This window comes from Mustela lutreola, chromosome 2 (assembly GCF_030435805.1).
Source record: "Mustela lutreola isolate mMusLut2 chromosome 2, mMusLut2.pri, whole genome shotgun sequence".
Classification (NCBI taxonomy): Eukaryota; Metazoa; Chordata; class Mammalia; order Carnivora; family Mustelidae; genus Mustela; species Mustela lutreola.
Genome location: NC_081291.1, coordinates 55,599,775 through 55,721,670, shown reverse-complemented (window position 1 = coordinate 55,721,670; position 121,896 = coordinate 55,599,775). Strand labels below are relative to the sequence as shown.

At 41.3% G+C, this 121,896-nt stretch overlaps 2 protein-coding genes and 1 pseudogene across 4 annotated transcripts; 2 read left to right on the top strand and 1 right to left on the bottom strand.

Moving 5' to 3' along the window:
• Window positions 1-437: 437 nt before the first annotated feature.
• Window positions 438-25,945, top strand: CCDC174 (coiled-coil domain containing 174). Its single transcript, XM_059161838.1, has 11 exons — window positions 438-586; window positions 3,401-3,505; window positions 4,151-4,251; window positions 9,896-9,954; window positions 12,354-12,531; window positions 15,717-15,812; window positions 16,782-16,924; window positions 17,500-17,594; window positions 21,734-21,866; window positions 23,551-23,697; window positions 25,369-25,945. The coding sequence occupies exons 1-11, from the start codon at window positions 545-547 to the stop codon at window positions 25,665-25,667; spliced, it is 1,398 nt and encodes a 465-aa protein (XP_059017821.1). The 5' UTR covers window positions 438-544; the 3' UTR covers window positions 25,668-25,945.
• A 227-nt stretch (window positions 25,946-26,172) lies between these two features.
• C2H3orf20 (chromosome 2 C3orf20 homolog) lies at window positions 26,173-114,066 on the top strand. 3 transcript variants are annotated; one of them, XM_059161836.1, is made up of 18 exons: window positions 26,173-29,207; window positions 29,596-29,676; window positions 37,970-38,026; window positions 38,366-38,926; window positions 39,661-39,801; window positions 46,186-46,305; window positions 54,536-54,677; window positions 55,713-56,000; window positions 64,233-64,382; window positions 65,180-65,300; window positions 71,469-71,600; window positions 75,674-75,788; window positions 77,138-77,390; window positions 101,918-102,221; window positions 104,265-104,372; window positions 106,242-106,384; window positions 113,027-113,161; window positions 113,819-114,065. In XM_059161836.1, exons 4-18 carry the CDS (start codon window positions 38,446-38,448, stop codon window positions 113,913-113,915), a joined length of 2,730 nt encoding a protein of 909 aa, XP_059017819.1. In that variant the 5' UTR covers window positions 26,173-29,207; window positions 29,596-29,676; window positions 37,970-38,026; window positions 38,366-38,445; the 3' UTR covers window positions 113,916-114,065. The 3 variants fall into 3 exon arrangements, with proteins under 3 accessions (XP_059017819.1, XP_059017818.1, XP_059017820.1); XM_059161835.1 differs by lacking the exon at window positions 29,596-29,676; XM_059161837.1 differs by lacking the exons at window positions 29,596-29,676; window positions 55,713-56,000; window positions 64,233-64,382 and having other exon boundaries at window positions 37,970-38,926; window positions 113,819-114,066.
• Window positions 60,080-60,772, bottom strand: LOC131826028 (pyridoxal phosphate phosphatase PHOSPHO2-like; annotated as a pseudogene).
• Window positions 114,067-121,896: the final 7,830 nt, after the last annotated feature.

Sequence of the window (121,896 nt, the reverse complement as noted above, 5' to 3'; positions counted from 1 at the left end):
TATTGTTATTTCTACCAAGAGTAATATAATAATCTTCTATAATATAATCACATATGGTTCTTGTGAGAACTAGATAAGTTAACCTGTGAGAAGCACCAGACAGTGCCAGTCATACTGCAGATCTTCTAAAGGCATTTAGATCTTTCCAGTCCTACCAACCCGCCTTTCTTTTCACCACGAAGAATATTTGTGGTCACTATGCCCTCCCCAAGATGGCGCCACCCCAACCCCAAAATCCGCCCCACTCAAGATGGCGCCCATTGCTCGAAAGCGGCATTCGCCCTTCTCAAGATGGCGCCAACACTAACTCTTGTTATCCTTTCTCTTTCTTCAAGATGGCCTTAACACTGGGCATTCTTTGACTCTCTCAAAATGGTGGCAGGTGCAATACAGACAACATCTGACCTTTCCAAGATGGCGCCGGCGTCGCATACTTACCGTCGCTATTATTACAGACTCTTCCGGTTGTGCGGAACGCAGGCATTTGAGGCCTGCGGGAGACATTGCCGGCTCCAGCTTTTTGCTGAGACACGCTGGTGGCAGAATGGACCGGAGGAAAAAGCCTTTGGATGTTACGGCCTCCTCGGTGAGTGCGGGTACAGGTGATGCTACGGGGCTCCGAGTTCTCATCTCCAGTAGACAAGAATCTCGACCTTGTTTCTTCACTCGGGAGACCCAGACCTGGCCTTCCCTCAAACAGGAACTCGGACCTGGCTTTTCTCGGATGGGGACTCGGGCCGACTTTCTTACTTACCGGACGCGGTACTTGGCTTCTCCCCTCGGATACAGGACCAGGATTCCCTCTTTAGATACAGACCTGAACCTGGTGTCTTTTCCTGTTTGAGTGCCCCTGCCTTCCCCCTGCGGCAACCCGGCCAGGCCTCCTTGCCAGTCCTGTCTCCCTCTGTGCTTGCTGTACAGGCACAAACCGCCTTCCTCGTTTCCTTTCCACTCCACGGACTAGAAGGGGTCTCCCAGAACATGAGGGAGGGTGACTTATTCCCGGGGATCCGAGAGCGCCCAGCGTCCCGACCAGGAGCTAAACAGTGTGAATGCACCCATAGGTTGCAGTGCCCGCGGGTTGTAAGGTCTAGCGGGATGTAAGCAGTTTTTGTTAAATTAGTTACTTACTTCTAGGGAGAAAACCTGCTCGAGTACGTTTCTGTGCACTATCTCATTGAATTCTCCCAACTGCATTAGGGAGTAGGTGCTATTAATATCCGTGTTTTATAGCTGATAAATTTGAGGCCCAGTAAAGGAGGTGGCTATTCCCAGCTTACATACAGAATTCTTAGAGATAGAACTGGTGCACTCAGGCTATTCCTCACCAAAGCTATTGCCTTTTCTGTTACATCAGAGCAAATTGCCTAATATTTGATTTAATCTTCAGTTTACTGCAAAGTATTAGGATGCAAAAGGACTGCAAAGGAAAACTACTACGTGTCCCAATATTCGGATCTCTTTTTCTAGTCTCATATTGAAAATTAGTCCTAGTTATTATGGTTCAGCATAAGGAACCAAAAAGCTGTAAATATTAAGGTTATTCTATCTGTCAGGTTAAAATAAGCCATAGCCATCGTAGAAATGCCATCTGGAAATGGACAGTACTCAGCGCATCTTCCTCTTAAAACTCAAAAGTGGTCATAGAAGAGGAAAATGTGTGGCTATAAAATTGTTGCAGTTAAGAAGACTCAGAAGAAGGAACCAAAGTTCTTGTGTTTAGAAACTTAGGGTATTAGGTCTTAGGATGAAACTGCCCTTAGCATTATTAAATCTCTGCCAAGGCTGCTTTTAAATTGGTGTCTTCCAAAATAGAAATCATTGAACTCAGTCATTTTGATTTCCCTTAAAAGTCAGTCTGTGATGCTGGGTTCTATAAGTATCTGATTTATAGGGAGCTGTATCTGGACCTTTAAAAAAGGAACTGGCATTTTGTATTTCTTTGCAGAGTAGACAGTGGTGATAGGTATAAGTGAGAGGTAGGCATGGATATTCACCCAGGAGCCCTGTTCTTTCCTGTTTTTGAACCCAGTGATTCAACCAAACTTAGAGTTTCCAGAACATACATAAACCTGGAGATCTTCTCATTCACTCAGTCCACTTTATTTCTAACTGTTGAAATCTTGCCGATGTTTTTCTTAAAAGTTTATTTATTTATTTATTTATTTTTAAGATTTTATTTATTTATTTGACAGAGAGAAATCACAAGTAGATGGAGAGGCAGGCAGAGAGAGAGGAAGGGAAGCAGGCTCCCTGCTGAGCAGAGAGCCCGATGCGGGACTCGATCCCAGGACCCTGAGATCATGACCTGAGCCGAAGGCAGCGGCTTAACCCACTGAGCCACCCAGGCGTCCCTAAAAGTTTATTTATTTAAGTAATCTCTACACCCAACATCAGCCTGAAACTCATACCCTGAGATCTAGGAGTTGTGCTCTCTTCTGACGGAGCCAGTCACACTCCCCTTGCCTATCGTTTAAAGCTCGGCTCAAGGCTGTCTCTGATCACTGTGGACAGAAGGAAATGCCCCTGTAGCTGAACTTCTGTGCTTTTTATTCCACCACCACCACCCCTTTTTAAAGATTTTATTTTTAAGTAATCTCTACATACAATGTGAGGCTGGAACTCACAACCCAAGATCAAGAGTCTCATGCTTCACCCACTTGAGCCAGTCAGGTGTCCCTGTTTTCTTTCACTCTTAAAGTCATTTATTACATTTTACTGATATTATAAGTTATCTTTTTTTTTAAAAAATTAGGTTGTAACTCTTTGAGGCATGGGAGTGTGTATTTCATGTTTGTATCCTGCTCTTTAGTGCTCAGATAGTTGATGAACAAAGATATTTTTCTGCAGAAATAATAAATTGTGATGATTAAATGAGGTTACAGTATAAAAAAGCCAAGTAAAATGTCAGGCATAGAGAAGGTATTTTAAATTGTTAGTTCATTTTTAAAAAATAATTTATTTGTCAGAGAGAAAGCACAAGCAGGAGGAACAGCAGGCTTCCCGCTGAGCAAGGAACCTGATGTGGGACTCGATCCCAGGACCCTGAGATTATAATCTGAGCCGAAGGCAGCTGTTTAACCGACTGAGCCACACAGATGCCCCTTAAAGTTATTAGTTCAATCTGAATCTAACAAGTGCAGACTTCATTTACTTTGCTTAATCACCTTCTCCTTAGCCCAGTATTGAAGGTTAGGGTAGAAATATATTACCAAGAGAACTGGAATGCTGTAGACTTGGTTTTATTTTGTACTGGATTATGAATTCAGAGACATTTAATTTTGTATCCATTTTTGTGCATTTATAGGAACTTTAAATTTTGCTTTGAGAATTAGAATAATTTGGAAATCTAGTCACTCATTAGAATTAACTAAATGTTTGCTCATTGGTTTTATTCTAGTTGGTAGACCTTAAGGCTGAACTCTTCCGAAAACAAGAAGAATTCAAACAAGAAAAACTTCTAAAAGATTCCGGAGTTTTGGGAAAACCAAAAACAACTAATAAGGTAAAAATAAGATCTGGTTATCTCCATTAATTCTAAACATGGGGAAATTATACCATACCTAGGTTTTTTGAAAATGTCCTTCTCTGCTACATATAAAAATTAAGAGAAAATCCCTGGTAGTTGAACATCTGCATAAAATGTTTTATATTAAAATAGAAATTAGAGCATTTAAAAGCACATTATAATACTGTAATTATGCAGCACTTCTTTTGCAAGAGTGCGTGTTTTAATTAGTGGTTTGTGTACATTCTTAGGAAAGATCAGCTGTATAGGTATTATTAATACAAACAGATAAACAATTAGATGATACAGTAATATAGTAGAAAATATCAGGGTCTTTAAGAGTTGTGACTAGGTTATGGTATTTATCACTTCTATTAATCTATCGAATTAAGTGTAATCATTCAGGAGATAAGAGATAAGTAATTCTGTAGACGTGTAAAGGAATTCTTTATATAATTTAGGGCTTTTTTTTTCAGCACTAGCTTTTCCTTGTATAGTTTGTCTGCATGACAAAGGTTGGCTCTCATATCTAGTTTTCTTCATAGATTCGTAAGGTTAATCGTTTTTCTTCTGATGCGTAAGTAGAGATTTTTTTTGCAATCACTTGGTTCTGTTTTGTCTTTTTAAATAAATATGCTCCAGAAACCCAGTATCTGGAGCAAACAGAATGCAGGAGTTTCAAATCGAGCTGAGAAGGATACAGAACAGAAGATCGAGGAACAGAAGACTTTAGACAAAGCAAGGTAAAGTTAAGCTGTGCTAACTATAGTTGCCTCTGGGGCTACTCAAGCAGAGAAGTGAGAGTTCCACTTTTACACTTCTGGGTTAAACAGTTTTAATTTTGTCATTTTTTCAGCCATATGTTCTATAAATATAAAATAGACACTGAAAATAATATAATTTGCAGATGTATTTGTAGTCTTATAAAAAGAGAAGACATAACCTCAGTCTGAAAGATGAAACAAGTTTTCATCATCAAGTTTTCAAGGCTCCCACTTTGAGCCTTTAATGGGCACTAAGATGGTCATCAAGTGTTTAAGAAGTGTCCACATAGTGGTGTGGTTCTGGGCTACTAGGTAATATTACAGTAGCATTTAGAAACTAAATTATCCCCCTTTTTATTTTGAAAAACTTGAAAACAACAAAATAGTTGAAAGAAGAGCACGGTGAATCTTCTAATATTCTTTTTTTTTTTTAAGATTTTATTTATTTATTTGACAGACAAAGATCACAAGTAGGCAGAGAGGCAGGCAGAGAGAGAGAGAGAGAGAGAGGGAAGCAGGCTCCCTGCGGAGCAGAGAGCCCGATGCGGGGCTTGATTCCAGGACCCTGAGATCATGACCTGAGCCGAAGGCAGAGGCTTTAACCCACTGAGCCACCCAGGCGCCCCTCTTCTAATATTCTTTACCTAAGTTCACCAATTAATGTTTTTCCTCGTTTGTTTTTGCTTCTCTCTCTCTCCCCTGCCTTGGTGTATGTGTACGTAGAGAAACTTTGGTAAACATCATGATACTTTGCCTCAAAATATTTCAGTATATATCTCCCAAGAACAAGGATGTTGTCCTACATCACTATAATAATGCTATCATACCCATAAAATTTAATACTAATAAAATAATATTATCTATTTTATGGTATATAGGCAGAGTTCACCAGTTATCCTGGTACAGTTAAGTCCTTCATAGTTTTGTTTTGTTTTTTAATTTAATCCAGAATTCAAAGATTGCACATTGCATTTAGTTTTCATATTTTTCTTTATTTTTCTCTTTTAAGGGGGAGAAATTTTGTTTATAGCACAACTTTTTTTTTTTTTTTAAGTTAATTTATTTTTTTCTTGAGTAATCTCTAGACCTGACGTGGGGCTCAAACTCACAACCCTGAGATCAAGAATTGTACACACCTCCAACTAAGCCAGCCAAGCAGCCCGGATGGTGTATTTCTTTAGACTCCTTTAATCTAGACTAATTCCCAGGCCTTTTTCTTGTCTGTTATCCCATTGCTGTTCTTGAAGAGTCCAGACCTGTTGCTCTGCAGTGTATGATTACAGTCACGTTAACTGTTTTTGGTTAAGAATAAAATGTATATGGGCGCCTGGGTGGCTCAGTGGGTTAAGCCGCTGCCTTCGGCTCAGGTCATGATCTCAGGGTCCTGGGATCGAGTCCCGCATGGGGCTCTCTGCTCAGCAGGGAGCCTGCTTCCTCCTCTCTCTCTCTCTACCTGCCTCTCCAACTACTTGTGATTTCTCTCTGTCAAATAAATAAATAAAATCTTTAAAAAAAAAAAAAAGAATAAAATGTATATGATGTGTTCTTCCTATTGGATCACAGTAGGAGGCTCACAGTGTCCGTTTGAGTTGTTATTGGTGATGAAGGTTGATCACTTGGTTAAGAAAGGCCTGCTAGATTTTTCCACTGTAAAGGTGCTCTTCCCCATTTGTAATTCATAATCTAAGGAGGGAAACTGAGATTATGAATATCTTGTTCACCAACATATTTCCACATAGTTATTATATTGGTGATTTCTAAGTGATGATTTTTCTAATTCTTTATTCTATCTTTATCTTTATTTTCATTCCATTTATTAACTGGCATTCCTCTGTAAAGAAGAACTCTCCCTTATTTGCAGTGTCACCCTAGATTTAGAGAGAATCCCCCATTTTTTTTTTTTTTAAAGATTTTTTATTTATTTATTTGACAGACAGAGATCACAAGTAGGCAGAGAGCCAGGCAGAGAGAGAGAGAGAGGGAAGCAGGCTCCCTGTGGAGCAGAGAGCCCGATTCGGGGCTTGATTCCAGATCCCTGAGATCATGACCCGAGCCGAAGGCAGCGGCTTAAGCCACTGAGCCACCCAGGCGCCCCCCAAGTTTTTTTTTTAATGAAATGATCATCTTTGTTCTTTTTTTAAATTTAATTTAATTTATTTGATAGATCATAAGTAGGCAGAGCGGCAGGCGGGAGTGGGGGGAAGCAGGCTCCCTGCTGAGCAGAGAGCCTGATATGGGGCTTGATCCGAGGACCCTGAGATGACCTGAGCCGAAGGCAGACGCTTAACCCACTGAGCCACCCAGGCACCCTGAGAATCCCAAGTTTTAATGTCTGTCATGACTCATGTGCTTTTGATTTATTGCATAATAAAAAGTGCAGTTGCAAACAGTGGTCACTAAGGTTGCTCAACTCTTCTGGGTCTGAAAAAAAGAGAATATTAGCACATTTGGGACACTGTTTTTCTTTGCATTGAACTATTCCCAGCAGACTTGGGGTATATTAATTTTTGAGACATCTTTCTCACCTCCTGGACATATTCTCAGAAATCTAATTTGTTGAAGAGTAAAGTTTCGTTTATACATTGGTAAATGTTTTCCCAGATACTTTGCTATGATTTTTTTCTGTCCAGTGACCTGTTAATGTAATACTTTGGCTTCTCTGCACTTGTGAGGGGTCAAGTCTTTCCTTGGTTGGCAGGATTTCTGAGTCTCCCAGAGCTCAGAACAGACAGGGGCAGTTCCAGAAAGGTATAAGGCCTTAGGCAAGTTACTTCTCCATTGAGACTTTTCTTATCTATGTAGTGAGGTGGTGTCTACTCAGCTTATGGAGCTCTTGAGGGATTAAAGGAGATACATAGTGTCTGGCACATAGTGATTCCAGATAAGTATTCCATACTCTTGCCCTCTGAATTCCATCTTACTGAAGAAATTTTTCTTTGAAGTCTCTAATTACTTCCTCATCTACTAAATCCAGTGGCCATTTCTCAGTACATCTTCCTTGATCTCCATTACTCACTTGTAGACTCTCCTGCCATATTCTGTTACTGTATCCATACTCCATATCCTTTCTCACATGTTGATGTACCTGCCTTACTCTGTCCTTATTTTGTGCCTCTCTCTCCTGTGCTCAGCATCCTCCACAGCTCTGGTCTCTGCTTGAACATATTGAGCTCATTCCCACCTCCTCTTTACTCTGCCTCACTTGCTTTCTTCCCAAGATCCTGTCATGGTGGACTTCTTGCTCTCTAGGCCTTAGCTCAAATGTCACCTTCAAAGAGGTTTCCCCCGGCTACCTTTTCTAGTGTCCACCAGTTACTCTGTTCTGATGCCTGCTCTATGTGTTTTGTTTTTTAATTAAAGTGTTATTTTCATGGAAACAGTAAGATTCTACACAGATTATTACAGTAAGTCCCCCTGATGTAGGGCAAGTTAACCTTTTGGAAGTTGAAGGGCCTCCGGTGGTGACAGCTGCTTTTATTTCCTCCCCTTCTCAGCCCTTGTCCAAAATCCTCATTCTCATTGATTTATTATTGTCCTTCTCCCCTTCTATAAGAAGAACTATGTGAGTGTGGGGAAGGAAGGAGGCATGGAAGCAGTACTTTTTGAATGAATGTGCAAAATGGGAGAGGACTCTTTCTGACCCAGATGGCAGAGAAGCAGATGACATAACTGACGGCATGCTTTCGTGTGTGGTCTGGGTACTCTCCGTGATAATCCTAAGAGGCAGTGGTGTTTTTTTTTCATCTATTCCAGATTTAGGAATTGGGACTACAAGAAAGGTGAAGTAATTTGAAGTAATTTGTTCCAGAGCACATAGCTCTGTGACCAAGGGACTTTATTGTCTCAGAATGCCATTAGAAATGAAATTTTCTGGGGCGCCTGGGTGGCTCAATGGGTTAAGCCTCTGCCTTCAGCTCAGGTCATGATCTCAGGGTCCTGGGATGGAGCCCCACGTTGGGCTCTCTGCTCAGCAGGGAACCTGCTTCCCCCTCACTCTGCCTGCCTCTGTGCCTACTTGTGATCTCTCTCCCTGTCAAATAAATAAAATCTTTAAGAGAAAAGAAAAAGAAATGGAGTTTTCCATTGTGATTAAGTGTGATTCCTCACAAGCAAAAGCTCAGGTGACCTTTTTGGGACTTCTCTTTACCATCATTAAGTATTTCTAGAATAAAGAATTGCCAGCTGTCTTAGTCTGTGTCCACTAAAAAATAAATGTCACCAGAATTAACATGAGCAGAGAGGCGGCTTTATTGAAATACCAGGGCTGATGTTTGTTTTTTATTAGCTATGTGTCATGAATAAATTATTCATGCTCTGTATAAAACAGATATCATATATATATATATATATATATATAACATTCTTTAAATTCAATTAGTTTACATATAATGTATTATTGGTTTCAGAGGGATAGGTCTGTGATTCACCAGTCTTGTATAATACCCAGTGCTCATTACATCACATGCCCTCCATCACCCAGTTACACCATCCATCCATCCCCCTCCCCTCCAGCAACCCTCAGTTTGTTTCTTATGATTGAGTCTCTCATGGTTTGTCTCCCTCTCTGGTTTTGTCTTTTTTTTTTTTTTTTTAAAGGATTTTATTTATATTTGACAGAGAGAGATCACAAGTAGGCAGAGAGGCAGGCAGAGAGAGAGAAGGGGAAGCAGGCCTCCCGCCAAGGAGGGAGCCCTATGCAGGGCTCAATCCCAGGACCCTGAGATCACGACCTGAGCCGAAGGCAGAGGCCCAACCCACTGAGCCACCCAGGCGCCCCTCTTGTTTTATTTTTTCCTCTCTTTTCTATGATTGTGTTTTATTTCTTAAATTCTACCCATGAGTGAGATCATATGGTAATTGTCTCTCTCTGATTGACTTATTTTGCTTAGCATAATAACCCTCTAGTTTCATCCATGTCATTGCAAACAGCAAGATTTCATTTCTTTTGATGCCTGCATAGTATTCCATTGTGTATATATACCACATCTTCTTTATCCATTCATCTCGTGGACATTTGGGCTCTTTCCATAGTTTGGCTATTGTGGACATTGCTTCTATAAGCATTCGGGTGCACGTGCCCCATCAGATCACTCATTTGTCAGGTATTGTATTTTTAAGAGACTTATAAGAAGTTGGTCTTTAGCCCCCTTAGAGAAGCCTAATAAGCCATAGATGATCAGGGACCCTTGTCTGAAAACAGTAATGCAAAGAGTTTACATTGAATTTGGTGATCTGTCTAGAAGGTTGTATATAGAAAATGTTTTTGTTTAAATATCTCCTTTTTTTTTTTTTTTTTTGGTATTTAATTCAGGTTGCACTTTGCATTTGCATCTGGAATCTTACTTCATTATTTATTTTCAGGTACTGATTGAGAACTTGTGCCAGGCATTGTTGTAGGCCCTGGGATACAGTCATGAATAACAGAAACATGGGTCTGACATTTAGTTGGCAAATCAGGTGTCACTGGATCTGAGTATCCCCTTAAGGTGGAGCAGTCAGCTCAAGTTACAGCTGCTGCACCATCAGACTGGGTTTCTCTGGTGCAGGGCGTCACAGTCAGACAGGATTAGCAGGAATGGCAGGTGTTGGACCATTTCTAATACTTGTCTTTTTTTTATTCTAGGGAGAAATTGGAAGAAAAAGCCAAATTATATGAAAAAATGACTAAAGGAGACTTTATAGGTAAATACAATAATTTATTTATACTTCTCTATTTTCTGTAACTCATACAGCCCTATAATATTTTGTTATTTGTTAAAATAACCATAAGAACGGGGAGGAAATTTAAGGAATAATACAGATTACTTCCTGTGCTGGCGAGACCAGAAAATCTGCAATAATTGCTGATTGCCCAGCGTGTACCAGGCTATGTTAAGTGCTCTGAGGGAACAAACAAGATTCTCTGCCTCTGCCCTCAAGGGGGTCATCATCAATGGAGGCCAGTGGTGCAAAAGAAAGGTAGGAAACAAGGTCCAAAGAGACTACCATTATAAACTATTATAGCTATGTTAAAAAAGATTAGGAGGGGGTTATGGGTATACAGGGTGTTGAAGTTATCTTTCCTTTTCTCTGTTTTTTGTTTTTTCTGTGATGTGCCTGTAATTGCTTCTAAAATAATAAAAAGATCCCCCTTTCCTCATACTGTCCAGAAAAGTAAAACCCAGTCTACATTTAGATAGGAGTAAAGAGATTTTATTTTATTATTTTATTATTTTTTTAAGATTTTATTTTCTTTTATTTGACAGAGAGAGAGAGAGAGTGGGAGGAGCAGAGGGAGAAGCAGACTCCCTGCCGAGCAGGGGGACTGATGCGGGGCTTGATCCCAGGACCCTGGGATCATGACCTGAGCTGAAAGCAGACACGTAACCGACTGAGCCAGTTAGGCACCCCAGTAGAAGAGATTTTACAAGGCAGTGTGTATTTTATTGCCAAAAGGCATTTGGGGAAGTTCTTAGGGAGAAGGTAGGCTCTGATAGGGTCTTAAAGGCTTTGAATAGCTGGAGAAAGGATTCTGCAGGGGGAGAGTGGTGAGAGCAGATCTGCAGAGGGAGGAGAGGGCCAGTGTTGGCAGAACGGATTAGTGTGACTAGGCCCAGTGAGCTGGAAAAGGGGGCAGTGGGGCAGCAGGAGAGGCAGGGCTGGAACCCTGGTCGTTGGCTACCCATACAGCCAAACTCCCTCTTCCCGGATGGCAGAGGCATGTACCCTGCATGGCACTTAAGCCCCGTGTGGGAGAGTCAGGCACTCTTAAATTAAGCTAGGGTACAGCAGAGGGGCCCTGTCTTCTTCCTTAAGAAGCAGCAGGGTGTCCGTTAACCAGGAGGCCTCACTATTATGTGGTCTTACAACTCTGCTCTGGGAAAGTACATCTCTTGGTCATGTGAGTTATGTTGTGGCTTTAAGAAAAATTAAAATCTTTTACTTTTGATTCAGACTTGACTTGTACTGTTACTCTAGAGACCAGGTCCAAAGGCCTGTGGATGTGGGGATGTGGTCCGAAACAGCAGGCTTATCTTATGATGGGCATCGTGTCCCTGTGTGTTTGGGCAAGTTGAGTTTTGAGCCTCAGTTATTCTCCCCTGTATGCTGGGGCTTAACACCAGATACTAGGATAGTATCTGCCCCGTACAGCACAATACAGTCCTCAGAAAAACTGGAGCAGCTCTATAAAATCCAGCGTAGTGACACTTCACATCAGCCTTACTGTGAGTACGTCAACTGTCCTGGGCTAAATTAAAGTCATGGAGTGTTATTTAACTTCCAGTGTATTAGCTCAGGCAGGTCACAAGCCACACGTCTCTGTGTGCCCTGCAGATCCTGGCACCATGCCTTGCCTGAAAGTGCTGTTCGTTGAGTTGAAAAGAATTCAGATGACTTTGTTTACCCTATACAGTGATGCTTAAAACACCGTACCACCGCAGTGTAATTAGGGTTAAGTAAGGTAGCCCCTTGGGGGAGGAATACGTAGCAACAAAGGTCTGTTGCTCCGGTCCGGCAACATGATCACTGTAGTTCTGCATCGACATGTCACTGGGTGGACAGGTCTCTTGAGATCAAATGGTTTGATCTTAAAATTGCATTCTGAGACCGTATTGCTCACTCATCCTATTGATGGGTCAACAGAAGACTTTAAGCACTTGTAAGAATTTTTTGTGTGGTCTGTGTTTCTGATGGCCTGTTTGCTGCTTCCCCGTGAGGTCCGTGATGGCTCTGTGTCTTTGAAGTGTTTAGGGGGAGGAGGAGGTAGTGAATGCATCCACTAGTCAACTGTCCAGGGCTAGCTGCCCAGTGGTGACTGTGACCACTTCATAGCAGTTCCATCTGCTTTGAAAAGAATGTCAAAAATCTAAAAATTGGGGCACCTGGGTGGCTGAGTCGTTAAGTGACTGCCTTGAGCTCAGGTCATGATCCCAAGGTCCTAGGATAGAGTCCTGCATTGGGTTCCCTGCTGGACGGGGGGTCTGCTTCTCCCTCTCTCACTCCCCTGGCTTGTGTTCCCTCTCTCACTGTGTCTCTCTCTGTTAAATAAATAAATAAAATCTTCAAAAAAAAAAATCTGAAAATTGATTTTTCTGTCTTAGATGAAGAAGTGGAAGATTTGTACCTTGTGGATTTCACTCAGAAGATCATAGATAAACACAAAGAAATGGAGGTGTTTGGTGCCAATAGAGATTCTAGAAAGGCAGCAGAAAGAGATGATGATGAAGAAAATCTTTCTGAAAAAGATATACCTCCTCCCCAGGACCCCAGTGAAGAATGGTTGGTGATAATGACACAGTTTGGTCATGTTAACATTCTCAGACTTGTGTTTACCTTTTTTTCTTTTTTTTTAATTAAAAAAAATTTTTTTTATTAACATATAATGTATTATTAGCCCCAGGGGTACAGGTCTGTGAATCGCCAGGTTTACACACTTCACAGCACTCACTATAGCACATACCTTCCCTGTGTCCATAGCCCAACCACGCTTTTTTTTTTTTTTTTTAAAGTAGTCTGTACACCCAACATGAGGCTCTAACTCACAACCCCAAGATTAAGAGTCCCTTGCTCTATCGACGAGCCAGTTAGGCACCCCGACTTGTATTTATTTTCCAAAAGTGTATTTGTTTGGATGTTGTCAAACCATTTTTCCTTATTGTTCCCCAGTTTTCTTTCTTTTAAGATTGGATTTACAGATGCAGAAATAATAACTCTGAAGAAGAAGTAATCACAAGATAGCCAAGTATAAAAGGCATTAATACACCTGTTTCATTGGCATGGAAGAGTTGTTTAGACAGAAGCATGTTCTTTTGTTACCCAGGTTGCCCATGCCATTATTCAGACATGATGAGTCACTGTCTAGCTGGTGGTGATGTTCATTTCCATAGAAAAGAGGCAGACAGAGCTGGTCCAGTAAACCTTACCTGTGACTGGGACATTATCTGGCAGCGTGGTATAGGCACTGGGGACCTTGGACCTGTGTAACACTGGCTCCATCTTTCCGTGGTAACATGACCACTTGACCATGATCAAGTTCCATCCTTGCTGAGGCTCGGTTTCCTCACCTATAAAACAGGTGATTGTGTTGCCTTCAACTCCCTTCAGGAAGTCAAGCGTATTCTGAGCTACCCAAGAAACTGCTGTCTGTGGGGAATAAGCGGGCATTTGGTAAATTTTTGTTGAAATTATCCTGAATTTTATCTACATGTAGGTGAATGATGGGGAAGCCAAACTTGTCTTTTCTTTATGAGACTGATACATCAATAAGAGACCAGAATGAAATCATCCGAAGGGAATTTTCTCTTCTTAACACTGTAAGACTGGTACTAACCCTGCCTGCCCACCCTACTGCCTGTGCAGAGCCTACCCATCTTCCCTTCCAGGCTCAGATAGCCTCATTATTGGGGTCTTTATTAGAGACTGTATTAGGATGGTTTGCAGCATTTGACCTTTGGTCAGCCATTGGCCCTGCTGGCAGGGGTGGGTTCTGAGTGTGAGAGCAGTGCCAGCTGCTGAGGATCACAGGGACCTCGAATCTTTGTAATACCCGGGGTGTCCCCAGTGGCCCAGAGATAACATTCACATTGGGATAGAACACGTATTTTGCTTAGCTGCTTTCTAAAAATTTATCTTGGGGCGAGGTCTTCTGGCTGCATACTTGCTACAAGCAACCCAAAGAGAAGCACGTACAATGCAGTTACTCCCACTGATGCTTTTCCTCTTTGTTTTCATGTGAGTGAATTCTCCCTCACCCGGACCCTGGTAGTGCTTAGATGCGCTTCCAGTTCCTTTGGGTCTTACCTCTTCTTTAGTACTGGCACACAACTAGCCTCATTACCAGAAAAAGATGTGAGACAAACTTTGGATCCTTTTCACATCCATCCTGCTATTTTTAGGAAGTGTTTCATGGGCATGTGCCATAACTTCCCCCCTTGGAGCTCATTGAAGATGACATGACTCTGAGTTGTCCTTTATTATTCTTGTACCTCAAGTAATTGTTTCCCTGGGGCTTGCTCCGTGATTGCTGATTACACAGAGCACTTGCTGACTACTGTCTTGCCACTTCTGTTTTGATGGGATCTGTACATTTTAGAGACCTTCTCCAGAAACAGAATAGCCTATGATTGCTTTTCATAGCAGAAATCTCATCTCCTCTGAAAGGTTTAATGTTTTTTTTTTCCCCCTTACTAATGCCGTGTGATTACAAGCAATTTGTCAGTGATTTGAAGAGTTTGGAGGGCAATTGAAGGTGTCACATGCCACCATATGGTGAAGGAAGACGCACTGCAAGCAGTTCTAACGCTTTTTTTGTTTTTAAATTAAGCTCCAGAATTGTAACTAGTTGTAAAATCCTTTTGGTAGTTAAGTTCCAGGTGGTGGAAAATCTTGCTGCAAAAAATATTGTAAATAATTACTCAGACCATCTGGCTAGATGATTTTCTTTTTCGGTTCATTAGAAAAAGTGGGGGGTAGGGAGGAAGAATGAAACTGCTTTCTAGAGTTGGAGGTTTTATTTCTTGTGGTAAGCAGTGTTAGGACAATAGTAATAGATTCTCCAACATTGTTTTCAAATCATGAGCTAACAATTGGAATCAGCATGTGTAAGAGGAAAGAAATGGCCAACAAAAGCAAAGCCACATATGTGAGACTCTGACCTTGAGCTGCACTATCAATACTGACCCCTTTCTGTGTATTTAGCACAAAAATGGGAAATTACTTTCCCATAATTAAGCAATAAAAAAAAAAAATCTGTTGCATCATGGTGCAATTAAAATGTTTTCCATGAAAATCTGTCCATATTTCCTGTTGTGGGAAGTTGGTCTTTCATTTTGCCTTTCCATCTGCCTGGTTCCCTTGGCTGTCTAGTTTGGGCAAAGATGAGGAAAGAGGAACTGAGAGTGAAAGATAATAGACTGGCCCACCGCTAAGATGCTTTTGCAGTACAAAATGCGTGTTGCTTTGCTTCCCTCTAATTAATGGGTCCTCAAAATATCATGACTTGAGAAATTTCTAATTGGAAAGAAATGTACCAATTAGAAGAAATAAAAGAATAAAAAGTGAAATTTGGGAAGACTGAGAAAATGAACACGTTGAAAATGGTACAGAGCTCAGTTTTTCTGATGCTAATAAAATATGTGAAATTGTCTAAACCAGATTGAAGTCAGTTCTGAGATGTTGCAGCAGGGGTCTGTATGGGTTATTAATTTTTGAAATCAGATATACATGATCAGTCATTTTCTGCAGTTTCTAAACTTAGGGTTTAATAAAGGGCATAATGAGTTTATTGTGTGTCAACTTTAAACTTTAAAAGCATTTTCTTATCAGTAGTAATGGTCTCTCAGGTGGAGGGTTTTTCTTGGTAGTGAGGCTTACATTAATTTTTTTACTGTGCACCAACTCCCTAACTTTAAGGAACCATATGTCATGTACAAAGCTGCCTTCACATGTTTTCACTTTTATTTCAGGGTGGATTATGTGGATTCTTTGGGGCGATCTCGGCGCTGTATGAAAAAGGATTTGCCAGATTTGCTGGAAATGGATAAAAATCTTCAAGGGAGGCTGTAAGTATGTGATATGTGAGGCTTTGCCTGGGTTCTGAAATGCAGACACGAGGATTGTTTTTGAGTGAGGCTGCTTTTAGTTTATTATCTTTGATGGTCCAATGAGGAGGTTCTCTTCTTAACATATAAAAATATCTACTGAGGTGCTCTTTTGTGGCTAGGTACGTACACAGTCCACACTTGGGACAACCTGAGTAGTCGATCATCCATACTGTGTGGCTACTAAAATGGATCTGTTTACTTGGAGGGGTGTTGGATATCAGAACGAAAAATAGAGAATAAACCCAATCCAACAAACCTGCCTCTGTGGAGAAAGGTGTTTAGGAATATATACTAGGTTCCTAGTGGGAGCAGAGAGGTTGTTAGTCTATTAACTTTTTCTTTGTACATTTTTGTATTTTGAAGGGCCTGATAGCTAGATTTTTTTCTACAGGGGCCAAGACACATCGAAGAGATAACTTGCTCCTATGCTCGAGGGAATAAAATTCCCCTCACCAAGGGCAGTTTTTATGAGGAAAATGGTGGGAGAAGGTGCACTGTATCCAAATCCTTCAGGTTCAGATAGGCCTGGGCTCAGTGCAAGGAAGGAAATGAAGAAGCCCTGAGCTGTCTGACAGAGGCCGTGAGGTGTGCCTGGGCAGTAACATTATGCAGCCTCCTCTGTACTGGGCAGGTGACTATGCAGAGGCGGCTCAGGTTCCTCCTTCCCTGAGCCAGGGTGGGAAGGAAATGGATTTGTCTCAAGCGCCGAGAAAAGATCCTGGTGTGCTCTTGTAACAAGTTGGCTGCTTGATTATAGAAAGGTGAAAACCTTCTTTGTAATTTCCCAGTGATATTGGGTCAGAAACTTCTGAAAGGAACTGTGTTCTTTATCAACTAGAGTTGCTTGTCTGTGATCCATCCTACTGAACTGAAGCATTGCTGTCTCATGTCTCTGAACTAAAGAGTTTTGTTCTTTTCCATTACTAGTTTCGTTAGTCCTGCTAATGAGAAAACCTTATTATCTGAAGATATGAGAAAAGAACTTCAGCGCCAGCAATGGGAGGAAGAAGAAAGAGAGGCCTTGAAAAGGCCAATGGGACCCATACATTATGAAGACATTCGTGAAAATGGTATGATCATCTTGCAGCTTTTTAAATCTTTTTTTTTTTTTTAATCGTGAACTAATGGTAAGCATAAAGGGAAACATTCATAAAGCAGCAGCTCTTATGTAGAAAGAAAAGATTCCAATTTTGAAATTGAAAATATCCCCTTTGTTCACTTCATAGCCTAAAGAATACTCATATTGGAAATTTCTTTCTAAAAGAGGGTCTATTAATCACGAGGAGGAGATTTTTTTGGCTTAGCTGCTTTTTTTTTTTTCTAACTTGTGCTAGATATCACTGAGTTTCTTTCCCTTTTTTTTTTTAAGATTTTATTTATTTATTTATTTGATAGAGATCACAAGTAGGCAGAGCAGCAGGTAGAGAGAGATGGGGAAGCAGGCTCCTGTTGAGCAGATATCCTGATACGGGACTCAATCCTAGGACCCTGAGATCATGACCTGAGCTGAAGGCAGAGGCTTAACCCAGTGATCCACCCAGTCACCCCATCACTGTGTTTCTTTTTGCTTTGGTAGGAAAGTTAGCCTGAGTCTAATTCATTAATCAGGGAACTCTAATCTTTTGAATAATTTGACTTATTTCAGAGGCCCGGCAACTTGGTGTTGGATATTTTGCTTTCGCTCGAGATAAAGAGTTGAGAAGCAAGCAGATGAAAACATTAGAGATGCTACGTGAACAGGTAAAAATTAAATTCAGAATTGATGTTGAGAAGTGTTTGAGCAGTTGGTTTCTTTTTAGACAACATAACAAAAACAACCTAGTATTTATTTATTTAATTAAATCAGTTTTTAAAGATCTTATTTATTTGAGAGAGAGAGAATGAGAACAGGTGGATGGAGGGGCAGACAGAGAGGGGAAAGCAGACTCTCTGCTGAGCAAGGATCCTGATGTGGGGCTCAGTCCCAGGACCCAGAGATTATGATCTGAGCCAAAGGCAGGTGCTTAACTGACTGAGCCACCCAGGGATCTCACAATCTATTTTTTAAATTGGTACTCAGAATGGCCTTTTTTTTCTTTTTTAAGAAATGTTATATTTAGGGACGCCTGGGTGTCCCAGACTCCTGGGATCAAGTCCTGCTTCGGGCTCCCTGCTCAGCAGGGAGTCTGCTGCTTTTTCTGCCTGCTACTTCTCCTGCTTGTATTTGGTATCTCTCTCTCTGACAAATAAATAAAATCTTAAAAAATAAAAAATGCTATATTCATTTCATAGTTAATATTCAGAGCAGTGATGGACAGAAGTGCATCAAATAAACTTCGAATGATTGATATTTCTGATATTTAATAAATACTATTATAGCCATAGACCAGATACTTTATTATTACTTTTTTTTTTTTAAGATTTTATTTATTTATTTGCAGAGATCACAAGTAGGCAGAGAGAGAGGGGGAGGCAGGCTTCCCGCTGAGCAGAGAGTTCAGTGTGGGGCTCGATCCTAGAACCCTGAGCAGGACCCTGAGATCATGACCCAAAGCTGAAGGCAGAGGCTTTAACACACTGAGCCACCCAGGTGCCCCTACTTTTTAATTGAAATAAAATTGACACATAACATTTTATTAGTTTCAGATGTATGACATAATTATTCAGTATTTGTGTCTATTGGGAAATGATTACTGCTTTGTCAAGTTAATATCCATCACCGCATAGTATAAAATTTTTTTTCTCTCAATGAGAACTTTTAAGGTCCACTCTCCTGGCAGTTCTCAAATATGCATTACAGTATTTTTTTTTAAAGATTTTATTTATTTATTTGATAGAAATTACAAGTAGTCAGAGAGGCAGGCAGAGAGAGGAGGAAGCTCCCCGCTGAGCAGAGAGCCCAATGCAGGGCTTGATCCAAGGACCCTGAGACCATGAACTGAGCCAAAGGCAGAGGCTTTAACCCACTGAGACACCCAGGTGCCCCTGCATTAAAGTATTATTAACTGTGGTTGCCATGTTCTATATTACATCCACATGACTTATTTATTTTATAAGTGGAAGTTTAAATACCTTTTGATTCCCTTCACTCATTTTGCCCATTCCCCACCCTGCCCCCACCACTGGTTCTATCAACTGCCAGTCTGTTCTCTGTATCTATAAGATTATGTTTTGAGATTTTTGGGGGTGTGGAGGTTAGATTCCATATATAAGTGAGATCATATAGTATTTATCTTTTCCTGTCTGACTTATTTCACTTAGCATAATGCTCTCAAGGTCCATCCATGTTGTTCAAATGGCAAACTTCCCTTCTTTTTTAGAGCTGAATGATATTCTGTTCCACATATATGTATATATATAAACACACACACACACACACATACACAAATACACATGCCTTTATTCATCATTGATGGACACTTAGGTTTTTACCATATCTTGGCTATAATTCTACAGTGAACATGGGGGTGCAGATATCTTTCAAATTAGTGTTTTCATTTTCTTCAAATAAATATGCAGAAGTGGAATTGCTGGATCATATGGTAGTTCCATTCTAATTTTTTGAGGAACCTCCATACTGTTTTCTGCTGTGACTGTCCCAGTTTGCATTCCCACCAACAGTGCATGAGGGTTCCCTTTTTTCTACCTCTTTGTCAATACTTGTTATTTTCTGTTTGATAGTAGTCATTCTAACAGGTGTGAGGTTGATATCTCACTGTGATTTTGATTTGCATTTTCTTGATGATTAATGATGTTCATCATCTGTTTATATGTCTGTTGGCCGTCTGTGTGTATTCTTTGGAAAAATGTCTATTTAGGTCATCTGGGTTTTTGTTTTGTTTTTGCCATCTGCCTGTTTTTTAATTGGATTGGTTTTTGTGAGTTTTTCTCACTTTTTTTGGGTCGGGGGTACTGTGTTGTATGAGTTCTCAGTATATTTTGGGTATTAATCCCTTATCAGATAATATGATTTGCAGATATTTGCTCCCGTTCAGTAAGTTGTCTTTTCATTTTGTTGATGGTTTCCTTTTGTTGGGCAGAAGCTTTTTAGTTAGATGTTATCCCACATGTTAATTTTTTGCTTTTGTTGCCTTTACTTTTGGTGTCACATCCAAGAAATCATGGCCCAGACTGATGTTAAGGAGCTTACTGCTTATGTTTTCTTCAAGAAGTTTGATAACTGCTTATGTTTTCTTCAAGAAGTTTGATAGTTTCAGATCTTATTATGTTCAAGTCTTTAGTCCATTTTGAGTTAATTATTGTGTATGGCGTAAGATAGTGGTCCAGTTTCATTCTTTTGCATGTGGCTATCCTGTTTTCCCAACAATTTATTTAAAGAGATTTTCCTTTTCCCATTACATACTTCTGGCTCTTCTGTCATAATTAACTGACCATATATGCTTGGGTTTATTTCTGGGCTCCCTTTCGTGTTCTCCTGATCTCTGTCTCTGTTTTTATGCCAATATCATACTGTTTTGATTACTGTAGCTTTGTAATATAGTTCAAAATCAGGCAGCTTGATCCTTCCATTTTTGTTCTTCTTTCTCAAGAATGCTTTGGCTCTTCAAAGGCTTTTGTGGTTCCATATAAATATTAGGGTTGTTTTTTCTATCATTGTGAAAAATATTCGTTGCAATTCTGATAGAGATTGCATCAGATCTTTTGATTGCTTTGGGTAATATGGACATTTTATCAATATTAATTCTTCTAATCTATGAGCATGCTGTATTTTTCCAGTTCTATGTGTCTTCAGTTTCTTTTGTCAGTGTGTTATAGTTTCCCTTGGTTAAATTTATTTCTAGGCATTTTATTCTTTCTGATGTAATGGGAATGTTTTCTTAATTTCTCTTTCTGATAGTTTATTATTAGCCTATAGAAGCACAACATTTTGTGTTGATTTTTTATGTTAATTTTGTACCCTGTAACTTTTTTAAAAAATTTTTATTTATTTGAGAAAAAGAGGACAAGCAGGCTGAGGGACAGAGGGAAAGGGAGAAGCAGACTCCCCACTGAGCAGGGAGCCTGACGTGAGACTATATCCAAGGACCATGAGATCATGATCTGAGCTGAAGGCAGATCCCTAACCACCTGAGCCAGCCACCCAGGTGCCCCTGTACTCTGCATCTTTACTGAAGCCGTTTATTCTGATAGCTTTTGGGTGGCATCTTTAAGGTTTTCTATATATAATATCATGTCTACTGCAAATAGTGAGAGTTTTATCACTATTATTTATCAGTATGCTATTATAGTTTCATGAAGGTAATTGCTGTTCTATTTTGGTGTTTCAGACTTTAAAATTATAGCTGCTCAGAAGTAACTTATGTAACTTTGATGTTTTAAATTTGGTTTTAAATATGGTACTTTTGGAGTGGCCTGGGTTAGAAAATAGAGAGTTATTTAAGGGATTTATTTAAGGGATTAAGGAGTGGAACAGAATTGGTTGGTTTCCTTGAATGTGAAGATTCCAGGATGCTCTGTGAATACTCGCTAAACTTAGAAAACACGCCAGAGGGCTTGTATAAGAGGACCTCTGTGTTTTGAAGATCTCAAGGCTAGCTTCCCAGAGGTGGCATGAAAAATGAATTAATTAGTCTGGTTTTTTGTTTTGTTTTTTTAAAGATTTTATTTATTTATTTGACAGAGAGAGATCACAAGTAGGCAGAGAAGCAGGCAGAGAGAGAGAGAGGAGGAACCAGGCTCCCTGCTGAGCAGAGAGCCTGATGCGGGACTCGATCCCAGGACCCTGGGATCATGACCTGAGCCGAAGGCAGAGGCTTAACCCACTGAGCCACCCAGGCGCCCTAATTAGTCTGTTTTTAAAATAAATTATTTTATCCCTTTAAGCAGAAATATTGTGAATTTGTCTTACAGTAAATGTTCTCATTTTCTTTTGTATTCAGACAACAGATCAGAGAAATAAACGAGAGAACATAAAGGAAAAGCGAAAGGCAATGTTAGAAGCAAGACTTGCTAAACTCCGACAGAAAAAGATGAAAAAGTCAAAAGAAGATGGAGCAGAGGACGAAAATAGAGGTATATCATGGTTCATGTATCTGACCTTCAAAAGGAAAAATTTTAGTTCCATTGATGTCTCAACAAATAGGACTGGCGCTATGGAAATGAGCCATTTCATTTTATTCTCTAAGCAAGCAGAGTACCTCTGAGGTACTGCCAGGAGTAGGTTTTTATAACCAGAGTGGGGCCGGATGACACTCCAAAGAAACTTTTTCTATAGACAAAAGTATTAACAAAGAGGGCATTGTGTTACTTCAGAGGATGGGCATGGTTTAGTAACTGAGACTTAGAGAAGAGAGGTTTTAAGATGAAGTTTAGTTGTGCACACGTTTCTTTTGCTATGGCTGTATGTTTTTTTGTTTATTACATGTTAATTTGTTTTAAAGAAGAAGTATATTCACAAAATCAGATAAAAGAATTGACAGGTATTGAGTCTGGACAGTTCATGAAAGGTCACAGTGGAAACACTGTTACTTGCTGTGTTCCTGCTGGCTTGCTGCCTGCAGCGGGAGTTACCCTCTTCTGGGGGCTAAGCTGTCTGGATTAGCTCACACAAGATGGAAGTCTGTTTTCTGTTTTAATGCTTTAGAGGTGGTGGGTTTCCAAGCAGGTAGTAGCCTTGCTCCAGACGGTCACCCAGTCCTAGCTTCCTCCTCTCTTCCTGCATCTGCCATTCCTAGAGTGTGCTCTACCTGTAGGACAGAAACTTGCTCTCTGGCACCTGTTCACAGTCCAGCCCCAGGAAAGGGGAAAAGGGGATAGGAACCAGCTGCTTCTTTAGGAATGTGAATCAAAAGCACATGCCACCCACACATTTACATCCCACTGGCCTGAATACAGCTATAAGGGGCTGGGGAATGGCCTGTCAATGAGGCAGCTGCATCCCCGGACTGAAACAGGGGCTGTTCTGTTCCCAAAAGGAAGAAGGGGGTGTGTGGGTATCAGGGGCATATGCCAGCCACTCCAGCCCTCACAGAAACCTGTGCCAAGCCACTGGCCATCTTTTGATTCTGAGCACAGCTTCAGTTTAGCTCTGAAAGGAGACCAGAAACACTGAGGAATTGGGCAGTCATCTGTGCCATTTTATATGATGCTAGGTCCCTGAAATGTGTTAAGCACTGCATACTGTTTCTCTATTTTTACTCTACTCCTAAACATCTGTCATTTCCACAACATGTGAAGTGCCACCACAGTGGTTTTTTAAAAACCCATTTTCTTTAAAAATCTGACCAAAGTGACTAGCCTGTAGCCTGTTGCCATGCTTCAGCTCTTCATCACCCTAAATCCCCTTGCTTTGTCTGAGATTCTTCAGTTGAGTTACTAGGGATTTATGGTCCTTCAGTTGGTCTGGGGAGTCAAAGAGACTTTGAAATTCATCTAACCTGGGTTTGGATCCTGGCTCTTGTCATTTTCTCCTTGTGTGGCATTTCTGAGCTTAATTTTCCTCATTTATAAAATAGTACTACTGAAGTACTACTTTTACATTATAAAATAGTAATACTGACTTTGTTAGGGTTATTACAAGAATTACACGAACTGTTGTATACAAGATACTGAGTCCACTGCCTGGGCCATGATAGGTGCTCATTAAATACTGGTTATTACTTTTACTCTCAAGATTAGCATGTTCTATTTAATGTTTATTTTCTAAATAGCTTTAAGCTTTATTATAATAATGTGTTATTCCCTTGCAAAAAAACAGATGTTATTGGACCTTTGCCACCAGAACCAGAGGCTGTGCCAACTCCACGTACTGCTGCCCAGAGTAGCAAAGTAGAAGTCATTGTTCAGGAGAGGAAGGATACCAGGCCCGGAGTGCCCCATGTTCGAGAGTGGGACAGAGGAAAAGGTAAAGGGGTGTGGGCTTCAAGGTGTAAATCCTTCCAGTGATGGGCTTTGCTCAGAAGATTTTTCTCGTTCATTTCCGTATGATTCTCATGAGTCTCTGTGGTCTCTCGAGGCTTAAGGAATTCTCCAGAAATTTCAGCTGAGTTCTTCTTAGGACCCAGACACTAGCTTATTTGTAAACAGGGCCACTAGAAAGTGTGATCATAAAAGACCAGGGTCTATAATACATCATTTCAAAGTGACAATTTTTTAGAAGCACTGGGTAAAGTTTTTTTTTTTTTTTTTTTAAGATTTTATTTATTTATTTGACAGACAGAGATCACAGGTAGGCAGGAGAAGCAGGCAAAGAGAGGAGGAAGCAGGTTCCCTGCCGAGCAGAGAGCCTGATGGGTGGGGCTCGATCCCAGGACCCTGGGATCACGACCTGAGCCGAAGGCAGAGGCTTTAACCCACTCAGCCACCCAGGTGCCCCTGGGTGAAGTTTTTTAAAATTTGTGCTACCCTCATGTGCCTTTACAGTTTTGGAATGCCCTTTCTCAGGAGTCACTTTTGAAAAATCTTATAAGGTTTGATATTTTAATGTCCTCTGTGTTTTTAGCAGTCTCTTTTTAAAAAAAAATTTTATTTTTTTAATTTATTTTCAGTGTACCAGAATTTATTGTTTATGCACCACACCCAGTGCTCCATGCAATATGTGCCCTTCATAATACCCACCACCAGGCTGACTCAACTTCCCACCCCCCGTCCCTTCAAAACCCTCAGATTGTTTTTTAGCAGTTTCCTTTGCATTCAGTTGAAAATAGTCAGTGTGCCACAGTATTAATTTGGATTTGCATATGGTTGTGTTGGGTCATGCAAAATTTCCTGTAGGTACACCATGGTGCCCACAGCAGCTTCTTGTTGGAGGCTATGATTTATGTCTTTCCAAATGAGATCATTACATTAGGATATTAGCAGGGGCACCTGGTGGCTCAGTGGGTTAAGCCTTTGCCTTCGGCTCAGTCATGATCTCTGGGTCCTGGGATTGAGACTTCTGCTCAGTAGGGAGCCTGCTTCCCCCTTTCTCTGCTTGCCTCTCTGCCGACTTTTGAGCTCTCTCTGTTAAAAAAATAAATAAAATCTTAAAAAAAAAAAAAAAGAATGGTACATTAACTCATGCTATATGAGCTGGTGAGATCCACGACTGAAGTAAAAGATAGGCAAATAGGTGAGTGCCTTAGGTTAGTGCTACTGTTAGAAGCAGAGCTGAAATACCAAATGAGATTTGGACAAGTGTCTTTTTGTGTCTTCTAAAACTCCGTAAAGGCCAAAGTTTGTGTCTCATTGTGAAGTACCTACATCGTGTCAAGCAAATGTTTTGAGGTTTGATTTTTCTAGATTACTCTCTGAAATACAATTTTAGTGCCTTTTTGGCAATACTTCCAGAACCTACCAGCCTTCTCCACAGAGCCTTCCTCGAATCATTCCCCATCTGGTAGTAAGCATTCCCTTTTCTTAGCCTGCTTCCTTTTATTTTTGTAGGCATTACATAGACCTTGTATTATGTTATTGCTATCCTTATTCTCCAGAGAATGGGAGTTGACTTTTAATATATAATAATTGAAAAGTAGTAATGGTAAAAGTTCAGCTGATTCTGTAATCAGTTCTAATAATACTCTTTTATTTTTACTAGAATTTTCCTTCGGGTACTGGTCGAAGAGGCAGGCAGATCTCCGGGCCGAGAGAGATCCTGAGTTTGCTCCACCATCAGATTATTTTGTGGGTCAAAAGAGAACTGGTACCTTCGGTAGCCAGACATGGAACAGATCTGCACCTGCACAGAGTGATCCAGGACAGTGCTCTGGCCAGAGCCATGACCCCAGTTCTTCACATACATCATCCACTCCTGCCCCCAGCAGCCCACCACAAGCCCCCACAGTCACTTTCGAAACTCTGGATGATATGATATCATATTATAAACAAGTGACATGAACTTCAAAACCATTCTCGCTTGGGTCTATAGTACGATGGTGCCTTTTTCTCCCAAATTGGGGAAAATACAACTTTACAGATTGAATTGTATCTTTCTCCTCCTGTTCTTTCCCTAGAGGATACAGACTTCTGTTGGATTTGTCAGCAAAGAAGAAGCTGAATGGTACTGTGGGAATTCTGTGGCCACTTGGCTGTTCATTTCTTTCTGATTGATATGAAGAACTGTCCTTCTGGATTTATGTGTAAGCTGTCATAACATGACCCTAAGGAGCTTATAATCCTGTTTCCTACCCACTTCTTTGGCTTATTTGATTTAAAGGTTCCATTCCTTTCCTTTTGCAAATACAGGCATGCAGCTTTCTTTTTTCCAAGGATTCAGCTTCCATATTACTTGATGGAGCGTCTGTCAGGAGGCATGTTTGCCTGTCAAAGTGGCAAATGAGGAAACACTGTGCAGGGCAAAGTAATCTAGTCTCCAAGAAGACCCTGAAGCTGGTGGACTATTAAGCAATAATATTTAAAATGATAAGGAAGACCAGGGAGTAGAACCTCATAATCCAAAAGGGTAGGAGGTGAAGTCACTTATATTGTCACCACACATGCCTGGTGGGTATTCATTAAGTGTGTGTGGAGTACCTGGGGCCCATGTGGAGGCTGTCGGACCGAGTCAGAGAGTGAGATGCTCTTCAGCTTAAGGGTTACTTTTTCAGCTCGGCCTGTCTCTCTGCTGTGCCCACTGTAGGCCCTCATCACTTTCAGGAGCCACATCACCTCAGAAGTCTTACTGAAGTAGATCTGGGCTGGAGTGCGAGGCAGGGAGGTCCCTTCATCTTTACTAACAGTGAATTAGTGAGCAGAACTCTGGAAGCCTTTTCTGTACCTGAATACATTCCATCCTCTGCCTCCTGCACCTCAGTGTCTTCATGGCTCCAGACAAACAGTGGAAGTTGGCCACCAGATCTTCCAAGTGCCAGAAGGAGCCTATACTCCTATGGGCTCCAATCCACATAGTCTCAGTGATATTGATGGGAGTGCTCATTATGGATTGCAAACTGGAGCCCAGAAAAGGTCAACAACTTGTCCAAGGTCATGTAGCATCCAAACGGCAGCTCTGGGACTTATATGTAGCTTGTTTAGGCTCACGTTTGCTCCAAATTCAGTTTCTCCACCGCCCTGTGCTCTCAGTGTTGTCACTCCACTATCAAGTAGTACTAGATGAAAATCCCAAATTCTTGCAAACTTAACCTCTGAACTCCATGTCAAGGGCAAAGTTGCCTATCCTAAGGGTCATTCTGTCAGTCTGATCAGGCAAATCTCTTTTTAAAAATACACATTAAAGTCAACTGACCCAGCCATCTTTTTGCAGAAATTGGTAAGCTGATCCTAAATTTGTGTGGAATTGAAGAGGCCCAGAATATCCAAAACAATCTGAAAAAGAACAAAGTTGGAGGACTCTCACTTTCTATTTCAAACTTACACCAAACTACAGGAATCAAAGCAGTGTTGTACTGACATAGGAATAGTACCTAGATCCATGGACTAGTGCTGAGAGTCCGAAAAGAAAGCTTTGTTTCTGTGGTCAGTTCATATTTGACAGTGGTGCCAAGGCCATCCAATGGGGAAAGAATAGTTTCTTCAAAAGATGATTTTGGGACAGCTGACTATCCACATGCAGAATAATGAATATGGATCCCTAACACAGGCGATAAGCAAAACCAACCCAATGTCAAAATGGATCAAAGGCCTAAACATAGGAATTAAAACTATATAACCAGCTGAAACAGCTTTTGGGCACAAGGAGAAGAGACAGAAAAAAAATATTGGAATAGTAGAAAGAAAAAAATAGAATTATTAGTTATACTGGGAACATTGGAAAAATGGAAGGAAGGAAGAAAACAGACAAATGAGAAAGATGGAAAAGGTTTGATTATAAGGTAGAGAAGGACTTGGGCTGTATGTGGAGAGGGGATGGGAAGGCTGGTCAGGCAGCAGTAATCCCTGTGGGAGCCAGTGGTCATGAGAGGGAACCCGAAATAACCTTTTGTTGCTCAGGAAGGCCCAACCTAGGGTGGATGGTGAAGCAGTCTGCACGTTGGCTCATGGTCACTGTCAACTAGGAACTGTAAGTCAGATTTTCTCTAGGATTTCAAAACTATTTTAACATTTCTCATCCTGTCTCAGCATACAGGTTGTTTAGTGTTTCAGGAGCCCAGTTAGTTACATCCTCTTGCCTTTCAGGCCCAGAGTTCAGGTGTTAACACTTTCAGTTTTACCATTTCTCATGGGCCTGTTTTGTAGAGTGAGTCCAGCAGATGGCGCCAGCATTCTCAAGACTTCAGATTCACTGCAACAGCACCACCCAGTAGAAATATGATGTAAGCTGTTTTCAGTTTTCTGGGAACCACATTAAAAAGTGAAATTAATTTCACGATATACTGTATTTAATCCAGTATTTAAGCCCGTATATCCAAACTAGTTCAACTAGTTCAAATTTAGTTATATTTAAAAATATCCAGATATTTTATATTTCTTTGCACACGAAGTTTTAAAAAATCTGTATATCCACCAGTGGTACATCTCAATTCAGATGTTAAATTTTCATCAGGAATACTTGGTCTATATTTGTATTTCTTAGAAAATACAGTGAAAAGGTAGATTCACACACCCAAGTTCTATACACACAAACATTTCTAAGTTTGCCAGTAACTGTATCAAATATCAGGGTTTTTTTTTTAAATTTTTAATTTTTTATTAACATATAACATATTATTAGCCCCAGGGGTACAGGCAAATACCAGTTCTTAATACAATTTTACTTCCTTAGTCATACCACATTTCAGATACTCAGAAGACATGACGCTAGTGCTACCGTCCTGCATAGCACACCTCTGCATGATCTGTTTTTTATATGCTTTATGATCTGACTACACGTAATCCTCCCATTAGTAGCTAAAGGACTGATAAACATTTCTTCCAGTCATGCATTAAGCACTGAAGCTATTCTTACCGCAATGTTTAACTCGGAGGCAAGGAGTCATGAACTCTTCTGTCAGAAAACATGACCACACCTTACTCGTATCTTTGTAGAGCTAAGCGAAATGTTTTGGATCAGAAATTGCTTTGAATTATTTGTTTTCACTGTAATCTTTTCTCTAGGCCTTTGTGTGTTTTGATACAGTCCCTTTGAATTGGCTAAATAAATCATTTTGTTCGCTTGCAAAATTCCCGAAGGAGAAACTTTAAATCCATATACATGAGATTCCTGCTATGTTTAGCCATACATTTGCCAAAGACTTGTGGGATCATTTATTTCCTCTTAAAGCCACAGTGCAGCCTGCAGGATGGTTTTCAGCTAACCTTGTTGTGACATCGAGAGGAGGCAGTAGAATTTAGAATTTGGAACAGGGGTCAGTACTGGTCTTTACAGTTAATACAACATAGAGGAGCCACGCCATATGTGTTTCGTTTCTTTTTCAGCCAGTGAATTGAACTAAGTCAGTTATATGTCAGGCAGTTTGTGTAAAAAGCTATATGGCTAAGGTAAGTGATGATAATTAGAATTGTTGACCTGCTGGAAACAGAGAGAAAATGAAATCCCCAGGCCCTCCCGCCCAGCCTTTTTGAGCTGCCTTAGTGAGGCATTTAGCTAGTGTAGATTATGGACATCTAGCTTAATGTCTAATGTTTGGGGTTGGGGGTAGAGAATGATGTAATAGGTGTACATTATTGTGTAGGAAAACTGGAAGATTAATGAAATGAAGCAAGATGTTTTAATGAAAACCTGGCACTCAGGCCCAGTATTGATCTGTTACCATGTTTCTTAATAAATCCCGGGCTGCATTTATATACACATGCATACTAAGTGCATTTTGTCCAGTGATGGGAATGGTCAGATATATTTCTTCTTTGTCAACCTCAATTTAAACAGCTGCTTTCTCCACCACATTTCTAACTGCCACGTTCTTCCTGACTCTGAAGCTCACCTGCTTAGTGGCAGTTTTGCCTCGTGGTAAGTGTTTTCACTGGGGTACGTTGTTTTCTGTTTCTCTTTCTGAATGTTTTTAGCAGTGAAGCTTCCATGAACTTGAACTTGGGGGTAGTTATAGACACTTGACCCCTCAGTGCCCCTTATCCATCACCATACATACAGATTTCCCTGCCCTGCCCCACACCTCTCTATGCATGTTGTTCAGGATTGTTTGTGAAAACTAAAAACACAGAAGTACATCCTGTTCACAGCCCAGGTCTCCCAGGTCACAGGTACCTCTGAGAACAGTACTGCTGTCTTTATAGGGGACCCAGGATTGATTGTCTTCTTTTCAAAAATGAATTAACTTTTTAAAATCAAGGTTTAATTTATATATAACATTAGTTTCAGTTGTACAACCTAATGACTTGATATTTGTATATATTACAAAGTGATCACTGTAATAAGTCTAGTTACCGCCCATCACCATACATACAGAATTCTTTTCTTGTGATGAGAACGTTTAAGATCTACTTGCTTAGCAACTTTCAGGTAGGCAATACAGTATTAACTATAGTCACCGTGCTGTACATTACACTTCCATGGCTTGTTTATTTTGTAACTGGAACTTTGCAGTTTCTGACTCCCTTCTACCCATTTTGCCTACTCCTCCCCCTGTCTCCAGTGACCACCAGTTGGTTCTCTTTTTGTGAGCTTGGCTTTTTGGCTTTCTGGTTTTGGGGGTTTTCAGATTCCACTCATAAGAGAGATCATATGGTATTTATCTTTGTCAGACTTCTTTCACTTAGCATAATGCCCTCATCCATGTTGGAAATGGTGAGATTTCCTTTTTTGTGGCTGTGTAATATTCCATTATAGCTATGAATCACATTGTCTTTATCCATTCATCCATCAGTGAACAATTAGGTTTCCTTCCTGTCTTGGCTCTTGTAAATTATGCTGCAGTGAACATGGGGGTGCATATATCTTTTCCAGATGGTGTTTTTGTTTTCTTTGAATAAATACCCAGAAGTGGAATTCCTGGATCATACAGTAATTCTATTTTTAATTTTTTGAGGAACCTCCCTATTGGCTTCTATAGTGGCTGCACCAATTTACATTCCCAATAATGAGTGTACGAGGGTCCCAGTTTCTCCACATTCTCTCCAACACTTGTTATTTCTTGTCTTTTTTTTATGATAGTCATTCTAACAGGTGTGGGATGATATCCCATTGTGGTTTTTGATTGCATTTCCCTGATGATGAGGAATGTTGAACATTTTTTCATATTCACAAAAATCATCTTTACCTTAGAAGAGGCTTTATAGCTCTGCTTCCAATTATAATCTACATGAGTTTTAAGGGATGTATGATCAATGTAAACATACCATTAAAAAAAATTATTTATTTATTTATTTATTTGAGAGAGAATCAGAGAGAGAGCATGAGCAGGGAGGAGAGGGAGAAGCAGGCTCCCCGCTGAGCAGGGAGCCTGATGCAGGGATCAATTCCAGGACTCCAGGATCATGACCTGAGCCAAAGGCAGATGCTTAATCGACTGAGCCACCCAGGTGCCCCTAAAATAATGTTTTTAAAACTGAGCTGCTTAGATATTTTTTAAAAAGATTTTATTTATTTGACAGTGAGATCACAAGTAGACAGTCAGGAAGAGAGAGAGGGAAGCAGTCTCCTTGCTGAGCAGAGAGCCTGATGCAGGACTTGATCCCAGGACTTTGAGATCATGACCTGAGCCGAAGGCAGAGGCTTAACCCACTGAGCCACCCAGGCACCCTGCTCAGATATTTTTAATTGCTACCTAATAGTTCGTCAAATTAGTCTACATTGTTGTTAAACACGTCCTCAGTTGTTGGCTGACTGCATTATTTCACTATTAAGAATGAAGAGGCTGTAAGTATCTTTTTGTTTGGCTCAACCAGCATTGATCTGTACTAAAGTAGCTTCTCTCCCTCTTTTAAACCTCCCTCCACCCCCGCCTGGCATTACTTTCAGGAGTGAGATCACTTGGACAAAGGGATGATCATTTTTATGTTTCTTGATGGGTCTTGCTGGGAGACCCATCTTAATAAGGGCCTTTCGTGTCATGACAAATCTCCCTGGTGGAGGTTGCAAGTGGCCGGCAAGAATGCTGCTCCAGGATGAGGTGTGACCATGAGGTTTCAGTCTCCTGTATAAACCTTCCTTGGTGGCAGGCACTTAAGCTTAATCGTGTGTGGTGGCCCCCACTCTGCTTCCTGTCAGATCACTTCTCTCTCTAGCTCAGCCCTTCTCTCCTCCTCATCTGCTTAGAGAGCTCAAGCATCTGTCCAGAGCATGCTTTATGTACTGAACAACAGAAAGCACACTGTCTTCATTTTCCTAGTCCCATCTCCACTTCCTCATTGCACTGAACAAGGGCTCATTCTCCTGCCTGTCCTAGCCGACAGCTGGGCTTGCTCACAGACTGCAGGCATGCGGTTACATCTGCACTGCTTTCTGTCTTTACCAAAGCATTTCTGATTAAAACTATAGGGAGCCAGAAACTAGAGATAATAGCAAAGAAACCCAGGACCAAATGACCTGAGAGAGCTAAGTTTGATTTTGTTTTTAAGTATACAGTTATATGTACTTTTAAAAAAGTATTTTTTTATTTGAGAGAGAAAGAATATGCACAAGCTGTGGGGTGGGATTGGGCAGTGGGAGAGAGAGAAGCAGGCTCTCCACTGAGCAGGGAACTTGACTTGGGGCTCAATCCCAGGACCCTGGGATCATGATCTGAGCCAAAGGCAGATGCTTACTCAACTGAGCCACCCAGACATCCCCAGCTGTATGCATTTCTAAAAAGTATATTCTTGGGTCAGTGTCAGTAATGGGAGGGAAGGATGCCCTTTTCTTCTAAACCTATACCCAATGTCACCCCTCAGCTTCCTTTTAACTCCCAAGGCCTGTTCACAATTTCCCTACTTTTCACCCCTGTTCTGCATCCCTGGCAGTTTGCTGTGTCTGTGCTTGCTTGCTTGCTTGCTTTCTTTTTCTTTCTTTCTTTCTTTCTTTCTTTCTTTCTTTCTTTCTTTCTTTCTTTCTTTCTTTCTTCAACAGGCAGAAATCACAAGTAGGCAGAGGCAGACGGGGGTGGGGGGTGGGGGAGAAGCAGGCTCTCCGCGGAGCAGAGAGCCCTATGTGGGGCTCGATCCCAGGACTCTGGGATCATGACCTGAGCCAAAGGCAGAGGCTTTAACCCACTGAGCCACCCAGGCACCCGTCTGTGCTTTTTAAGTACCCTTCCAGGTGCACCAAAGACTGGGAGTCCCTCTTCACTGTAGGTAGAAATCAGGGTACTGTGGGTGCGGCCCCTCTCCTTGGCTAATGCCTACAGCAGCTGGGCTGCTCACACTCCCACTGCACTGCCAGCGCCTGGGAGGAGCACCCTAGAATACAGATGCGCCCTCTGCTTATAGTCCTTCAGTGGTGTCCCGTCACCTGCAGGATGAAGTCCGGGATCATTGTCTCACAGCTGGCCCGGTTCTGCCCCTCCTGCTCCACACTAACCCACAGAATGCTCTTCTTGCTTCTTGCTCCCCAAACTTGCCAGTTTAGAGCCTCCACCTCGAGCAAGCGTTGTACCCACCACCTGGAATGTTCTCCTTTCCTTGTTCGCTAGTCTAACCTGTTTCTGGGTCAGTTTCTGTCATTTCCATTATGCAACCTTCTTCACGCACTCCAAATAATTTCCTTTTTCTATTTAACATTCACTGAGCACTTAACTGTGCTAGGCATTGTGCCAACTCTGTATAAGCATCGTCTCACTTAATTCCCACAATCTGGGGAGGTGGGGACTAGGGCTCTTGAGATCATCACAGAGATCAAGTTCCAAGCTCAAGGTCACATTGCCTGAGCTCTTAGCTGCCCAGCCACACTGCCTTCTCTGGACTTCCATTCTGCCTTGCAGAAAGCACTCTGACTTGTCATTGTAGCTTTGTGTGTGTGTGTTTCTCCTCTTGGATCTGTCCTCTGGGACAGAGCAGCCAGACAGAAAATGGAATGAAGGTGGCACTGGGCTGTGGTCATCTTCTATATGCTTTATAAACTTCTCACACAATCTTTTTATTCCTTTGTGGGAGGTGATTCTTGAAACTTCGCTTATGGCCATCTGCATGTGTCCATTAGGCTATTCATGGGACTTTGATGCCACAAATATTTTTCAGCTTCTGGTATATAGCAGCACTGTATTTAGTAATATAGACATTATAAGAGGGAGAGAAGACATGACCTCTGCCATCCAGTTGCAGAGATGAGATTTACCACATGGGATATAACTGGTGACTGAAGACAATACAATTGAATACTTGATCATATAACACATGCAAATTCTTCGGTAGGACATAAAAGACGTTTTGGCATCTGATTCGAGACCACTTTTCCAACTTTATCTGCTACTTTCCTGGAGACCCCAGGCATACTGATATGGTTTGCAGTTCTCTGAACCTACCATGCTTCAAGTGCCTCTGCTCCCTTGTACATCCCATTCCTTTTGCCTAGAATGACAACTTCTGCTCATCTTTTATAACCATCTTCAACGTTGCTTCTGTTAGACCTTTTTCTTTGTACATTTTTCTATAGTGTGACCCTTATCATATTGTCTATAAGTCAGTTTTGTAAGTCTGATGTGTCTGTTAAACATTGAGCTGCTTGAGGGCAAGGCCTGTGTCTCAGTGATGGAAAAATGAATGACAGAATTAAAATTGGATACATACAAAGGAGGGTAGGATGATGTTCCAACATGGCTGGTGGTCAGGAATCACACCTGACTGCAAAGATAGAGATCCAAACAAAGGGGCTCATTCTCTCCTGTGAAACAACTTTAGAGGTAGGTAGCCAAGTGCTGGTGCAAGGGTGCTGCTGTGTCATCAGGAGCCCAGGCTCTGCTGCTCTGCTCAGCCACCTTCATGCGTGGCTTCCCTCTCCAAGCTAACTTCCTGGCTCTAAATGGCTGCTAGAGCTACAGCCACCTCATCCATTCCAACTGAGAGGAAAGAGAATGGCTGTGAGAAAAGAACAAAGTTCTGTCTGTGAAGGTAGCCTCCTTTAAAAACATGGCTCAGGGCCACAACTAGCAGCTCCAGGCTAGCTCCACAACTAGCAGGCCAGGATTTAGTCACATAAGCACCTCTAGCTGAATTTGAAGAGATATGTATATGGTGGTAAATACAGGTCTGGGCACCTGGGTGGTGCAGTTGGTTAAGTGTCCAACTCTTGGTTTCAGCTCAGGTTTCAATCTCAGGGTCATGAGATCAAGCCCCGTGTCTGGCTCTGCCCACTGTGGAGTCAGCTTGAGTTTCTCTCTCCCTTTCCCTCTGTCCCATTACCCCTACTGTCTGAAATAAATAAATCTTTAAAAAAATACAGGTAAATATGTTATAAATATAACAAATATTTATGTTGATTGTATTTATTATAGCACTTACATAATTAAATGTAAATGTAAGTAAATACATGATAATTATTAAATTTAAAATGACATTTCTTAAAAAAAAAAATCAGCTTTTAGATCCATAGTCTTTTCTCCAAAGAAGGTATAAATTGCTCCATAAACACATGAAAGGATGCTCACCTTTATTAGTCATTAAGGAAATGCAAATCAAAATCATGATGAGATACCACTTCACACCCTCTAGAATGGCTCTAGAATCAAAAAGACCTATAATAACAAGTGTTCACAAGGACATGGAGGAATTAGAAGCCGCCTACATTGCTGGGGGGTATAAAATGGTACAGCCGCTTTGGAAACCAATCTGACAAGTCCCTCAAAAAATTAAGCACTGAGTTACCACACGACCCAGCTATTCCACACAAAAACTTGTACAGGAATGCTCACAGTATTACTATTCATAATAGCCCCAAAGTGGAAGCAACCAAATTGTCCATCAAATAATGAATGGATCAACAAATTGTGGCATATCCACATAATGGGATATTATTCAGCTATAAAAATGAATGATGTAACTGACACATGCTCAACATGGATGAACCTCGGAAATATGCTGAGTGAAAGAAGCCAGTCACAAAAGACAACATAGTGTATGATTTCATGTATATGGAATGACCAGAACAGGCAAATCTATAGAGACAGAAACTAGATTAGTGGGTGCCTAGGAGTGATGAGGAATGTGGAGTGACTGCTAATGAATTTCTTTTGGGGGTGATGAAAATGTTCTAAAATTAGATAGTGATGTCCGTTGCAAAACTTTGAATATACTAAAAACCATTGTACACTTTATAAAAGGGGCGCATTGTATGAATGATATGTGTGAATTATATCTCAATAAAACTGCTTTAGAAAGCTTTTATCTGTTTGGAAGATATATCTTCATAATTAACCTCAAAAGAAATGAACTGGTAGGGGGTGGGATGGGGAGGATTTCCTCAGACCAGTTAACATTTCAAGGACTGTATTTGTCTTCTCTTCATTGGAGTCCTGCCTTTAAAAAAAAAAAAAAAAAAAAACCAACTGCCCTTCTTGGTCAGGGTCAGATCCCTCTGGCTAGTCGCCCAGATGACTGAGATTCTGAGTGGTTTCTTTGTTCTACAGACTTATCATTTAAAAAATGAAGTATTTTTCTGAGACTCCAAAGCTGAGGAAAAGAGATGCTAGGAGGTCAGCAAATAGACATAGGAAGCCACTTATCTGGAAACCAGGATGTCAGAAGGGCTTGCTCTGTGGAACTCTTGTTCCTTGGAGATTTTGTTGCTGATAGATGGGCAGAGGCAGCTGAAGGGCTGTGAGGAAAAACTGTTTGGAAAGCTGTGCTGGCAGTCTGCACACAGGCAACTCCTGCCTGACCAGGAGTTCTGTATTGTCCTCAGGGAAATGGGAGAGAGAATAATCTTATCTTGGGTGGTCGCACCAGATCGTGCCTATGAACCTACTCTGCAAATGGGAGTGGTGCACCCCAGGGGTGAACTTGGAGTGGCTCCAGAGGACGCTGTTAAAAGGTGAAAGAATGAGGATTGTCTGACGGGAGAAGAGCACCGTGGACATGGTGGGGAGTGGTTGTCAGGAGGGAAGGTAGAATTGACAGTGATAAGGCTGTGGTAATAAGGATTGTCAGAAAGCTGGCCAGCAGTCCTACCTCAGCTCTAAAGGCTGACACTATAAGACCCTCTAGTACATTCCTAGTTTGTCTTTGGGGCCATTTAAGTTAGACAGCAGGGACAACTGGCCTACACTGCATGGGAATGTCAGCAAAGGTGATTCCCTTAGGTCTGCCTTTCCTTCATGTTCTGGATTCTTTCTTTCCTTCCTTTTTTCTTTTTTTAAAGATTTTATTTATTTATTAATGTATTTATTTGAAAGAGCGTGCACACGCACATGAGTGAGGGAGGAGGAGAGGCAGAGGGATAAGCAAACTCTGCTCTGAGAGTGGACCCTGACATAGATAGGACTTAATCCCAGAACCCTGAGATCATGACCTGAGTTGAAACCAAGAGTCAGACGCTTAACTGACTGAGCGACCCAGACACCCCTGTGTTCTGGATTCTTGAGCACCTTTTGCAGAGTCTCATGTTCTCACAAAGCCCCTCAGGAACTAAAAGAAATAAATCATTTTTGTGTAATGCAAGACCAAGAAGTGACCTCACATTTTTTGTCAGTGTAGTGATCCATTACTAAAGAATGTCCTTACAGGGCTCATTTTGATCAGATAAATGAAACTTTCAGATCTGATTACAAAACCCTTGAAGTCTATTTGTGGATTTTCCCAGCCATTTTTGTGCTTATTAAATTGTGCTTCATACTCCCTTTCTTCAACCAGTGGTCTATTTTTTATATATATTAAGAAGACAAGAACAAAACACAGTCTAGGAATATGGCAGGGTAAAAACCACCAGAATACCTAATGGTATTCAGCTGACTCAGACATGATTATGCTTTCTGCTAACCCACATATGTCTACTTGATGAGCACTCAGAGCCCTCAAGAAGTTCCATTAAAATGGGAAAATATTTATTATATAGTTCATTGATTTTAAGGTACGTGTTTTTTCCATTTTAACATCTCTTAAATTGTGATATATCTTATAGTCAATGGCATCTTACAGTGATTTTTTTTTCTATCTTGTAAGTTGGAGAATCTTACAATCAATTACATCAAACCTTGATTTGATGAAATGTGGCAAATATTAGTCATTGAATTGAGAGAATTTATATTCTCCTCATTCTTTCCCGTCTGCCTTTGGATGTACATGCTAAATAATCGCATGCCCATCCTTGCTTTGCCACCAGGAACTACCACATCACCGTCTTCCAGAGAGCCAATAAAACATCTTTTTTGTGTTTGCAGGTTTTAATTCATAGACCACAAGCAGATCTTCCACCCCCAGATCTCTGACTTTAAAAGGTACAGTGGAACCTTTCTCCTTTCCATTCTTGCAGCACCCCAGGGTTCCTCCTAGAGGTACTCAGTTTGTATGACTGTACCTGGAACCATTTCTGGAATCTGGTTATCTCCAAGGCCCTTCCCAAAGTAACCCACTAACGTGGGTTCATCTGATGTTGTCTCTGGGAAGAAAAAGGAGGAAGGACATCCCTTTGCCTTCCTGTGTGAGGAGGAGTCTTATTCTTCCTGGATAGGACCTGCTGGTTCAATGACCTATAAAGGCCATTTCATCACTTCCATTCTGTCTGTCTCCAAGTCTTCACCCTAGGTGAGAGCTGTCCCTTTTGTTTACCTCTCAAGGGGCTCTGACTTTCTATAGCTGCACGTCCATCTGGTCTGAGATGGACAGTATTACCTAGCAGGATGCACACTGTACCAACATGACTGACATCAAGAGCAACCGAGAATTGTACCAGCAGTACACAGCCTCGGCTCCCAGGCTGCTGGCCCGCATCTCCAGACTGCTCATCAGTTGCCGGAACGCAGGCATTTCTGTACCTAAGGGCATCAGGAACATCTTTGAGTTCACTTGGGAAGAACTCACTGCGGACCCCATGTTGCCTACCCCATCCAACATCGTGGGCCTAGAGATCAGCATTGGACCCCCACCTGTGGTGCTCATGGAATTAACCCCCGCACAGGCCCCTGTCCAGAAGAAGCCACCACCACCACCACCACCAGTACCACCACAGCAATTGCTACCCACATCCACTGGGTCAGCAAGGTTCACCCAGTCTCCCACCCGTGGCCACCTAGCACACTCTAGCCAGGAGACCCTGCACAGATTCCAGCGGCAGTCCATCCACCTGCTGACAGAACTGCTCACCCTGAAGATGAAGGCCATGGTGGAGTCCATGTCTGGTAAGGCTGGCTCACCAAATTCTTCTCCATTTTGTCTGAGCCCAGAAGGATCTGCCCAGACCAATGTGTGTGTGTCCACCACAGCCATCCCAGACAGGTATCTAAGGATATGCTGGGGCTAGGTGGCAGCCATGGGTCTGCTGTAGGAATCCAACCCCTTCCCACAACCCCCTCAGGAGTCATCCTCCCACCCCTTTCTGTTCTCCAGTTTTCCATCCCATTTCCTCAACATTGCTGAATCCAGACTGGAAGGTAGGCTGTGGAGAACAGTGTGAGGCCAGAAGTACTGAAGAGTGAGTTGTAGAAATGATGCAGTGGTGGAAGAGAGGAAGCACCCAGGAGGAGGGGGTAAATTGAGAGGACTAATTAGTGGTTAGCAAGATCATCCATGGCAAGGGTATAACCCCAAGATCAAGGAGGGGAAATAAAGCCATACCAGTAACTGAGCCTTCTAGATGTTTCTAGAGGCTTCTAGATGTTATTTTACATACTAATGGCATCAGTGCCCTGGTCTGTGGGTAAGGAAGAAAGAAGGGTAAGCAGGGGAAGAGAGCAAAATACCACCTGACAGGTTAGGAGAGGTCAAGACCTTCCATTAGGAAGACCCTTATACTTGCTTACCCTAGAGTAGATCTTCCATCTACCGTTATTTCCTTGGCCATTTACAGAGGTCCTTTCCTGGAAGCATTGGCCCCATGTGAGAGGAAAATGAGTTGCTTCAATGATTCTTTTAGTAGGTGCCAATCCCCTGGATATCACAAGGCGCTTCGTGGAGGCCAGCCAGCTCCTCCACCTCAATGCCAAGGAGATGGCTTTTGACTATCTGATCGGCACAATGGGAAGAAGTAGCCGGAGTGTTGGAAAGATGGGGAAAGGTAAGGTACCCAAGCTTCAGCCATTAGGTGGAAGTTCAAATAGTGCCAATAAGAATGCAAGATAGAAAGGTCAGATCACCATTTTAAACATTTGACCTCTCCAGAAGTTGAGGTGGGTTCTTAAACAGAGAGATTCTAGAGCAACAGAGATTCTTAAATGCTGTAATTGAGTATGTAAAATTGTGCAGTTCCCCTGGAGAGCAGCTTGATGGTATCTGCAAGGCGGGAGATGATCTAGCATCTTATAGCCCAGCAATTTCTCTTCTAAGTCATCCCCTAGAGCTGTGCTTTTCAAACTATCTGTGGTGAAGGACCAATCTGTAAAATTGCGAATCTCATGTGGATTGACCTTTTCAAAAATATGATGTCACAGTAATGTCAGATTACCACCAAGTTTTCTAAATGTTTACTCTTAATTTTTGAGCTCATCTGGTCATGGCCTGGTGTGGATTCACAGCAGTCCACTGGCCACACTTGAGAGTCACATTTGGCACACGTGCAAGTCATACCAAATGTTTATTGCAGAACTGCTTAGAATGGCAAGGAAAATAAAATTGGAAGCATTCTAAATGTCCCTCGACAGGAGAAATACAAATGATAGTCTGTTTAGACAATGGAACATAGTGAGCAGTAAAAACCAAGCACTTGTAAAGCATGGGGACTGTAGACAATAATATTGTAATAACTTTACATGGTGACAAGTGGTGACTACACTTACTGTGATGAACATTTTTAAATAAATATATTTTTAAAGTAATATTTACACCTGATGTGGGGCTCAAACTCATGACCCCAAGATTAAGAGTCACACACATCACCAATTAAGCTGGCAGGGTGCCCCCCTGGAGCATTTTGTAATGTACATAAATATCGAATCACTATATTGTACAGCTGAAACTAATAGTGTATGTGAACTGTACTTCAATTAAAAAGAAAATAATAAAAACCAAAACCAGAACTAAAACACAGAGATCAATATAGTTAAATCTCAACAAACAGTGTTAAGCAAGTAAAGCAAGTTTTAGAAAGATACATTTGGTATAATACTATTTAAATAAAAATTTAAAAATAAGTAACATTGCATATGAGTACATTATGCAAAGTGTAAGTATAAAAGCGTGAAGGGGATTGCTAGGCGCAAAGTTGGAGGAAGTGTGCTCTGGAGAGGGGTGAAGGGGAACAGGATCTGGAAGACACAGCCATTCGGTCCTGTCTAATGTAGCTCTTAGGTGTGATGTGTGCTGACAGCCCAAGCAGTTGGAGATATGCATGTAACTTCCGACTCACCCAAAACTCAACTACTAATAGCCTGCTATTGACTGGAAGTCTTACTGATAACATCAACATGTTTGATTAACACGAACTTTGTATGTGTGTGTACCATACATTGTTTTCTTACAATAAAGTAAACTAGAGAATAGAGGATGTCATTAAAAAATACCTAAGGAATAGAGGGGTGCCTGGGTGGCTCAGTGGGTTAAAGCCTCTGCCTTCGGCTCAGGTCATGATCCCAGGGTCCTGGGATCGAGCCCTACATCGGGGGTGTCTTTGCTCAGCAGGGAGCCTGCTTCCTCCTCTCTCTGCCTGCTTCTCTGCCTACTTGTGATCTCTGTCAAATAAACAAATAAAATCTTAAAAAAAAAAAACAACCCTAAGGAATAGAAAATACATTTACAGTACTTAACCATTTTTATCAGAAAAAAATTTGAATATAAGTGAACCCACACAGTTCAAAACCCATGTTGTTCAAAGGTTCATTTTGAATGCCTAAAAATCATGCTCACTGTTAGGAGGTTTTGTGGGGAAGCAAAAAACATTTTATCTCATCACCATTCACCCTTACCTTCCCACCTAGCATCTCTCCCTGTCCACTGGATGTTGTCAGGATTCCCTGGATGGTCAGAGGCTCAACATCTGATAATATACATGTGCAGTACAAATAAATGGCACAGTAAAATTGCCATCCTTGGGGGGAAAATGAGCTTCATGAGGTCAGTGGAAGTGATGTTGGGAAGCTGCTCAGCTCCCACGCAGAGCCTCTGATGCTGCCTCAGTGGAGCACAACTAGTCAACTGCTGGAGACAGGAAGCTTGTCTGGGGCAGTGACCCCATGGAAAAAGGATGATTCGGTTATCAAAGGGTTAAAAATAAAAGCTGATAAAGGGGGGCACCTGGTGGCTCAGTCGGTTAAGGTTAAGGCTTACCTTAACCTTCTGCCTTCAGCTCAGGGTTTTGGAATCAAGCTGGAGTGTGGCTCCCTGCTCAGCGGGGAGCCTGCTTCTCCCTCTGTCTCTGCCCCTGCTTGTGCACTCTCTGTCTCTCTTGCAAATGAATAAATAAAATTTTTTATTTTTAAATTTTTATTTATTATTTTTTAAAGATTTTATTTATTTATTTGACAAAGAGAGAGATCACAAGTAGGCAGAGAGGCAGGCTGGGGGTGGCGGGGGGAAGCAGGCTCCCTGCTGAGCAGAGAGCCCGATGTGGGACTCTATTCCAGGGACCCTGAGATCTGACCTGAGCCGAAGACAGTGGCTTAACCACTGAGCCACCCAGGTGTCCCGGATAAATAAAATTTTTTACCTTTGGATATTTTTGCAAAGGCAAATATGGAGGGACTTGCGTTTTATTGCTCTATTGTATTTATTTTTCAGGAAAAAAAACCACCCCACCTCAAAAAAATGACACAGTCATTTTTATTGCTTTAAAGAATTAGTGTGTGTTTATAGTACCAATAAAATTTTGTTAAATACAAGGTAAAATAAAATTATTTTGACAACATTTTTTTTAGAGAGAGAGCGTATGTGAGCATGGGAGGAGGGGTAGAAGGAGAAAGGAAAGAGAGAATCCCAAGCCGACTCCATGCCTAGCGCAGAGCAGGACTCAGGGCTTGATTACGAGATTGATTACTCAGGGCTATGATTCCGAGAATCATGACCTGAGCTGAAATCAGGAGTTGGACACTAAACAGGTGCCTCTATTTTGATAACTTCTGTGTTTTTTGAGCCTCAATCTAAGTATGCTTTTTTCTTTTTCCTTTTATTAAACATTTTTACATTTTTAATTTTTAAGAAGATTTTATTTATTTATTTATTTGAGAGAGCGAGAGAACACAAGCAGGGGAAGGAGCAGAGAGAGGGAGAAGCAGACTCCCTGCTAAGCAGGGAGCCCAATTTGGGGCTCAATCCTGGGACTCAGATCATGACCTGAGCCAAAAGAGCCACTTAAGTTTTTAATTTTAATTCCAGTATAGTTAACAACGTGTTATATTAGTTTCAGGTATACAATATAGTGATTCAGTAATTCTATACATCACTCAGTGTTCATCATGATTCAGTGTACATTAATCCCCTTCACCTGTTTAATTCCCCCACTTAATCCCCACCTCCCCTCTGGTGACTATCAGTTTGTTCTCTGTATTTAAGAATCTGTTTCTTGGGGTGCCTGGGTGGCTCAGTCATTTAAGCATCTGACTCTTGATTTTGGCTCAGGGTCATGGTATTGAGCCCTGTGTTGGGCTCCATGCTGAGCATGGAGCCTGCTTGGGGTTTCTTCTCTCCCCCTGCCCCTCCCCCTGCTTATGTGCTCCTCTGCGCCAGCATCAGAGGCTCTGCATGGGAGCTGAGCAGCTTTCCAACATCACTTCCACTGACCTCATGAAGATCATTTTTCCCCCAAGGATGGCAATTTTACTGTGCCATTTATTTGGACTGCACATGTATGGTTATCAGCATACATGGATTCCTGCACCTTGTGTTCTATATAGAGCTTAGAGATCCATTTCATTTGAGGGGGGATACTGTCTGATGGTCTGTTGCATGGGTAGGAAAGTCCCACCCAGCCCAGCTACCCACCCTCAGACCTGCCCATGATGCCCTCCTACCTGAATATAGTGTTCTCTCACCTTGAAAAGAAAATGGTTTTCACCATTAGCATTCTTCCTCATAAGGTGCTTGAGCATTCTTGCAGGATCGCAGACTTTCACCAGTGATACAGTGGTTTCCTGCATCCCTTGTGGGTTGTGGTTAATCTGGTGCAGGAGAATTTGCAGAGAGCTGAGCTGAATTCTGGAGAGGCTTTGATGATTTCTGCATCCTGCTGCATTAGCAGACTGTTCCACCATACTCACTAGGAAATCTCTCACTTTTTGGCATGAGTGTTCCAGATACTCCTCTTTAAACAAGTCTAGAGTTTGAAAAAAAAAAAAAAAAGTCTAACCAATAAAATATAAATGAAGGTGTGATCCATTTCTCTTAGAAAAGCACTGATCCAGGAAGGCCTTAAATTAGCCCTCATGGGACATTAAAAAGAAGATTCAAATCCTGTTGATTTATTTTACATGACTTCTCTTTTTCTGGACCATCTTATTACATGAGGTAGACCAAAGCTGTAACTGGGTTTGGAGTAGTCGTCCCTTAAATCTATAGCCAGAATATTCCCCTTGCTAAGGTAGCATGTCCTTAGTGGTAATGGTAAGCCTGCGTCCTGCCTTTTCTCCTATCCAGTACATACTAGTCCTGCCATGTCATGAAAGAAAACTCCTCCTTGATTTTTAGTTGATGGCAATATTATTAAGTAAAACATATACAAAAAAAGAAAGCAAATAATCTTGCTATCTTTACATAAAGCTATTTTTCATTTTTGTTGTCTCTTTTGTGGTTTTTCCATCTGTTTCTCCCTCTCTATCTCTCTTTCTCTCCAAAAGTATTTTAACAATACTGCCATTTTCCTATTTCTCAGTTTCCTATACTGAGACACAGATGTTTGCCATCATGGTTATATGCTTTTAATAATTGTCATTTTAAGTGGATATAGACTTTAATGTTTATGTTCTGTAATTAACCAAATGCTTATGTTTTCAGGTTTCTTACCATTAGTATAATATGCATTGTAATATGCAACTTTGGTTTCTATTGGTTATAAAGACTGATTTCCTAGAAGAGGGATTACTGGAGCAGAGAGTCTCAGTATGTGTACATCTCTTGCTAAATACTGTTTTCTAGATGGATTTTGTCTACACTAGCATGGTTGATCAGTTTTATCCTATCTTTATCAGTGTTAGCTTTTGTTAATTTCTGCTAAAATAGAAAATATTGAAAGTTGGTCCTGATTTCAACTTTTGGATCACTAGCGAAGGTTATTTTTTGCCTGTGTGCATTATCCAGTGTGCAGTCTCTGGTTACAGTCTTTGCCTATTTAGGAGGTCATGTTTGCCATTTTCTTTATGAATTTGAATGAACTGTAATAAATTGCTTAACATTTCCTAACAATTTTATGCCTAACCAGTGAAATGACCATATTTGGGGGAAGAATGAACAAATGATTTGATGAGGTTTTTGTAAGTGTGATCAAGATTTTCTACTAGTGGGGTGCCTGGGTGGCTCAGTGGGTTAAAGCCTCTGCCTTCGGCTCAGGTCATGAACCCAGTGTCCTGGGATCGAGCCCCGCATCTGGCTCTCTGCTCAGCAGGGAGCCTGCTTCCCTTCCTCTCTCTGCCTGCCTCTGCCTACTTGTGATCTGTCAAATAAATAAATAAAATCTTTAAAAAAAAAAAAAGATTTTCTACTAGTGATGGGGGTACTAATTTTTTTTTAGACCTGAGCTGAGCTCAAGAGTCAGATGCTTAACTGATTGAGCCACTCAGGAGCCCCAGGGGTACTAAATTTTAATTCTCAAGTGGTCAGATATCAAATGATTCTACATGAGACAGTGTGATTCTGCAAGAGACTGATCTGTTGAAGAAGCATCTGATTTCTGTGCCTTGGACAAGGGAATGGACTGGTGTTACTCTGGCCACCTAGTGCAGCACTTATGTCTGCATTTACCCTCGTAGTTATCCTGTCACCTTTTGTGGTGTCCCTGCTTCCTGCACTGGTGTCATTTCTCTCTTAAGGGATATTGTAGTGGGGGGGGGTACTGTAGAAAGGAATCTCAAAGATTTCCCTTAGTTTCTATGAGCCTCCTCATGCATTAAAGAAGTCTTTTTCTTCCAAGATCTGGTTGTTTTGTAACAACCAGGGCACTTTAGAGTACCTACTCTACCACACCACTAGAACAGAAAGTCCGTATTACATTTTTGGTTAAAAAAAAAAATTGATTCATCTTCCCCTCTGATTTCCATGAGAAACTAGACTCCAGGAATCAAACTGAGGGTTTTAGCAGGGAGCGGGGGTGAGGGATGGGTGAGAGCCCAGTGATGAGTATTAGGGAGGACACGTATTGCATGGAGCAGTGGGTGTTATACACAAACAATGAATCATAGAACGCTCCATCAAAAACCAATGATGTACTGTATGGTGAGTAACATAATAAAAAATTATAAAATAAAAAAATAAAATAAAAATTGAAAAGTTGAAGAAAGAATCCCTTTGTGTTCCACTCCAGATTCCTTCATGAACACTCCAGCCATGGGAGTGAACATGCCTTACCAGCTTGTTTATGAGTCCTCCACTGGCTGTCTGAGCTTCTCCCTCTCAACTGGAAGAGAAGTCAAGAAGAAAACAGGTAACAGAAGATCCCATCAAGACCTCTTAGCCAATCTTTGGGGGTGGAGCTGGAGAGAGGGATAGAGGATTCCCAGTGTAGGTTGATGAGATGGCTTGATTTAGTTTTCTGATAGGAAGGATTAATGGCTGTCTTGGCTGTTGGCCGAAGCTATTGACAGATTCTGTCTCATGAAATTTGATATATCTAACCCAGCCACTCCGCAATGCAGTCTCATCATTTGACTGTTTACATGCCCTCCATTCCTGGTGGTGTGATTCACATCACATCATTTAAACACGTCCCTGATTCACCTGGGACAACATCCCTATCAAACCCACCTCTTCTACACCTTCAGTATCCCAAACTCATCTCCTCAGAGAGAGATCTGTGTTGCTCCTGCTCTCACAGTAGGTTGGACAACCAGTATCTGAAGAGAGGCATTTGGATACCAGCCCTAACAGAATGTTCCAATTGGGCCAGTTAAGGAAGAAGAGAAAGAGAGAGGGCCCTGCTATTTCCACTGAGGAAGACACAAAACAGAAAGAAAGGCTTAAGAGAAAGAGCAGGTGGCAGATGAGACCAAACAGTATAGCAGCAACCATGCAGCCAGAAGCTCAGAGGAGAAAGAAGTTGGAGCTGGAGAGGGCAGGGCAGGGTCTCATGGAACTTCTGGTTATCTCCCGACCACTTTACTCAACCATCTGTGATGGCAGATGGAGGAATGGGGTAGGCAAAGGAGGCATGTATTTGCAAAGAGGTGGTGGGAGGATCAGATAAGGTGGGAATGTTCAAAGATGGTCCATTTGATTCCCACAGACACTGGAGGTAAGCCTGGAAGTTGAGAAGTTTGGATATTACTTCTGACCCATCCTCATGGCTGTGTGATTTGCCTTCTGCCAGGCCTCATCTCTATATCAAGCTGATCCTATATCCTTTCAGTTAGTGAACAAATGTTTAGTGAACAATTACTAGTTGTCATTCACTGTTCTAAATCCTGGGGGTACACATGTGGACTCTAATACCCTCCCAAATGGAGCTGACTTCTTTAGCTTCCTTGCTTGAAGTAGATTCAGCTGTCCTGTTTCCCCAGTTCCTTTACCCCTGCAGTAACCCACAGCATCATTTCTAACATCCTACATTATGTGCTCCTGGTTTTATTATATCCACTCCTGAACTGGCCATAATTAAACACAATCCCTTTGAGAGGAAACAAAGTTATCTTCAAGATACACAGAGATTTCATGGTTTTTCTAATCACCTTGAGGGTGATGCTTTCTGTTTGTCTCTTTGTCTGTCTGGCTGTTTTCCTCTGCTACCCTACCAAGATGTGATTTGTCATCATGATATTGCATTGTTCTCACTAGATGTGTGTTCACAGTGCTGCGTTTCTTATAGGTTCTTGATGTGTTCAGAAATTCATCTCATACATGCATGCTAGAATGGATGGTTAACTTTTCCTAATAGTTTATAAGTAACCATGTGATGTATCTTCCCCAGGAATGTCCCAATTTATGCTTATTTTCCTGACATAACAATTAGTGATGCCCATTTTCACTCTAAAAATTACTTTCCCAGTTTGGACATATTGTAGAATTATTCTGGCTTTAGACCACTTTGAATTTTGGACCTCTGTTATCTGTTCATGCACATGTGCTATGATACCTTACCAACTGCCCCCTTTGCAGTTCTAGGGCCAGGCACACTTGGAGCAGACAGGCTTCAAGAGTTGAGCATACTCCCTGAGCTATGTCTGGAAAATAACCCAGCATTATGAAGAAGAACTGAGAGAAGTCTATTAACAATGGTTCCTGGCTGGAACAAGAGGCTGTCATACTCAAGAACTCAGGGCACCTAGGGCCAAGCCAGACATGAATGGTCAGACTAGAAGATGTTCCAGGAGGTCAGCCAGCTGCTAGCTGGGCCTCTGGTCTTTGGTGGCAAGAGGATTGGGGGAAGAGACCAGAAGCCAGTCATGGTGCAGATACCAGAGATGGTATTCAAGCACCAGCCAGAAAACCCAAGGCTTGATGACAGTGAGAAGACTTCATTCTGAGGTGCTCAGGGCTCAGTGGGAGCCTGAGCAGAGGCTTTGGCTTAGAAACAGTTTTCATTCATGAAGTTGAGCCTGCAAATATTAAGTGAGAGCATGTGGCTCCAGTTGGGTGGGCAGCAGAGGCTCAGAAACATGTGGACCTCAGCAGATGTCCCTGGAATTTCAGTCATGGAAGACCACCTCCACGATTTCATGTCACCATATCCTTACACCAACTAATACTTGCCATAAGGGGTTAACTGTGAAAATAAGTGCAATAGGCACAAAACATTGCCACCCACAGATTTGAGCAGGCAGAAGAAAGAATAAGCAAAGTTGAAGATAGAACTGTTGAAATTACTGAATTTGAAGCACAGAAAGAAAATGTTTTTAATAAAATGAATGGAGCCTAAGGTTACCTGTGGGACACCATCAAGAAGAATACATGTGCATTGTGGGAGTCTCAGAAGAAGAGAGAAAGGGACAGTGAGAATATTTGAGGAAATGTTGGCTGAAAACTTCCCAAACTTGATGAAAGGTGTGAATATAAACATCAGAGAAGCTTGACAGACTCCAGGCAACATGAACTCAAAGAGACCCACACCAAGACACATTATAACTTTCGAAAGACCATGACAGAGAACCTGGAAAGCAGCAAGAGAAAACCAAATCACTACATCCAGGGAATTCTCAACAACATTATCAGCAGATTTCTCATCAGAAACTTTGGAAGCCGCAAGGCATGTGGCCTCTGGGCATGTATATTCAGAGTGTAAAAAGGGGGGGGAAAAACCCCAAAACCTGTCAGCCAAGAATCCTATGTTCAGCAAAACTGTCCCTCAAAAGTGAGGAAACTATTAAAACTTTCCCAGATTGTCAAAACCCAAGGGAGTTCATGATTGCCAGACCTACCCTTCAAGAAGTGCTCAAGGGAGTCCCACAAGATGAAATGAAACGACACTAGACAGTACCTTGAAGTTGTATGGAGAAATAAAGATCTCAATAAAAGTAAAGATATGGGCAATTATAAAAGCTAGTATTATTGTAACTGGTTTGTAACTATACTTTTTGTTTTTTACATGATTTAAGAGACATACGTTTAAATAAAAATTATTAGTGTAAAAGTATTACTGTAACTCTGGTTGGTAAGTACAATTCTTATTTACTACATAATTTAAAAGACATACATTTAAGAGCATTCTTATTTTGTGTTTTGGTGCACATAGTATGTAAAGCTGTGGTCTTGTGATGGCTGAAAGGGTTGAGGATGAATCTGTAAAAGAGGAGAGGTTTTTTGTGTTACTGAAGTTAAGCTAGCAAAAATTCAAATTAGAGTTTTAGAACTTTAGGATGTTAAATATAAGTCCCCGTGGTATCCCCAATGTAACCACAAAGAAAATAGCCATAGAATATACCAAAAAGCAAATGAGAAAGGAATTTAAACCTTTTATGACAATCAATATAAAGGAAACAGTATTGAAAGATATGAGGGACAAAAACCATAAGGCATATAGTAAACAAAAACTATAATAACAGAAGTCCTTCATCAGCAATTACTTTAAATTGAATGGATTAACCTATCCAATCAAAAGGCAGAGATTGGCAGAATGGATAAGAACACATGATTCAACAATATGCTGTCTATAAGAGAGTCACTTGAGATCCAAAGACTCAAACAGGTTGAAGGTGAAAGAATGGGAAAAAATCTGAAAGTAATGATGTTTTATATGTTGGCTAATTGAATTAAAATTTCTCAAAAAGGAAAAAAGAAAGGATGGAAAAAGATATTCTATGCAAAGAGTAACCAAAGAGAGCAGGGATACAAGTATCAGACAAAAAACTTTAAATCAAAAATGTTTTCAGGAAACAAAGGACACACTGTGTTAATAAAAGTTTCAATACAACAAAGAGATAATATAAATGTTTGTGCACCTAATGACAGACCATAATACTATCTGAAGCAAAAACTGACAGATTAAAGACAGTTCTACAATAATGTTTGGAAATTTCAATACCCTTCTCACAATAATGGAAAAACAACCAGGCAGAAGATAAATAAGGAAATAAAGGACTTAAATAACATAATAAATCAATTAGAAAACAACAAAAACAATATACATTCTTCTCAAGTGCACATGGGCCATTTTTCGGAAGAGGCCATATGTTAGGCCACAGATTGTCTCTATCAATTAAAGGAGAGTATCTTTTCTGACCAGAGTAGGATGAAGTTAGAAAGCAATAATGGAAGGAAAATTAGAAAAAAAAAATCACAATATTGTGGAAAGTAAATAATACATACTTTAAATATTTTACTTATTTTTAGAGAAAGAGAGAGAGAGAGCAGGGAAAAGGAGGTGGGAGAGGGAAATTCAAGCTGACTTGCACTGAGAGCAGAGCCTGATACGGGGCTCAATTTCATGACCCTGAGATCATGACCTGAGCCAAAATCAAGAGTCAGATGCTTAACCAACTGAGCCACCCAGGTGCCCTGTAAATAACATTCTTAACCAACCAACACATGAAAGAAGAAACAAGAGCAGTTAGAAAATATTTAGAGATGAATGAAAATGAGAACATCATAAACCAAAACTTACAGGATACAGCAGAAGTAGTACCAAGGGAGAGAATTTATAGTCACAAATGATTACATTTAAAGACAAGAAAGATATCATATTAAAAAGCCCAAATTTACAACTTAAGGAACTAGAAAAATAAAAATTAAAACCAAAGCTAGAAAAGGAAAGAATAAAGATTAGAACAGAGAGAAATGAGAGAATTAAAAAGCCACTGAAATCAAAAGTTGATTCTTTGAAAAGATCAACATGATTGATAAACTTAGCTAGATCAACTAAGGAAAAAAGAGATAAGACTCAATTACTAAAATGAATTGAAAGTGGGTACTCTACCGCTGATTCTACAAAAAAAAAAAAAAAAGATTATGATAGCATACAATGAACAATTCTACACCAACAAATTGGATAACTTGCATGAAATGGACAGATTTCTAGAAACACAAAACCTACACAAACTGAATCAGAAAGAAGTAGAAAATTTTGATAGACCTATAGATACTAAAGAGATTAAATCAATAATCAAAAATCTCCAACAAAGGGGCACCTGGATGGCTCAGTAAGTTGAGCATCTGATTCTTGGTTTCAGCTCAGGTCATGATCTCAGGGTCCTGTGGTTGAGCCCCACATCGAGCTCCCTACTCAGCCAGGAGTTTGCTTGTCTCCCTCCCTCTCTGCCGCTCCCCCCAACTCACACTCTCTCTAAGGTAAATAAATAAATCTTAAAAACAAACAAACAAAAAAAAGACTCCCAACAAAGAAAAGTCCTAGATTTGACAGCTTTCGTGGCAAATTCTACCAAAGATTTTAAGAACTAATTACAATCATTCTCAAACTTTTCCAAAAAATGAAGAGGGAACACTTCCAAACTCATTCTGTGAAGCCAGCATCAGACAGAGGCATTACAACAAAAGAAAACCACAGACAATATCCTTTATGTTGAATCAAAAATATTCAACAAAACACTAACAACAGAGTTCAACAGCACATTAGGAATTATACACCATGACACCAAGCAGGATTTATTCTTGGAATGCAAGGGTGGTTCAACACACAAAACTCAGTCACAGAGTGAAGGGGAAAAAACCACAAGATCATCTCAATTGATGCAGAAAAATCATTTGACAATTCAACACCCTTTCATGATTTAAAAAAAGTGAATTAAATAGAAGTAAACTACCTTCACATGGTAAAAGTCATATATGAAAAACATAAAGACATAAACATCATACTCTGTAGTGGAAGACTGAAAGCTTTTAAGATCAGAAACAAGGCAAAGATATCCACTTTCACTCCTTTCTATTCAATACCAAACTGGAAGTCCTAGCCAAAGCAAGATTGACAAGAAAGGGGAATAAAATACATTCAAATTAGAAAGGAAGAATTTAAATTATCTGTTTGCAGATAATATGATCTTTCATACAGAAAACCATGAAGATTCTACACAATAAAACCTGTTAGAATAAATGAATTCATCAAAGTAGCAGGATATAACACACAAATCCATTCATTTCCATATGCAAACAATGAACACTCTGAAAAGGAAATTACAAAACAATTCCAATAGCAGAAAAAAGAGCAAAATATTTAGGAATTAACTTAACCAAGGAAATGAAAGACTTGTACAATGAAAACTGCAAAGCATTGCTGGGAGTAATTAAAGAAGAAACAAATAAATGGAAACATATGCTATGTTTATGAATTGGAAGAGTTAAGATTGTTAAAATGTTAATACTATCCAGACTGATCTACAGATTCAAAGCAATCCCTATCAAAATCCCAATGATTTTTTTTTATAGAAATAGGAAAATTTATCTTAAAATACATATAGAATCTCAAGGGACCCCTGAAGAACCAAAACAATCTTAAAAAAAAAACAAGAAAAAATTGGAGGACTCACATTTCCTGATTTCATTACTTACTACAAAGATACAGTAATCAAAATGGCATGGTATTGATGTAAAGACAGATGTATATACCAACAAAATAGAAGAGAGGCAGGGGCGCCTGGGTGGCTCAGTGGGTTAAAGCCTCTGCCTTCGGCTCAGGTTATGATCCCAGAGTCTTGGGATCAAGCCCCGCATCCGGCTCTTAGCTCAGCAGGGAGCCTGCTTCCTCCCCTCTCTCTGCCTGCCTCTCTGCCTGTCAAAATAGAAGAGAGACTCCAGGAATAAATCTTTGTATATATGGTCAGTTTTGACAAGGATGCTAAGACCATTTAATGGGGTATCCAGTCTTTTCAACAAATAGCACTGAGAAAACTGAATTTCCACTAGCAAATGAATGAAGTTGGATCTTTACCTAAAACCATATCTGAAAATTAACTCAAAATGGAACAAGGTACTAAATACAAGACCTACAACAATAAAATTCTTAGAAGAAAATATAGGCAAAATTTCATGACACTGGACTTGGCAATGATTTCTTGGATATAGTACAGCAACAACAACAAAAAATAGACAAATTGTGGAGGGCATATATTGCATGGAGCACTGGGTGTGGTGCATAAACAATGAATTCTGGAACACTGAAAAGAAATTTAAAAAATAAAATTTAAAAACAGACAAATTGGACTTTGTGAAAATGTTAAATTTTGTATGTTGAAAGACACTATCCATAGAGTAAAAAGGCAGAATGGGAGAAAATATTTATAAATCATATATCTGATAATTATAATTCAGACTAAATCAACAATGGGTATACAACAGTGTAAATGTATTTAATACCACGGGGCTGTCCACAGTAAGAATGGTAAGGATGGTAAATTTTTGTGAAGTGTATTTAACCACAATATATATATATAAAAATAATTTCAGTCCAAGTCTCAGTTGATATACACTACCCTTCATTGAAGGTCTGAGGTTAGCCAACATCAGAAAAGTGTTACAGTTGATTGAGATGGAGTTGAGACATTCTGCCTTTTTGTTTGTTTGTTTGTTTGTTTGTTTGTTTTTGAGAGAGAGAGAGAGAGAGTGTGTGTGTGTGTGTAGGGGGGTAGGGGATAGGCAGAGAGAAAGGAGCAGACTTCCCACCGAGCGTAGAGTCTGATGCAGGGCTCCACGAGGGATTCCATTTAGGACTCCACATGGGGCTCAATCCCACAATCCTGAGATCGTGACCTCAGCAAAAAGCAAGAGTCAGATGCTTAACCGACTGTACCACCCAGGTGCCTTGGGAGAGAATCTCAAGCAGGCTCTACACAAAGCTGGAGCTTGATGGAGGGCTTGATCTTACAACCCTGAGATCATGACCTGAGCCAAAATCAAGAGTCAGACACAACCAACCGATTGAGCCACCCAGTTGCCCCTGAGACCTTCTGTCTTTAATCAGAAGTGTCAGAAGAGAATCACTTCAGCCCCCATGGCAGTCATGTGCACAGGCCGTCCTGGGGAAACATGGCTGGGCTCATCACTCTGCACACATTTGTTCCTTATGCATGCTTAATTGACTTGCAGAGCAACGTCTCTGTGTTACAAGTGACCTGCCAGGGATTCCTGTACCTGGAAACCATGAATGATGCCCACAGTTACTTTGACCATCCGAAGATACTGCTCTCCTGCTCTCCCTGCCACCGCATCCCCCATCTGAGCATGATGTCTTAAGAAACCACTCCCTAAAACCCCCTCTCTAACCTCTTACTCTCCAGTAACAGGTAAATCAAAAAACTTAGAAGACATAACCGTGTCGTCCTTTCCACGAGGAGCTGGAATGTCTGCCTCTGACAGCGTGGAGTTCAGCGATCCCTGCCCTGAGGTCCGGGAGAAGCTGCAGGAGATGTGTCGCCATATGTGAGCACCTCAGTGGTTGGGGGCAGATGTGAGAGTTGGGTATGACCACCAGCTACCTGTTTGTGCATGAAGGGGAATTCACAGAAGTGCCTGAGCAGTGCCAGGAAGCGCTAGCTCCCAGTGCCCCCAACGACAGTATCAGGGGTCATGGCTGTCCCTCACACACTCTCCCATTCCCAGTCTCTCCCCCCACACAGTCCTTTTCAGTCCTTACTACAACCTGATGAGGAAGAGGAGGTATGCCCATTTTGCAGATGAGGAAACTGAGGCAGCCCAAGCAGATGGGTAGGTAAGCCATTGCCAGAGGTCCCACAGTTTGGTGGACCTGACACCAGGGAATTGATCTTTGCCTCCTCACAATTTGCAGGGCTCCTTACACTTTTAAGGCTTTGTGCCCTGAACATTTATTTCTTAACATAATTTGTCAGATGTTTTCCTATAACAATAGCAGCAGCAAAAATCCTTTCAGAGGAAAAAAAAAAAAAACATTGACATGGATGATTAATGATATCTATGATTCTGGGTCCCACGAGTCTTAGCAAGTTAGTCTATATTTCTCCAAAGATTCAGACCATTGGTCATAAAGGATTTAAAACCTAGCCCCATTTAAGGCAGACGTCTTGGGCTCCCCTGGGCCATTAATGCAGCTACAGAACACCCGAGGAGGGAAACCACCCAGCTTGCCCCTTATTGTGATATTCTGGAAGGAAGCTCTTTTATAACCTCAGGAGTGGGGAGTGTGCAGCACCTCCAGCTCCCCTACCAGGTCCCCCTTCTGTACTCGGTCCCACTCCATGGGTCCTTACCCTATTGCTGAAGGTAGAAGTTAGGCAGAGACTAGCTTCAGAGGACAGTTTCCCAGTTCTACCTAAAACTCCTGCTTTTAAGGATAGGGGGGAATGGGGCAGGCAGAGGTGCTCTGGGGACAGGGAAATGGGATGGGAGTCTTGGGAACTGGGCAGGGGCTGTAGAGAGAGTGTCCCTGGTGAGTAAGAGCCAAGTGGCTAGAAGATATGTTGGTCTCCTTCCCTGCAGAGAAGCGGAAAGGGCCTCGTGGAAAGGGAGGACTTTCTCCTGCCCCCTGATCTTTCGCAACTACAGGGCAAAGGTGCCCCCTCATCTAATGTCAGCCCCGAAAGGGGATGCTCAGACCCCGAGCTCCCACCACCCTCACCCTTCAGGTGCTCAGACCTCCGCTTCCACCCTTCACCAGCCTCCCGCCTACCACCACCCTCACTTTGTCCGGCATTCTCAAGAGTGGAAGGTATCCAAGAAGATCATCAAGTTCCATTACGCCTTCTATGATGGGTCCTCCTTTGTGTAGTATCCTTTTATTTGCTGCTGCCCCTTCTCCCCAGCAACTCAGCTCCAGAAAAGCCCTGGGTTTGAATAAGCCTGAGCATTTACTTTGGCTTTTCAACTGACCAGAAAAGCCTGGTGATGTGTTCTTTAGGATATTAGGCATTTTTTGTTCAGGTCAGAGAGGGCTCCCTTTGGAGAATGTCTGGGTGGGAAGCAATGCATCAAGAAGCGGCCTCGGACCCCTGTGTTCCTTGCAGGGGTCCTGTTGCCCACTCACCAACAGACAGTGGGGCTGGACCGGATGCCCAGCCTATTTGGCAGCAAGGCTCTGAGGCTGATTCTAGGTTTTGCAGTCTGAGTTGGATGAGACATCAAAAAGAGGAGCCACTAAGCCAGACATCCCTGTCCCTTCCTTGTAGGAATGGATGGTGTCACTCACTTCAGTGTCACAAAAGGAATTTGGTGGCAGAGCCAGGCCTTGATTCAGGGCCACTTCACCTCTATTTAGGTCTGTCCTCCTGGCGCAATTGTTTGGCCTTCCAGGATTCTTTCGTGGAGCAGAGAGCAGGAGATGGGGGGAAGGAAGATGGCCTTGTTTAATAATAAAACCACAGGGTACTCGGTGTCCCATACCTTTGGAAGAGAGGGAGCTCTCTGAACTGTCAAATAGGCTGCCAAGCCAAGCCTGCCCGCCAGTAGCCCCCCTCCCCGCCCCCCGCCCTCACTTCATTTGGCCTCTTCTCCAGCTGAACTGGGAATTCAGAATTTAAGTGCCTTGTCAAAGGCATCCTATTGTTTCTCTGACCGTAAATGAATCCATTCATCACACTCCTCTTGGCCCTGCTTCCAGGGAGGCCTGTGATATTGAACACAGCAAACTCCTTCCAGGGTAACTGCTGTTTACTGGGAGTCATGGGCTCTCCCACCCCCCTTTCCTGATTCTTCATTGCCTTGAATAGGATCATCTCCCTGAGCTCGAGAAACTGTGTGGATTCTGTTGCTATCAGCAGAACCACAGTGGGTGACCTAGAGCACAGCCCTCCTCCTCTTCCCTCTGTCCCAGAATCCCGAGGTCCCCTCAGGTGGGACCACCCCAAACCTGCAGGCCCTGCTACTGGCATGCTTGACCCATATGCCACCAGTGACCACATCCTATCCTCCAACGCATTTCATCTTTGAAAGTCCCAAGAGGCTGGGTTCTAGGCCCAGTTCTTCTTGGTGTCCCTGCCAGGTCACTTCATCTCTCTGGGCTTCACTTGCCAGAAAGCTGCCAGCCCCAATTGGTTTGTTCTTTGTCCACATCACACCCCAGAACCATCCCAGTATTCATTTCATTTGGGTGTCATTTCCTCCATTGTCAGCATCTCCCAGATATCTTCCCACAACTGCTGATTCTCCCATCAAACTTCCCTCAAAGCCTTTTTTCCTATGCATGGACTCATCATACTTAAAACAAACTTTATTCACTGTGCTTAGCACTGTTCCCTTAGAAATACTCTGAGGTACTTATTTTTTTTTTTAAATATGAAAAAATGTACATTGCATAAAATTTCTCATTTTAACCAGCTTAAAGTGTGTAATTGAATAGCATGAACTATACTCATAATGCTGAGCAGCCATCTCCACAACCTAGTTCCAGGGCTTTTTCATCACCCTGAAAGCAAACCCCATGTTTGTTAAGCAGACGCTCCCCGTTTCCCCTCCCCTACAGTTCCTGGCGACCACTAACATGCTTTTTGCTTCTTTGCATTTACCTGTTCCAGATAGTTCGTATAAATGGGATCATGCAGCATGTGGCCTTTTGTATCTGGCTTCTTTCCCTCACCATTATGTCTTCAAGGTTCATCCACATTTTACTATACAACAGTGCCTCCTTTTTAAAATTGGGGTATATCCAATTGAGTGGCAGTCAATGCATTTACAGTGATGCTTCCATCACTTGTCTCAAGTTCCACAAACTTTTCATCACCCCAAAAGAAAACCCTAGGCCCATTCAGCCATCACTTTCTGTTTTCCCCTACCCTAGACCTAGCAACCACCAATATGTTTTTGTCTCTTTTGATTTGCCTCTTCTGGACATCTTAAAAATCCTACCATATGTGACCTTTTGTGTCTGGCTTCTTTCACTGAGCATAATGTTTTCAAGGGTCACACATTATGGCACAACTCACAATTTCCTTTTTGTGGCTGAATAATATTCTATATATGGATGTTCCACTTTCTTCTAATCCATTCATTTGTTTATGGACATTAGGTTTTCCCCACCATTGGGCTACTGTGAACACCTGTTTTTAATTCTTTTGGGTCTATACATAGGAGTGGAATTACTGGGTCATATAGTAGTTCTATGTTTAATTTATTTAAGGCCCTCCAAAATGTTTTCCCCAGTGGCTCTGTGCCACTGTGCTATATTCCCGCCTACAATCTGTAAGAGTTCCAGGTTCTCCACATTCTTGACTATACTTGATATTTTCAATTTTTAAATTCCAGCCACTCTAGTGGATGTAAAGTAATATCTCATTGTGGCTTTGAATGGTTTTCCTAATAACTAATGATTTCAAGCATCTTGGCATATCATCTTTGTAGAAATGTGTATTCAAGTCCTTCACCCATTTTTTTATTGTCCATTACTTATTGAGTTCCAAGGGTTGTTTATATATTATAGATACTAGATCCTTATCTGATAAATGATTTACAACTTTTTTCCCATCCTGTGGGGTGTTTTTTCATTCTCTTGATAGTATGAAATACTCTTTCATTCTCTTGAAGTATGGACATTCTTAATTTTTATGAAGTCCAATTTTTCTTTTCTTTTCCTTTCTTTTTTTGTTCATTCTGCTTTGGGTTTCATATCCAAGAAACTATCCTTATGCCTGTATTGTCTTCTAAGAGTTTAATGGTTTACAGGTCTTACGTTTAGGTCTTTGATCCATTTTCAGTTGATTTTTACATATGGTGTGAGATCAGGATCCAACTCCATCCTTTCTCAAGTGATATCCAGTTGTCCCATCTCTATTTCTTGAGGAGACTATTCTTTTGCCATTGAATGGTCTTGGCACCCTTGTTGAAGATCAGTCAATTGTTGATACATGAGTTTATTTTTGGACTCTCAGTTCTAGTCCATTGATCTGTATGTCAGTGCCACAGTGTTTTGATTATTGTAGCTTTGTAGTGAAGTGTTGAAATTAGGAAGTTTGACTCACCTTTTTCTTTTTTCAAGATTATTTTAGTTATTTGGGGTCCTGAGCAAGTCCATATGATTTTTAAAATCAAATTTCCTGTTTTTGTAAGAACAGATGAAATTTCTATATGAATTGTGTTGAATATCTATAGGTCACTGTGGGACATTTTGCCATGAACTGCCAATCCTTGAATACTAACAAAAAATTATGTGAAATGCTCTATGAACAGCTGCAAGAATAAAAAAGTGATGAATCAAAGGAAATAATGTCATTTACACTAGCATCCAAAAGCATAAAATACTTTGGAATAAATTTAACCAAGGAGGTATCAGACTTCTACATCAAAAACTATAAAATACTGTTGAAATATATTAAAGAAGACTGAGATAAATGGAAAGACATCCCATGTTCATGAGGGACAACTGGTTTATGTGTGTTGATTTTGTATCCTGCAACTTCCTTTGTGTGTTTCTAGGATTTATTTTTTACAAATGGACTATATCACTTGTAGATATACAATTGTTCATATACATCTCTTATGATGTGTGTGTTTTTTTTATTTCTGTAAAGTCAATAGTAAAGTCTCCACTTTATGATTTTAGGAATCTGAATTTTCCTTTTTCTCTAACTCAGTCTAATTAAAGGTTTCTCAATTTTTTTGATCTTTTCAAAGAATCAACTTTTGGTTTTGTTTGTTCTTCCCAGTGTTGTTCTTTTCTCTGTTCTATTTTTCTCTTTTCTAATCTTTATTATTTCCTCCCTTTGGCTAGTTTTAACTTCAGTTTTCTCTTCTTTTTCTAGTTCCGAAGGTGAAAATTATGGTTTTTGATTTGAGATCTTCTCTTTTAATGTGGGTATTTATAGCTATAAATTTCTTCCTGAGCTGCTTTCACATCATCCCATAATGCTGTTGACATATTACTCCTTTATTAAAAATTATAAATGAGAAATTATTTCAATACACAAAGACCAAACTACAACAGATTATTTCATAGGTTCAAGATTTTGAGACATTTTGGAAAGAGTTTTTTCTAAAGTATATCTTTTCCATGGCATGGCAACGTCATTCTTCTTTTAAATAGTTACTGGACAGGCATCAATTTTTACATCACCTATATTAAAAATTTGTATATATTTCACAAGTTGTAACTGAATCTACAAATTCTACCAAAACTACATTTTTGCAAAGATTCTCTGGGCACCTAATTGAAAGAATGAGTTTGATAATTTTTCAGTGAGATGACCTTTGTTATCAAAAACTGCTGGATTTGCAAATACTTTATCAAACACATCATGAAAACTGGTAGCTCCTAAAGCCCAATATATGGAAACTGATTTTGAATCTGAAATAATGATGCAGTAAAATTTATCCTTGTCCTTCCTTATAAAGTTCAAAAGTTCCACCATCCCTAGAATGAAAGATATTGATGTCCCTGCTTTTTTCACTTCATCTTCTCTTATACCGGCAACTTCCAAATACTTAAAAGATTCTGCCCTGAACCCTTTTTCATAAGAATTTTGTAGAAGATTTTTCTCTGGAGTGCACTGTACAATCCAGGTGTCACTATTGTCATCTATGATTGTATTGTCAAAACAAAAAATGAGCAGTTTTCATGGTTCCAAAAGCAAATTTGAGTTACCAGTATATTGTGTTCTTGTGGGGATGATTCTCTAAGCACTCAAAATGAAACCAACATAGTATTTCCAAGACAATTAGTTTTACTTCAGAATAGAGCTTATGTTAAACAGTCATGATAATCTTCAGCTTTAAATGTCAGCCAGCTTCTACGTACATTACTCCTACTCTGTATGCAGAGAACAAAGTCTTCTGGTTTGGAGCAAAGAAATGGAGATTTCCTAACTCCAGCATTATTACAGTGGAACACCTGATAGTCTGCCCTGAATGTAGGTGTGAGCACCTGGTTGGGGGTCATCCCCTGTGAAGAGCACGTTGGATGAGGATGGGAGCACGAGACTGGGCCAGATTCCCAGGGCTCCTCAGTGTCCCAGCCAAAATGTCAACTGCTGTCCTGGCCTCTGTGGCTGCTTCCTCAGACTCTGCCCTCTGACCTCATTCCCATGCCTTATTCCATAAGTTTTGATATATTGTATTTTTGTTTTCACACTTTCAGCTGTTTTCTAATTTCCCTTGTGATTACTTCTCTATCCATTTGCACCTGAGAATTTTCTAAATTTCCTTCTGCCATTGATTTCTAATTTCATTCTGTTGTCAGAGAAGGTACTTTCTATGATTCCAATCTTTTCAAATTTATTGAGACTTGTTTTGTGGCCTAACATGTTGTCTCTACCAGAGAATGGTTCTGTGGACTCAAAAAGAATATGTATTCTCTATTGTTGGGTGGAGTGTTCTGTTAGGTCTAGTTGGTTTATAGCAGTGTTCAAATTCTTTATTTTCTTTATTGATCTTCTGTGTAATTGTTCTATCCATGATTAAAAGTAAGGTAGTGAAGTTTCCCAACTTCTATTGTAGAACTATTTCTTTTTTTAACCCTGTAAGTTTTTGCTTCATATTTTTGGGGGCTCTGCTGTGTATATGTCTATAATTGTATCTTTTTGAGGTATTGACCTTTTTCTCAATGTGCAGTTTTCTTCTTTGTCTCTTAAAAAAATTTTAAAGTCTTTTGTCTCTGATATAACCACCTCTGCTGTCTTTTGGTTACTAGTTGGATGGAATATCTATTTTCCACCATCTGGCTTTCAACCTAGTTGTGTCTTTGTATCTAAAATAAGCTTCTTATAGACAGCATATATATATATTTAAGCATATATATGTATATATATTTAAATGGATTTTAAACATAATCCATTCTTTCAGTCTGCCTTTTTGTTGGAGAATTTAATCCATTTTTATTTAATGTAATTGCTGATTTGGAAGGGCTTGATTCTGTCATTTTACTATTCATTTTCTATATGTGATATCTTTTTGTTGTTGTTGTTCTTGTGTTCCTATACTATTACCTTCTTCTCTGTGTTGAACTGATTTAGTATGCCATTTTTATTCTCTCTCATTTTCTTTAGTTCATATCTTTTGGTTTTTTTTTTTTTTTTTAGTGTTTACTCTGGTATAATGGATTGAATAGTGTCTCCAAAATGTATGTTCATCTGGAGCTTCAGAATGTGATCATATTTGGAAGTAGGGTCTTTGCAGATATGATTAATTAAGATTAAGTCATATTGGCTTAGGGTGGAGCCAAATCCAATCAAGAGAAAACAGACACACAAAGAGGAAAGAAAGAGATGGGCCCTGTCAACACCTTGTTTTCAGACTTCAAACATCCAGAACTGTGAGAGAATAAATTTCTCTTGTTCAGGTTATCAAGTTTGTGGTTTGGATATTATGGAAATCTGAAGAAACTAATACATTTGATTATTATAGCTGACAACAAACTAGTTCATACTAATACCAATTTAGGCTTAATAGTACACAAAACTCTGCTGCTAAACAGCTCACCCTTCCTCCTTTATGTTGTTATCATAAATTACATCTTTATATATGAATGTGTGCCATTAACATAGATATACAATTAGTGTTTTGTATCTTTGTCTTTCAACTTAGCTGGGGTAAAAAGAGAAATTATAAACCAAAAATGCAATAATATTGGTTTTATATTTACTTTTATAGTTACCTTTACTGGTATTTTTTTTTTACTTGTATTGCTTTTAATTATTATCTAATATCCTTTCATGTCAGCCTAACATTTCCTATAGGGCAGATCTACCTATGGTGAACCGCCTCAACTTATGTTTATCTAGAAAGTCTTAATTTCTTCATTTTGTAGGATAGTTTTGCTCAATATAGAATTATTGGTTGATAGCTTTTTTTTTTTTTTTTTTTTTTTGGCTGTTTAAATATTTCATCCCAGTGCCTTCTGGCCTCCATGGTTTCTGATAAGAAATTGTCCATATCTTCATTAAGTATCCCACATACATGATGAATCTCTTTTCTCTTGCTGCTTTCAAGATTCTTTGTCTTTGTCTTTTGGCAGTTTGATAATAATGTGTCTCAGCATGGCTCTCTTTGCATTTATTCTCCTTCCAGTTTGTTAAGCTTATTGAGTGTGTACAGTCATGTCTTTCATCAAATTTCTGGCACTTTTAATCATTATTTCTTCCAAATATTCTTTCTTCCACTCTTCTCTCTCTCTCTTCTGTCCTTCTGAGATTCATGTTATGGATATGTTTGTATGCTTAATGGTCTGCTATGGATCTCTTAGGCTCCATTAACTCTTCTTCATTCTTTTTTCTTTGTGCTCCTCAGGCTGGTTAACTCTACTGATCCATCTTCAAGTTTACTGACACTTCTGCTCCAATATGCTGCTAAACCCATCTAGTGATTTTTTTTCATTCCAGTTATTGTACTATTCAGCTTTAGAATTTCCATTTGTTAATGTTTATGATTCCTATATGTTTATTTTTTCCCCCATTAGTGGGGAAGCATTTGAAAGCAGTTGAGCCCCGGTGCTAACCACTAAAATTCTTCTGGGGTACTATTGAAATTCCTGCCGTAGCTGTCCACACCATATTCCTTTAGGCTGAGACCTGTGCTTCTTGGGGTCACCTTAGTAGGAAATGAGCAAGGAGATGTTGCCTCCTCTCCTAGACCGATCATAAGGGGAGGCAGTTCTGACAACATTAGAAAGATACTTCATATTTCAGGTACAGGTTCTGCCACTTCACTGTTCTGTCATGTGGGATGATCATTTCTTTGCACCTTGGATTCCTCATCCTACAGATCCAACTTGCCCGATTTGTCTGAGACTTTCCTGGCTTTAGCACTGAAAGTCCCACATCCCAGGAGGCCCTACTCATCTGTGAAATGGAGATAATACTACCTACCATAGGGTGGTTGTGACGAATGGAAAGAAGATACAGGAAGGCACATGGGGCATGGTTTTGCTCCATAATTATTTAGTTGTTACTTATTCAAAGTGCAGGGAGGGTCTTTGAAGACTGAGAATGATGCACCAAATAACTATCATTTTGACATGAGATCTGGAGCACCTGAGAGCAGAACCTGGAGAGTTTTCTGTTCTCCTTGACTATCTGCCAGCTATCCCTCTGGAAACATCGCCATGTGTCAGATCCCCACGTGCTGCAAAGGAAGAACCATCACTTGCCTCTTTAATGATACACCTAGCTTCTTTCTGGCTCTGCTCAATGCTGAAGGACAGGGCTGTGTTCAGTACAACACGAAGGCCCGGTGAGTGGTTTGGGGGAATCCTGGCCCCATGGAAGTGTTTCTGGAGGTTACAGAGGAACACACTGAGGTGGTGGTCCACAGGAAAAGGAGGGGCCATCAGTGTCCAGAGGCCTGGGAAGGCCGTGAGGCAGGGCTAAATTGGGACCTGCATGGATATAGGTATGTTGAGGGCTGACCTTTGCTTGCTAGATCCATGTCATAGCAAAAGAGAAGTGCACCTTCCCAAGTCCTGCTCCACTTGTACCCCCAGAGCACTAAGGTCTGGATTGTTGGCTGGATTCATGGGAAGAATTAGTGGAGAAGAGTGTTTTATACCAGAAGTGAGTGAAGGAGAAGCCATGGGTACAACTTCCATGGGGGTTTTTAAGAGAGGCACATATTCTTGTCAGTCAAAAGTCAATGTCATAAGGAACTGTTTTCAGAAGGAATGACTTATTCTTCTGCTATAGATGTTCCCATTCCCATTTTGGTGCCTGAGATCTTATACACCCAGGCTTTTGGGCACATATCTCATTTCTTCTCTTTTGGGTTTGGCCTGAGCCTCTATTATCTCTCTCAAACCTGCCCTTTCTGACTGACATTCCTATAGCATCAACAGATGTGTCAACAGATGTGTCAACAGATGTGTCAACAGAGGTGTCAAACCATATTAGGCAGAGGAAATGAGGCTGCCCACTGGCCATCAGGGTTCTTCTAGTCTAGGACAGAGTCTCAGAGCCCTGCCTGCCTATAGTCTGTGGTGATGAGGCTTCCTTCAGGGGCTTGACATCAACTTCTCACTGCTATATTTCTTCTAGTTGCCCATACGTCTTGGTCTTGGATGAGGAAGGTGGGACTGCCAATGACTTCAAAGGCTACGTAGTTCACAAATGGAGCTGGACTTCTAAGACAGAGACTTTGCTTTCCCTGGAATATAAGGTGGGCATGGACAGCACAGGTGGGGGGGCTTCAGCAACCTTTTTTGGGCTTCCCATCATTTAGAGTCAGAGTGCTACCTGTAAGACAAATACCTTACCCTCAGGAGCTTTATAATCTCTTTCAAAGGTTCCTCAGTTGATGAGTAGTGGTTGGGAGCTGGCTGAGGTAAACTTTTCACCAGCCTACAGCAACTGTTGGTTGCTGTGCTGAATCTTTCTAGTAATATCTGTCCTATCTTGTTCTTATTGTTAATATTACTATATTTTGATGGTTTAAATACCCCTCACTTTATGAAGGAATCATTATAGTAGTGGATAGCTTTGTTTTTAATGCCTATACATGGAAATAAGAATAGTTAGTAATTCTATGTTGGTATGCCCAGTTTCTTTTATATCTTTACTATGTCACGAAATAAAAAACCTGCAAGTCAAAGGTGGCTGATGGACAAGTCTTTTTTTATTATTCATTTGATTGTTCAGACAGCCATTCATCAAAGATTAAATAATAAATTAATAAAATTTATTTTATTAAGTAAAATAAATTAGAGTGGAATTACTATTATTAAATAATAATGATAAATTTATTAATAAAGTAACTAAATGTGCTTGTTACTTATTTAAGGCAGAATTTCTCATCCTTGACAGAAATGACATTTTAGGATGGATAATTCTTTGCTATAACTATGCATTGTAGGATATTTATCAGCAGCCCACCAGATACCAGTAGTATTACCTCCCCAAGCTGTGACAGCTAAAAATATCCTCAGCCATTGTCAAATGTCTCTGGAGGGAGTATTTGCCCTTGATTGAGAATCACTGATCTAGAGGGTATAAAGATAAGTAAACCCTCCAAGGAACCCCAAAGTCCAGGAGATTAATAAGAATACAAGATAGATAAGAATAAGGGCAATGAGAGAGAGACAAATTCATAGGGTTGGGATTCAGAGAAAGATCACAGAACACAGAATATACTCAAGGTGGCTTGATATTAAGAGCCCCAGTGTAAGTGTTATGGATAGAAGTACTCTTGAAGTGTGTGGCAGGGCTCAGGTGCCCTACCCATGATCGTCTGTCTCATGCCCGTCTTGTTCATCCTCTGCATTGGCCACTGGATTTTCATCCTTATATCCTAATTCCTATAGATCAGACCTCTGCTCAGAAACATTCAATATCTTGAACATATCTCACCCTTCCTATCCCTTGACCTGAAATGTGCCCCCTCCTCTCTCTGTCAAACCAAATTTCCCCTCCTTCACAGCCCAGCTCATGCTTCTTCTCCATCATGGCACTGCAGTCCACATCCATTTCTCTTTTCTCACAGTACCCACATTCTGGGTTAGTCATATGATAATTAACCATGCTCTGTTTGCATATCAGAATCCTATGGAACCTTAAAAAATGAAGATCCCCAGGCACAGCCTCAGAGAGATTCTGATTCAGGTGGTCTGTTATAAGTGTTAGATTTCTGTAGTTTTCACAAGTATTTCTGATACTTGGCCATGTCAGAGATTGTCAGTCTAGGAGTGTATTGAGTTATTGTCTTAATATTAAGCTTTTTGTAGCTCTATGAAAAGTTTACAGTCCATGACAATTATAAATTGGTTGCAGACAGGCACCACATATTGTGTATCAGTGTGACTTAGTGGACAAAATGGAATGGGAGCCTGAGAAGCCTTGTGCCAGCTAGCCAGACTCTGGCTATGAAGCTTTGTGAAAATCACTAAGCTCCTTTGAGTTTGGGTGGTCTAATCAATGCAGAGTAGGTCTGCCTCACACTGCTTTTGTGGGAACTAAATAAAATAATGGCAGGGAAGTTGCTTTGACATCACTAAAGTGTTTTGGCAATATAGTTCAGTTCGTTGTTTTATCCCCTGGAGCTACATACAGAGAAAGGCACAATAGGGCTGGTGCAGTCAGGAGAGGCCAGGAAGACAAAGTGACCCTTGAGTTGCAACAGCAGCATGTGTGCATGTGATTCATGTGGATAGAAGGGGGAAGGGAAAGCATTCTGGGCAGAAGGAATAGCATCTTTAAAGGCTTAGAGTTAGGACTTAGTGTGGAAGCTTTAAAAGTCCACAGGTGGTGCTTGTGAAAAAAAAAGGGGGCAGAAGATGTATATGCTGTGGGGTGGAGGTGAGAGGTGTTGGATGTCAGGCTGAGGAAATTGCTTGCTGTTTTGTAGGCTGCAGCGGCCAGTTTGTTTTCACCCAGATATTAACATTTCCAGTGTTCTTCATTCCTCTCCGAAAAACCAAGTTTTTCTCCAGTATTCTTTCTCTTCAGTCTGAAGAAGTTCCTTTAGTCATTTCTTGAAGTACAGATCTGCTGACAACAAATTATGTTTGCTTTCATGTTAAAAATGTCTTTAGGAAAGGATATCTTTGCTGGGCATGGAATTCTGGGTTGACTGGTTTTTTCCCCTTCCTTCCAGCAATTTAAAGATACTTTTCTACTGTGTATGTCCTCCAAAGTTTACAATGAGAATTCTGTAGTTATTCAAATCATTGTTAATTTTTTTAGCTGCTTTCTAGATTTCCTCTTTAATCTGATTTTCTAAGTTTGACTACGGTGTATCTGGGTATGGTTGTCTTTGTTCTGTTTGGGATTTCTTGAGCTTCTTGAATTTGTAAATTTTTGTCCTTCACTGAATTTGGAAAGTCTTGTGTCATTGTTTTAGGGGAAAATGTGCTCAATCTCGCTCCTTTTCCCCTGAGACTCCAATTACATGTATTTTAGAGATTCTAATATTGTCCCAAAGGTCTCTGAGACTCTGTTAATTCATTCTTTCTTCTTTTTTAAAAAAATTTTTGAGAGAGAGAGAGAGAGAGAGAATACAGCCAGGGGGAGGTACAGAAGAAGAGAGAGAGAGAGAGAGAAAGAAAAACAAATTTTTTTTAAGGCTACCTTGTGTGGACGTTCAAGTTGACATTGCCTCTTAAAAAAAAAAAAATTATTTATTTAAGAGAGAGAGAGTAGGAGCAGTGGGGGGGATCTCAAGCAGACTCCCTGCTGAACATGGAGCCCATCACAGGGCTTGATCTGACGGTCCTGAGATCATGATCTGAGTGGAAATCAGGAGTCACTCCTTAACCTACCAAGCCACCCAGGCACCCCCAGAGAGAATCTTAAGCAGGCTCCATGCTCATTGTGGAACCCCATATGGGGCTTGATCTCACAACCCAAGATCATGACCTGGGCCAAAATCAAGGGTTGGATGCTTAACCAACTAAGCCACCCAGGCACTCCAACTCTGTTCTTTTGTTCTCAAATTGGATAATTTCTATGGATCTAAGTCTCAAGTGCACTGACTTTATTCTGATATCTTCATTCTGCTGTTATGCTAATCCTGTAGCTCTTTAAAATTTCATATATGTATTTCAAGTCTAGGATTTCCATTTAGTTTTTTCTTTATATTTTCTATTTTTTCTGCTTAGATTGTCTATTTTTTATTTATTACAAATATATTTTCCTTGGCTTCATTGAATACAGTTAAATTAGCTACTTTAAAGTTCTTTTCAATTTCAACATCTGGGACATACCACACATTTATCTGTTACCTTGAGAATAGCTCACACTTCACTGGTTCTTTACATGTTGAGTAATTTTAGATCATTGACATTGTGTATGTTGTCTGAGGATCTGTGGATTGTGGAGTCTGAATTTTGGTATATTTCTCTGAAAGGTGTTAACATTTTTGTTTTAGCAGACAGTGATCTTGGTCAGACTCACACCACAAACTCTGTTTTACCTGCAGGAGGCAAGAGTTCACATCTCAGTTCAGTTTTTCTGTTTCCCTATAAGTGAGCTGTATGGAGTCTTCCCTGCTTATGCATGATTCAGGGATTAGCCAGGGATATGGATGGTTTATTCATAGAATTTGGGCCTCTATTTCTTTGGCAACATCCCTTCTGGAATTTTATCCTTACTTTTCTGTGATTGTAGTTTCCACAGGTTCAGTCTTTCCCTGGGCCAGGAAGATAGTGGTGTTTTGGCCATGACTGTGGCTTGCCTTCAGGCTAAATCTATAAAGTAGAAATTCATTCCTATGTTGGCCCTTTCTTTTAAGTTTTGATTCTTCAAAATTTGCCCACTTTTGTTTATTCTTCAGAGTCTTTGGGATGTTGTTTTATTGTATTTGTGTCAAGTTCTGTGGTTGGGTCAACCTGGTAGGAACTGACTCAGCTATATTGGAAGTACAACCAGCTGGTTAGTTTCTAAGTTGAGGGCTGCCATGTTTGGATCAGCTGTGTGTAGAAAGTTGACTAGAAAGGGAAAAATCAGTGGATGGGCTAGTACAAAGACTAGTTATGGAGTTACTAGTCAGACCTGACATGATGAAGGGTAGCAGCAACATTTCTTAAAGGAACCATTTCAGTAGAAGGATTCAGTGGCATTCAAATATCAGCTGTAGGGGCTAAATAAGAGGAGAGAGGAGTATATATGACCACAATGGAGTATATGTCTGTGTGGAAAAAGAAGTTTCTGAGAGAGTCAGAAATCAATGTAGTTTTAGATGTGCTGATTGGGCTCAGTGGCTTCTGTGATATAATCCTCTCTTAGGGTGAGAGATTAGGGATGATGGATATATGTGATGAGTTGGCTCATGAATTCCCAAGAGATGAGTAGTGGATGAGCTTGTAGAGCACCCATATTTGGGGCATGGGGGAGAGGAAGAGAAACCGCCCAGGGAGTTGGCATAATAAAAAACAGTTGTACTGTGTTAAGCCCTCTGCATGTTTTATCCTATGAAATCTGCTCAGTGCCTTAGGAAAAAACTTGTGTTACAGCCCCCAGGTTCAGAAAAGCTAACCAACTTGCCTTAAATTGCTCCACTGGTAAGTAGCAACACTGGTATTTGAAACTTGTCAAACTGTAGCACTTAAGCTCTCAACCACAGCTCTATTCTACACTCCATAGAAGAAGAACAGGAGAAGGTAGGGTTTTTCCTTAAGTGGGAGTGATCAACAAGTTTGAGGATGTCAAGACACTTGGCAAGAAGACAGCCATGGATCAGATGTTTTCCAGATGTTGGAGAGTGCTAGCACACTGACTGCAGAGTATGAGGAAGGGACTCAGTGGTGTGGAAACTGAACGTAGACCTTGGGGCCAATAAGTGGAATAGCAGAAGGAAATGGAAGGACCAAAATAAAGAGTATTTCCTTACTACAGAGGAGTCTGGGGCACACATAGGTCAGGGACACTGAAGACAGAACAGCAGCAGGTGGGGCTATAGATTCCTAGCCCCTTGGGTAGGGTCACTGTGCACACATAACTCTCTGCACATGTGAACCATCCAGGGACCCCGTGGGATTGCACTGCTGCATCCTGACAATATCTGCTCATGTGTTTTATGGACCTATGTGGCATGTGAAGCCACTTCCATAATCTTTATCTTGTTTGAACCTAATACTAGCCTTTCAACTCTTCCTGTTGAGGAATTTGAGCTTCAGAGAAGCTGGCTTGCTAACAGAGTCTGAACTCGAACTTACTTCTAGAACACAAAATTTTCAGTAAGGAGTGATTTGCTGGAAAGGCAGCTCATCCTCCCTCTTTCTGTCTAGGACTGATACATAGGAAATTCTCCCTTTTTGGAAGTGACTTTTTAAAAAAGCTCCTTTGGCTCCTCAGGATAAGAGTAGTGACATATTTGGGGATTGAGGGGAGGGGACTGAGCATGTGTAGCTCAGCCCCTGCTGGGTTTGCCTTTGTCAACTGCCCATGCACCCACAGAGTGCACTCCGGTGCCTCCTGCCATGTTGTCAGCTTCCCAAGGCAGCTCTGCATACTCTAGAGCAAGGCTCATAGTCAGACCTGGTGCCTGGGTGCACATGTCTGACTCATAGAGAGTGTAGGCTTATGACCCAAGCTGCATCGCCATCTAGTTCTGCTAGAACCAAAGCTGATTTACCTCCAGACACCTATGTCTCTTTCATAGTTGGTTCTAAGCTTGGGCTGGAAAGGGAAGGAGCAGGGATGGGAAGGCATCAGTTACTTTTTCTGTCAGTCCCCAAAGAAAGACTGGAATTCTTTCTTCTCCATGAAAGCTAAATTCCAACTGAAAAGATCTTACAGCTTTCTTGGCCCCAACCCAAGAGGAGTTTTGTGCTTTGTGGTGGAAGGGTGGATAATAGAAACAGAGATTCCCTAAGTACCGTTTCTTCTTCTGCAGGTGAATGAGCAAATGAAGCTGACGGTGCTAAGCCAGGACTCCATCATGGTCACCTTCACCTCCCTAAATGAAAGAATAACACTCTCCGTTTCAGCCAACAACTGTCCCCATGGGGTAGCACATGAAAAACGGGTAAGTCAAAGCAGACCAGGTCCCCAGGCCTGACCCCAGGCTGCCTCACTGTGGGCTGCCAGTCCATATCTCAATGCCTGTGCTCCTCCTATCCCTCTATCCCTTATCCCTCTGCATGGGGCAGGGCCCTATCTCTTTCTCTGACTAATGAGTGAACTGCTATTCATCATTCACTGTCTGATGTTAGCACCGCCTTCTCTGTAAAACTTCTATCAATTAGGAGTCTTTCAGTTGTAATAGCGTCCAAAGCAGATTAGCTAACATGGAGAGAAACAATATTGGCTCAGAAAACTGAAAAGTCTGTCAGTAGGCAGCTTTAGGCATGGCTGGATCCAGACTCTCAAATGACTCCATCAGCTCTTCCCGTCCCTTGGCTCCTACTTTCCTCTTTGTTGGCTTCACTCTCAGGGAGTTTCTCTCCTTATGGTGACAAGATGGTCGTGAGCATCTCTGGGCTCACGACCATCTACCAGCTTTGTTCTTCCTAGGAGAAAAAGGACTTCTCTTTCCTAAGTGCCCCAGTAGAGGTGGCAAGACCAACATTGCTGCCTCTGCCTGAAGCAGCCCGCATGACCAGGAGAACATGTTGCTCTCACAGGCCAGGCTCAAGTAGGATGGCCATCCTGAAAGCCAAAGGGTGTGATCAGCCCCAGCTATGCCACCTGGCAGGAACATCATGGTGCTGTTACCAGAACAGGGAGAGATGATACTGGAAAGAATAACTACCAATGTGTGTTGATGACCCTCTCCACCACTCCCTTTCCCATCCCTAGGAGAGTCTGCCTCTCCCTCTGCTCTGCCCTCCCAACCATGACTCATCTCTATTCTAGCACTCCTTTATTTATAAACCCATTTTTTCTACCAGATTGAGAATTCCCTATGATTCCTACTAATGTCTGTTTACCCAAGGCTTCAGCACAGGACTGCTTCAGATTAAGTACTTACTAAATGTTTGTTGGGTGGGTAAGAAAATGGTGGAGACTGGAAGCCCAGGTCTTCTATTCACTGGGTCTTATTACTGTGTGTCTGATCCTGAATCAGCATCATGGAGATAGATGGAGAGGATGGAGGGCACATGGTCCCCAGTTCCTGAGGGGTTTCTGGTCTAGCTGAGAACACTTGACATATACCGTGAGACTGGTGTAGACAAGAGTTCATTGAAGGAGCAGGCCATTTTCATTGCAAACAGGGTGCTTTGCTGGGATTAGTTCACTGCGGAAGGTTCTTGGAACAGGGGCAGAAGACACCATCTAGTTTCCGCCGGCCCAATCCCAGTTTATACCTGCCAGCCTGGAGCAATTATTAATAACGTCCTCTTTCACTCTCAAAAGTGTCTTGGTTTGGATGCTCATTTATATGATCATCCACAGGGCAGTTCACCCTCCCCATTTTCCTATCTAGGGCTGAGCAAGGCTTTTTTTTTTTCCCCCCAGTGTGCTGCAGGGACATTTGCCAGCAGCATGCCACAGGCTCATAGACTCACAGAGCTGACAGAGCCCATTAGGAACAGCTAGCCCAATGTTCTCACTTTATATGGGGACATGGAGGCAGTCATTTGTTAGGGACCCATGCTATATGAACAAGATACAGAGAACACCTGTGTTTCTCTCAGAGGAGAGGATTGCACCTGTTTTCCCACTGCCTTTTCATTTGAGCAGCATTTCAACTTTATTAATTCATTAAATAATTCAATAAATGTTGATTAGCACTTGCAGTGTGCCAAGTTGGATGTTGAGATGTAGAAATGGAAGAAATCTCACTCCCTCTAGTCTAGAATATTTTCTGTCTAATGGAAGGGGTAAATGCGCCAGGGAGAGGGGCACCATGGGAGCCACTAGGGTACCAGGAGAGGGTGTTCGTTAAAGGGACTGCAAAGGAGCACCCAGGAAACTCAGATGCCTGTGACTTCAGACTGCACTGATTACTTCAAGAGCAAAAGAACCCCAAGTTTTGACTCTATTTGGGCTAAGATGATGATCATGCTTATGGGTGAGTCCACCCTGCCCATTTGGTTCTATGCCATTACTCTAAAAATCACTGTTATATGACTAAGCACTCCTGATGTATGAGGTCCTGTGTCTATATTTCTTAAAAACCTTTTATAATGTGTTTAAAAAAATGTGAGCTTAATTTTCTTACCAAAGGCAGTAGTTATTAGAGAATTGTTCTTTCCCATAAAATGGTAGTAATGCTTCGTTTTCCTAACAACCTCTTATCTGGTAATCACTGGAGCCTGGATCACAGCTAAGAACCAGGATGTAAGCAATTAAAGACACCCATGAACAACCAAGAGAAATCACTCTCTGCCCATGTACCAAACATTACCTCTGGGCCTAGGAAAGCCCCTTTATAATTCAAGTTTTATTTTATCTTACCTGAATCCAATCTTAGAAGAGAGAACTAGAAGTCCAGGGCTGTGTCGTCTAATGTGGTAGCCACACGTCACAAGTGGCTACTGGAGACATGCAATGTGACAAGTCCAAATGGAGATCAGCCATAAGAGAAAATATGCATAGCATTTCAAAAACTTAATATGAAAAGAAAATGTAAAATTTCTCTTGAGAAATTTTTTGAGTTTGAGTATGTGTTAAAACAGCCACTTTTTTGATATATTAGGTTAGATAAATATGTTTCTAGAATTAACTTCACCTTTAAGAACTTTTTTATGTGGCTACAGGAATGTTTACAACCACACGTATAGCTTGCATTTTATTTTTAGTGGACTGTGCAGGACTAGAAGGGGACATCTTCATCAGGAAAACTCATAGATGCATTTTGACAGTGTGAGAGAAAGCTGGAAGGTTATTTAAAGGGACATCACAACTCAAAAAGTGTAACTGTCTTGGACATTAAACATAGGGCTAAGCAGACCAGTACATTAAAACAGCTTCTGGAAACAGTGCTAGGTTCTAGTCAGTAGTCGCTGATGCTGACCCAGAAGACTGACTTGCCTTAGAAGTGTCAAGGTCATAACCCCTTCTGTCTGAGAACAGATTTCAGACTAGATAAACAACAGCAAATGAGGAACTATCAGATTTATTATAGGGAACACAATTTCCAAATGTTGACTTTACCTGCCAGGTTAAGCATCTTGGAATGCTTTTACACGAAATCTGGAGGCCCAGAAAATTGGCTCATGTTTGGTTCTCGGACTTCCTGAGCTGCAAGGGGCCCCGGAGAAAATTTGCTGACTGTGCAGGCTGGCCCAGGCTAGGAAGAGCCCATAGAGCCTTAGGCTGGTCCCTTCCATTTCTAGGTCTCAGTGTCCCCATCTGTACATGTAAGGAGGTGGCTTCCACACTCTCCTGCTTGGGACTTTTGTAGTCCGGGCAACTTCTCCCTAGGTCTGTGTGTTGGGGTTGGGTATGGTTCATCAGCAAAATCCATGGCAGTCTAGAAAAGCTGATGGTGGGAGGTAGAGTGACCTCCTCCCACTAAGTTTCTGTCACTGAGACACTTGTTAAATGGCTTCCCCAGAAACGCATCACCTTGAAAGGAGCCACCTATCAGAGCGACAGGCAGAACAGCAGCCCCAGCTTTTATGGCCCTGCAGCCAGGCTCCTCACTAAATATTTCTATCAAGCAGCACTTTGAGAGTGAGGCAACACCTCAATTTAAATGTTTTTTGTTTTTTGTTTTTTGTTTTTAGCCCAGAGCATCACCTCAAATCCTTTATGGAAGCAGGCTAGGTATAAATTACAAGTAAATAAATAAAATTAGCCTAGAAGCAGCAGCTGGGGCCAAAGACCCGAAGGATGGTTGAGGCTTTACTATTAATTGAGGGCATCCTTTATAGAAGTCCTGCCTGTAGGGTAAAGAAGGACATGTAGAGTGACCATCAGTCTTCAGAAAATCTGTCCACTGTCCACCCCATTCTCTCTACCTGAGGCTTCAATTCCACAGAAATTGGACCGATATGCAGGAATTCACTGAGCAGAAGGGGAGAGAGGTGTGTCTCCGCAGAGGGGACAGCACCTCTTCCAAACAAGAGCAAAGCCTAGTTGTTGGTGGGCTGGGCTAATAGCTCCTGGTGGGGAGGCAACAATGCTTTCTCTTCCTTGGCCTTTCCCCAGCTGCTGACCCGCGTGGATGACAAAATATTTAAGATGAACCGGGCTCTGGCAGAGATCAAGAAGCGGTTTCAAAAGACAGTGTCACAGTTTATGAATTCTGTCTTGCTGGCAGCAGGTAAGGGGCAGAAAGGTGGGAGATGCCTATCCGATAACTTCCTAAATCTTGAGTCACCTCCACTGCTGAGAACAACTTTTTACCACTCAGAGAGGTGGGGGCGGGGGCAGGGTGATTTCCTCATTGATAGAGGGGGTGACAAAGCTTGGGCCATTGAAGCAGATACTTGCTCAGGGCCATGTTGCAAGTAATGGTGGCCTTAGCCACCTTCAGTTTCTGAGCACCATCCTGTGTGTCTTCAATGTTTCCCTGGCTGTTTTATTTTCCTGGGCCTCCTGTCATTGTTCTGTAACTCTCTCTGAGCCACTTGCAACTGGTTCACCTTTTGGCAGTCTCTCCTGTATTGTCAATCAGACATTTGCAGACCCTGTTCCTCTCCTTGCAGACAATCTCAGCAGAAAAGAAACAAGCAGCCAGCTCAGCAGGCTGTCCCTGTTAGGCTACAGGGCACCCTCAGGGCCAGCATGGTGACCCCAGGACCCCTCCCATATCTAGGCTCTCCTGCTGATGGGCCTGGGGACAAAGGAAGAGTGACTTCCATTCTATGCCACCCCCTGGTGGGTTTCCAGGGAACTGTTCTTGAAGGAGTTTCTCTCATCCCTAAAGACTCAGTTCAGCTGTATCCCTCCTCCAGAGAGCCTTCTCTGATTTCCCCAGCAGAATGGGTCTTATATTCCTCTGGGTTCCCACAGCACATACAAAATGTACTCTAATTACAAATCTTACTACCTAGCATTGTGAATATTTCTTTGTTTGCCCAACCCCCCTGTACCCCAACTTGGAGTTCTCAGAGGCAGAGAACCCTGTTTGGGTCATCTATATATTCCCAGCATCCAAGGAATGTTTTGTAGGTGAATGAAGGAATGAAGATCCCAGGCCTCAGAAGTTTTCAAGTCTAGTAGGGATCTAAAACAAGAATACAAATAAATACAACAAAGAAAGTAGACAGAAATGACTTAAATCCAGAGATATAGGGAACAGCATTCTCAGGAAAGAGAACAGTATGGATGCATTGTGTACCCAGCCTCTATGAGTGCAATGGAGGACACAGAGCTGAATGAAGCACAGACTTCTTGGTGGAAGAGGGATCTCAGTTGGGTCTTGACGAATGAATAGAAACAAGATTGATTTGTTCCTACATTCAGCCAGCATTTACTGAGCCACTAACTGTACTAGGGTTGAAGCTCTGTGCCACAGAGTAGAGGGGAGGCAGCCCAGCCAGAGAACATGCAAGGGTGGAGGAGTAGCGTGGAATATGAGCTGAAGGCAGGGCTACTGATATATAGAGCTCCACGGCAGGACAGGAAAGTTTGGGCCATGAGGGAGAGTGACGTGTCTTCTGTTAACAGGGCTGTTCACCATAGAATACCCGGTTAAGGAAGAGGCAGAAATCAGTCGAGCCAAGGTAAAATCGAGTCCCTATCTTGAGCGGAGCATCAAGCCAATTTCATACCCAGGAGAAGCCGTTTTATTACGATCTCAGTCAGCCCGACCTGAATCCTCAACTGGAGAGTCTTTGAAGGAAGAGCATGGGTCTGCTTCTATAAGCCCCACTCGGAGGAAAAGCATCAGGATCCAAGCCAAAGCCGTGGTCACACCCAGGTGGGCTTGGGCCAGCATTTCTTCTAGCCTCCCTGTGTCAGGCATGGTGATGGGCAGTAGTCTCACAATGGGGAACAGAAGAGATGAGGCCCCTTTCTCTGGGAGCTGACATGTTAGGGGCAGGAGAAGATAGACAATAAACACATGACTGAATGAAGTCATTTTAGATAGTGATAAGGTCTAGGAATTAAGTATATCAGGGTCATAGGTTAAAGCAGAAGTTGGCAAACTAGGGCCATTCACCAAATTTGGCCCCACTGCCTGCCTGCCTTTTTATGAGGCAGCCCCCCTGCCTGCCTTTTTATGAGTTTTTACCTTTTGAAATGCTGGGGGGTGGAGAAGGGAGATCAAAATAAGATTAATGACATGCACAATGATAAAAAATTTAAATGTTAAGATCCATAAGTAAGGTGTTATTGGAATCGCCATGCCCACTCATTTACATATTGTCCATATCTGCTTTCCTGCTAAGGCAGTAATGTTGAATAATTATGACTGAGACCATCTGGCCTGCAAAAACTAGAATATTTACTATCTGGGCCTGTATAGAAAATGTTGACTAATGCCAGGGGTGGGAAGTGACTGGGAAATGGGATGGCATGTGCTAAAGGACATAGCCAGGCCAGGAAGGCATTTCTGAAGAGGTGGTATTTAAATGGGGACCCAGGGTGAGAGATGAGAAATAGGCAGCCACAGAAAAGGATGGGGAAGGAACAGCAGGCAAAGGGTAGAGCAAACAGAGACGTGCGACAAGAACATACCACCATGCTGGTATGTGTGAGGGGGAAGAAAGACCAGTGCAGAGCATGGTGATGAAGACGGGGCAGGGCTGTGAATTGAAGATAGAGAAGCAGGCAGGAGCCAGATCAGGTGGCCTTGTTAGTAGTGTAGGAAACCACCCCATAACTTTAAGACAGGAAGTGGTATCATCTGACTCATGGTGTTTTTTAACTTAAAATATATATAAATTTTTTCTATTTTAATTTTATATAATATTAATTATATGCATTTTAATATTATATTAAAATGCTGGGGAGGAAAGCATTTTGAAGAGCTCATTCAAGTATTTTAATATAATATTAGTAGAATATTTCTATATAAAAATACAGGAAAATGAACAAATCCTAAGCATATAGCTCAATACATATCATGAAGTGAACACACCTTATAACCAAACCAAGGAATAGAACATTACCAGGTCCTTAGAAGTGTGCTCTTGCCCTTGCCCTCCGAAGCCTTCCTCCTGAAAGGGAAGAGTTCTAGCCTCATACGTTAGTGGGTTTTTTTTAAAAACTTGACTGAATTCGAACTATTCAGTATGTGTTCTTTGGCATCTAGCCTCTTTTGCTCAACATTATAATTGTGAGTTGTGTGTTGCAGTAGTTTGCTTATTCTCGTTGCTGTGTGGTAGCCTATTACTTGAATACATTGTGAATTATGCCTCCTAATGTTAATGGATTTTTTTGGTTGTTTACAGTTTTGGTAATGATAAACTTTGCTAGTGTTAGCATATGTCCTTATTTATGGCTGGTATATGCCTGGGTGTGCGATGGCTGTCCTAGAGTAGGTACATATCTCACTTGTAGTAGGGCCTGGCCATTTTCAACATGGCCATGTTCTTGGGTGGTGGTATCAAGTTCGACTCCAACCAGCAGCAGTGAGAGCTCCAGTTACTCCACATCTTCACTATGCTTGATGTTGCCAGTCATTTTAATTATAGCCATTCTGTAATGATGATATGGGCTTTCATTTGTATTTCCTTGGTGACTGTAGAGGTTGAGTACCTTTTGTTTGTTCATTGACCATATTGGATATTCTCTTTTGTAAATGGCCTGTTTAGCTCTCTCATCTATTTTTCTACTGGTCATTTGCCTTTTCTTGATTTATATTTTGGAGTTATTTGTATGTTGTGGGTACAAGACTTTTCTCAGTTTTACGTGCTGCAAATGATCTTACACTTACTCTGATAATGATGTCTATTGAGGAAGAGAAGCTGGCAAACATAATGTCCAATTTTTAATATTTTTCTTTATAATTAGCTTTTTATATCTTATTCAAGAACTTTCCCTATTCAGAGACGATGACAATATTCAATGAAGTAACTTTTTTAGTAACCTTTTTAACTTTTACATTATATTTATCCTCCACCTGGAAATTTCTATGGTGATGTGAAATAGGAACCAAGTTTTAATTTTTTTCCATATATAGTATATATATATATATATATATATGTGTGTGTGTGTGTGTGTGTGTGTGTGTATGTATAGATAGATAAATATATGGATATAGACATAGATATATAATATACAAATATTCCAATGTATATAAAAGATTGTAATTTCCCCCAATGTTTTTTGGTGCAAATTCTATAAAAAATTAAGGGTTCTATATGTATAAATCAGGGGACATTTTCTGGATTCCCTATTTTGCTTCCTATTTGTCCAATCTTTTACCAATACCAAACTATCTAACTAAGTATTACAGCTTTGTAGTAAGTATTGATATACAGGAGACTAAGTACTCAAACTTTGTTGTTCTAAATTTTTTTTGCTATTTTTTACCCTTTACTTTTTCATATAATTTTATAATCGCCTTGTCAGTTTGAAAGATGTATCTTATGATTTCAACTAGATTGCTAATGTCTTTGTAATAGAGTATTTCAATCCAGGAACGTGGTATATCTTTTTTATTTTTTTTATTTTTATTTTTATTTTTTTTAAAGATTTTATTTATTTATTTGACACTGAGAGATCACAAGCAGGCAGAGAGGCAGGCAGAGAGGAGGAAGCAGGCTCCCTGCTAAGCAGAGAGCCCGATGTGGGACTCGATCCCAGGACTCTGAGATCATGACCTGAGCTGAAGGCAGCGGCTTAACCCACTGAGCCACCCAGGCGCCCCAGTATATCTTTTTAAAATTAAAATATAGTGTATTATTTGTTTTAGGTCTGTGATACATCAGTCTTACACAATTCACAGCACTCATCATAGCACATCCCCTCCCCAAGGTCCATCATGCAGCCATCCCAGCCCTCCCACCCCCCTCCACTCCAGCAACTCTTAGTTTGTTTCCTGAGATTAAGAGTCTCTTATGGCTTGTCTCCCTCTGGTTTGTCATGTTTTATTTTTCCCCTCCCTTCACCTATGATCCTCTGTCCTGTTTCTCAAATTCCTATCAGACCTACATGATATATCTTTTTATTTATTTATTTATATCTTCTCTAATCTCTCTATAGTTTGTAATTTTCAACATAGAGTCTTTCATTAGGTTGATTTTAGGGTATTTAATAGTTTTGTTGCTATTATAAATTACGCTATTTTTTTAATTTTTAAAGATTTATTTATTTTGAGAGAGAGAGAGGGAGAGAGAGCATAAGCCAAGGGAGAGGTAGAGGGAAAGGGACAGAAATCCTCAAGCAGATTCCCCACCAAGCATGGAGTCTGGTATAGGGCTTGATGCCAGGACCCCAAGATCATGACCTGAGCCAAAATCAAGAGTTGGACACTCAACTGACTGAGTCTCCCCGGTGGCTCTATAAATTATGTTTTTAATTTAATTTTTCTATTTGTTGCTGCTTACAGAAAGGCAGTTGATTATATCTCAATTTAAATTTACTTTTAATTTACTTCCAGTAAACTTTACTCTTTTTGGTGTAAAAGTCTGAGTTTTGATAAATGCATAGAGCTGTGTAACCACTACCATAGCCAAGACACAGAATGGCTCCATCACCTCCCACTGCCCACCCCCATACTCCTTCGTGTGGCACCCTTCCATAGTCAAACTCTTCACTCACCCTTAGTCTTCAGAAACTACTGACCTGTTCTTTGTAGCTATCGTTTTGTGTTTTCTAAAATGTCATAATTGGAATTATACTTTGAGTCTAGTTTCTTTCACTTAGTATAATGCATGCAAGATTTATCCATGTTGTAGCACATATCAACATTTCATTTATTCTTATTGCTGTGTAGTATTATCTTTCAGGGGGCTTCAACACTATCCCCACATTCAGAGATTTACCAGAACTCATGGGATTCAGCATATAGTTGCATGAATGTGTGAGGTTTATTATAATGAAAGGATATGTGATATCCCCTTTTATTTCTGATAGTAATTTGGATCTTCTGTTTTATGTTGGTCAGTCTGGTTATAGTTTCATCAATTTTATTAATCTTTTCAAAGAATCAGCTTCTAGTTTCATTGATTTTTGTCTATTGTTATTCTGTTTTCAATTCCATTATTTCTGCCATCTATTTTTTTAAATTTATTTTTTATTTATTTTTGGCATAACAGTATTCATTATTTTTTCACCACACCCAGTGTTCCATGCAATCCGTGCCCTCTATAATACCCACCACCTGGTACCCCAACCTCCCACCCACCCATCAATTCAAACCCCTCAGATTGTTTTTTAGAGTCCATAGTCTCTCATGGTTCACCTCCCCTTCCAACTTCCCCCAACTCCCTTCTCCTCTCTAACTCCCCATGTCCTCCATGCTATTTGTTATACTCCACAAATAAGTGAAACTATATGATAATTGACTCTCTCTGCTTCTCTGCCATCTATTTTTATCTTCCTTTTGCTTGTTTTGTGTATAAATTGCTTTTTTCTAGTTTCTAAATTGTAAGTTTGGATTATTAATGAGGCCCTATTTCCTAATATGTATTTAATTCTGTGAACTTCCTTTTAAGTATATTTTGCCTGAGTTTTATAAATTTTGAAATGATGGATTTTAATTTTTATTACATTTAAAAAGTATTTCCTAATTTCCCTGTGATTTCATCTTTGGCTCATAGGTTATTTAGAATCCAATCTCTAATTTCCAAATGTTTGAGGATTTTCTAAGTATCTTTTTGTTATTTATTTTTAGTTTATTTCTGATATAGTCTGAGAAAATATTTTATATGATTTGTATTCTTTTAAATTTGCTAAGGTTTGTTTTATGACCCCAGAATGTGGTCTATCTTGGTAAATGTCACATGTGCACTTGAGAAAAAAAAATGTATTCTGCTCTTGATGGGTGGAGTCTAAAGCAAATCAACAGAGTATCATTGACAAGTGTCAGTGAGGTCCAGTGATAGTGTTGTTTAGTTCCTCTGTTTCCTTGCTGATTTTCTGTCTTCTTGTTCTGTTGGTTATTGAGAATAGAGTGTTGATGTCTCCAAGTATGATTGTGGATTAATTTATTTTACCTGTTTCTTAAAATATGTATGACTGTTGAAAGCAAAAATTATAACATTTTTGAGGTGTATAGATATATGTCTTCAATATATTCAAATTTTATCCTATTTTTACTTCAAGACTCTTGGAGCCATATTGTTAAGTATAACGCATCTGGCTCTTTTATTATTATGTAATTTCCTCTTGATACCTGGTAATTTTTCTTTTCTGAAGTCCACTCTGTATAATAATAATACACTCACTTCAGATTTCTTTTGATTAGTATTTGCTTGGCAAAACTTTTCCATTCTGTTACTTTTAATCTATCTGTATCATTATATTTAAAGTATGTGTCTTATATATAGCATATAGTTAGGTCTTATATTTTTATCCAATATAAAACTCTTTTAATTGGTATATTTAGACCATTTACACTTACTATAATTATTGATATAGTTAAATTTAAGTCTATTATTTTATTATTTTTCTGTTTATATCTTGTTTTTGTCTTTTGTTTTGCTTTGTTTTGTTTTTGCTCCTCTCTTCTCTCCTGCCTTCTTTTGAACTGCTTGAATATTTTTAATATTCCATTTTGATTTGACTATTGACTTTTTAGTATATCTCTTTGTATTTTAATTTTCCTTTTAGTGTTTGCTTTAGGATTTATATTCTACATGCCTTACCTTAAAAATCCTATTTAAGTTTAATATTGCCACCACTTTAAAGGAAATGTAGTCATCTTACAACCATCTGTTATGTCTCTTTATTCTCCCCCCACTATAGTATGGTTGCATATATTGAAACCCCTTAACAATGTTATAATCTTTCCTTTCAGCAGTCATAAACTTTAAAGAACTTAAGAAAAATAGTTTATTATATTTACTCAGATATTTATATTTAGCCTCCATGTATTTGAGTTCTTTCCAACTTTCCTCTTGTGGTTGAGTTCTAGCTTCAGAGTATTGTGGTCTGAAAACATGCAGGGAATGATCCCAGTCTTTTGGTACTGGTTGAGACCTGATTTGTGACCCAGGATGTGATCTATTCTGGAAAATGTTCCATGTGCACTAGAGAAGTATGTGTATTCTGTTGCTTTGGGATGGAATGTTCTAAATATATTTGTGATGTCCATCTGGTCCAGTGTGTTATTTAAAGGCTTTATGTCCTTGTTGATCTTTTGCTTAGAAGATCTGTCCATTTCAGTGAGGGGAGTGTTAAAGTCCCCTACTATTATTGTATTATTGTCAATGTGTTTCTTTGATTTTGTTATTAATTGGTTTATGTAATTGGCTGCTCCCATGTTAGGGGCATAGATATTTGAAACTGTTAGATCTTCTTGTTGGACAGACCCTTTAAGTATGATATAGTGTCCTTCCTCATCTCTTATTATAGTCTTGGCTTAAAATCTAATTTATCTGATATAAGGATTGCCATCCCAGCTTTCTTTTGATGTCCATTAGCATGGTGAATTGTTTTCTACCCCCTTACTTTAAATCTGGAGATGTCTTTGGGTCTAAAATGAGTTTATTGTAGACAGCATATCAGTGGGTCTTGTTTTTTTGTTTTGTTTGGTTTGTTTGTTTTAATCCATTCTGATACCCTGTGTCTTTTGATTGGGGCATTTAGCCCATTTACATTCAGGATAACTATTGAAAGATATGAATTTAGTGCCATTGTATTGCCTGTAAGGTGACTGTTACTGTATATTGTCTCTGTTCCTTTCTGGTCTGTTACTTTTATGCTCTCTCTTTGCTTAGAGGACCCCATTCAATATTTCCTGTAGGGCTCGTTTGGTGTTTACAAATTCTTTTAATTTTTGTTTGTTCTGGAAGCTTTTTATCTCTCCTTCTATTTTCAATGACAACCTAGCTGAATAGTATTCTTGGCTGCATATTTTTCTCATTTAGTGCCCTGAATATATCATGCCTGTTCTTTCTAGCCTGCCAGGTCTCTGTGGATAGGTCTGCTGTCAATCTAATATTTCTACAATTGTATGTTACAGACCTCTTGTCCCAAGCTGCTTTCAGGATTTTCTCTCTGTAATGAAGACTTGTAAATTTTACTATTAGATCATGGGGGGTGGACCTATTTTAATTGATTTTAAGGGGTGTTCTCGATGCCTCCTGGATTTTGATGCTTGTTCCCTTTGCAATATTAGGGAAATTCTCTACTATAATCTGCTCCAATGCACCTTCTGCCCCTCTCTCTCTTTCTTCTTCTTCTGGGATCCCAATTATTCTAATATTGTTTTGTCTTATGGTATCACTTATCCCCTCATGGTCTAGTAGCTATTTATCTCTCTTTTGCTCAGCTTCTTTATTCTCTGTCATTTGGTCTTCTATATCACTAATTCTTTCTTCTGCCTCATTTATGCTAGCAGTAAGAGCCTCCATTTTTTTATTGCGCCTCATTAACAGCTTTTTTTATTTCAGCTTGGTTAGATTTTAGTTCTTTTATTTCTCCAGAAAGGTATTTTATTTCTCCAAAAAGGAATTCTCTAATATTTTCCATGCTTTTTTTGAGCCCAGCTAGCACCATCATTCTGAACTCTAGTTCTGATATCTTACTAATGTCTGTATTGACTAGGTCCCTAGCCATCGGTACTGCCTCTTATCGTGTGTGTGTGTGTGTATGTGTGTGTGTGTGTGTGTGTGTGTGTGATTTTTCTGCCTTGTCATTCTATCCAGATAAGAATAGATAAATGAGAGAACAAAATACTAAAAGGGTGGCAAAGACCTCAGAAAAATATTCAGTAATGAAATCAGGAGAGACCTGAAACCAGGGGGAGAAGGAAGGGGGGAATATATATATATATATATATATATATATATATATATATATATATATATATAAATAACTGGTATATGGGGCAGAGCCACCCACTTGATTTTGGGTGTATTCTGGTCTCTTAGAAGAAACTACCTCCCAAAATTTTAAAAGAAAGAAAAACATATATATACAAAAATAAGGGTAAACATGATGAAGGGATGGAATATGACTGTAAAGATAAAAATTTAAAAATATTCTAAAAAAGGAATTGATAAGATAAGAAGTTGGTTGGAAAAAGAAAAAAAAAAAGAGGAGAGAATGTGATCAGACTGGAGACTAGAACAAAGCCATGCACTAGACTTAGGGTATATTTTGATCTATGAGAAGAAATTATATCCCAAAATTTTAAAGAAAAGAAAACCCTATATGTATACAAAAAATAAGGTTAAATACAATGAAGGGATAAAATATGACTGTAACAATGAACATTTTTAAAGATTTTTTAAAGGTATTGATAAGATAAAATAGTTAGAATAGTTAAAATAGTGTTAAATATGAAAGAGGAAAGGTTAAAAAAATAGAATAAGAAAAAAATAAAATTTTAAAAATTTAACTTTGAAAGACTAAAGGATCATAGGGGAAAAGCCATGAATTCTATGTGTTGCTTTCCCCTAGCTCTGGAGTTCCACAGTTCTTATTGATCAGTGAACTTGGTCTTGGCTGGATGTTCTTGCTGATCTTCTGGGGGAGGGGTCTCTTGCAGTGATTCTCAAATGTCTTTGCCTGAGGTGGAATTGCACTACTCTTGCCAGGGGCCAAGCTAAGCAATGTGCTTGGTCACACTAGGTAGCTTTTGTTCCGTGGATGCTTTCTGTACAGCTTTGGAGGATAAGAATGATGATGGTAGCCTCCAAATCTCTGGCCCAGAGGATCCAAGAGCTCAGGGCCCCACTCCTCAGTGTGCCCTCAGAGAAAAGCAGTCAATCTCTCCCATCTCCCTGGTCTCCAGCCGTACTCCGTGCTAACCTGGCCTGTGACTGAGCATTTCTGTCTCTGGCACAGAGCCCCATTTGGAGTCTCCAAACCCAGTAGATTACTGTAGTGTGCTTCTGCACCACTCCTCCTGGAGGAAGAAGGTGAGTCTCTCTGGACCTGCCACTTGTGGGGTCCCTGCTTGAAGAACAGTGGTCCAACTGCACCTTGGATCACAATTTAAGGTAACCCTTAGAGAGCCCCTTCCGTGGCTCCATCTCTGTAGCCGGCTTCCCCACTTAGATACCTGGAAGCTCTGCCACACTCAGGAACTCCCAGTCTTTCTGTGACCCTGAGGGTCCTGAGACCACACTGTCCCCACAAGGGCCCCACCCCTGCTTAGCCTCTGGAGCAATGTCCCTCAGCAGAGCAGACTTCTAAAAGTTCTGATTCTGTGCTCCGCTGCTCCATCACTTGCTGGGAGCCGCCCCCCCACCAATCACGGTCTCTTTTCCCGTTGCTTTGGATTCACTTCTCTGCCCTTTCTGCCTTCCAGGAAATAGTCAATTTTCTGTTCCTAGAATTGCTGCTCTTCTTCTTTTCTAGCTCCTGTTGAGTTTGTAGGTGTTCAGAATGGTTTGATAACTAAGTAGCTGAACCCTGGGACCTGATGATATTTCAGTCTCCCACTCCTCTGCCATCTTGTTTCCTTCTCTTTTAAAAAAATTTTTGAGGAACCTCCATACTGTTTTCCAGAGTGACTGCACCAGTTTGCATTCCCACAAAATGTGTAAGAGGGTTCCCCTTTCTCTGCATCCTTGCCAATGTCTGTTGTTTCCTGTATTGTTAATTTTAGCCATTCTGATGGGTGTGAGGTGATAGCTCATTGTGGTTTTGATTTGTATTTCCCTGATATTGAGTGATATTGAGCATCTTCATGTGTCTGTTGACCATCTGAATGTCTTCTTCAGAGAAATGTCGTTCATGTCTTCTGCCCAATTTTTAATTGGATTATTTGGTTTTGGGCATTGAGTTTTATAAGTCCTTCATATGTTTTGGATAATAACCCTTTATAAAATATGTCATTGGCAAATGTGTTCTCCCATTCCATAGGTAGTCTTTTAGTTTTATTGATTTTTTCCTTTGCCTTGCAGAAACATTTTATTTTGATATAGTCCCAACAGTTTATTTTTGCCTTTGTTTCCCTTGCCTCAGGAGCCATATTTAGAAAAATGTTACTATGGTCAATGTCAGGGAAATTACTGCCTGTGCTCCCTTCTAGGATTTTTATGGTCTCTCATGTCATATTTAGGTCCTTAATCCATTTTGAGTTTATTTTTGTGTATGGTGTAAAAAAGTGATCCAGTTTCATTCCTTTACATGCAGCTGTCCAGTTTTCCAAATATCATTTGTTGAATGAGGTTGTCTTTTCCTCATTGTATATTCTTGCCTGTTTTGTCGAAAATCAATTGACCATGTAATTGTGGTTTTATTTCTGGACTCTCTAAGGTGCTCCATTGACCTACATGTCTGTTTTTTTGCCAGTACCATACTGTTTTGATTACTGCAGCTTTGTAATATAACTTGAAGGTGGGATTGTGATACCTCCAGTTTTGTTCTTTTTCAAGATTGCTTTGGATATTTGGCTTCTTTTGTGGTTCCATGCAAGTTTTAGGATTATTTATTCTAGTTCTGTGAAAAATGCTGTTGGTATTTTGATAGGGACTGTGTTAAATATGTAGATTGCTTTGAACATTTGATGGACATTGATGGACATTTTAACAATATTCTTATAATCCATGAGCATGGAATATCTTTCCAATTTTTTGTGTTGTCTTCAATTTCTTTCATCAGTGTTTATAATTTTCAGAATGCAGATATTTCATCTCCTTTTATTAAGTTTATTTCTAGGTATTTTATTATTTTTGGTGCAGTTGTAACAATTGGGATTGTTTCCTTAATTTCTCTTTCTGCTATTTCATTATTAGTGCATAGAAATGCAATGGATTTCTGTATGTTGATTTTGTATCCTGCAGTCTTACTGAATTTGTTTATCAATTCTAGTAGTTTTTTATGGAGTCTTTAGGGTTTTCTATATCTAGTATGATGTCATCTGCAAATAGTGGAAGTTTTACCTCTTCCTGACCAATTGGATACCTTTTCTTTTTGTTGTCTGATTTCTGTGGATAGGACTTCCAGTACTATGTTGAATAGAAGTGGTGAGAGTGGACATCCTTATCTTGTTTCTGACCTTAGGAGAAAATTGCCCAATTTTTCCCACTGAGTATAATATTTGCTGTAGATTTTTCATAAGTGGTCTTTATTGTGTTGAGGTGTGTTCCTCTAGATGAACTTGCTGAGGATGTTTATCATGAATGGATGTTGTACTTTGTCAAATTTTTTTCTGCATCTATTGAAGTGATGATATGGTTTTTATCCTTTCTCTTGTTGACGTAATATATTGTGTTGATTGATTTGTGAATATTGAATCACCCATGTATTACAGCAATAAATCCCACTTGATAGTGGTGGATGATTATTGTTGGGTTTGGTTTGCTAATGTTTTGCAAAGGATTTTGCATCTATGTTCATCAGAGATACTGACCTATAGTTCTCTTCTTTTGTAGTGCCTTTGATATCAGGATTTTGCTAGCCTCAGAATAAATTCAGAACAGCTTTCCTTCTTCTATTTTTTTTTAAATAGATTGACAAGAATAGGTATTAACTCTTTAAATATTTGATAGAACTTACCTATGAAACCATGCGGTCCTGGACTTTTGTTTGCTGGGAGCTTTTTGATTACTGATTCAATTTTATTCCATATTTGGTCTGTTCAAATTGTCTGTCTCTTTCTGATCCAGTTTTGAGAGGTTATATGTTTGTAGGAATTTATCCATTTCTTCTAGGTTTTCTAGTTTGTTAGCATAGTTTTTCATAATATTCTCTTTTAATCTTTTGTATTTCTGTGGTGTTAGTTGTTATTTCTCCTCTTTCATTTCTCATTTTGTCTATTTGAGTTCTCTCTCTCTCTCTCTCTGGTTTTGTTAGTTTGTTTAATGAAGGTATATCAATTTTGTTGCTCTCTCAAAGAACCAGATCTTGGTTTCATTGATCTGTTTATTGTTTTCTTAGTTTCTATTTTATTTATTTCTGCTCTAATATTTATTATTTCTTTCTACTGGTTTTGGGTTTTCTTTGTTCTTTACTAACTCTTTTAGGTGTAAGTTTAGTTTGCTTATTTGATTTTTTTCTTGTTTCTTGAGTTAAGCTTACATTACTATATACTTCCTTCTTAGAACTGCTTTTGCTGCATCCCAAAGATTTTGGACCATTATGTTTTCATTTTCATTTCTTCCCATATATTTTTTTAATTTACTTTTTCATTCCTTAATTGATCCATTTATTATTTAGTAGCATATTGTTTAAACTCCATGTATTTGTAGTCTTTCCAGGTTTTTTTTGTTTTGTTTTTTATTTCTAGTTTCATAGCATTGTAGTCAGAAAAGGTGCATGGTATGACTCCAGTCTTTTTCAATTTGTTGAGACTTTTTTGTGGGCTAACATGTGATCTATTCTGGAGAATGTTCCATGTGCAGTTGAAAAGAATGTATATTCTGCTGTTTCGGGATGGAATGTTCTGAATATATCTATTAGATCCATTTGATCCAATGTGTCATTCAAAGCCACTATTTCCTGTTGATTTTCTGTTTGGACAATCTATCCATTGATGTAAATGGGGTGTTAAAGTCTCCTACTCTTATTGCATTACTAATAATTACTTCCTTTATGTTTCTTATAAGCTGCTTTATGTATTTGGGTGCTCCTATGTTGAGTGAATAAATATATACAGTTATATTTTCTTTTTGTATTGTTTCCCTTATGATTAATTATATAGTGTTTTTCTTGGTCTCTTGTTACAGTCTTTGTTTTAAAGTCTGTTTTGTCCAGTATAAGTATTGTTATCCTGGGTTTCTTTTCAATTCTGTGTGCATGATAAATGCTTCTTCATCCCTTCATTTTTAACCTGCATATGTCTTCAGGTCTGAAATGAGACTCTTGTAGACCATTAATTTAAGTTTTTGGTCAGGTATATTACTTATCTCCACTTTGTTTAGGTGTCTTGCTGTGATTTGTCCTGTTCTTTCATTTGGGACATATTCCTCTGCCTCTTCATTGTGTCTCACTTTTTGTCTGTTACTGTGTGTTAGGAAATTCAGCTACATCTCCTGCTCTCAAAAGTAGTGGTCTTATGAAGAAGATGTCTTCTGGTGCCCCGCTATGCAGTGTTCCCTATTCACCAGAACTGGCGCTTTAGGACTGTCTAGTGTATGTGTTCTGTGTACCCTGCTGTTGTGGCTGAGCCACTTTGCCTTCAGTCTAGTCATCTGCAATGGCTCTCTTTACCTGTTGTGGGCAGGGTTTGGTTCCTGGTTGTTAATGGGGTCTCCTCAGGCCTGAGTTAAGTCAGACCAGGCATTTTCCAGAGATGCAGTAGCATTGATGTAAAAGATGCTTTCCCTGTGTTGTTCCCTGAGAAGCTTTTTTTGGTGGCAGGGCCTATAGTCAGACCTTTAGTCTACTCCTGGCCCATTGCTGGGCCACAGTTAAACTGGTGTGGATGGTTATCTTCCCCTCTCCCTAAGGCAAGGGTCACTTTGGAGTGGTGCCAGTCCTTGTTGGGACTGCTTCCATGTTGCCAGCCATGTGGCACTGCTTTGGATGGGCTCTAGCCAAGATAGTATTAGTGGGAACCTCTCTGAAGGAGAACACAGGACAGTGGTGTTACAAGGTCTGAGAAGGTTTGCCATGGGAGGGGACCTATAGCCCTTGGAAACCATGACCTGCCACGTTAAAAGAGGTGTATATGCAGAGGTGTGTGGGGGTAGGGTGCACTGTTAGCAAGTTTGGTAGCAAATGTCAGCATGTTGGCACTGTGCTAGTTGTAGCTATCTGTGTATCTAAGCTGGGGGTAGGGAAGGGAAATGGCACTTGCCAGCTTCTTTGTTCCTGGAGAAGTCTCCCAACAATGACTGCCCCTTTAGCACACACTCTGAGATTGGTAAACAGATCTCCTTCCTGTTTATCTTGGGCAGTTTTCAAATGACAGCTTCTCTGCTGTATCTCCATGGGACTCTTTGTTGTGCTGTCTCTTTAAGGGCAGGGACTCAGTTTCCTACTGATGAAGTTCTTGAACCTAGGTGAGGTTCAATGGGGTGAGGTTCAGACCCAACGGCTAAGAAAGAATCCTTAAGATGTCTTTGGTGCAAAAAGGTGGTTTATTAGAGCATGGGGACAGGACCCGTGGGTAGACGGAGATGCTGCAACGTTATCCTGAGGAGTGGCTGATTATATACACAGGAGTTGGGTAGGTGAGGACAAAGAGGGTGATGTTAGTCTCTAAGGAATGTTGGAAGCAAAGTCTCCAGGACCTTGAGGGTCTAGCTATTTCTGGGAGAAAGGTTATTCATTACTAGTAGTAAAAATCCTCTTGTGAGACCCTTTAGATGTATATCAGTGGCCATATGCTTGGGAATGATTCTTGACACTATCTTGGAGATCTATAGATAAAGTTTCACATTTCTCCTATCAAGTATCCTTGTTAGTGAGATTTGGGTTTAGAAGAAATTTAACTTTAGGGCTTGAGGAACTGAGTTATTTGCCTGGAAATTGTGCTATTGTTAGATAGCTTCTTTGTTGTAAATCTCTAGGACATTGGTAAACCAAGGGAGACTGTCTTGCAGGATTGTGATCTCTGCAAGTTAACTATTTTTCTTTTAGGGCATCCAGAGGTGCCTGAGGAATGTCACACATACTACTGAGGGGAGCGGGTGGAGAGGGGGTGCAAGATACCAGCTTTTGCTTTGTCCTCAGCCAGCCTACTGCTCCCTCATCACTACTGTCCTCTCCCAGCTCTCCCAGAGCTGAGCTCACTAATTTTTAAAGTTCCAAGTGTTAAGCCCCACTGATTTTAAGAACACAAAATTCAGCTCATCTGGTTTCTAAAGCCAAAAGTTACGGGGATTTTTCTTCCCTTTGTGGGTTCCCTGTGATTCGCGTGCCTGATGTGAGGGTCTATTTCTTTCCCCTTTTTTACCCTGTAGGGTCCCTCCCTCCATTTAGTTTCTGACCATGTTTCCACTCTTCCCATCCTCTTTGATATGGTCATCTCTCTACATTTAGCTGTGGATAGTCTATTTTGCCAGTTTTCGGGTTGTTTTCTGAATCTATTACATCTCTATACACTGATATGGGTGTTATCTAGTTGTATCTGTGGGACAGGTGAGCTTAAGATCCTCCTACTCTCCCATCTTGTGCATTTATTTTATTGTAAGTGAAGTCAAGCATCTTTTATAATTTCTTTTTTCAATTTTTTATTGTGGTATAAAATGCATGTAAAATAAAAATTATATATCACATTTAAGTGTATTCATTTCAGTGGTATTAAATACACTCATACTGTTATATGGCAATCACCACTGTCCATCTCAGAACTCTCTTCATCTTATAAAACTGAAACGCTGTCCCCATTAAACACTAACCCCTCATTTCTTCTCCCCCAACTTCTGGCAACCACCCCTCTACTTTGTTTTTATGACTTTGACTACTGTAACTACTTTATATAAGTGGAATCACACAGTATTTTTTTGTGTGTGACTGGCTTATTTTATTTAGCATAATGTCTTCCAGGTTCATCCATGCTTTGGTATGTGTCAGAATTTCCTTCTATTTAAGGGCTGAATAGTATTCCATTGTATATATAGACCACATTTGGTTTATTCATTTATCTGTTAATGGATACTTTTAAAAAACAATTTAAAATTTTCTTTTAAAAAGAAAGAAAGGAAAAAGGGGGTGGGGAGAGAGAAACAAACCAAAAGAGACTCTTACTGATAGAGAACAAACTGAAGGCTGATGGAGGGAGATGGGTGGGGGATGGGCTAGATGGGTGATGAGTATTAAGGATTGTTAAGATGAACACTGGATGTTTTATGTAAGTGATGAATCATTGAATTCTTCTCCTGAAACCAATATTGCACTGAATGTTAACTAACTAGAAATTGGGTAAAATTTTAAAAAGAAAAAAAACAAAAATTTCTTTCAGTATTTTGTAGTATTCATTATGTGAGTCTTTCACTATCTTGGTTACATTTATTCCTAAGTATTTTATCTTTCTTGATGCTATTATAAGTGAAATTATTTTCTTAGTTTCCTTTTCAGATTGTTCTTTACTAGTGTATAGAAATATAACTGACTTGTGCTTGTTAATCTTTTATCCTGACATTTTACTGAATTTGTTTATTAGCTCTTATTGTTTGTGTGTTTATGTGTGTGTGCTCTTTAGGATTTTCCATATATAAATCATATTATCTGTGAATAGAAATAGTTTTATTCCTTATTTCCAATTTAGATGGCTTTTATTTCTTTTTCTTGCCTAATTGCTCTAGTTAGAACTTCCAGTACAGTATTGAATAGAAAAAGTGAAAGTGTACATCCTTGTCTTATTCCTAATCTATAAGGGATAAAACTTTCAGTCCTTTAATGTTGAGTATGATGTTAGCAGTGAGTGTTTCATAAATGTCTTTCATCATGTTGAAGAAGTTCCCTTCTAATCCTAGCTTGTTGAGTGTTTTTGTCCTAAAAGGGTGTTTGAATTATCAATTTTTTTTCTGTATCAATTGAGAGGATCTTGTGGTTTTTTATCTTCATTTTATTAAGGAGATGTGTTACCCTGATCGATTTTTATAAGTTGAACCACCCTTATGTTCCTTAAGTAAACCCTGCTTAGTCATGGTGTATAATCCTTTTAATAGGCTGTTGGACTTGGCTTCCTAGTATTTGTTTCATTGAGAATTTTTACATCTATATTCATAATGGATATCCACCTGTATTTTTCTTTTCTTGTCTTTGGCTTTGTTATCAGGGTAATGCTTCCCTCATAGAATGAGTTAGGAAGTGTTCTTTCCTGTTCCACTTTTTAGATGAATTTGAGGACAATTGGTGTCAGTTTTCCAAGTGTTCGGTATTATTCAAAACTGAAACCACCTGGGGGCACCTGGGTGGCTCAGTGGGTTAAAGCCTCTGCCTTTGGCTCAAGTCATGATCCCTGGGTCCTGGATGGAGCCCCACATTGGGCTTTCTGCTCAGCAGGGAGGCTCCTTCCTACTCTCTCTCTCTCTCTGCCTGCCTCTCCGCCTACTTGTGATCTCTGTCTGTCAAATAAATAAATAAAATCTTTAAAAAAAAAAAAAAAGTGAAACCATCTGGTCCTGGGCTTTTCTTTGTTAGAAAGCTTTTTTGATTACTGATTCAATTTTTTTTACTTATTAGAGGCTTATCCAGATTTTATAATTCTTCTTCAGTCAGTTTTGGTAGTTTATTTCTAGGAATTTATCCATTTCACTTAGGTTATCTAATTTGTTGATGTATTGTTCATAGTAACTTCTTATAATCCTTTTTAGTTTAATAAGATCAGTAATAATGTCCCACTCTCATATTTAATTTAGTAATTTAAGTCTTCTCTCTTTTTTCTTAGTCTAACTGAAGATTAGTCAGCCTTACTGATCTTTTCAGAGAGCCAACATTTTTTCGTGGTTTCTCTATATTGCCTTCTATTTCTATTTTCTTTATCCTCACTCTATTGCGACTGATTTCCTTCCCTCTGCTAGCTTTGAGTTTAGATTGTTTTTGTTTTGCTAGTGTAATGTTAGGTTTGGTTATTGATTTGAGCTCTTTCTTTTCTCTTAATCAATGTATCCTATAAAATTTTGTTATTTGGGTTGTTTTGTTTTCATTAATGTCAAAGTATTTCCCAACTTTTCTTGTGATTTCTCTTTGCTCCATTGACTATTTAAGAATGTTGCTTTGGAATGATTTTTCCAAATTTCTTTCTGTTAATGATTTCTAATTTTATTCCACTGTTGTTAGAGAAAATATTTTGTATGCTTTCATTCTTTTTTTAATTTACTGGGACTTTTTGATGGGTGAATATATAGTTTATGCTAGAGAATGGTCCCTGTGCACTTGAGAATAATGTGTATCTGCTATAGTTGAGTTAAATAATCTATCCATATCTCTTAGGTTAGTTGTCTACAGTGTTCTTTTTTTTTTTTTTTTTTTTTTTTTTTTTTTTTGACAGACAGATCACAAGTAGGCAGAAAGGCAGGCAGAGAGAAAGGGGGAAGCAGGCTCCCTGGTGAGCAAAGAGCCTGATGCAGGGCTCAATCCCAGGACCCTGGGATCATGACCTGTGCTAAAGGCAGAAGCTTTAACCTGCTGAGCCACCCAGGCACCCCTACAGTGTTCTTTAAAGTGTCTATTTTCTTGTTTATCGTTTTTCTAGTTGTTTTGTCTATTATTAAAAATAGGCTGTTAAGATGAATGAATAAAGAGGATGTGATACACACACACACACACACACACACACACACACATACATATAATGGAATACTATGCAGCCATCAAAAGAAATGAAATCTTGCCATTTGCAACAACGTGGATGGAACTAGAAGGTATTATGCTTAGCGAAATAAGTCCATCGGAGAAAGACAACTGTCATATGATCTCCCTGATATGAGGAAGTGGAGATGCAACATGGGGGGTTTGGGGGGTAGGAAAAGAATAAATGAAACAAGATGGGATCGGGAGGGAGACAAACTGTAAGAAACTCCTAATCTCACAAAACTTAAATGAGGGTTGCTGGGGGGTAGTGGGGGAGAGAGGCTGTGGTGGGGTTATGGACATTGGGGAGTGTATGTGCAATGGTGAGTGCTGTGAAGTGTGTAAACCTGGAGATTCACAGACCTGTATCCCTGGGGCTAAAAATACATTATATGTTTATAAAATAATAATAATTTAAAAAAATAACAAAAAAATAGGCTGTTAAAATATCCAACTAGAATTAGAGTAGGATTTTCTGTTTCTCCTTTCAATTCTGTCAGTTTGTGCTTCATATATTTCGAGGCTGTATTATCATATTGTATACATATTCATAATTGTTGTATTTTTAATGAGAGTGACCCTGTTCTTAATATATAGTGCTTTATTTGTCTCCTGAAATAATATTTTACTCAAAGTATACTTTTGTCTGGTGTTAGTTTAAACATCCCTGTTCATTTTTGGTTACTATTTTCTTGGAATTTGTTTCCATCTTTTTTACTTGCAACCTAGTTATATCTTTGGGTCTTCTGTGGAGAGCATATAGTTAGATCATGGGTTGTTGTTTTTCTTTTCCATTCTGCCAATCTCTGACTTTTGTTGAAGATTTCAATCCATTTACATTTACAAGTAATTACTATTAAGGACTTACATCTTCCATTTTATTATTGGTTCTCCATAAATCTTATATATTTTTTTGTTCCTCAATTCCTCCATTGTTGACTTTTATTTTTGTTTCTTCTTTTTACATATGTTGGTGTATGGTGTGATGCTTAATTTTGTTCCAACTTAATTAGGATAAGGGGGAAACGGTATTGTTGGGCATGTCTGTGAATGTGCTTCTGCACTTGATCTTAGCCAAAAGGCCAAGAAGTGATTGTGAATGTACTTCTGGAAGACATTGGCATTTGATTCAGTAGACAGAGTAAAGAGATTCATCTTTACCAATGGGGATGGGCATCATCCAATCCACTGAGGACCTGAATAAAACAAAAAAAGCAAAAGAAAAGTGAATCCTTTATCTCTATTCTTGAGCTGGAAAGTCCATTTCTTCCTGCCCTCGGACATCAGAGCTCCTGGTTCTTGGGTCTTTGGATGTTAGGACTTACACAGCAGCCTCCCAGTTCTTAAGCCTTTGGCCTTGGACTAGGAATTATACCATTGGCTCCCTTGGTTCCCAGGTTGTTGGACTCAGATTAAATTATACTACTGGATTCTCTGGCTCTGCCACTTGTAAACAACAGATTGTGGTAATTTTTGGCTTCTGTAATCACATGAACCAACTCCTATAATAAAAATCTTCTCTGATATATATCCATATATATCCTGTTGGTTCTGTTTCTAGAGAGCCCTAGGTAATACATATAGTTTTCTTAAAAAGATTTTATTTATTTGTTTTATCTGAGAGAGAGAGAGTGTGTGTGTATGTCTGTGTGTATGAGTGGGAGGGGGGCAGAGAGAGAGGGAGAGAGAGAATTTCAAGCAGACTCCTTGCTGAGCATGGAGCCCACATGGGGCCCAATTTCATAACCCTGAGCCAAAAATCAGGAGCCAGACACTTAACCAACTGAGCCACCCAGGTGCCCCATATACAGTTTTTGTTCCCTTCTTATTTCCTTTTCTGTATAGTTTTTAATTATTTTCTTAGTAGTTGGTCTGGGGATTACAATAACAATCTATCTTGAATTAATATAAATTTAGCTTCAAAAGTCTACAGAATCTCTACTCCTATACAAACTCACCACCCCACCCTGTTGTTTTTGTAAAAAACTACATCTTTATGCATCATGTGCCCAACTAACATAGATTTATAATTATTGTTTTATGTGTTTGTCTTTTAAATCATATAGGAAAAGAACAGAGTAGTTGTAAATATAATTATGCTGATTTATATTTACTTATATAGTTAGCTTTATAATGTTTTTTATTTCCTCATATAGTTTCAAGTTACTGTCTAGTATTCTTCGATTTCAATCTAAAGGCACTTTAGCATTTCTTTTGCAGCAGGTCTACTAGTGACAAAATCCCTCAGCTTTTATTTATCTTGGAATGTCTTGACTTCTCTCTTATTTTTGAATGATAAATTCGCTTAATACAGAATTCGTTGTTGGAGAGGTCTTTTTTTTTTTTTCTTTTAGCACTTTACATATGTCATTCTGGTGCCTTCCAGCCCCATGATTTTTTATGAGAAACTGACTGTTAATTTTATTAAGAATCCCTTGTAGGTGATGAACCATGTTTGTTGCTTTCAAGATTCTCTTTTTGTCTTTGACTTTCAACAATTGTATTATAATGTGTCTTTCTGTGGATCTCTGAATTTATCTTACTTAGATATTGTTGAGCTTCTTAGAAAGACATATTTTGGAGAGTATTTGGCAATTATTTCTTCAAATATTCTTTCTGCTCCTTTCTTTCTTGTCCTTCTGGAACTCCCATTGAGTGTATCTTGGCATTCTTGATGGTGTCCCACATGTAACTGAAGCTCTCCTTATTTTTCTTTGTTCTTTTTTCTTTCTGTTCCTCAGACTGGATAATCTTAACTGGCCTGTTTTCAAGTCTGCTGATTCTTTTTCCTGACTATTCAGATCTGCGGTTGAATTTTTCATTTCATTTATTGTACTTTTCAACTCCAAAAAATTTCTAGTTAGCTTATTTTATACTTTTTATTTCTTCATTGATATTCCCTGTTTGGTAGGACATGGTCTTCCTGGTTTCCTTTAGTTATTCATTCTTAGTTTCCTTAGTACTTTGGGCATAATTAGGACAGTTGATTTATAGATCTTTATCTAGTAAGTACAATGGCTGGAATTCCTCAGGGATAGTTTTTCTTCATTCCTTTTTTCTTGTTTCTTTTAGTGCTTCATTTTTAACATCATATTTAATATCATAATGTGGTAATTCTAGCAATCAAATTATTCTCTCTTTCCAGGGTTTATTTTTGTTGCTCATAGTTTGTAGTTGTTTAGTGACTTTTCTAGACTACTTGTATAAAGACTACATTCTTTGTCATGTGTGGTCATAAAGTCTCTGTTTAGCTTAGTGGTCAGCTAGCTAAATAATAAATAAATTAATAAATTAAATTAAATTAAATTAAATTAAATTAAAAACACTCTCCTAATCTTTGCAGATTAACTGTGTTAAGGTACACCCCTTCAGTGCTTTCAGTCAGGCTGTTTACGTCTCTGCTTTGTCCTTCATGTCCCACATTGGCAGAGACCAAATGTCATCCAGATATGAAAGACTAGAGTATTCTCAGGTTTCTCTAAACATGGTTCCAACCCTGGACATGTATGTGCCCCTTTAGATTCCCTAGTATATGTGGAAACTTTCAAAGTCTTTATACCCACCCCTCTGTGTATTTTTCCCCCAGCATCATCTTCCCAGGTTTTTTCATTTGTGTGCCATGTGCCTGTCTGTTATCCCTTAAACCAGGAGATTGTATCTCCCATACTTCCTTTTAAATGATTTTAACAGATGCTGTCCAGGAGAAAGTTCCAAGGTGAGCGAAACAAAGGCAAGCCCCTTAGCCAGTCCTTTAGGGAATCTCCAGGCATGCCAAACCACATAATCACAGTTCCTTGAGAGCAAAATCCATATTACCCTCTCTGGTATCAGCAAACCACACTAGGAACATGGGCTGCCATTCTCATGTTCAGTTAGATGCCACCAAGGTCGGGAACAGGGGATAGGAAGTGAGTAAGTTAAAACACCACAGTACTCTCTTACCAAAATATAGCAGTTTCTTTATTCATTAAGCATTCCTTGACTGTGGTAAGCTTTTAAATTCATTTCCAGAGTTCTGATAAAGTTGATTCTGACAGTTTTTGCCAGCTTAATTGTTGCTTTAGTGAAGGGACATAGATTTGGGGTTCTCTATGCTACTCCTATATTTTGCTATGCCACTCTTATATTAGTATAATTTTAAAAATCATTTTTGGGGCACCTGGTTGGCTCAGTTGGTTAGGCATCTAACTCTTGATTTCAGCTTGAGTCATCATCTCAGGGTCATGGGATCAGGCCCCATGTAAGGCTCTGTGCTCAGCAGGGAATCTGCTTGAGGATTCTCTCCCTCTCCCTCTGCCCCTGCCCTTGATTGCACTCTCTTGCTCTCAAATAAATGGGTGAATCTTTTAAAAAATCATTTTTATATAATTTTCTGTGAATTGTGTATTCACTTGTTCATATTTTGCTAGGTTATTAACTTTTTCTAACTCATTTACAGTATTTTACTTAGTAGGGAAACTAACCACTTGTCTGTGATAGGAGTTTCATATACATACTTCCCAGTTTGTCATTGGTCATTTGTCTTTGTGATGGTCTTGCCACTCAGGTTTTTTCATTTTTCTTCTGTGTAGTTAAATTTATCAGTATTTTTCTTTCATAGCCTTTGGACTTAGGAATCCTAATTATCAAAGAGTTTCCCTACTCTAAAACTATAAGATGATTCATCCCTATTTTCTATTAGAATGTTCATGGCTTAATTTTCTCACATTTAAATTCTTGATCCATTTTGGATTTATCTTAGTGTGAGTTGTGATTAGCAGATCCAACCTTTTTTCTCCAAGATATTCATATTCTTAAAAAAGAGATATTCTTAAGTTTAGCAAGTATTTATTAGTTAATCAGGCAGCTTCTGTGAAAATATGAATAGTTAAATTACTGGCATTGATCTTGTTTTAGGTTGACCTGGTTTTTAATCCTAGCCCTTGTCATTTAATCATTGTATGAACTTGGATAACCCATTCACCCAGTGGGAATCTTCTGTTTTCCAATCTGTAGACAGTGATAGTTGTTTCTGTCCAGACTATCACATAGGATTATTACAAATTTAGCCAAGACAATGTCTATGCCAGGGGTTGTAGGTGCTTACAATGCTAACCACAGTGTAAGACAGTGGTAATGATAAGAATAAAATCATAGCAGCACTTTGTATTTGAATGGTATTCATTCCTACCTAAATACAATAACGCTGAGACAATCCAATGCAATGCCTGGCACATAATAGGTACCTAATTAGTATTTGTTTACATATTTATTGAATTTCTATTGACTCTATTGAATCTACTATCTGCCAAGAACTACTATTTCACTGAGCAAAACACTCCAAACTCATGAACTCATGAAATTTATGTTCTGTTGGAATGAAGAAGTACAATAATCAAAATAAATAAAATGTATGATATGTGCTCTAGTGAGCAATGCTAAGGAGAAAAAATAGCCAGGGAGAGGGAAAGAGTATCAAGGGTTGAGAGGTGCAATTCCAAATAGGACAGTCAGGGAAAGCCTCTCTGACAAGTTGACATTTGCACGAAGATATAAAGGAGGTGGGAAAGAAAGTGAGTTGTGTGGTGGCTGCCCAGGGGGAAAGCCAGGCAGGCAGAAGGAACAGCAAGAGCAAAGCCCCAAGGCTGGGGGATAAGCAGAGGTTGGAGCAACTGAGCACAATAAGCAAAGGTGAGAATATTGGAGAGGGCAAGAGACTGAGGAAGGAGACCAGAACATGTACAGCATGGGAAGATAGGCTTTTATTCTGTGAAAGGTGGAAGGCCACTGGGGGGTTTCAAAGAGATTAGAGACATGATATGACTTGGGTTCTAACAGGAGCCATCTGGTGTGTGCAGAATAGATTGAAGGGGGGCCAGGGAAGAAAGCAGAGTGCCATTAGGAGCCCTTGCAGGCATCCAAGCAAGAAATGATGGTGGCTTGGGCCATGTCAGTAGGAGTAGGGGAGAAGGAACGTGGGTGGATTCTAGATCATTCATGAACATAGAGCAGACAGGCTTACTGGTAGATTGGATGGGATGTGAGGTGTCAGAGAGAGAAAGGGGTTCAGGATGACTCCAGATTTTTTGTTGAGTGGATGAAGGAGTTACCAGTTTTATACCTGTGGAAACTGAGGCACACAGAGTTTAGGGGGCCCCATCCAAGGCCTGAGCCCTGGCCTACTGAGCACTGGCCCATTGTCCCTCATTGCAGAGGAAAGGCTGGAGAGATGCGCAGCCCCACCAGGTGGGCAGCCTCACCCTCCGACTGCCCACTGGTGCTGCGGAAGCTCATTCGCAAGGAAGACATTCGGGCTGGCTGCAGGTGCATGGTGAAGGCACCGCTGGTCACCGACGTGGAGCTAGAGCGCTTCCTGTCTGCACCCCGTGACCCTGGCCAGGTCCTGGTTTTTGGGATAGTCTCAAGCCAGAACCCCACCAGCACCGCACAGCTCCAGTGGCTGCTTGACACACTCTATAGTCACCGGCAGCAGGGCCGTGCCTCACCCTGCATCCAGGTGGGTCCGGGGCCCAGCTGAGGAGGTCCCAAGGTCCAAGCATCAGGAGCCCCAAGGGGGAGACACCCACAGGGATGCTAGGACTGAACATCTGGCAGAGAGACTGTCCTTCAACCTCAGCACATGGGCCCCCTCTCACTTCCTTTTCTTTTTGGGGCCTTTGCATATACTCTTCGACATGCTGTCTGCCATGTTTTGCCTTTCTTCTCTCTCTCTGACTCATCCTCTTGTCCTAAGACGAATGTCACCACATTGAAGTGGGCACTCTTTCTGACTAAGAACTTTACTGCCATTTTCATCCAGAGCACTCCCCCCCCCTAGCTTGTGGTTATGTATTGGGATGCATGCTTGGGGCAGAGATGGACTCACCAATGGATACTCAAGACACAAGAATGTTCACAGACTATGGTCAAGTTCCTACTGTGTGCTGGCCTCGTGCCAGACCCCCAGAGGGGCCTCCCAGCATGGTGAAGCAACAGCTATAGCAGCCCTGAGCAGGACCATGAAAGGCCTGCTCCAGGGGCTCAGGAGCTGGGAGCAGGACCTGCCACCTTCAGAGAGCCAGGGAGTCTCCCAGGATGAGAGGGTTTGGGCAGGTGGGTGAGTGTTCCTGTCAGAGGCAGCAGCCTGTGCAAAGGTGGTCAGGGGGTCCCTGTTCATTGTGGTTGACATCTCAAGGATCTGTCAGGGGCACATAGAACACTCCCAGTCCTGTCCTGGCTACAGGGTCATTCCTGAGTCTCATCATCATTCTCCCTCAGTAGCCATCCCTAGCAGGGTTAGCACCCTAACTGGAGCAGAGGATGCTGTGTGAGCATGTCAGCTTCATGTCTACCTGCTGACTTCCTTCAAGTCCTCTGGCCCTATGTCCTCTCTGGTCCACCGTCTGCCCCTTCTTCCTGCTTGGCATTGGAACCCTTCTGATTAGACTCCAAAAGCCCTTTTACTGGTCTTGTACATCCAAGCTGTATCTGTTTTCTAGAGTCGGCCCCAACTTACACAAACTTAGTGAACACTTATTGAGTCCTGCCCTATATGCTCATTGCTATATAGATATAGGATCCCTGCCTACGTGGGAACTTAAAGGTGCCTTTAATCTACCTCAAGGGCATTAGTTATCTGTAAGCATAGAATGCACAGCAGTCCAGCCCAGCATGAGTAGCGTGAATGGGGATGGGTCCTGACCTTGAATCTGAGGGAGGAGTGGGCAGCCCACATTTAAGGGATATGGAGGATGGATCTGGAGAGAGGTGTTGGGTTTCGTAGCGACTCTGGTTTCACCATTCCAGTGTATGTGATTAAGGCTGAAATGTTCCCTAACATTGTCTTGCTCTGAAAGCTAGAATGCCAGATACAGTTCTGGATTTCACATTTTAAATTGAAACATTAGGCAGGACAGCTGGAGGCACCTGGAATAAAAGGCAGATAAAACCAGGAAACATTATACATTAGCCATTTTAAAGGGTGTGTCAATGTGGTGTGTCACCACATTGAAGTGGGCACTCTTTCTGACTAAGAACTCCAGAAAGGAGGAGGGGAAGAGACCAGCATTACTCTGGATTGATGAGGCCCCACCTTGTGATGTAGGTTTGACTCAGGTCCCAGCACTGGATCTAATGACAGGGAACTGTCCAGAGAGGCAGCCAGCAGTGGGTAGAGGGTGGAGGAATCCTGAAAATGGGGACACCCATGAATATGGTATGCCTTCAAATCTCCAGTAGGGCTTCTTCCAGGCAGAGGGAACAGTCAAGTCCTGCAGACCCTAGAGGGTGGAGCTAGTGGCTGTCATGTGGTGAGGGGCAGTCATCTCCATGACACCCTTCACCAGCAAAAGGCCCTAGATAGACCCAGATGCCTCGATGGTCATGGCAATGGTCACGGGAGGTGTGCGTGCAGGAGTTGAACAGCCCATTGAGCAGGAGTTGGGAGGTGGTGTTGAATGGGGATCTGGAACTTCACAGGAAGCTGGCTAGCCTGAGAATGCAGAAATCAGTGCATCCTCTTGGCGTAGGATGGATGAGCGCTTAACTTCTGTCTTGGCAGTGTCGGCATGACCCCTACCGCCTGCTGCGGTATGACCTGGACAGCTCCCTGCAGAAGGACCCACCCCTGCTGGTGAAGAAGTATGCTGTGTTGCCAGGGATGATTCTGGTGAGCTGGGGCCCACCAGGGATACAGCGCCAACCGCTTGCCAACGTAGTCTCCTGCAGTCCCTACCCTTGTGGAATCAGAAATGGGAGGGGAAAGGAGAGAGCATCTGTGAGATCTGAGGCCCAGAGAGCTGAAGGCCTGACTGAGAGTCACCCAACACAGAGTCAGGGCGGGAGTCCAGTCTCCTGTTCCCACCTGACCCCATGCATCCCTCATCCTGGAAGACTCAAGGGGGCAGGCCATACCCAACCTAAAGAACCAAATTCTCTTCATCTGGTTTGTTTTGTTTTGTTTTAGAGATTTATTTATTTACTTATGAGGGGGAGGGGCAGAGGGAGGAAGAGAGAAAGAATCCTTAAGCAGACTCTCCACTGAGCATGAAGCTTCATGCAGGGCTTGATACCAGGACCCTGAGATTACGACCTGAACCAAAGTCAGGAGTCGGACATTTAACTGACTGAGCCACCCAAGTGCCCAAGTGCTCCCTTCTTCATCTGTTTTTAAGTAACTTTTTACCAAAAACAGGGGATTTAAAAAAAAATATATATATATATATATATATATATATATATATATATATATACACATATACATGTTATGCCCCAGTAATGGGTCCGAGATTAAAGGAGCGAGACTGATACAAAGCAAAGGTCAAGCAAAGCTTTATTTCGCACCAAGCATCAAGAATCTAACCGAATGTTCAGGGCTGCACTTCTTACAAGAGAGGGCGACCCTTCTCTGTTTCACAGACTAGCTTTTAAGGGCAAAGGCCATGCAGTCAGGCCTGGCCACGCACAGGTGGCCAATGAGATTGTAACACACACAGGAAACTCCACAGTGATGCTAGGTGACCAATTGAGTTACAATTTACCCTAGTAGACATTTGAACCAGCCTATTACACCTTGATTGGGATTGGCGCCCAAAAGGCTCCCAAAGGGTGGGGCCCATACTCCTTGGTAACCAGGGAGACAGTATGCATCCCCCCACTGATCAGATGTCTCCACCTGGCCTAACCCACCTTTGTATCTGGGCTTTGTTACCTAAAGCTGGTTTCTGGGACTTGTCTCCAAGTAAATCCCCTGGGGGGAAGGGGAGTAGGGACAGTTTCTAAATAGGTCCTAACAATACATATACATATACATATACATAATATATGCACCATGTATGTACTGGACTCCTGCTAGATCCAGCACAATTGGAACATCTAGGCCATACCCGTGGTGTGCCTTTGGCTTTTTCAGTCTTTTTTCTGACTTTGGGGTTCTGCTTTTGTAATTGTGATTTTAACCATTACATGAGAATCTGTCATTTGATTTCTCTGCCTGTGAGCCTTTTGTTGGACATTTAGGTTTTTTCTGGGTATGGTTACATAACAAATAACATGCTAATGGATATCCTTGCACAGAAATCTTTAGACAGATGTCTATTTGCTGGAGCCTGACATTAGAGAGTGGGGGTACAGAGAGCAGTAGGACAAGATCCCTGCCCTCCAGAGGCTCCCATCCCATGGGACCAGCTGATCAGTGCACAGGGATAAGTGGGCCAGCCAGCTGTAGGTGGGTTTGGTGGGACCCTCTGAGCAGGAAGAAACACTTGTGTGTGAAGGGGCATCTGAGCAGGTGGGCTGGCAAGGGCAAAGGTTGGAATGGTGGGGCTGCCCTCTGGCTTGAGAGGCCTGGGTGGGGAACAGGCTCAGCCACACCTGACTGGGCAGCTTGAGGAAGGCAACACCCTTTCCCCCACCACCAAAACCACCAGGGAAAGGCCTGGCTTCATGCATAAGCTCTGAGGGCCCCGGGTACGGGCCAGAGATTCAGTGCTGGTGTGCTGAGGGCCCCTCCCACCGTGTGCTTCCTGTGTATCCACAGATGTTCGCCGGGGGGAAACTCCTTTTTGGTGGCTGTGTTTTGAACGGTTATGGCTTCAGTAGGCAGAATCTGCTGAAACAGATCTTCCAGGCTCGACAGGACTGCAAGATGGGCTACTTCCTGCCAGACAACTACAAGTTTAGGTAAAATGGGAAAAACTTGGGATGCAGGACAGGCACGGGGTGGGCCTCATTATGGGAGGGACACTGGTGAGGACAGAAGCTGGCAACAAGCAGAAGACTTCTCAGGTTAGCAAGGGGGAGTGAGGTCATGCTGTTGGTTTCTCTGAAACACAAGTTGAAGAGAAGCTCCCTCTGGAGAAAGGGGAACATGGGATGGTTTGCCCAGTGCACGGAATCATGAAGACACGTTTGAGTAGGCGTCCTAGTGATACCTCCACCTTTTTCCCCATCATGACCTACCCCATCTTGTGTGTAATCCCTGTCCTGCTTCTCTGTTTACATCAGGGCCTCGTAGATAAGGGTCCCTCATGAAGTGAGCTCAGGCCCTTGGCAAGGGAAGTGGGGTGGTGCTGGCTTGAGGCTGCCTCTTGGCCACTGAGTGTAGGCTTTTCAACCAGGTGATACCCATCTATTGAGTGCCTCCCAGGCACAGCTTGGGTGAGATGAACAAGGGTTGGTCTCTTAGCTCAAGAAGCAGGCAGCCTTGTCCAGGGAAGGAGCCCACAGTTTATGACATTGCTGGAGGCTATGTTAGGAGTGGATTCTGAAATGCCTGGGTTGTACAGTGAAAACCTTACTGGGTCAGGGGTCCCAAGAAAATTCAGGAGCCCCAACTCTGGTCTTTATAGGCCGGGGGACCATTTGCCTCCCTAATCCTCACTGTCCTCACCTTTAGAATGAGGATGATAATTCCCACCTCTTATGAAAGTGTGTTTGCCAAAGTGTCATATAAGGTGAGGGCACCTGGGTGGCTCAGTCATTAACTGCCTTTGGCTCAGGTTGTGCTGCCAGGGTCCTGGGATTAGGTCCCGCGTGGGGCTCCCTGATCAGCGGGAAGCCTGCTTCTCCCTCTCCAAATCCCCCTGCTTGTGCTTCTGCTTTCTCTGTCTCTCTGTCTCTCTCTCTCTCTCTGTGAAATAAATAAATAAAAGCTTAAAAAAACATAAAGTGAGGAGCAAACACATATACAAAGCATTACCTGCCTGAACACAGGGGCTCCCTGTGCCTGCACCCCTAGCACGCAAAATCCAGACAGCAACCCTACCCCACTCCCACCGGGGCCCCTCAGCTTTCTAGGAGCCCTGGAGTCAGTTTTTCCCCAGCTCACTGAGTTCGAGCCATGCCAGAACGTCTGCCAGACCCTAAAGAAGTTCCTCTAGGAGGAACTGTAGCTGTCACATCCTGGACCGCTTACTAGAGAAGGCAGGATCCCCAGGAGCCCAGAGACATCAAGAAAGGCAGATGCTGCCAGGTGCAGAGAGCAAAGTCACTGAGCCCCCACCACCTGAGACTGGAGGACGGCTTGGGGTATCTTACTGACAGTCCCAAGGAAAAAGAGAAATGGAGGCTCTGGGTCTGCTCAGGTTCAAGAAAGAACTACACCAAAAACAGAGGGGATAGGAGGATGCCATCCAGAAGGCCCAAACTGAGGATGAGTGGAAGCCACTGGAAGGTGCCGAAGAAAGCAAGCATATTCAGAGACATTTGACTAATGGGGTGTTTGGGCGTGTGGTAGATGAGGAGTGAGAGAGGCCCAAACTAGTGACAAGCAGATATAGCTCTTTATTTGGCTGCCAGTGTCCTTACAAGAACCACTTACCCTCCCTGCCTCAGCTGCTTTGTCTATAGAGCAAGAATTAGCATAGTTTTCACTGCACTGGGTCCTGAGGATTGGATGAGTCAGGTATGTGTGAGATCCTGGCACATCACTACCACCTGTTGACACGTTACAAATTACAGTTGTGACTGCTGTCACCGTTACTTAATGAATTCTAGGCTCCTAATTTGTTATATGCAAGGGTTTGGAAAGGACTTCATGCTCACAAATTGAAGATTTCAGTAAGTTTTTAGGAAGGGTGGCGAGAGAATTAACAAACTACACACACATGGACACACGGAGATACACAGACGCACACACAGATGCAGACAAAAACCCACACATATACACACACACAGAGACACATACACAGAGAGATACACAAACACACAGACACACACAGACACACTCATGTGTGCACAGTCCAGGTTTTTGCAAGTGGAAAGGGGAGGATTCCTGAGACTATAAACCAGTAGGACTCCTCTTAATTCTAGAATGGCCTATTAAGTTGGCAGTTTAAAGGCACTTAGAGAAAAAAGGGAATGGAATTCAACAAGAAAATGTTGCCATAACAACAGTTCTTTTATCTACATCTGTGAAAGGAACCACCTCAAGCTCAGTGGTGTAAAACCACACAGCCATTTCCTATTATTGTCTCTGAGGGTCTGGGGGCTGAGGGGCTCAGCTAGGTAGTTTTTGCTTGGGTTCTCTCATGTGGTCATGTCAGAAGATGACGGTGGCCGGGGTCATCTCAAAGACTTGCTCATTCTCACACGTGGCCGTCCCTGCACTTGCAGCCAGAACACTTACACCCTTTTCCGTGTGGCCTGGGCTTCCTCAGATATGGCAGCTGGGTTGCAAAGCGAGTGTCCTGAGATGCAGCCAGGTGGGAGCTGTGTTTCCTCCTAAGTCAGTAGCATCCTCTTGCACTGCCTGTGGGTCCCTAGGGCCAGCCCACACGCCTCTCGATGGGAGAGATGTCAAAGAATTTCTGGACGTGTTCTATAGCCAGCCACTTGTCCAATTCCTCTTCCAGAAGGGTAACTGGAATAGTAGTGAGACGCTGTCAGCCTAGAGTATCTAACTTTAAGGAAGACACTGGGTGAGTTCGCTTGAGACTTTGGTGAGATCCTTACGAACAAGGTGGATCAATGTGGCTCAGGCAGCTGCTTGTTCGGCTTGTTCTGCTACACCCAGCAAGTGGTGATCAGGCTGAAGGGCAAACCTCTGTGTTCGGCCTGTCCACTCTTCCCCAAAATATGTAACTTGGATGTGTTCCTGGAAGGCTAACCGATTAGTTGGCCCCTAGATGGGGAAGGATGACAGAATGGAGGTTTGCAGTAAGCTCAGCCGCCAACGGTGGTTTGGAAGGAAGTCGAGCAAATGTTCACTTTTTGTTTTGAGAGGTATATGGTCAGTGGATGTGGAAAGTGCCAGCGTAATAGACCACTTTGTTGAAAAAGCATCTTAGAAGTCAGAGCTTGCGGTGTAGCACAAAGGAGATGCAGTTTCTGGAGTGCTAGTGTTTTCATTTCTGGGTCCTCTGTTACAAGAGGGAGCTGGCAGGCACCCTCACATCCAGAGCTCTGGTGGGAGGGTGCCCTCACTGTCCCTGGGTGGGAATAATTTCTTCCTTGCCAGAGTAGACTTTCAGTGTGCTTGGTTTTGTATAGCTCTAGTGCAAGGATTCAAGGCAGGGACGTGAGAGGGAGAGGAGACAGGTCTACAGAGTAAATGCAGTGAGGTGGGCAGAGCTGGAGGACAGATCCAGAAGGCCTGGGCTGCTCACTGGGCACTCAGGGGGGCCAGCCACAGAGACAGCCCTCAGTCTGGATTCGGGGTCTGTGAGCCCACCATGGAGGAGCAAGGGCTATGAGCAGGAAGAAGAGCTAGGTCTGTCTGTGGCCAGCGAAGGAGCTTGGCTGCCCAGGGAGGCAAGTCTCCCCCCTGAGGCCTGAAAGCCCCAGCAGAGAGTGAGATGGCTCCCTGCTGGGAGTAGATGGGTTGTGGCAGAGCAGAAGGGGAGGGGCAGGCCAGGCCAAGGATAGCTGAGGGGAGATTCATGAGGGCCTGACAAGCCAGCTCTGCCCTGGGGAGCAGGCCGTGGGTGGGGAAGGGGCTGCAGGGCCTTCTGCACCTGTTAAGCCGGGCAGGCCTCAAAGGCCTACCTCCCTTTTTTTGTGTCCTTTGCTCAGCCCCAGGGCATGGCATACAGAACCCTCTTGGGCGTTTTCATTGAATGATGACCTAGAGCTGATTTTTATCCCTGGGAGGCAGAGGTCAGTTCAGACTGAAAAGGATTGCTTGACAGAGTGTCCACTGATAACCAGCTGCCCTGGTCATCCAGCCGCCCCTCATGTGCCTCCAGTGATGGGAGGCTCCTCTCCCTGGAAGCAGCCCCCACTTTTAATGTAAAAGTCCTGCCACTCTGAGTGCCTGCCCGGGCTTGTGCTCAGCACTGGGGATTTGGAAGTGAACACGATCTCTACATGCTTCACCTTGGCCGATCCAAAGATGCGGAAGTCAATGAGAAAATGAGTGAAGGGGACTGATCCTTAGAAGAATGCAAGTCACAACCACAGTGAAATACCACTTCGTACCCATTAGGATGGCTACCATCAAATAAGCAAAACCAGCACGTTTTGGTAAGGCTGTGGAGACACTGGAATGCACATGTGCCGTAGGCAGGACTGTGACATAGAACAGCAGCTGTGGAGAATAGTACGGCACATCCTCAAAAAGTCAAACAGAGAATAATGATCCAACAATTTCAGTTGTGGGTAGATACTAACAGAATTGAAAGTGGGGTTTCGAAGAGGTATTTGTATACCTGTGTTCATAGCAGCACTATTCATAACATCCAGGAAGAGGAAGCAACCCAAGCGTCCATCAGTGGATGAACGGATAAAGAAAATGTGGCCTGTGCATACAGTGGACTATAGCCCAGCCTTAAAAAGGAAGGAAATTCTAGCATAGGTCACAACACGGATGCGACTCAAGGACATTATGCTCAGTGAAATGAGCCTGTCACAAGAAGACAAACACTTACCTGAAGTCCCTAGAGAGTCAAATGCACAGAGAAGAAAGGAGGGTGGTGGCTGTCAGGGGCTGGAGGAGGAACAATGGGGAGTTGGTGTTTACTGCGGACAGAGTTTCAGTTTGGGAAGATGAAAAAGTCTGGGGGTAGATAGCGGTTATGGCTGCACAGCCATGCAAGTGTATTAACACCACTGAGCTGGGCATTGGCAAATGGGTCTATTTTATATTATGTACTTTCAATCACAACTTAAAAGTGGAGGGTTAGGGAAGATGCTCTGTGCGTGCTTGCAGCTGAGGGAGGGGGAAGGAAAGGGGCTGATTTGGTTTCCAGAGCCCACCCTCCCCACTCTGGTAGCACCAGGTCCCATTCTCCATCCGCCCAGGGCCAGGCAGAGGAGACCGTCTCCCAAGCTGCCAGCATGTTTCATTTGCCAACACAGCCCCAGGCCTGGTGGAGGGCCTCACCTGGGGACACTGCCGATGCTGCCCGCATCCTGGTCACCCTGACTGTCTCATTGTGTAACCTGCTATCGGTAGCTCTTACCTAGGATTCCTTTACCAGTGTCCCACTTGGCTGGACTCCCATTTTTCCATTTACCTGTGCTTTGAGTTCCTAGGAAATGCTGAGCTGTGACCCATCCAGGGTGGTGGACATGGGGTTGGAGACAGGAGGAAAAACCCTTAGCACTACCATGGTGCTCAGGAAGTCCCAAGAGACTCACTCCCAGGATCTACTTCCCTAACACCTCTGTCCACCCAGGACCAGGAACAGGGGAGACTGCTCAGCCCATACCTCCATTTTTTATCTTTCTAGGGTTTTCTAAACAATGGAGGATGCCCTCCTCTCCCCTCCCCTGCTTGTCTTTTGTCCCTGAAATGCACTGCCCTCAAGCAAGTGGCATAGAAGGGGCTCAATAGATAGGAAGAAACAATGAATAAAAGGGCCTGTCCTGTCTCCTATTGATTAGTTTCCTAAGACTCCTGTAACAGTGGTCCACACACTGAGTAGCTTAAACTGAAATGTATTGTGTCATGGTTCTGGAGGCCACAGACAGAGGTGCAGGCAGGGAAGTGCTAGGGTGCTAGGGAAGGCCTGGCTCCAGGCCGGTCTCTGGGCTTCTGGTAGTTCCTTGACTTTATGGCAGCATTATTACTCCAGGCTTCACGTGATATTTTCCTGTCTGTGTGTCTGTGTTCACATTGCCCCATTTTTTAAAAGACTTTGTTTATTTATTTATTTATTTGACAGAGAGAGAGAGAGAGAGAGAGAGAGCGAGCAAGAGAGAGATCACAAGTAGGCAGAGAGGCAGGCAGAGAGAGGGGGGGAAGCAGGCTCCCTGCTGAGCAGAGAGCCCGATATGGGTCTTGATCCCAGGACCCTGAGATCATGATTTGAGCCGAAGGCAGAGGCTTTAACCCACTGAGCCACCCAGGCACCCCCCCCCCCTTTTTATTATAAGGACACCAGGTATGTTGAATTAGAGGTCCACCCTACTCTGGTATAACTTCCTCTTGACTCATGACATCTGCAGTGACCCTATTTCCAAATAAGGTCACATCTGGGGTACTGGGGGTTAGAACTCCACCAATCTGTGAGTTTGGGGAGGGGACACAAGCAGCCCATAAGGCTGTGCATGATGGCTTACTTCCCTGGCCTCCTGTGCTCTCTCCTTTGCTCACTTTATGGAGCCCTCCTGCCTCTCTGATGGTCTGTGCTGGGTACACAGGTGTTGCTGACATAGAGTTAAGGTGATTCCACCGAGGCCAGAAAAACCAAGCTCCAGGGGTCTCTGGGTCCCCAGGGGTCAGACTCTTCCATTACTCACCCTGGAGAAGAAAAGCCCCGCACCCTTTTTCTGTTGGAGCTGGAATGTTAAATGGTAGCACCAAGCAGTGCTGCAAACTCGGGACTCCCTCTGGCTGTGCCGCTGCTGAGCCTTGCCCTCCCTCCCCTGCCTCCCTTACAGCGTTCCAACCGCCACCCCAGTCCCGGAAGACCCTGACTCAGCCAAGAAAGCAATATCGGAAGATATCCAACAAAGCTTCTCCTCGTTGGCCATGGGGGACAAGGTGGAGGAGTCCCCTCCTGAAGCCGAGAAGAAGTAGGTGGCCACCCCAGCCCCGGGGCTGAGGGGCCCTCCTGTGGTCAACATAAGGGGCATGGCTCACAGCAGGACCCCTGGCTCTGCCACAGTCCACAGAGTTCCTGTGGGCTAAGTGGCTTTGGGCAAGTCACTTCCCCCTCCCCCCTCCCCTGGGCGTGGGTCATCTCCAGCCATCCCTGATCTGGCCCATTTCATCACCACCATGTCCAGCTGGGCACCAAGCCTGCTCCCTGGAGCTGCAGGCAGTGGCCTGGGTGATTGAGGTCTTGTGTAGACTCTGCTGTGAAACCCTACAACCCAGACCATCAATCTGAGAAGGGTAGACACTCCCTGTTGTCTCCCTACAGGAAACTTTCTAGACCTTTCAGAAGTCTACTAACTTGGCCACATTGACTGAAGCGAATTACATATTCTGTAAGAGTGTAAAAATCACACATTTCTTATGAAAATAGAAAAGCAAACTTGTGAGCCCCTAGAAAGGTCACAGTTACCGCTGGGACCTCCAGGTTGGAGCAACACGCAGAGGGCTTCAGCTGTGCAAGGCAGAGGGCCAGGCCCACTTCTGCTCAGGCCAGGGCAGGGCTCTGAGCGCTGTTTACACCAGTTCTCTCCATCCATTTCTCAGCATTTGCTTCTCTCTATTTTGATTTTTAGAATGAAATCGCCTGAAGTGGATTTGCCTGTTCTCAGCAAAGTCAGGAGGGGCAGTAAGAAGGTGGTCCCCTGGAAAAAACAGGCCTCCAAGCGGTGATGCTGTCCCTGTGGCTATCCAGAGCTCTAGGCCTGGACACAGCTCCTCTCACGTCCACCCAGCCCTGCCTCCCAACTCCCCTACCCCCTTTCTCTGAGCCTCTGCATAATAAATAAGCATGTCTCCAGCATCTGGGTGAGGCCATGGGATAGGCTGGCTCCTACAAGGCCCCTCAGCCCATGTAGCCCCTACATGGAAACTTGGTTTCTCTGACCCAGAGCTTCCTCTGTAACCAGTTAATCAGCCAGAAAATCCTACATTCCCAAGGAAACAGATGTCTCACTGCAAGGGGGCCAAGCCAAAGGGTATATTAACTCTGAGGAGGTCGTGGATGGGACTAAAGTGTGCCCTCCAACCCTTAACAGGGTGGAAAAGGGCTCTGCTTCTGGCCCAGGTGGGTAAGAGTGGATGAGAGAGAAGAGGGAGGAGAGAGACCGAGACGGAGAGGAAAAACAGATGGAAGAAAAGACGGAGGGAGAGATAAGAGAGCCACTGAGAAGTGGGCAGGGCAAGGACTGAGGGAGGAGGAAACTAGGGAAGAGGGAGAATAAGGGAAAGGGGCACAGAATGGGATGGAAAAGATGGCGGCAGACCGCGTCTGGGGACCCTTTGGTGGATCCCAAAAGCCAGAATTCCTGCGGCACCCCCGTGTGTAAATGTCCCCATGTAGGCCAGCCTCAGTACTCTTTGGTGGATTAGACACCCCTTCTCGAGCTGACAGGCCTGAAGAGTCCTTACCAGCATCAGGAGCCCTGAGATGGCAGCCTCCTCTGCACCTCTCAGGGGTTGACTACCTCCCCGGTGGCAGTCATCAGCTCTGGGTCTGTTTGTCTGAGTCTCCCGAGAGCCACTTGCCAGAGCAGGGCCTGGACCCCAGAGGGTCTGCCTGGTTCTCCACACTTTGAAAAGAGTTTAGGCCCTGATCTGTGGGCTGTGTTTGGTGATGAGCTCTACACTTAACTACTTGTGCTCCTTTGGAATAGATGTTTTTCTCATCTGAATTTTTTGAGGTTTAATTTTTATCCTTTATATCATTCAAAGGCTTGTTTTGAATTATACATATATTCCCCTAAAAATGGATTTGAAATGACATCCTATGTTCTTAAGCCTGCATCTCTTCATACTAAGGGTTTGATATTTTCTAGGGGTCCTGGGCATCTAACTACTCTCCCCTCCATAACCCCCTCTCCGAGCACAAGGGCATATAAGGATTAGAAGGCAAGGGAAAACAAGTCTACCTCTGTCCTGGCATGCAGGCACTCTGAAGCCCCTCAGGCAGGACATTGGAATGGAGACACTGGACCTCCTACCTTCCTTCCCGAATTGAACCCTTGGGCCTGGATGCTAAGTTGTGTACTTCAGAAGCTGTGTGCACAGGGACCACAGAACTATCTCTACAGGGCAGGCCCCAGTTGACTCAGGGTGCTTGCCACATTGAAAATGGGCCCAAAATATGCAGACTTGAGAAGGGAGGTCTCCCACTTGTGAAATAGGGCCCGGTGAATATCCAGTGCTACATAATCAAATTGTCCCTTGAGAAGGGAGAAAAGGAGGAGCCCCTTTCTCCAGAGAAACACCAGGAGAGGAGGATAAGGCTTCACCCCCTCAACAATGCCCTCAACAAACGAGGTATGATGGGAAGATGTGAAATTATCTGAGAGAGTCTTAAACTCTTGTCTCCCTAGAGCAGCTAGACTTTTCCTTAAAGCTCCCTCCTGTCATCTTCCTTGGATTAGGGAGGTCCAAGCCTTTCTAAAGCAAAAAGATGTAGCATGACTTGAGTGGACACTCCAGAGATGGCAAATACATGTCATCCATGGTACTGTGTGTTCTGCCCAGGCCCCTGCAGGCATCATTAATCAATCACAACACTTTGGACTCAAATGATGGTTCCGAAAATATCCTTAGCACAAAGGTCCAGGCAACCACTGCCAGTTAACTACCAATTTTTGCCATCCATGGAGTAGTCCCCTCCTCTATCTGGATGTCAGTTTTTAGAAAGATTTCTTGGGGGAAGTGAGGGTGAAATTAGAGCCAGAGCCTAGATGTAGGTTTTGTTAGGAGGACTTGCTGTGTGCTATCTGTGCCAGTAGGGAAGTAAGGAGTAACCCAATTACTCACCTCCTAGATACTCAGTCCATCGGGGGACACCTAATGGTCAGTAACCCCAAGGCGTCTAGGAAATGGGAGGAGGATGCCCTTATCACTGAGCACTCTTTCCCCAGTTGTCGTTCCTGGTGACCCATTAGAAAGCTCCCCAGAAAAGAGAAGATTATGATGAATAGAATGAAAGAAAATTACAACTGGAAGGAAAAGCAGGGATTAGGGCATCTAATCTCTCACTTTATAAAGAGGGAGACTGAGACTCTGAGAAAGGAAGGGACTGCCAGAGGCCATACAGTCAGCGTATGGTTGCATTAGACAAAGACCTTGGTGCTGAATCCATTCTTTCCCCTCCTGCCAGGGCCAGAGGAAGAGGGAACCAGGCAAGACAAAGATCAGACTTCCAGTTCCAAAAATAGTATGAATTAAAGGGCCTGAAAACATTACATTGTGGGGGGCACCTGGGTGGCTCAGTTGGTTAAGCAGCTGCCTTTGGCTCAGGTCATGATCACAGCATCCAGGGATTGAGCCCCACATCAGGCGCCCTGCTCAGCAAAGAGCCTGCTTCTCCCTCTTCTGCTGCTTGCTGCTCTGTCTACTTCTGCTCTGTCAAATAAATAAATAAATAAATCTTTAGAAAATTACATTGTAAACCACATAGAAATGTTGAATAACATAAATACTCTTTTAATGCATATGGGAGCTCACACAGTAGAAAGGAAAATCTACAGGTGGTGAAAAAAAGGACTCAGGAAACCAAGTAGTAAGCAAGCACTCAAACCACGGCTGTCCTGAGGCTGTTTTGTTCATCCCAATGACCCAGAACCTGGGCTTTCTGGTTGTAGAGAGACATGAGACAAAACCACCTTGGGCCTGAGCAAGATACCAAGCTTTAAATAAGACTCCCAAATAGAAATCTGGGACCCTTGATATAAAAGGACATGGGAATTTGAATATCTTAACCTTAGAGGAAAAAAAAAAGTTTTGGTTAAGGATCCCCCAATGATGTATAACCCAGGTCTGTCTTCAGAGAGATTTTGGGTTTACACATATATACATGCTGTCCATGAGGTCTAGGAAACCCTAAGAATGCTTGGTGGAAGCAAACAAATCCTCTCTGAAGATGTTCATTCTCAACCTAAATTTCATAGGATTCCCACAGAGATAATCCAGTTGAGCGTGAGCTAAAAATCCAAAAATTAAAAAATATAAGCTAAAACAAATGAAAATATCAAACACTAAATTAGCCATCCAAGATTTTGTATATTGGACTTGTCAGACAATATAAAATGTTTTTATTTAAATAAAGGAATTTAAACAAACGAAGGAATTGAAAACATAAGCAAAGAACAAGATATAACTAAACAAAAAAGAGATGGCCTGAATTTTGCTTCCAAACATGTCAGAGTAACTGGTACTGGAAGGGGTCCCTTGAAAAATAATAAGGCAAGAGAAAGTTCTGTAAACCCCTAGCTTTCTGTCAGAGATGTTTCCTGGAGCATGGTTCAGGGTATGACAGTATTGCTTAACTGAGGAGAAAGATCAGAATTTTGGGAGATAGTGGTGATTGGAATTTGTGGAGCAGGGTATCAGAGAAGAAGAGTTATGCAGAAAGAACTCTAGAACTCTGCCTAGGGAATCTCCTTGAGTCTTCAACTGAATGCTAAACTGCATATATTTAGGGCATGACTTCATGAGGCCAGGTAAAGAACTACAGGGGAGGTGTGAACTGATAGTTCACAGGGTTGGGAGACATTAAAGTTCTAACCAGTCAGAAGTAGACACATGGGCCAGTAACTTCTTTATCATCAGCCATAACAACTTCTTTCTAGATACATCTCTTGAGGCAAGGGAATCAAAAGCAAAAACAAACTATTAAGACTACATCAAAATAAAAATCTTCTGCACAGCAAAGGTAACAAAACTAAAGGCAACCTACAGAGTGGGAGAAGATATTAGCAAATGACATATCTGATCAAAGGTCAGTATCCAAAATATATAAAGAACTTATAAAATTCAACACCCAAAATCAATCTAACAAAAATGGGCAGAAGACATGAACAGATATTTCTCCAAAGAAGACATACTGTCAGCCAACAGACACACAAAAAGATGCTCATTTGTCACCATCAGGGAAATGCAAATCAAAACCACAGTGAGATATCACCTCACACCTGTCAGAATGGCTAAAATAACACAAGAAACAACATGTTGGCAAGGATGTGGAGAGAAAGGAATCCTCTTGCAGTGTTGGTGGGAATGCAAACTAGTACAGCCCCTGCAGAAAACAGTATGGAGATTCCTCAAACAGTTAAAAATAGAACTACCTTATGATCCAATAATTGCACTGCTGAGTATTCACCCAAAGAATACAAAAACACTAATTCAAAGAGATATGTTTATAGCAGCATTATTTATAATAGCCAAGATATGGAAGCAGCCAAAGTTTCCATCAATTGACAAAGAAGATACACATATATATATTCAACAGAATATTATTCAGCCATAAAAAAATGAAATCTTGCCATTTGCAATGACATGGATGGAGCTATTATAAAGCTAAGCAAAACCAATCATCAGAGAAAGACAAATACCATTATTTCACTCATGTAGAATTTAAGAAATAAAATAGCAAAGTAGGGGCTGGGGGTAGGAAGAGAGAGAAAGAGAGATAAGAAACAGATTCTTAATTATAGAGAATAAACTGATGGTTACCAGAGGGAAGGTGGGTGGAGGAATGGGTTAAATAGGTATGGGCTTTAAGGAGTACATTTGTTATGAAGAGCACCAGGTAATGTATGGAATCGTTGAATCGCTAGATTGTACACCTATAATTAATACAACTAATGTTAACTAACAAGTTAAAAACTTAACCTCCCTCCCCCAAAAAAGTAGAGACCTGGCCTTTCAGTGGAAGCCAGTTCATATGAATAGGGATAAGCTGGTCTTGGAGTAAAGGCTAATCTAGACCCCCCTAGTAAAATTTAAAAACAATTTTTTTAAGGATATTTTCATTTATTTGACAGTACAAGCAGGGGGAATGGAAGGGAGAGGGAGAAGCAGGCTCCCACTGAGCAGATAGCCCACTGTGGGGCTTGATTCCAGGTAGGATCATGACCTGAGCTGAAGGCAGATGGTTAACTGACTAGTCCACCCAGGTGTCCCTAAAAATAATTCTTGATAAAACTATAGGGACAGAAAAAAATAGATGAGGGGTTGCCTTGGTTGGGGATGACCATAAAGGGATGAGGGGTTGCCTTGGTTGGGGAGGGCCATAAAGGGCATGGGGGCACCTGGGTGGCTCAGTTGGTTAAGCAGCTGCCTTTGGCTCAGGTCATGATCACAGCATCCAGGGATTGAGCCCCACATCAGGCGCCCTGCTCAGCAAAGAGCCTGCTTCTCCATCTTCTGCTGCTTGCTGCTCTGTCTACTTCTGCTCTGTCAAATAAATAAATAAACAAATCTTTAGAAAATTACATTGCCTTTAGTTTTGTTACCTTTGCATTTGGGGTGTGATGGGATTCTTTTATGTCTTATCTATGGCAGTAGATACCTGACTGTATACATTTGTCAAAACTCATAGAACTGTACACCAAAAAGACTGAATTTTACTATATGGCAGTTACACCTTAATTTTAAGATTATAAGAACCCTTAAAAGGATCAAGCTGATCTTCGGGTATAAAACTTTGTATTTTCGGGGCGCCTGGGTGGCTCAGTGGGTTAAGCCACTGCCTTCGGCTCAGGTCATGATCTCAGGGTCCTGGGATCGAGTCCTGCATCGGGCTCTTTGCTCAGCAGGGAGCCTGCTTCCCTTCCTCTCTCTCTGCCTGCCTCTCTGCCTACTTGTGATCTCTCTCTGTCAAATAAATAAATAAAATCTTTAAAAAAAAAACTTCGTATTTTTCATATGAAGAACTAAAATTGTAAAACTTCTGGAGAAAATATAATTTTAAGGCAGACGGCAATTTCCTACAACAATACTAAAAAAGTAATGAAAAGAAAAATAATGGACTGCATTTTATCTAAGTTAAATATTTTGGCTCCTAAAAACAAAAACAAGAGCAAAAAACAATACTTTCCAAAAGGAAATGGAGCACCACAAATTTGAGAAAAATACAAATTTCTGGAATACCTAAGAATTCTTACAACTCAATTAGAGTATAAACCTATTTTTTTCTAACTAAGCAAAATATTTGAATAGACATTTTGTAAAAGAAGACAGATGACCAAAACAAAACCAAAAAAACCCACACAACAAGATGTCTATCATCAGTCTTTTAAAGAAATGCAAATTAAAACCACAAATGAGATACTACTAGATACTTATCAGAATGGCTACAAAATTTTAACTGAAAATTTAACAGCTATTGGCAAGTATATGGAGCAATTAGAACTCTCATACGTTGCTGATGTGAATGTAAAATGATACAAGTACTTTGGGAGACACTTTAGTGATTTCTCATAAGGTCACACTTATTATATGACCAGAGGAAGGAATTGGGTTGCGGAGCAGGCTGCAGACCCCATGGCATGAGGAGTGCCTAGAGGGACTGGGTTGATTAAGCCCGAACCCAAAGCCTCAAGGAGTCTTAGTCACAATGTTGCCATCTCTGCAGGGCTATCCCAGAGCTTGACTGTAAAAGAGAAGTTATAGAGAGGTTTCAGCATTTTTTTTAATTGAAATATGATGAAGTCTTTTAGGCTGAAACCCAAAAACCATAGTAAGAAATCTCCACAAGGACCATTTTGTCCAAAGACTAATGGGGGCCAGAGCTAGAGCCATCAAGGCATCTGGTTTATAGGATAGAAACATCCATTGAGAGTAATTCTAGTTTCTGCCAATATGGCAAACTGGCGTGGACTTACTGGCTCCTTCCCTGCAAATCAGCCCTGGGGAAACTAGCCGATATGATCAAGAAAATATGGTCTCAAAGGCCAAAATAACTAATCATTTACTGCAAAAGAAAGAGAGACACTGAACAAGAAATACCATCTGAAGCAGAACTGAAAGATCAGGAAAAAAAAAAAAGTAAGCAGAGTCAGCTTACGTAAGGAGACAAGGAAATATTTCAAGAACATCCCCCATATGTAATAAAAGATGAAGAACCAATGAATGGGTTGGAAGATGAGACTGTGCGGCTCTCTGAGAAAACATCAGGAAAAGCTGACAGTATATAAAATAGAAAAGAAACACTGAAAGATGTGGAGGACAGAAAGAAGTGTGGCTAAACCCAGATTATGAGAGTCCCAGAAGGGAGAGAAAGTAGAAGTGGAGGAGAACTACCTGAAGGAATAATAAAGATTAATATGCCATAACTAAGTAAAATAAAAGACTTTAGAATGAAAGAAATCAGACTGCTAAACAGAAGAGATAAGGAAACCTCCCCACACACACATAGTAGAGTGAAGTTTGAAAAAAATCAAAGAGAAAATTCTAAAGAAGACCAGATGGAGCAGACCACTTAAAAAGGGTAAGAATCAGATTTTTTCACAGCAACACCAGATGCAAAAAGAATGCAGTAATCTTTTTTAAAGAATCAAAGGTAAAATACTGTAAGTGTGGGGGTAGAGAAACTAAAGGGACATGACAGTGCAGTAAAATATTTAGCTGAAAGGTAGAGTAGTTATTGATATGGTTAAGAATTTATGGTGGAGGGGGAGGAGTCAAGATGGAGGAGAAGTAGCAGGCTGAGACTACTTCAGCTAGCAGGAGATCAGCTAGATAGCTTATCTAAAGATTGCAAACACCTACAAATCCAACAGGATATCAAAGAGAAGAACAGCAATTCTAGAAACAGAAAATAACCACTTTCTGAAAGGTAGGACCTGCGGAGAAGTGAATCCAAAGCCACGGGAAGATAGACTGTGGGAGGGAG

Coding starts and splice junctions, on each gene's coding strand:
- CCDC174 (XM_059161838.1), top strand. CDS start 545: ATGGACCGGAGGAAAAAGCCTTTGGATGTTACGGCCTCCTCG. Junction 12,532..15,716: donor CAGGACCCCAGTGAAGAATG/GTTGGTGATAAT, acceptor CTTTTATTTCAG/GGTGGATTATGTGGATTCTT. Junction 21,867..23,550: donor AGCAGAGGACGAAAATAGAG/GTATATCATGGT, acceptor GCAAAAAAACAG/ATGTTATTGGACCTTTGCCA.
- C2H3orf20 (XM_059161835.1), top strand. CDS start 38,446: ATGACTGACATCAAGAGCAACCGAGAATTGTACCAGCAGTACACAGCC. Junction 77,391..101,917: donor AAAGCCGTGGTCACACCCAG/GTGGGCTTGGGC, acceptor CCCTCATTGCAG/AGGAAAGGCTGGAGAGATGC. Junction 113,162..113,818: donor CCTCCTGAAGCCGAGAAGAA/GTAGGTGGCCAC, acceptor TTTGATTTTTAG/AATGAAATCGCCTGAAGTGG.